Genomic DNA, 135,671 nt, shown 5'->3' with positions numbered 1-135,671 from the left:
CGATCGATTAATTGATTTTAAATGACAGTCCTGATGGTAAAAATGTAACGTGATGCTTTGAAAAAATGCCCTCTAATCGGCACATTTACGTTTTGTCATTTTTTGCGGCACGATTTTAGGGAATACGCTTAATCCGTGTCTGGGCCGCAATTGCAAACACAATCTTCATCGGTACATATCGAGACGGTATATTTCACTTTTCTACTATATGTACCTTCCACGGTATGGTGAAGTTTAATCTGCCGGCATGTCCACACGCATTTTCATTACGTCACCTCAGACGTCATATGATCGAATTCCACCAACAAGTGACGCTAAAACTTTACTCCCCATGCTGAAATAAAGATTAATGTATTTCTCTTTAGTCTTTCAAAAAGGGTAATGTTATCACAGATAAGAATTATTATTAAAAGTATTCACTTCAAAACAAATAAAAATTTAAATAGGTCGCAATCAAAGCAATAAATGCCCGCCTGAACACGATCTTTATATAATGTTTGACAGTTTCCAGACGGTATGGTTAACTTTTCGTAGGCTCTATCGACATTTTGATACGGCCTCCCAGAAACATCGGGAAAAACGTTATTTATTTTTATCACAACAACAACAACCCAAGTTTTAAAAACGAAAGGCTAGATGCTTACAAATGTTAATATGGCAGAATCTAGCCACATTATCTCTGCATATAGCCGTTTGGTTTCAAAACTGACAGTTATGTAGGAATTAATTTGGCTTTCAAAATTAAGTTATATCTCATTCTTATTTTAAACAAAAAACAAGTGCAAAAACAACATTTTTGACACTTTTGATGCGTAGATGTGTGTACCATAGGGTACTTGAGCCCTCGGTATATACCGATATGCCTACCTCAAAACTTGAAGGTAAAGAGTCTGTAGTCTTCCTGATCGCTCGGGAGAATTGAACTTCAACTATACCGTCATGGTGAAGGTATGACGTTCTTAACTTCCGATTGTAATCGCGGCCCTCGAAGAAACTCGATAAAACGAATACCATGATACTAAAAGGTGCCTTTTAATCAAGATCGCCTCAGCCTGTGACTTTCGAAGGTCATCAATAGGATAATGATTAAAATATACTTCTTATCGATATAAGACATATAAGTAGCAAAGCCAAATGACAGGGTAGAATGTTACTTTTAGGTTTTGTTTTGTAAATCCCTTAAATAATATGTAATAATGTAGTCGCCTGAATACCAAGTAAACTGCGAACAATTATTCTGCATTTGACTGTAAAAGTCTTTAGATCTAACCAATCCATAAGTGTTTATTAAATAACAATTCACCACGCATGGTTCGTATCAAATCCCATCTAATATCTCAGCACATTGATTCAACTATCTTGAAAATGTAATTTTTTAAGGCTGTATTCTGAAAAAAAGTTATTTGGTTCAAAGGGGGCGTACTCGAGTTGAGGACGGGGACGACCACGGTCCACGATGAGCGGCCGGTACCAGGGGGGCACGAGGGTCGGTACAACGACCCAGACGAACTACGAGGAAGCGGCCCGCGCCATGGCAGGGGTCTCCCGGTGATGCCGGGACGAAACGTAACGAACCGCAAGGTACCGGGATGTACCGGGATGTAGCGAGATGTTCGTGGTGCAACGTAACGCAATGCCCTGACGTATCGCCTTATAAAAATGCGTTATTGGTTAGAATCTGCGAGGAAGCAAAAGGTCATACGGAATTTACAAAATGCACGTACCGCTTACGGTCCAATCTCACTTAATAATACGATACCCTGAATATTACCGGGATCGCCTTGTATAGGTACTGACAGTCTTTACAGGGATTTGGCGGCTTTGTTTTACTGGGGGGCCGATACGCGGAGCATCTTATTTGTGACCTGGGGTGGTAATCTGAATCTTCTCTACCCCCTAAGATGTAGTTAATTTGGGATTTTTTTTTTTAACACGACACTTTGCTTCATATAATGGCCTCACTTATTATTAACATTTAAAAAATGGATAAAACTGTATGTAAAAAACGAACGTGGTTTGGACAATTCATCCTAAGTGTTAAGGGTAATGCTTAAGGTCGCAATAATGTTCTTAATTAAAATCATTGTGTTCGATTTCATGTGTTCATATTTTTTTGAATCATCAGTTTGGCTAGATATGAATCAAAGTGTACACGCATGCAAAAAATAAAAATCCGTATATTAATCATTCTGAGGTAGTGAAGATTCAGAATACCTACCAGAACCTCGCTTCAGGTGCGGTGACGTCTGTGATGTTTTCGAAATGACCGGGTCCTACCTTCTTGCATAAAGTGTAAAATCTTAGACTTCCATATCCTCTTTTTTTAAGTGCTCTCCATCTCTGTTTTAATATGTTGATAGACATTATTTAACGTAATTCGAAAATATGACAATACAGTAATTTGCGTGTATTGTATGTTAAGTAACAGTAAACAAAAAACATAAATACAAATTCGTTTTTGTAAAAAGGTTGCACAAACTACTTATTTATCTATCCCTACGGGAAATTGGATACAAAAAACGTTTTCTTGCGCGCGGTAAAAAAAGCATTAAATTGATTTGCAAAATTTCTTACAAATGTACGAAAAAAATAATTTTTTTTTAATAAAAACGCACTGTTTTGAATGACGTCACTGGTTCATATGAACCATCCAATGATATAAGACCTTAGAAGGATATCCGGTTTGGTCACCGTAAACGAACCAATCGGAAGAACTATCATAAAACAACCTCTGACGTTATACGCGGAGTTATTTCAGAAATACAAAACATTAAAATATCATTGCGCTGATAATACGATATATAAAAATAATAATAATAAATTGGCTTAGTTTAATATTCCATTAACAAATAAAAAAATAAAAAAAGACACCGAACTTCCTCATTTACGATTGGCTATAGTACTGTCATCTGTTGATGAATACTAGAAACATAATCTAGAATTTATTAAGTTGCCGGAGCGAACGTATTCGTAAAGTACCAAATCAAAAAAAGCTTTTAAGTTTTAGTTATAGATGTCAGGCATTCGCAAAATATTATTTTTAATTAGTTAAAAATATGACTTATTACTTTTAATTGAATCTAACTTTTATTATTGAATTATTTAATTGAAATTGCACTTCTTTAATTGGACGTCATTGAATTTTGTTTTTTTTACCCGATCGTATTCGTTTAGTTATATAAATGAATTCCGGACAGTCTATAATATATATAAATAAACGTATAATAGAAAAACTGCGGACATAGGTCGGCGTTATAAATATATCTTGTGAACTATGTATAATTTATAATAACACGTTAAAACAGAGCTTTATTATTTAATTGTTTTTTGTTTTCTTTTTATCGTGAACACCTGAAGAACTTACTGCTCTGCGCAATGTATTTTTTAAATTTAAACTATTGTAAGTAAGCTTTTTAGAATTCCATTCGTTTATGCGCTTTGTAGCTGAAAGACGTTTGTTAATCAAATTATTTAATTCATAAATTTCACAAATAGAATATAGAATTTCAACTGTCCATGCACTCTGTAGCCCCAGGTAGAGTATCACTGTAGAGTAATTATAATTTACAGTTATAACTTAATACATAATTCACAACGTCAAAATCCTTTATAAAAATCACGCGACAATGTCAGCCCGTAGAAAGAGTATGCAAAAATAACAGGCATTGAAGACGAACGCGGCTTGTGACGTCACGACCAATCAAATGGCGTTTTTGTTAAGGCGTATTTTTCAACATTTTTATTTTAAAAATTAAGAATCAAAACATATTTCTACAATATCCATATTGATTATAAAAATATAATTATTTTTTCCAAATCCATTTCACATATTTTTATCGGTATTCGTAGTATCTGATATATCCCTATTGCCTAGTTTGGAACGAGGTATGTACCCTTGTTAGCTGGGCAAAGTGTACAAAAAATGATAAATAAATATAAATACATATATAAATAAATAAATATGGTATTCAGGAACAACGTGAATATTCTCATACATGTAACATTTGTATAAATACATATATATATATAAACAATATGTTGAGTTTGTCCAAATTTTTCTAGACAAGTACTGGATTCAACTCCCTGGGGAGCTGTTTATATTAACATATTACAACAGAGATAAAGAAAATTTAAGGGAAGGTAATATATCTAGGCATCTAAAAGGCTTATGACCAGTCAATGGCTGGTTTAAGTGGCCACTTAACACACTGTGTAACATTCACCATTCTGCCCATACTTGAACATCTATATTCCTTAAATTCTTTCATCTGTTGATGTTGTTAGTTAATGAGTTGAAACCTTTATTTATGCAGGTGAGATTCATCTAATTGAATCATTTCACCTACATACTAGACAACGCCTAAAAATGTTTGTTTTTCAATTTCTATACTTCTTAATGGACCAGGTGGATTTATCAACAATATTTTGAGTTTGTCTAAATTTTTGAAGACAGGGACTGGATTCAACTCGTTAGGGACCAGCCATTGACAGGTCATAAGCCCTGTAGATGCCTAGACCTCTATATTACTTTCTCTTAAATGTTCTTCATCTATGTTGTAATATGTTAATATATATACATAACTTACACGAATATATATGTGTTCGAATTACGTACGTGATCCTTCAATATAATTACTAAATTACATTACAGTACATATCATTTTGAGCCGTTCGCTCCCCATTAGATTGTACCTATATTAGAATAATTATTGCAATAATATAATTAGTAATAATGTAATCTTCTTGTCAAACAATGCCGCAGGATACAAAATTAGCCGGTCTCAACTGCAAGTCCTAGGCCTCGATTATAATGAGAAGATAAATACGTCATACCTTCACCTTGACGGTATAGTTGAAGATAAATTCGCTCTAGCGATTACAAAAATATACTACCGACCCCTACCTTCAAGTTTTGGGTAGGTACATCGATATGAAACAAGGGGGTGCGTACGTCACGGTACACATATCTACGCTCTAAAATGGCATAGCTTCAATATTACGTCATAGTTGACGATAAAATTCTCCCGACCGACTACAAAGATATACTATCAATACCCCCTACCATAATTTTTTTATGTAAGTACATCGGTTCATACCGACGGGTCTTAAACCCCTCGATACGTTTATCTACGAATTAAAAGTAATAAAAATTTTGTTCTACCGAGCATTTTTTTCTTTAATTACAATTTATTTAAATTTTTAATCGTTTTGAGGCTGGCACTTTTTTTTAGAAGCCTATTAAAAAAAAGAGAAAAATAAGTAAATAGTCGAATTGTATTCCAACATAACTATCAGATTGTGAAAAACGAGCGGCTAGATGTAAAAATAATCTCTTTAGGTTCTGTCCTATAGTTAGAAAGTTACCACTGTAAAAAAAAAAATAGTTATTATATTTTTTCCATCTGTTTTACTATCTTTCTGAGAGAACGTATCGAGATCCGGCTTTGTAATCGCTGTGTACTACCTCAGTAGATACATGCAGACGATCGTTAAGCATATTGTTTGGGCGATGGTTAAAAGTCATGTAAAAATCATGTTTAAGCGAACATTTTTTGCTTGAATAGGGATTTTGGAGTTTATAATCGCTTTGAAGTGGGCACTTTCTATCAAAGAAGCCTACATAAAATATAAATGAGAACTATTTGAAATATTTATGACGTAAGGAACGCGGACTAATTTTCAGCGGTCATTCATTGGCTTATTTTGATCATATAATGTCGATATATCAGGTAGGTAGAACATACCGAGGTAAGATAAAGATAGTACAGAAATTAAATATGCCGTCTCGATATATACATATGAAGATAGCGTTCATAATCGAGGCACTGGAAACTACCGATACTGAAGTATGTAATTAAAGTATAAAGTATAATTTAACAACAAGCTTAAAAAAAACTAGATGGTGTCACATTACTATATTTCAGGAAAATCTGAGCTTAAACTACGCGTAGATAAATGTAATAAGAATTTATTTGGAACTCTCAAAAAAAATATTCGGTTACAATATTTGAGTTTTTCCAAATGTTTGTTAACAAAAGACTGGATTTCAATCAACTTCACTTAAATCAATAAATGGAAGAATTGAAAAAATATGGATGTTCAAACATAGGCAAAATGATGAATGTTACACAGTGCGTAAAATGGCCACTTAAACCAGCCAATGACAGGTCATAAACCGTGTAAATGACTAGACCTTCTCTATCCGTGTTGTAATTTGTTAAAATTATTCGATGTTACGGTGGTGGTCCCGTGGCTAGTTCTGCGGAATCACGGATCAGAGGTCCGAGGATCGAAGCCCGCTCTACCAATCTTGATCCCCATTTCCCAAAAGAGAGTATTTACAACTATCTGAATATGACGGATCGAAATGTGGATGTTCAAACATGGGCAGAATGGTAAATGTTACACATGTGTAAAGTGACCACTTAAACCAGCCAATTGCAGATCAAAAGCCCTGTAAATGCCCAGACTTCCATATTACCTTCTCAAATATGTTTTTCCTCTCTGTTGAAATAAATTTAAATTTGAATCACTCCCTAGGGAGGAAATCCAGCCAGTTAGCAAGCATTTGGACATACTTAAACATTGTTGGATTAAAATATATCTTTAAATCATACGAAAGTATAGATTGTTTTTTAAATTAAAAAAATGCTGACCCAGAAAAGTGATGACCCAGAAAACTTTTGCTATAAATGATATTTTTTTGTAGTACTTAGCAATATTTTTGAGTTTGGTTTTTTATACTTTAAACACAAGGGCTTTTACAATGCACACTCTACAGAATAAAGGTTTACAAATAAAACCAATAAATAATAATTGTGTATTACTTATAAAGCGCCATTTTCGTAATATAATACCTCAAGGGCGCTTAACAAAGTGATTATATAAAGATATAAATTGTGTGTGAAATGTGTTAGAAACTTTATTTTTAAATTTGTTTTTATGTTTTTATTTTAAAGATCTTTTGGAAACAGTTTCTTTTTTACAGTATGTGTACCCAAAAACATTCTGTAGAATTATTGTTATTATCAAAACGCTTGTCGGTAAAACAGACGCCATCAATAGGATGATCAATATTGTAAACATCATTTTTACATATATTATTAATATGTTGATTACTAGTGTATACTCTGATAACCTGAAAATATATTTCTGGCTTGTGACTAGAATAAATGTACCAACCTCTTCTATAAATGTTTTTCAATTCCATTGTACTCTTTATAACTTTATTGAATTAATCTACTTTTATCCTTTCATTCTGTATTTATGCCTAAATGTTATCTTTTACAAAATCACAGAAACAATTAAAACACCATCTATTGTTAAATATCCAAACCATTTAATTGTTAAATTATTGCATCTTACAACCGTTAATTTAATATCCTGTCGTATTTTCTTACTTTCTGGAAATACAATTGTATGCCAATGTATTCAAATTTACAAGGAAACGATAATAACTACTCATATCTATTATTATCGACCATATCACATTTACACAAGTCAAATGACCATTAATATTTGTGTACATTTTAATTACTATAAACTTATTTTCTCCAACATAAAAATATCTCAAAACCTGACGCATATCTTTTTAATATTTAATTATGGAGGACAGTAATAATGATTTTTTAGAGAAAATGTATAATAATATAATAATAGATAACCTTGAAGAAATAAAGATATATGACTGGTATGGGTACAATTTAAAAATAATTCACCAAAATATAAGGAGTACGGTAAACTTAGATAACTTTTTAACTTTCTTGGATAATTATAATGATAAATTCGATATAATTATCCTCACCGAGTGTTGGATAAATGAGTGCTATCAACCTAAAACGATTAATAACTATATTGAGCATCATTCTATCAAATGTATAAATAGAAGTAGTGGTATAATTGTATATGTTAAGGAAGGACTTATTGTCAATGTGGATGAAATGTTACTTTCTCAAGCTAATTGCCTAAAACTAACGTGTAATGATTTGACAATTCTGGCTATTTATCGGTCGCCATCGTTTCTTAATATTCACCCATTTCTCGACTCCCTTCAGTCTATACTCAATGACATGAGAGATCACAGGAAACAGATCGTTATTGGAGATATCAACATAAACACGATTAACAATAAACACCATCAAGCAAATGAATATACCTGTTTTCTCGGCGAACAGGGTCTACATTTGATTTCAGATGCGATTACTAGAGAGCAAAGTAATACATGTATCGATCATATTATAACAAAAGGAATATATGGTTTCGATGCCTTTACTTTTCATTCTAATATAACGGACCATCACACCATTGCCATATGTACCAAATCTGAATCTCACATTACAAAAGAAAAAAAATCTCGCGTTACAAAAATAATATACTCTGATTTGACAAATGATCTAGAAAATGAAATGTGGGAAAAAGTTTTTATGGAGAATGACGTGGATATGGCAATGGACGCATTCATTACAACATTGACTCAATACATAAACAAACACACGACCACAAAAAATGTCTCTCACAAAAAACTGAAATTCACTCCATGGATAACTAATACTTTAGTACAAAATATTCACAAACGGAATAAATTACATGTAAAAGCCAGTAAAAATCCTAGCGATATAATTATTCAATACGAGTATAAGAAATATAGAAATTGGTGTAAAAAGAATATAAGATTAGCGAAACAAAACTACTACAAAAAACTGATTTACGAAAATAGTAACTGCGACCCTGCATGGATGTGGAAAATAGTGAGGGAAATTACAAGAACTTCAAAATCGAAAACTACCCAAATAGACAGTATTGACATAAATAAAACAATTTCAATATCAGACACTAAATCGATAGCAAACCATGCGAATAACTATTTTACTTCTGTTGGAAACACTTTAGCCCAAAATATTCTTAGTGAATTAAAATCTAACGAAGACACCCTGGCTTATAATATACCATCTCTTGCTTCAGCACATAAAATTGAAGAAATTACAACAACACCTATTGAAATAATAAAAACTATAGACTCCTTGAAACTGAGCACAGCTACGGGTCCAGATAAAATAAATTCAATTGTTATAAAATCAATTAAAACATATATAGCAAAACCATTAGCATTTATATTTAATCTTAGTTTTAATATGGGAATTTTTCCGAAACATTTGAAAGAATCGACTGTAATACCAATTCATAAAAATGGTGACAGTAAACGAATTAAAAACTACAGACCAATCTCCTTGCTCAATACTGTTTCTAAAATTATCGAAAAAATTGTCAAACTAAAACTTAATAACTATTTAGAAAAAAATAATTTACTCTCAGAAAACCAATATGGATTTCGGACAGGCATGGGTACTGAAAACGCAATAGCTAAATTGACTGAAACAATAGCTAAACATCTAGACAATAGGGAAAAATGCTTGGCTATTTTTTTGGACCTGGCTAAAGCTTTTGACACTATTTCACATAAAATTCTATTTAAAAGGTTACATAATATAGGAATCCAAGGGCAGTTATATAAATGGTTAAACAGCTATGTAAGTGGAAGATTTCAGAAGGTAAAAGTGGGTAGTGACTTGAGCGAACCTGCTCAGCTCTCATTTGGTGTTCCACAAGGGAGCACTTTGGGACCACTGCTGTTCTTGATATATATTAACGAACTTTGTAACAAGCCATCACTTGGACAAATCATTTCATTTGCAGATGATACAGCTATAATTTATAGCGCATCAACTTGGTCAGAAACTCATAAAAAAGCAAGTAATGACTTAAGTTATATTAAAAAATGGCTAGACGAAAACTTGTTGACTTTAAATTCGGATAAAACAAAGTTCATACGTTTTAGTGCAACTTCCGCCGGGCAACCTAATGAAATTCACGAACTTCAACTACATAATTGTTCAGTGATGGTAAATTGCAACTGCAAAAAACTGAGTAGTGTTCAAAGTATAAAATATCTTGGAATAATTATAGACCAGTATTTGAGATGGAATGAACAAATTGAAACTATAACTGCAAAAATTAAGCGCTTAATACATTTTTTCATCCCACTTAGAAATATACTTAAAGTCCCGGACTTGAAACACCTATACCATGCACTGGCAAATTCTGTGTTGACTTACGGTCTAATTGGTTGGGGAGCTTGCACAAAAACCGCCCTTGAACCTGTAGCAATTGCACAGAAATCTTTAATCCGAGTCATCTTAAAAAAAACATTTCGCTATCCAAGTGACTTGCTCTTCAAAGAATTCAGAGTACTGAATATTATTCAACAGTATATATTGAGAACGGTAGTGGTTACACACATAAAGAGAGACATTTACCCAAGCGTCAACCACAACCATAATACAAGATACTCTAATAGGGATCTGATACTAAGTGAAGGGGTCAACACTGTTCTGGCATCGAGACAACACTATAACGTAGGCAAAAAGGTCCATAACCTTTTGCCAGAATCGTGGAAAGACGGGAGTGTTGTCAAGTTACGGAAGGTGTTGACCTCGCTCTTTCATGACATTGGTCGCAGGGAGTCAGAAAAGTTGATGCATGCCACGGATTGGAGAACCTTACTGGATGTCAAAAATAAAATATAAAAAATAAAGAATAATTTAAATAATATATATTTATAGATGACAACCATGAAGTTTCGCATAAATAAATTGTCTATGTTTTTATGAATGTATGTATGTGTATGCGCATGGGTGTATGTACGTGTGTGTGTATGTACATGTGTATATATGTGTATGTCTGTATGTATATGAATCAAAATGTGTATCCGAAAAAGTTTATATTTTGTTTGTCTGTGCTCTATATTAATTTGTTAAGTATTATAATATATTAAAATGTAATTGCCTAGCTTGGAACGGGGTATGTACCCTTGTTAGCTGGGCAAAGTGAATATGGAATTGTATTTTGATAAAGAGTGTGAATAAATAAATAAATAAATAAATAAATAAATAATGTTAACTTTTTAATTTACGAAAAATAATGTACCTTTTCATATTACTTTTTCACCACATGCTAAGAATTAATTCGAATGATTTAGAGAACAGATGGGTTTTAAGTTTCTTTCGAAACATTACTTCACTCTCACAGTTTCAGATTTCTGCTGGGAGAGCATTCCATGGCGTAGGGCCTGCGACCGCAAATGCACGTTCGCCGAATTTAGTGCGCTGTTTGCGTAGAGGTATATTAACTTTTCCTTTTGACGTAGATGTAGCTGATCTAAGCGTAAGACGTCAGTCAGCTAGTTCATCTGGAATGCAGAATTCCCTTAGATATTCTGGAGCAGAGTTGTGCAGTGACTTATACATATGCCAACAGAGTTTGTATTCCACCCTCTGTGGAAAACGTAGCCCGTGCAATTCCTGAAGTAGTGGAGTGTTATGACTGAATTTAGAGATTCCAAAAATAAGTCTCGCTGCGGCATTCAATACAATACGTTACTGAAAAGATACAGTAAGCAATTTAATCGCCATGTTCACAGAACAACGACGCATGTAATTTTCTTTAACTTCACTTGAAAGTGGTTTAATTTTTTTTGACACTACTTCACAACTTAATAAGTACAAAAGTAAATAATTTAATACTTTAGTTTAATTTAATTTTTTTTATCGTACCTGCAATACTAAACCTTTACATGACCTTTTCGAGATCAAATGTAAAAGAATGTCAATGTCGAATTTTTTGCACATCCGTCATTGTTCTACGATCACGACGAAATGTAAAAGTGTAAAAATTGATTTTGAATAAATCTACCTTTGCTTAGTGTAAAAAGATCAGTCTCACGCTACAAGCGCCAGTCCAGTGTCGATGAAACATTGTGATGGAAATCTCCTATTAAAATAAATTTTTAATATTTCGGTTTCGGACCTTCTCTGGAATTGAACCCGGTACCCCAGGCATGGCAGGCAAAAGCTCTAACCACTAGACCACGAGGTCGTCGCGGGTTCGAGTTCTATTTCACCAACATACATTTTCATAAAACAGTGTTTTGATTATCATATAAAACATTGTTGTATATGTATAAAGGTATTTGTGCAGAAGTTGGAGGACCTGCAGCTGGCCGGTGTAGAGGAGCCAAATAGTCTGCGATGGTGGCATGCTTCTCGGCTCAATATCTGTACAGTACCCATGTGTTTATATGACAAAATACATGAAATTACATATAACATTACATGACATAATTTATTTGTATAAAATATTCCCAATCGGCAAAAGTGCTGGTATGAGGGGATATAATATTATGTAACTACTATTATGAATGTTTATAATGATTATTTTGACTGATTTTACTATTAATTCACATTAGTGTACATTTATGCACACCTTTATGTGTGTGTATGTATGCGCATATATGATTATAGATACCAACTACTGTAACTAGAACATAATATAAATAAATGCCCCGACACGCGTTATGCCTAGTGAGGTGTTCATATGGAAAAAAAAAGATTTTTATTTGAAATAAATAAATGTGAAATGTATTCTGCATTCTGCACAGACATGGGATTATAGTTTCAATCATAAGTTTTGAGTGACTATATGTAAAATATATTTTTTCTCTCAGTCTTTTTTTTTCTGTTTTAGCTCGAAGAGTTTAAGTGTACAAAATTTTCTAATTTAATTGAATAAAGGTTAAACGTAGGAGTTTAATAATGATTTGTAGATCACGAGAATGTTTGACGTGCTGATAGAAACCTTTCAAAATATTTTAATTAATTTGCCTTAGCTGTGAATAAATTTAATGAATATTTCCTCGTCATAACGGTCGGATTTTGGCAGCCGTTTTGGCAGGGAATATCGTTATTTAGTTTTATAATAAGGATCAGAAAACTGATCAGATTTTGATTCAGAAAATATTATGTCGTTTAATCCACAAATTGGTTAAAATCTTGTAAGCGATGCTAAATTTTATCACATTAATTTTAATCCTATTTTTAACACGAATTCTGCGCTCGCTTACACATTTGATGTAAAAATCGGAAAGACGCTCGCCATTACATACATGTAGATATAATCTACAATATTTCTCACGTATGCCCAAATGTTTGTAGACAAAGGCGGGTATCCACCGTCTATATTTATATATTGATCGCAACAGGAGGGAAAACATTACTGAAACGCAAATGGAAGTCATGGCATTAAGAAGACTTGTAACCTGTCATCAAAACAACTGCAAACATAGGCAGAAAATGACGTGGGGTGAGGCAGCACGCTGGCGATAGGGTCTTCTGGAGGCGTCTGGTGATGTCCACACGCTCCATATAGGAGCGAATGCGGAAAATAAGAAGAGAATACATGAAATAAGCAAAATTAGTAACAAGACTTTCATATTTCCTTCACTAAGAGGTTATGAATAAAAGCTGATTCGTATTTTTAAAAGTAAACCTGTGCCGGTATTACAATGGTAAATTAACAAAGTAATAAATCTTAAATTGTTTGAAAAGTAAAATATATTTTTTATTTATTTATTTATTTAATTTTACAATACGCCCAAGGGGCATTTACAAAAAATATACTGGTAAGTACAAACAAAGTAAGTAATAATTAAAAAAATAAACAACGCTTATTTGTATACATGTAGAAACAATAAAAAGCATAGTGCTATGCAAAACAAAAAGTGAAACTTTAAAAAGTAAAAAAGAAAAAAATATGGACATAGGAAAAGTGATTGAAATAAAAAGCAAATTGTAAATAACTTGTAAAGAATTTAAACAAAAATATATCTACATATATATATATATATATATATATATATATGTACATATATACGTATAAAAAAATGGTATTAAAAAATTAATGTTAAAAATAAATGATAAAATTTAGTTTACAGTAAATATATATTGAAAACTGTATGACAGCGATCGGCAATAAATTAATTGTCGGTCCGCGGGTATTCCCTTCTGGCCTTGCGGGTTTCTATTCAGTTCCTTCAGACCACAGTAGGACTTGTACACTAAGGTGGGCCGATATTTTTTTTTCCGAATTTTTAAATGAAAGGGGTCTAAAAAGTTGCCTTTTGGATTACTCGGAATGTAAAAAATATTTAAAAAAAATAATTTAAAACTACTTTTGGCCCTCAACCAGAGCTTGAAGTTTTCGAAAAAATTAATTTTTAGCTCGGGAAATAATTTTGAAGTTGTTAGAATTCCACTCTTCCATGTGCTTTGTAGCTGTAAGACACTTGGTTTGGTTAGGTTAGGTAAGTAGTAGTTGGTGTGGAGTAAATAATTCACTTATACGAGCTGTGCCATCTCTTATGAGGAGAGTTCAGCTTGTGTAAGAGTTAATGGAGGACTCACATCTTGGTTTGCAATCTTACAAGTTTTGAAACAGGGATGTGTAATGTCAACATAGTTGTTTAATAAATACAAGGACAACTGTATGAAAAATATAGAATATATTGGTATTGGAGCAAAAATTGTCAATTTTTTTAGTAAGCTGCTTGTTGTACGCTGATGAAACAGTTCTTTTATCAAGCAGCAAAGAAGATTTGCAACAAACAGTCTCTAGAATGTATGATGTATGCCTGGAGAGCGAATTTACGATGAACGAAAGTAAGTCAAAAGTGAGATGGTATTTGAAAGGGGAAGTGAGGTTACTGATTGCATAATAAATGAAACCAACCAATGTCTTGAACAAGTAGAAGAATTTGTGTATCTGGGAAGCACGTTTTCAAGAGATGGAAGAGTAGAAATAGATTTTAAAAGGAAAATAAATGCGGGCACTAAAATAAACGGCGCACTAAGCACAGTAATTGCTAACAAAAATATGTCAATCGAAGATGAACTGACAGTGCACAGCAGGGTTTTAGTCCCAACACTATGTCTGGATGTGAAACATGAAACTGGTAGAGGAAGAATAAAAGCCAAGTGCAATCTCTTATACTAATGTATGGGAAATCAATGAATGACAGGGTTACGAATGCTGAAATCAGGCGAGAGTTTAAATCTGAGACAGGTATAATTGGTAAAATTAAGAACGAGGCTCTGAGATGGTTTGGTCATGTAGAACGAATGGATGATGAAACAATGGTATAAGAGGTATATATGGCAATAATGAACAATAACGTGGGACAAGGACGACCGAGGAAGACGTGGCATGATCAGATAAACGAAAATCTCGAGTCTCGTCATGTCAAAAGCAGGCAGAACCGAAGAGCATGTATGACAAGATGTATGAATGTGGAAGAAGCTAGAAATGTATGCTAGGATAGACGTCTTTGGCGGTTTATTCTCTCTGCCTACCCCTACGGGGAAATGGCGTGATGGTAGTAGTAGTAGTAGTAGTAGTAGTAGTAGGTAAGGTAAGGTTAGGTTAGATTAAAAAATAATGAGAAAAGTAGGTTGAATGCTGTAAAGTGGTTATTTACTAATATTTATTAGGGGTTCTTAGTCGATGATCGACGACACACACACGTGTTGACATATTTTAACTGAAATTATAGTGCAACGACCGATCAAGCAAGTCATCGTTTTCTACAGAATCCAATGGAACATTTTTTTCAACTCTAACTCTAACATGGAGAAATTAACAACAAAGGAACGTGGCCTATATAGAGACTATAGGGCGCATTTAACGGCTAGTTCAGTTCAGCATGAGTCAGCTCACAACGCAGTCACTCAGTTCTAGCATGCAGTTTAAGTGCAGTCTCTTCAACCCATCATCGTCGCTACGCTCGCACTACACAACCATGTACTGTATCTTATTCGCCATGTAATAAATACGCATTAAGAAGCAACTTCGTGTCTTTTGTTAATCCCTAACTTTTGGTAATCTCTAATTAATTAAATACTACATGTGGACCTAATAAAACAAGTCTATTTTTCATTATTTTCAAAACAATTATCTAATTCTCTACCATCAAACATTAAACCTGCTTTCTACACAACTAATAATATTGGAACATTGTTAAAAAATCACAAAGACCAAGTCCACAAATATAATAAATCTGGGATATACCAATTAAATTGTATTGGTTGCGATTCAACCTACATTGAAAAAACTAAAAGAAACTTTAATATTAGAGTAAAATAACACTTAAGATGCTAAAATAATAATAATTTTTCTGAATTCGCAAATGGAAAATAATCATAACTAAAATAAAAACACTGGATTAAAAGTACTTCATGTTGGAAATAAAATATTAAAATTTGACAACTTAGAAATTAAAAAGGCGATTCATAATAAGAAATAAATTATTAATAACTAAAAAAACAATATTTCTTTTAGTCCTCTCCTGTCTAGCTTTGAAAATATTAATATCAAATTACCACCCTCGTAAGAAAGAAAAAAAGACTTGATTTATTGGGTAGTATTAGTATGTATGTATGTAGTATTTAGTTAACATGATAAAAATAAAATAGAAATTAATTCATTAGTTACGTACCCTTGACGAAAAAGCTTGTCTGCTTTGAAACCGGTAGGTGAAAAAAAGAAAAAAAAATAGATACACACAAAAAAAAAAAAAAAAAAAAAAAAAAAAAAAAAAAAAAAAAAAAAAAAAAACAGTTTTGAATCTATACAAGCTTTAAGAAATTGTCATATTTATCTTTTTTGAAAGACAATGTAAAAATAATAAAACATGATTATATTCATTACTAAATTGAACCTTTATAAGGAAGCTTGCGTTGCTTGGAGTAAATATGAAGTTCTTCATTTTTATTTTTATTTCTCGTTCAGTTTTCTGACCCTTGTAATACGTCCTTTCAATCATAATATTATCACCCGTCAATAGCATAATATTTCATACGATCGTAAAATTTCACATGGCACGATTAAATTACCAGGGTGGATCGATTTTTATTATTTATGATTATTTATTATTGTTTATGTAATGGCAACCAAACGAACTAACCAGTGTACTACGAGGTCGACTGAGGGGTAGGAAAGGGCGAACCGGTTCTTGAAAATTTAGAATCACTGCCTTTATGTATTATAAAGATATGTGTTTGCCATTTTTTAATGGACTTAGTCCGTTTATAAATAAAGACAAAATAGGCTTTTTACACTAAGCAGGTTTCCTTATATTTTAAAGTTTATTCTAATGTCCCCGACTAAACACTTACAAACGTTATATCTCAAAACTTCAATTTTTGACATCCTTTTTTTATATCCTGTACACTTCAAATATAATGTTGCAATAATTTACATTATTAGAAGAAGAAACTATACAAGAGGTGGAATTATGATGAATTTTTTTTTGCTTTGTATGTTCGGCTCATTTTATTACATTTATGTCTTCCTTTTTAATCTTTAAAAATATTATTAAAACACAAAAAAATAATAACCTCTAATCAAAAAAATATAATATGATAAAGAGCGATCAGCGTTAATAAATGTAACGATGGATTCGTTTTAAAAGAACTGATTTTACTATCATAAATGTAGATGTGTTTCAATTATTATTTAATCGAATAATTTTGTATTTATTTATACTATAAATTAATTACCGAATTGAATTATAATATTACTATAAATTATCAATAACATTCTGCCATGTATAATTATATAACTTTTCTGCATTCCATTTTTCAACATGTATAAACTTTTATTATTAATATTTTCCTATTATTATTTTGTATATTGTTTGAATATGTTAATAAATGTTTTTGATTTATATATAGAAGAGTCCCGACTTAACACAGAATTTTCTAACCAGTCGGGGCATAAAAAAATATAATTGTGCTCTATGATAAAATTGTGTATTTTGAGCATTTAATAAATAAATTTACAAAGCACATCTGTTTTAAAAAAAAGAGATTTTGCTTTTGCTAATACAAGTATAAGCATTAATTTTAAAATGTTTCTCAATTTGTTGCACCAGTGAGGGAAAACATTTTTTAGAACGGAATATGGAAATCTTATGACACATTACACAATGTGTAACATTCATCATTCTGTCCATTTTTAAACATCCACATTTTCTAAACTCTTTCATTTGTTGGCTTTTATAAAGTTAAGGAGCTGAAACCTTTATCATGTGGGTGAGATTCATACGGCTGAACCAATTACTAGGCAACGCCTGACAAACTTTTTTCGATTTTCACTCTTTTTCTTATACCAGTTAGTTTCAAATTCAACAACAACCTAGGGAGGAAATTCAGCTTATCTGCAAACATTTGGACAGGCTGAAAAATTTTTTGAATTAGAATGTTTCTCTTATTTATTTACTCAACCTTCTTCTTGCGTCCAGTGTTGAACAAAGGGCTCCAGTTTGGACGTCCACAACTTCCTGTCAGCCACCACCCTTTGCTACTTTAGCCCTGCAACCCTCCTGTTGTAATCAGACCATCTCCTCTGTGGTCTTCCTACGCCCCCGTGTCCTGTTCTTGGCCTTCAATTCATCATAATTCAATTTAAGCTCCACAGTTCTCGCTTCTTTTAGAGAAAAAAAATATTTCTGTAAAATTTGGTAAATTTAAATTGAACAAACTTTTTATGTGTGCGTGCACCAGAGTGCACCAAAATCCTGGACGAGTGCTTTAGACTCGAAGGATGATCTCATGTCAAAATCCTAAACGAAAAAATCATGTCGCGACAAGACCGCCTCGCGGTGTAGTAGTTGACGCGTTTGCCCACCATGCTTGAGGTTTTAGGAAATGAAATTCATTGGAGTGTGGATCTATACCGCGATATGTCAAGTTACTAGACTTGCACCTGAAGTGTAAGGCTGATTACCTTACCTTCATGTGATAGATGATATGTGTGCAAATGCAGTGCCCTATGTACCATTGGTTGCGGACAAGTTTTTTTTTTAGAAGAAGAAATATTTGCGTTCTTATGATTTACCAAAATATTTGATTTTGAGGGCCATTTTCAACGAGTTGTAAATAACTCACTATTAGAAAATGGAATCAAGTTGGGGTAAAGTGGGATTCGAACCAAAAACTTTTTGTCCGTGAGTCCGAGACACTAGCCACAAAACCACAACCCGTATGATGATGATAATGAACAAACATATGTCGTTCGAAACGTCTTTAATTAATGACTTATCTTGATAATTCTAGGAGTTCTGCACGGCTTCGTACACGACATACCAAGTAGTTTTGCCACATTTCTGAGCATCGTTTTGTATTTTTAGACATCGGCGCTAACGTCTCGACGCTGGCGTTTCGACGCTCCCGCAAGCAGAGATGTTAGATGCCAGTAGACGTCTTGTGACCGGCGTGAAAACAACTGCGCATCATGTCATTTACCGCGCAAGTGTAGGATAACCGCGCAACTAACTTAGCAGCTGCGAGACTACCGGGAAATTTTCCGATATCGTTTTGAACCGAACACTTCTTTACAATTGAAAACAGTCGGGGTTCACGGCATTCGAGTAATTAATTTATGCCCCGTAATTTGTTAATTGCGATAGACAACGTTTATTGAGGACATTTGGTAGTGTTTTGTAAATATATCTGGCATACTCCCAAATATTTTGAATCGAAATTTGAGTGTTTTGTTTACTTTTAGTGCATGTTATTGGGTCGATAAATACTTCAGGGCACCCCCACACGGGAGGCGTTATCGTGTGTAATTTATATACTCCGGCAGTTATGTATCTACGAATTTCAGTTCAAAACATTTCAAACGCTGAGGGATTTTTGTTGAGCTGAATTTTGGCAACGCGATTTTAAGTGTTCTTAGAAAAAAATTTTTTCATAAAATCATGGGACAGTCCAGAAACAATGAAATATTTCAGTTGGAAAAACATTAAAAAAATAACTAAATACATAAATTAATTTATTTAGTTGACATTCGTAGTCTGCATTGCTGTACAGGCTGTGTAATCCAACACGCAATGCAAACTGTAAATATCCGAAAAAAGTTAATTTAAAGAAAGCAGATAGCTGCTAAACTGCCATGAAATAGATTGATCCATGTTATCCGCAGAAGCCGTATTCAGCAAGCGAATTGACCTATTAATAGATGAATTCTGAATTGCATTTGTACGGCTTGTGAGTGCGAAAAACAGTGCAAGAGATCTCGATCAAGTATGATTATTGGTAACATACAAATTGATCTCTCTCAGTATATTTGGATTATATCATATATATGCTTTTAGAAATCAGCTTATAAAAATGTTACCCAAGAAAAAATTGAAGACAAGATTCGCGGGTGCTGTAGTAGAGCTTCCCTGCTAGAAATGATGATGGATACAAGAGAGGATATTTATTATTTTATTTAACATATAAGTATCACAAAAATCGATTTTGAACCATCTCTATTTCAAGGATGTGGGTCGACTCAGGAGGGTCCCAAATTATGGAACAGTGTTCTAGAATGCTGCGGACAAGTGTATCATACAATGTGCGGATTGCAGTAGTATTATTGAAATATCTAGAGTTTCGAAGTGCAAATCCAAGCATCTTCACTTATCCCCACATGATTTTCATCCTCAGGATCTTAATCTAAGATCAGCCAATCTTTTTTTATCTATTTTATTTTTTTTACTTATTTACAAATATAAAAGCCCGTTAGACTTATTTTAACATAATATTAGTTCAAGGCATTTTATGTCTCGTCTTATAAGAATTTTTTTTTTGAGTTGATTTTTAATTTGTCTTTGGTGTAGTGAACATTCGGTAAATTATTCAACAGTATTTTGAGCATGTCTAAATGTTTGTAGACAAATGGATTTTACCCCCTAAACAACCAGAATTGAAAGATATGACAGGGATAAATAATATTTTGGCGAATGTAATATTTTAAGTGCTTCTTAAAACCTGTATTTGGTTGGTTTAAGTGACTACCTTACCCACTGCACAATTTTCAACATACTGCCTATGTTTAAGTATCAATACTTCTTTAATTTTTCCAATTGTTAAATATTACAGTCTGTAAAGTTTCACTACATTGCAACACCTAATGCAACGAATCTCAATCATCTGTTATATAAATGTAAGGTGACTAGGCTTACGCTTCACTTACAAGTCCAGGGATACTAAAATACTGCAGTGATACATAAATTAACATTTCACATTGATCCTGCAGCAGTCACCTGGGACCTCAACCATGGTAAGCGAATGCGCCAACCACTTAACTACGAGGCGGACTTTACTAGCTCAATTTCATTTTCAGATATTTTAACGATGTCGTCGACTTCAAAACTACAAATCCAAGGTTCTGGTTCTATTTCGCAAACATATTTGTATTCTTTATTCCGTTCAGACGCGAGAAGAGAAACCCAAATTTTTGACAGTATGGCGATCATTCAATAAAAAGTCTGTAATTATTGTTTATTTATTTATTCACATACATGGCTCGAAGTGCATTTTACAAAAAATATATGTTTTGTAGAAATAAACATTCGAAATATAATGTAAACAAAAAAATAAACTTTGCATAACACAGTACTTTCAAAAAACAAAAAATCTGCAAATAGATTATGAGAAAGATAAAATTTTGTGCCATATAGAAAATAAAAATAAAAATAATATCCTCAAACATACATGAAAAAATTAAACAAAATGAAGGCACAAAATGTAATTAATTACACAACAAAAGTTGAATTGTAAACTTTACCTATGACTAGCAGTTGAGTCTACAGTTTAACGCACAAAAATGTATTATTTTTTATGAACGGACATGAAAAAAAATCCAAAATTAACAGTGCGGGATGAAGAAGGATTTTCATGGTTTAGCTCGAAGTTTTATTTATTTATCGTCTTTATGAATATATTGTGTACCGTGATTTTATTGCTTTTATTTATTTCTTTGTTTTTATTTATTTGTTAGTTTATACATACATTGTTACAAAAATGGCACAAAAAACACTCTGGCAAATTCTGCTTGTTCTAGGAGTAGGCTCAGTATATGAAGGGTCGGCAAGCCAGAAATATTAGTATGCCTAATGTTTCAATCGTTTCCTATATGGGCAAATGCCTGTGATAAGAAACCGATTTGTTGCGGCAAATATGGTTTTCGAATATGTTTCCTATGAATAAAAATAATATTGAAGAAATAGAAAAACAGTTATAGCCCAAAAAAAAAGAAAAGAAAAAAAAATAGTACAGTTTACATTAAATGTAAAAATACAATTAAATATACAGATATATAGCATACAAACTACATACATACATATACATTTACATACATATACATATATATACACATATACATACACAATATATATGCACATGCGAAAATACAATAAATTTATATATGATTTAATGGGATAGTATAATATTTAAATTACTATCCTCAATAAATTCTCAGATTCCTTACTTCCAATGTCTGTCAACCGAATTTTTTATTTTTTTTTTGGTACTGATGGTTTATCAAATTTTCAAAAACTCGGTATCAGGTTGCATGTCTTTGCTACAAAGTTTTATGTTCTTTTTGTTCAGTTTTTTGTATGTATGTTTCACGTAACTATTGTTATTGGCTTAGGTCGTATATATAATAAATAAACAAATTATTTATTCTTACGCATGCATACATTTTTACAAAATCTGCATTACTCTTTCAGCGCGAGTAATCAAAATAAAATGAGTTTTTTTTAAACGTGAAAATACGTGCAATTTCATTGTTTCACTGAGTTTCACAATTGGTTTCGATGTGATTCGTATTTCAATAAGGCCAATTGTATTGAAACCGATCTGCATTACCTATCACGTAATGTTTCATTGAGGTAATACAAAGTACCGAAATACACTGACAACAAAATATAATATTCATATGCGATTCATAAATAAGTAACTATCGATTCAGAGATAAACGAAAATTGCAATTAATTCTGCATCCGGGCGGATAAAGAATACAGATGAATGCAAAAAAGAACCAAAAAATCCCAAGATAGGAAATTGAATGGAGATAAGTCCCCTCATTGTGCAGTGGTTGAGGCTTTGGCTTACCATTCTTGAGGCCCTAGGTTAGATCCCTGGCCGGGAGGACGTGAAATATTGCTTCTAAGAGTCTCCGCTGTAAAATTTCAAAGTTGTTTCTGGACTCGCATCGATGAATTGATTTAGATCAATCTACTGGTTGTGGTCCCGTGGTAGTGTCACGGACTCACAGTTTAGAGGATCGAAGCTTAAGCCCCATTTTACAACTTTATTATCATTTTAAAGGACAGTTTTTATCGACAAGTTATAATTGGTCTAGAATAAAAATATTATATGAATAGATGTTCGCGTTCTAATGATTTACGTTGATAAATTAATTTTGAAGCCATTTTCAATTAGTCGTAAATAACAGTGTTAGAAAATGAAAAACAAGCTTTTGAAAACGAGGTTCGAACCTTGGACCTCTGTTCTATGATACAATCAAGGAACCACAACCCGTCTAGAATAGAAATATAAAAAACAGCCATAGAATAAAAATATTTATATGAATTTATAATTATTTACAAATCTGGTATTTTCTAAAATTTTAAAATCAATTTTTCTAAAATGAATATGGAAATCTTGGTATTTTTATTTATTGTGTTTTCCCTTAAAAAAGTGGGTAAAATATTAATTTTTATAAATAAAAAAGCCCTAACATTTATTTTCGTTTCTTTGATTAAAGTATAATTACTATCAAACATGATTTAGGTACCAACCCTTTTTTTAAATTAGAACTAAGACGGTGCACAAAAGTTGTACATATTTTTATTTTGAAAGTATGTTCAAATAAAATATGTTATTTGTTAATTAAAAGAACCGTGCTTAAGGTATTAGTAACGTTGGTAGGACTGTCATAGACATAAACGTCCATTTTTAGCGCAATCTGGAATACAGTTTTTTGTGGCAGCTATGTAAACTAGTCGATTTTTGGTGAGTTCTGCAAATTTAGCTAAATTTTTCATCAAAAAGATCAACACAAATTTGTCACTGAAGAGAGCTTTCAATGGAAGATACCTAAGTTCAGCGCATAATTATGGGCGATGACACGTAAGTGTATGAATATGACTTGAAAACAAGTCGACAATCTTCGGAGTGGTGCTTGCCAACTGAGCCAAAATCGCTCAAAAATCAAGGATGTTGACAGTTTTCTTCAATTAGTATATCATGGCGTTGTGCATTCGGGGTTCAGGTAAGATTTATGGAAAGATAACTCTTAGTTTTTGCATGACGATAATTTGCAGTCTAGCACATGTCTTTTCGTACAAGATTATTTGGCTAAAAACAACGTAAACACTCTTACTTATGGACCGTTTTCATCTGATTTGGCTCCTAGTGAATGTTAATTAATCCAAATTAGCACTTTGCGAAAATTGTTTTACCTCGATTGAGGTGATAAAAGAAAATCCGCAGGGGGAGTTGAAAAATATTTCTATATCGGCCTACGAGTGCTAAAAGTAAAGATTGTAAAAAAAAATATTAGTTGTATTGCCTTGAATGGAATAAAATAATTATTGATGAATAATTGAGCTAAAGCTATTTTTTTGTTTAATTTGAACATTAAACATATTTCCATGATACATATAAAATATTAACTGGATATACAAGTTTAAATAAATAAAAGCAATTAAAAAGATGAAAGCAGAGTCAAAATGCAATATCTTAAATGAATGAGTGGGAAATCAATGTATGATAGTGTTAAGAACTAAGAAATTAAGCGAGGTCCAAATCTCAGACAGGAATAATTTTTAAGAATTGAGAAAGGGTCATGACGATGGTTTGGTTAGGTAGAACAAATAGACGACAAAATAATGGTAAAACAGTTATACACGAGAATAAATAGTTACGTAGATCCAGGCCGACCAAGAAAGACGTGGTGTGATCAGATAAACCAAAATATCAAGTCTGACCATGTGAAGAGCAGACACAACGTATGACAAGATGAATAAATGTAGAAGATCAACATTGTTTTGAATACAGCAAAATGTTTGTGAAAAGGCTGGGTTTCAGGGAGTTATTAATATTTCAATTTATTGCAAACAGAAAGGGAAAAATATTTTTGAGAACGGAATATGGAAGTCTAGGCATTTACAGGGCTAACAATATGTTATTGGCTGGTTTGAGTGGCCACTTTACACACTATAACATTAACTATTCTGCTAATTCTGCATTTTTATCTCTGTCGAAATACTTTGAGAATGTGGAAGAAGCAAGGAATGTATGTCAGGATAGACATGTGGGGCAGTTTCAGCGTTGCCAACTTTCATCAACCTAAAATCGGTTGATTCGTTATCAACTGGAACAGTTTCACAAAAATGAATTAAACTGTAACTTATGGCGAGCCACGCTGCCAAAAACGGAGATTTAAGAAATTCATTTCACATCGTTTGTTCTCGTGGGGGTGAAGGGTAGCCACGCTTTTCACAGTGGCAGGGAGAGAGAGAGAGTGGCTACTGTTGTTTCATAAAAATAACCTATTGTTCAATTTTTGACAAATCGTTAGAATTACCATCGGATTCAGTAGATCAGTAGATTGCTCCCAAAATCAGTAGAGTTGGTAACACTGGGTGGTTCGTCCTCTCTGCTTACCTTTATGTGTAAAAGACGCAGTAGTATTAGAAGTAGAAGGGGTTTAAGAAACTTATTTTGGAAAAGTATGAAAATAAAATTAAAAACGTTAGACAACAATAATAGTTAGTTCTTTGTCGAGTTGCAAGTTGCTCTCCCATATCAAACCATTATACTCATTGTTACCTTTGTCTTGACTTTTTAGAGTCTGTTTTATATAGCAAGCTACATTAGCACTGTTCCTTCTATGGCGCCCAGTTACATATTGTGCTCCGCAATTGAGTTCCGGAAGTATGCACTAGTAAAACACATTCATTGTAAGACGCGAGGGTTTTTGCTTTTGAAGAATACACCAAGAATACAAAAGGCTGCATTGTTCTGAATCAAATCGGAAGCACATACGAAATTAAACAGCTTTTCCCAAACCCACCTGCTTGATCAACAATATTTTGAGGTTTTACAAATTAGTGCAGATAATTACGAGATCGTTCCCGATACGGCGTTTCTAGAAATCGAAATAGAGAACCGTGATTTCATAGATGACTTTTTTAAAAAGCATATTCGGAAGAATTTTGACTTTTGCAAAAATCAATAAAAGTAAGACTAACTTATTACAAAAGAGATAGAGAACATTTAAGAGAATGAATTATAAAAGTTGTAGTTCTTAGTAACATCCTAGGGAGTGAAAACTAGTTTAAAACTAGTAAAACGGAACTCGGAGAGCTACTGGGGCTACTGGCGTCTGATAGAAATACTGGCAACTTTGCTATTTGCTCGTGTGACGCGTGAAATTGCCTTTGTTGATCCCTTATATACCTGTAGTATCGAAAAAGATAAGCAAAGAGTGTGTAGAATAGTTGTATATTCAATACTCTTTTACATCACACCCTGCGATATGCGACTCATTGGTAACTTTTAGATTGTATTGGAAATTTTTCTTCGATTTCTGATAAAATGCCTTTTCTGTGCAGAATAAGTATTTTAACAAATACATAAATGTATAACGAAGGCATATCGAAAATTTCAACCAAGTTTTTATGATATTTCATCATTATTATCATTTCCTATTTGCACCTAATGGAGCACAAGGCATTGCATTAATACACCAATTGCAACGTATCTTGATAAAAAAAAAAAATTTCATGAAGGATTATATATTATCAGTATTATACCTTAAGGTACCAGTTCTCTATATATTTTACTGTAAAAACACCCTTTTGAATAAATATTTCATGTCAACCATATCGGGGATCGAACCCGAGACCTCTCGCTTGGTAGGCAAACGCGCTGATCACTACACCACGGGGCCGATATTTACATAGATATTAAAGTAATTAGATGCAATGTGTACTAGCTACACATCACCGGGAAGGGAGGGTTAAAATGCAAAACAGTATTTGAGAAGCACGACACAATAAATTCAGTCATATTAAAATTTCCTGAAACACTAACGTCATAATATTTATCAATGTGGTTCATTTAAACTAAACAAGTTAAAATGAATGAGAACATTCACCGTTCAATGTTAAATGGCGAGTGTTCTATCCGAAGTAAATCTATCAGTTGAAGGAAGGTTATCTCATTCGATTGTCAATGTCGAGTGCTTTTAAGTTAAAGAATGCTGCCACTCGTCAATATACGTAAGTCGAATACGATAATATTAATATGCTCCTTGTAAAGAAAGGCAACCGTAGCTAGGAAAAGTTGAATGAAAAAGGTACTTAAGTCAAAAAAACTAATTACTTGGTTAGCGAAAAGGGCCAAATTGCTAATTGCACTAGGGGCAAATCGAACGAAAGAAGTTACTTAAGTTCAAAGAACTAATTGGTGCGTTTTTGTCACAATGAAAATAAGTAAACAAAAAGAGACGAATTGCTTATCTTACTAGGGGCAAATTGCACGAAAAAGTTACCGAAGTTAGAAAAGCTTATCGGTGCAATTTTGTCATAATGTAAAATTAGTTAGCAAAAGGGGGCAAATCGCAAATTGTACTAGGGGTAAATTGCACAAAAAAGATACTTATGTTCAAAAAACTAATTGGTGCGTTTTCCTAACAATTTAAAATTAATTAGCAAAAAGGTGCAAATCGAAAATTGCACTAGGGGCTAATTCCACGAAAAATGTTACTTAAATGCAGTTCGAAAAACTAATTGGTGCGATGTTGTCACAATGTCAAATTATTTAGCAAAAAGGGGCAAATTGCAAATTGCCCAAGGGGCAAATTGCAAGATAAAGTCACCCAAGTTAAAAAACCTAGTTACTTAGTTAACTAAGTTAACTAGCGTTTTAGTCGCAATGTCGAATTAGTTAGCAAAAAGGCAAGAATAATTATTGAAATTTTATCATAACCCTTTGTAGTGCAACTGGGTCAAAAACTCTAACGAGGAATCCGCGTGATGTTCGTTTTCTTATTTCTTTGTTCATTATAAAATCAAACCGCAGAATGTACAACATGACGTACACAATATTTTTAAATTGAGTAAAATATTTGTGTTAAAAAGCAGGGAGGCGAGAATGTCGACATGTTAATAATTGTTGGTAATATGTAGAACCTAACAAGACATGTTAAATAAAGGTTTACCATAAATATAACAATGTTTACCGTTTAACAAGTTTACTTAGTTGGGTAACAGTTTTTAATTCATATGCCAGCTCCGGAGGAGTTATCATTTTTACGTTTTATGATTTAACCTCCGAGCCAATATGATAATGAAACGTGTAATTTCTTTTGAGATTGAACTATTGTAGACTGGCAGTGAACGTGTTATTACATAATCGTTTATAATATCGTATTCCGTTGTTTTCGCCTCCGTCAAATAAAACGACATAATTTATTACTTCGGAAATGAAGAACATTTTTGCAAATAAGGAAGTCGAGTCTTTTAATATTGATTTATTTTGGTTAAATATTTATTTTATTTCTGGAAAAAAAAAGAATATGGTAGTCCAAAAATAAGCAATGTGGTGTTTTTTATGTATTTCGAAAATATTATCTACCTTTCTAGATATATATGAGTTGGAATTCAGTCTTGTCCTCAAATATTTGGACATACTTAAAATATTAAGAGTAAAAAAAATACTGTTGTGCGTACGTATTCTAATTATCTCATACAGTATTAAATATAAATAATTAACAAATACGGTCTGTTTAAATAAGATACTGTTAAACATAAAGTTTTTTTGAAGATTTTTTTGCTACGTGGTGTAGTGGTCAGCGCGTTTGCCTTCCATGCAAGAGGTCTTGGGTTCGATTTTTGATATGGTAGACATGAAATGTTTAATTAAGAATGTGTTTTTACACAAGTGTTGACAATGTGTTTAGTCCCCGGACTGGCACCTGAACCGTAAAAATTGATCATCTTACCTTCATGTAACAAAATATGATAGAGATATGGTACGATTGATGTACCAATGCAATGCCCTATGCACCATTGGGTGTGGAAGGGGAATGACGATGACAGATTGAAGTTTTTTTTGTATGAAAACAATAGCGTGACATAACATATCAAAAGACGGACATTTAAAAAGTATTTACTATTGGCGTGCGTTCATAATAATATGCATAATAATGGAGGAAGCGAGTTCTTTATGGAAAGGCGTGCTATCCTCTCTACCCACCTATAGATTTATTTGTTTTTGTACGAAAATACTGTTCCCTAACAAGTGTGCCGGAGATGCTGAATTCCGGGACTAAAAATTATTTTAAGACAACTCGGTATTTCAAACACTCCAAGGTAAAATGGACGTTTAGATAATATTATGAAAGCAAGCGCTTAATTACAGAAAACATTCCTTTTGCAATACAAATATATGTAATATATTTACATTGTTGTTATAAAAACACAAGAATATGTTTGTGTGCCCTATTTCAGGATTTAAAAAAACCGATTATCACACGATTCATTTTCTGAATCAAAATTTGTTTTTAGGAATGCGCAATACGTAATACGTAATAATTTTATTAGTTCCATAATTTTTGGAAGATTTTCATATTTCTAATATAAGTTAATCTTATATGAGATGTCCATATTAAAATCATGTCTACACATTACTAAGACAAAATATTTATTAATTTATTAACGCTTAAAGGGCTTTTTTTATAATTTACAAACATAAAATACAATTAAAAATTTCAATTTAAAAAAAAAAAAACTTTATTATTATTACATTTTTTGGAGAATAATTGGCTCTGGAAGTTTAATAAAGAGGGAGCAAGTTAACACTTGTATGTGAATATAAGAAACAAACTTAGTAATCTCCACCAAAAACGGAAAATGAGATATTGATGTCAAAATAAACAATACTTAATTTTTTTTAACTTTAATAATAGCGTAATTCAAAACCATCTCTAAATCTTGCTAAAACAGATAGCAATTATACTACTTGACACCGCTAACTAAGCATTCTCCATTGAGTGAGTGCAGCACAATTATTAGAAATCTCACAATTTTTTTTTCAAAGTTTTTCGCAAATACCTCAGTAACTCCTTCAATGGAGATTTCTAAGTTTACTTCTGATACCCTAATATATTTTTTGGTCATCAGTGTATTTGTTCCCGAGAGAGTGAATTTTCGGATCAGAGAAATTGTGTGTGAATTCGACTTTGATTTATTGATCTATCTTAAATAAATATGATGTCTCATTAGTCTACCAGGCACATTAAAATAGATACATTTGACCAAATCAGGAACACCGAGAAGATTATTTACAACTTTATAGAAAAATATCGTCACCCTTTCCGCCCCTTAATGGTGCATAGGGCACTACATTGTAGACAAATCGCAGCGTATCTCGATCATTTTTGTTACATGAAGGCAATATCGATGGCACGGATCAATGAGACGATCAAGCCAAATAGGTAAAAATTTGTGTCCTGTTTATGAAATTTGGTCTACTAGTCTTTTCGATTTGTTTTCAATTTGTCGATTTGTCAATTTGTTTAGTTTTTTATGATTATTTTTGTTTATATTGCATATTATGTTTAACATGTTAATTAGGTTGATTAAATAAGAGATTCATCTGACTGAATAATTTCACATACTAGGCAACGCCTGAAATAAATTTTCCAATTTTTAAACTTCTTCTTGGACCAGTTGGTTTTTATTACAATATTTGAGTTATTATTATTATTATTGTAAAATGTTTCCGTTGACAAGGAAACACAATTCTGTATAAAAAATAAATAATACAAACAATGTAAAAGTATAAATATATAAATAAATAAAAATATGGCCAGTCTTACGCTTCTGATACCAAGGGGGCGATCCCTTAGGAGTCAATAAGTTTTACAATTGGCAACAAAGATAGAAAACATTTAAAATAAATAAATTTGGAAGCCTGGGCATTTACGAGGCTTATGACTTGTCGTTGGCAGGTTTGAGTGGCCACTTTGCGTTCTGTGAAACATTAAACAATTTGCGTCTCCTATGTTTGAACATTATTTTTTCATTTTTTCCACCTGTTAATTCAAGTGAAGTTAAAGAGCTGTTAATATAAAATATTTATGTAAAAGGGTGTCATAACTCTAGAATATTTCAAAGTTCCTGTACTGGTTTGGTCCCAGGCTGCCTTGAAGTGTTTTAACGTCCATTTTACCTTGAAATTATGAATAATGTGTACCCCTGTTGGTGAGAAGAGCCGAGTTTGACATTTGCAAAAAGAATTCTATGTTTGAAAACGAATTATTTTATGTTTTGAAATTCAACCATAAAAAAATACCTAGGTACCTGGTTATCAATGAAAAGTCTTTTTCCAAGGTAACAGCAGGCAAGCCAACGTTCGCGCAGAACAACGTCTGTCGGATTCGCTAGTATAGGTACTTAATTCATTCATATTTTTTATTTTCTCTTTATCTATCCTCGCCTCTATTGTATACACCATGAACGCTCTGACGCACGTTTTGTATATCTGAACTATGTTTCCAATAATCACGTGTTCATTGTACTCTACGACATTTTTAGGCATCCAGATGTTTACTTACTGAGATGGATATGTTCTCATCATCACTATGGCTGCATCATCTGCATAGCATGTGATGTTTTTGACCTTATCTCCCTTAGTAGATTCACTACTTTTTTTTATTCTTTAAAGCATTTTTTTAAACATATTTATTCTGCTTGTTTAAGAAAAGGTTTTTTACGTATATATTGTTGTGGTATATTTAGTTATAAAGGTGTTTTCTTTGTTGTTCTCAATATGTGATATTTTTTTTATGTTAATATTATTTATGTCCCGAATTGAGTTGTTGTAACTCCTGGAAATGTAATTCAACGCATTAAACTTGTAAAATACTTTGTGTTATATGATTTATAAATAAAAAATAAACATAAGTAAAATAAAAATAATTCCATAGAGCTCCGATTACCTCTCATTGCCTGGTTTAAGTGGGCAATTTACATCAGCCAATGACATGCCTAAACTTCTGTATTTCCTTCTTTAAGATTTTTTTGTCTCTGTTGTAATATATTGATATCATTAATGGAGTTATATCTTCTCGTTCTTGTCTATAAAAAACTGGACAAACAGAAAATATTGTTGCATTTTGAACAAAATTTGAAGTATCTTCATCGGTTACCTGTAGTTTAAGACGTCAGAAAAAAACAATACCATATCAAGTTTTTCATGCAGAATATGAATTTTTTCTGTTCAGACAATTATAAAAGGTTACTTCGTTTATTTTCCACTGTAATACGGGCTCTGGACTCTGAAACAGCTGCAGGTAGAAGACTAGTTTGTTATTCTTAGCCTTTTCTAAAAATAAGTGGAGGCTATTTAAAAATACAAAAAAAGTTTGCATATGATTTTGGAAGATTTATTACATAATTCATAATAGGTATATTATAAAATAACACACAGTAAAAGTGTAGGAGGGTACCATGTGGCGTGACCGTTCCGGTTTCTGCCCAACTTGTATGAAAAACGGGGATCTCTCTAGAAGGCATTCTTTTGTTGAAAAACAATTTTTGTACCGCTAACAACCGACACGCTGTGACGCCAAATCCTATGATGAATTTTCGCATTCAAAATGGACTGTAGATTCATTGGGCTATTCTGAAATCCACATTTAGCGCTGTAAAAATGCATTAAATATGATTTAACGGTTATTCATAATTTTGAATCTGGGAAGGCTCATTAGGCAAGGCATCCACAAGGCATAATTGGACATTCTAAATCTAATTATTTTTATTTTTATTTATTAAGGAAAAACAACAGTTGTTATAAAATAATACAAAATATAAAAAAATAGTACCTACATCCAGTTAAAATATTTCAAAAATATAATGAGAGAACATGTAACACAATAAAAAGAAACATAATGTATTAAATAAGACATGAGAAAAAAAAGAGCTCTTAAGAAGGTTAAGGGATGAGGAAAAAGAGTGAAAGAGAGAGATTTTCATAATATAGTTGACCAATACAAAATTTTGATATGATAATAAAATAAACATAATTAAAGGAACATAAACTTATTACACAATGACAAATGTTTTATGTTACAGTGTTTCAAAAAACATTTTTTTGAAGTCACAATATTTTGTATTAAAAATATCTAAATGGGGACAAAGTAAATTAAATTTGGAGCAGCTACGATAAATAAACGAGTTTTGAACATAATTTTTTTTTGGCAATAAATTATTAAAAAAATTTACTTGTCGTGTTGACTTTATGGGACAATTGATTGAAATACGCTCCAAGAAATATGGACTATCTATAAAATTGTTGTAAAAAAAATAATAAATATAATGCCATCATTTTAAGAATAAAACACACAAAAAGAGTATGTATTTTATAGTGGAGACAAATTATTAAATTGAGTTATTTTTTATCATTCGATTTAGTGTCTAGAGTCTAATCATTTTATCATGTCCAATTATTATAGCACTCCCCCTACCCGGTGAAACCATCTTTGCAAATAATTAAATGTACGCGTGAACAAGAGAAATATTATTGACTGTGCCTTGGAGTGTTAAAAAAAGTTTCTCGTACTGAGACCCAAAACATGAAAGTGATTTGATTGGACAAAATAGTGGATAGGCTTTAGCGCAACCTACTCTGCTTTTGGGAGATTTGTGTTATTTGGATTACTTAAAAAAAAACTTGCGTTGCATTGATTAGACTGGAATAGATCCTGTTGTGTACAAGTGTTCGGAGTCAAATGAACTGGGCTAGACCCTGTCGTGAACAAGTGTTCTAAGTTGATTGGACTGGACTAGACCTTGTCGCGAACAAGTGTTTTTGTTTGATCGGGCTGCGTGTAATATACTGAAGCACTACTCGCGGTGTGAGATAGAGTCTAAAATGACGTCACGAGGGATTAGGCGTAAAAAATCTTCCCTTTCTGAGGTAAAAGTTGCCGTCATTGGAGCTCCAGCAGTTGGAAAAAGTGGTAAGTAATTTTTCTTTAGATATAAAACTCGGTAATTAAAACGTAAAATATTTTGTCTTTTTGAGGTGGCTGTGTTTTTCTTTTTAATGTCAGTAAGTTTTACGATTACAAAAATAAAAGATGAGTGAAACTTCAATCGGTTAATTTGATTGTCTCTCTTGAGTTTTGCTATGTTTGACTATAATAATGTGTTTAATTAGTAAAACTATTATTGGCATTTACAAATAAAGTTTAGATTTTTTTGTGGGTTTTCCAAAATAATGATTTAATGATTTTTTAAACAAAATCATTAACTCAAAGGGGTTTTCTTTGTTAACAATGAGTAATTACTTTAATTCAGTAATTTAGCATTGACTATACCCTTTTGTATCTGTTTTTTTTTCTCGGGATTATTCTTGGAGCTCTTTTTTGTAGGTAATTTGGTGAATTTGTTTGAAATGTTTTGATCTCTGCAATATTTTTCGTGATAGCTTTCAAGTGTACATATTATATTTTTTACAAATGTTAATAAAGATTTCGCAAAAACGATGAAACCGGACGGTGAAGTTGCACAAAATTGTTGATTTAAATATCACTTTTCTCTGATTCCTATAATCAATTGCTATTAACACCCACCAACAACTTTTACTAACAAACGTATTAGTTTTGTCAGTCAACATCTAAATAAAAATAGTTCTTACTCAGCGAGAGTTTTAAGAAAACAACTAAATACGAAAACATAAATTTACCGTAGTAACTACAACATTAACGTATTTCATCATTAACTCACAAACGCAAGAGTAATTCGACAGGCAGTAATGACTTGATCATCATAAAGTCAAAAATAATTTATAGTTAAATTGGTTTCATATAGCTTACATCACGTTTTATAAACATTTCTGTCATAAACACATATTCGCAAGTAACTGCAATTATCTGAAAATTTTGGCTCATGTAGAATTAGAGTAAAAAAACACAGGCAAAATTGTTGTTGAAATTCGCCGTTTAAAATTAACATTAAAGTTACGGAAACAAATACTTTTACGACAAGGCATAAAATAATTAAATCGACAAACCAAAAGTTGTAGATAAATCAACACTAAAAAAACATTAATATATTTATATATAAATTAATAACGTATTGCGCTTTTAAATGCAGTCATTAATTACCATTAATTTGATCTCAGAATCAATTTACTAAAAAAACATGTTTAATTAAGCTGCCTCAAAGAATTTGGGGAGAGAAAATAAATTTTCGGAAAAATTAAATAAAATAACTCATCATCATCATTAAACCCTTACACGTATCTGATGGTGCATAGGGCAATGTATTGCTAATATGAATGCTGCGTGCCTCGATCATCTGTTACAGGAAAGCAAGGTGAAGTCTCACATTTCAGGTTCCACTCCAGTGGCAGCTTGCTCACCACATACCGCACACCGTATCTGAAGACTTTAGTCTTCTTGGCGGTGCCCACTTACGAGGAAAAAAATCTCGTTGCTTAACAAGAAAAACTGCCCACAGGAGCCCTCTGTAATTTGGTAGCCTTAGCATCTTTATGCTGAAAGAAGGTAATCCAAAAATACGCGATCCGTACTTTATTGGATTGAATAAAAAAGGGAATTTTTCACAGACTGAGATTAAATTTACTAGACATAATCAATTTAATTTAAGAAGCTACCAGATCTGTTTGTCTGACAGGACCTATGGCTAGCAAAAAAATGTTGCATTAAAAAACTATCTTTTTATACATATTTTTATATGGGAGTTGCTTTATTATTTACCTTGCTTATAATAAACAAGGTTTATTTATAAAAAGGTGGATTTTTCTGCAATTTAATTTCTTTCAATTTATTTAAACTGTTAGGATCAGGTGGGATAAATTTATGTGGACCAATCGGGAACTTCTCAGCATTTGCTTATGTGGAGAGGAAACCACTTAAAACTCTTCAGGAGAAGCCGGCCTGTGGGCAGTAGTCAACATGCCTTCCGTTCCACTAGAGGAGTGTTCGGCATTTTCTTCCCTACTTTGGTTTATTTAACCAATTGCCTGCACTATATTGACCATGTATGATGCTACCTCTCGTGTGAGTTCTTTATTACCTATCACCGATAGGATGTTGCGTAGATCCTCACCCGGGCTTCTGCATCGTGCCTTCAGCTGTTGCCTTTTTAGCTGAAAAAGGAGCAATGCATCAACAGGTGAGTTTTAAAGAAGAAATTATTATTAAAATAAAACTTTGTTATCAGTGTTACACAATTTTATTCTTTTACAAGAACACAACTATAGTTTCGGGAGAGCAGTCCTCCCATCAACGGGTGATATTAAACTAATATAATAAACACAGAATATTGTTCACAATGTCATCGAATCTAAACAAAAAATAAACAGATTAATCAGTGAAACTTAGAGCAGGGGTTTTTTTTTCTTATCTAAGGTGTTGGCATATAAATGGTATTTATTTAGATTCGATGACATTGTGAACAATATTCTGTGTTTATAATATTAGTTTTATATCACCCGTCGGTGGGAGGAGTGCTCTCCCGAAACTGTAGTTGTGTTCTTGTAAAATAATAAAATTGTGTAACACTGATAACAAAGTTTTATTTTTATAATAATTTATAATGAAGTATTACGAAGTAAATGCCGATTCAATTAAAAAAAAATTTTAAAGAAGTTTAAGTTTATGTTTTGAGAGTTTTAAAGAGAAAAAACTACTTTAGACTCTCCTAGGAATTAAACTAGCGGTGGAACTGCACTCAGTGGTTCATAGGTCACAGTCTGTGACATGAAGGTAAGGTGATCGGTCCTACACTTTAGGCACCAGTCCAGAAACAATGAAATATTGCAGTTTAAAAAACCTTCCCAAGAATCAAACCTAGTAGTTCAACAATGGTGAGCGAACGTGACAACAACTGAACTGCGAGTCGGACTTTTCTTCACCCAATTTTATTTTTTAAATCTTTAACTGAGAGTTGAGAGTCAAACGTAGTCTTCCAGGATTTCGTTTAAATTTTAAACATCCCACTGTATTCTTCATCTGCCCGAAAATGGACGATAAAATAGCTACGGCACATGAAAAATCGAAGAATTTAAAAGAATGAAACAAATGAAGAAAATGTAATTGTCATACGTCATTCAACTTCAAATTATACAATATTCAATTCTTTGTTTTGCCTTTAAAAAATGCTATTAATATATTTGTACTTATTTTGTTTTTTAATTTAGTTATTCATTTTTTAACATTTTTGTTGGCCTCATGGTGTCATGGTCAGCGCGTTAGCCTGCCATACAAGAGGTCTCGGGTTCGATTCCCGGCATCGTTGATGTAAAATACTTATTTTAAAGGGTGTTTTCACACTATAATTTTTCATAGTCTCTGGACTGGTACCTGAAGCGTAAGACTGATCATCTTACCTTCATGTAACACAAATGATCAAGATACGCTGTGATTGGTGTACCGATGCAGTGCCCTATGCACCATTAGACACATAATAAACAATGATTAACAATGATTAACAATGATTAATAATAAAAATAATGTGACATCACTGGGGTTTCCCGTGCCGAGGACACTTAACAATATAATTTGTTTTTTTTTCTGTGAGCATATACAAAGAAGACTTAATAAATACAGAGAGAAATATCAAAATTTTAAAACAGTTTTAAACACACCGTGTTTATGCTAATACATATTTAATTTATGTGTACCCATAATATTTATATTTTAAAACGCACAATACAAGAACAAAAACATTTTATAAACTTTATATTTGTAGAGCTTGTGATTTAATATTGGTTTGAGCGACTGAGACAAGTTATATTATTTATTATTCATCGAGATATCTTCGATTTGATAACTTTTTGATTTTTTTTGAAAAAAAAAACAAATTGCACACTACGGTAGTATATCATTATGTCCCAATCCTAACATTCTAAGTTTTTCATTACACTGTGAATCGTAGTATCCCAAGTTTATACTTCCTTTGAAAACTGTTTTACTCCCGTTACCAAATATTATTAAGCACAATCAAAACAACTTAACATGTGTAAACATCAATATATTACAACACAGATGAAGAACATTTTAGAGAAGGTAATAAAGAAGTCTAGGAATCGTGTACATTATTTTAATTAATAAATATTTTATATCTTCTTAAGTTTAAAATATTTTGAACACATATGGCTCCTACATTTTGAAAGATATTTTTATTTCCATTATTTTTTTTATGTATTAAAAAACTAAAAAATGGAGTTTGTTGTTTATTTTTTTACGTAAGTATGATCTCAAAAATAATGCTTATCTAAATTATGGGATCTTTATCAAAATCTGATCGATGAAAAACAATGCGCCTCTTATTGATTTTAATCATGAATAAATCGTTTAAGTTTATTCTATCAAATTTAGAATATCTGTTAATTTAACCATATCAATGAATCAAAATATATGAAAAAACTATTTTTCCCCTTCATTTGCCGACAGTCAATAATCCAATTTGAAAAAAAAATAATTGAATTACATAATAGATAAATATGATATCTAAATGTTAATTATTAAAGGAGTGTAAATTTAATGTTACGAGTATTAGTACTCTCTTAAATATGGTTAAATGAAAAAATTCATCTTGCCATATGATATTTGGAAATAATAGAAATTTGAAAATGTAAAATATTGTTATATTGTAAAACTGTTATGTGGCTGTGATGTCACACTACTCGACATTAGGACACAAGACTTGATATATCTCTGTTATTTTTTTAAATGATGATTTCGTATTTTTTGTAATCTTCAAATGGACATTTTTACACTCGATTTGGAAAGTAAAATTTGTATAACTATGCTAAATGTTAAAATAAAAAATATTTATCCTTGCTACGCGAAGAATTAATGTCCGCTAATTCAGCAACACATCTATACAGATACCTTATACAAGAGAGATCACGAAGATAAAAGTCATAACAACGAAGACAGAGACGCTGTTCTACGGCGGGTGTTGTCTAAAAAAGATTCAGTCTTCAGTTGGTTGATGACAGCGATGGGGGACGCACGCGCGTAACATGAGCGGCGTATTTGTGATTTTTCATTAATTTTTCTATAACAGGGCTAAATTAAATATTAAGCAGTATGACTTCATGTTTTTTTTTCAAATGTCTGAACTTTAGAATATTTCGTCTTTTACTAGCAGTAAAACAATGTTACACCACCGCGCGCAAAGGGATTATCTCCCACAGTCTTTTAAGAGTTAAAAGCTTTCCAATGTTCAAGAGATAAGTCATAATTGAATGCATAGATTTGTGGAATATAAATATCATCGATTCCATATCTGCACTCAAGGGTGCATAGGACACTGCACTGGTATTCTAGTTGCAGTGAGCCTGGATCAATTATTTAATTACTAATTATCAAAGGTGTACAAAATTATAATAATCTTCCCAATGAACTAAAAACTATTAAAAATAATATATCAATAAATAAATTTAAAGTAAATCTAAAGAAATTTTTTGCACTCGTGTAAAAACTACATCAAATTTTAATTAGTATGAATGTATTATTGTTTTATGTTTTTTCTTTATATATCCTTTGCTTTTTTTTCTCATGTACTCGTATTTAAAATTTTATAAACTCTTATAAATAAACAACTACAACAAAGTAAGTCACTCTCCAAGCACAAGAGTTAGTCTCTTTTTTTGGAGAGTTACAGTGACAACATTTACTAGATGTGTAAAAGTAGATATGTATAGAATTTTTAAAAAACATGTACCTTTTATGAAATTTATCAATAAAAAAAAATACTTTATTAAAAATGCCAATATCCAAAGTTACACAAATACAAACATGAAATTGTACCACCCATAAAAACACAAATTTTGTCACGCTTTTGTATATTTTCATTGATTTTGTTGTTGGATTGAAATTAAACGAAGTGTTTGATTTCCTAAAAAAATGCAGCTGATATCCAAAAAAGTATTATAAAAAAAGAGTCAAATGTGAAATGTTACCGAATATACCCTAACAAAATTTAAAAAAAATGATTCCTCTCGCTTGTCAACATCATTCGAATATAGTATAGGTAGTTGGTAGCAAAGTAAAAATAGTTCCGAAACATTTTCATAGCAATTTCAATTTGAAGTGCGCACACCGTCAGTTTTGCCTATTAGTTGATTTGAAAATATTTCCACTTAGAACAGTTATTCCGAATTCCGATCAGTCATCAAATGTAGAATGGATAAACTTCACCTAAAATTTAAACGATTTGATTGAAATACCTCTGGCTTTACACTGTGTACAATATTGACCTAACGCTTTTATGCTCTGGAATTCCAACCGCCGGACCATCCATTTCGAAACTGCAAAACAGCGCAGAAAAATAATTTAATAAAAATGCGGTTTCGAACGAAATGGTGTGGTGAATGTTTTAACCCCGACCTATAATTTTACGTTAGTTTGCTTTTAAGTTTGCATATCAACAACATAAATTAAATAATCATAAAACTCGCAGATGGGAAGATACGCGCATCGTTCTTCATCTGTCAACAAAAGAAAAAATACATTCAAGATTAAAATAATTTCAATGATGCTGAAGGTTGGCAATCGTATTTAAAGAAAACAAAATGTAAAACGTGGTAGTTATTCTACAAAACTTAAATTTCTTCTGTGATAGCCGTTTTAGATAAACACGCAAATAATGTGATTGTCGTTTACACTAAAATTAAAACATAAATCTTTATCTTTATATTATATAATTCCTATGTACGTGTGATGTCACTGAACTTCTTCTAAACGGCTTAACCGATTTACGTGCGGTTTTCAGAGAAATATAGGTCTTTACGTTGTGCATGTTCGTAGAAATTAAAATCTTCAATCAAATCTGTAAACAAATAAGTAAGGAGCATAAATGTTTTATTCATCAATCTACCAGGGTTACATTCGAGGAGAATGCATTTACAAAAAAATGGAAAGATGTTGTTTTTTTGTGAAAAAAATAAGTTTGATTTTGAATGTTTACAAACAGCATTTGTTTTTTGTGGATCTTAATCAGACCCTTTCCTTAAATTCCTTATAATTTCTACGCATTTATGTATTTCACTGGATTTTTGGTAATACTAAAATAACATTAAATTTCATACATAAAAAAAAACTCGTTTTCTTACACAAGTACACCCTTCTAATGGTGAGAAGACCGGAGTTTGACGTTTGCAAAAAGAATACCATATTTGAAAAACATTTATTTTATGTTTTGGAATTCAACCATAAACAAGTACCCAGGAACCTACTTAAATTCAATATTTGAATATAATCCATTTTTAGTTTTGAAATTTAAGTACCAGGGTATTTATAAACTTATCAATGAAAAGTCTTTTTTCAAGCTTATAGCAGGAAAACCAACGTTTGGGCAGGATGTCTGTCGGGTCTGCTAGTTACTTGTAAATAGACAAAGATGTGAACGTTTAAAATTCCATCTTTGAAAATTTTTATTTTTCTATTATTACTGACGTGGCTTTATTTTATATGTACTACAAAGATGTTCATAATCAAACCGATGGTAACACTTAAAAATAAATCCTGATAAGGAAAACCGAGTTTAGATAAGTCCGCCTCGTAGTGTAGTGGTCGGCGACTTCGTCTACCATGCTTGAGGTCCCGGGTTTCACCAACAATTTTCACTAACAAACTCAAATGCTCCAAATAAAGTTTTATGTCATGACTAAAAAATACCTACTTATTTTAAGACAATTATTTTACATGTACGGGTTAAAAAAAAAAAAAAAAAATTTTTATGGGCAAATTTGATGGAATGATGTTATTACCATTCAAAGTTTCTAAGTGTGTCGACATTCCCAAAACGTCACCTCGACCCGTATTGATAATTCGCTAAAGTCCTACTCGCATAGTGTTAATGATATATGTACATATTTACAGATATGGTTTGTAAAAGATATAATGTTCAAAGAGGCTATAAAAAGATGGATAGTGAAGTTTGGTAAAAGTAAAATGGATTGTCTCATTCGCCCAAACCAATATGAAATCAACTGCTCCACAAATGTATAGTTTATGTTATGTTTTTGTTCTTTTATTGTGCGTTTTATAATATATATAGTATAGATGTACATAAATCAATTAAAAATATGATTATGTAGAGTTTAAAACTGTCTGAACATTTTGTTATTTATCTCTGTTTATTAAGTTAGTCTTCTTTGTTAATTCTCAAATGTAAAAATATTTAAAAAAAAGTATATTGTTAAGTGTCCTTGGCACGGGTTACCCCAATGAGATCACATTATTAAAATTTTTGATTATAGTTTAAAATGAAAAAATATGAATAAATAAATGAACTCTCACAACCTCATTAAAATAATATTTATTTTACATGACATTCTTTGGGTTGGGGCTGATTGAGAATACAATTGTGTGTGAAAAAGGATCAGAATCCTGAATGAATGATTTCATCTCGATGGCTACTCCCGTGTTAAAATTCTGAATAAGAAAACCAAGTGGAGATAAGGTAACTTTGTAGTGTAGTGGTTCGCGCGTTCGCCTACCATGCTAGAGGTCTTGAAATACTGATTAAAAAGGTGGCTCTGAACTGCAATATTTCATGTTCCTGGTCCGGCCCCAGAAGTGTCAAAGTGATCATCTTGCATTCATGTAACAGATAATCGATATGCACTGCATTTCCTATCCACCATCGGGTCTGGATAGGGAAGGGGTATGATGATAATGAGTTGAGTCAGGAATATTCTGTGAAATCTCTGGAACGGAATGGACGGAAACATGCTATGAATTATAAAGTTTTGTGTATAAAAAATGGTACATTTCTTCTTCTTACTAAATTGTAAATCTTACACAATTCTCATATTCTCAAATATGTACTATAATTCTTAGAAAATCACTTTTTCCATTCGTTTTTTATGTTTATTTATCCTAAAAACTTAAATAAAAAATAAATGGTCATAAACACAAATTATTGATGAAGAAAAATATTCTAAAAAATGTACCGACGTTTGTAACGATTTTAACAAAACAAATAAATAATTTACAAAATCCCTCAAGTGGTACTGAAAATGATTAAATTATGACTTGTCAATTCAGTTTTGAAACAATTACCGAAAAAGATGTAAAAAATGTTATTGAAGTCTGCGAAGAGCAGCAGGGCAAATCATCTATATAATCGATTATGCGCAGCTTCCCATTACATTTCATAATATTTTTCAAAGTTATTTAAAGTAGGGAAAAATAAATGAAATAATTTTAATTAAAGACACTGGATTCAAAGTTTTTCATGTTGAAAATAAAATTTCAAAATTAGACAACTTAGAAATCTTAGAAATTAAAAAAGCGATTACTAATAAGAAAACAATAAAATATAACCAAATGAACAATATTTCTTTTCGTCCTCTCCTGTCTTACTTCGAAAATTATGATATCAAATAACCACCTGTGTAAGGAAAAAACGACTTGATTTATTGGGTCCACGTGTAGTATTTAGTGAACATGATAAAAATAAAAAAGGAATCAATTCATTAGTTACGTAAACCTTGACGAAGAAGCTCGTTTGCTTTGAAACCAGTCGGTGAAAAATAAAAATTAGTGGTCAAAAACAAACTTGTTTTATTTATTTTATTGAAATAATTTACATTTATTATAAATTAACGTCGCCGTTCACATCTTCCTCAAAAATTAAATATAAACATCTATAAGCGCACCCAGCGCCTAGCCCGTTCCTAGTGGGAGAAATAAACTGGCAGATTACTGCAGCTTATTTCTTCATACAAAATGTATACTGTATTATAACATCTCAAAACCCAGTCGGTGTTTTTACCCTCTTTGAGTAAGCCAGCAGATTACAGATATTATTTGAAGCTTCTCTATTTGGAGATTAGCGTTTCGAACATTATTTCTTAGGACCATTTTCCATTGATAGTATACTGTTGACATATGACACCATTTCTTTCATCTGCCCGTCTAAGTTAGTGGCGCTTTGCTCTGCATTTTTAAAAGTAAACGAAGCGGACAGTGACGGTCACGTGCACTTGCAACATTTTCGTTGCAATATTATAGCGAATGTGTCTAATTTTTTTTTGTTTATTCAGGAAAAAACACATATTAACGTTTCCTGTTACGCAAAAGTAAAACAATGTTCTTTTACATAATGGAGAGTGACGTCTTGTAAGAATGTGTTTATTTTATTTTTAGCTAGTAAAAATTGAAAATTACAAAAAAAATATTCGGTGTTTTCAATTCGTGCTACTCAATTTTTTTTTTAAATAATAATTTTATTATACTTGCATATTTTAAAATATATTTTATTCTTTCAAAGATGTGTATTTATGTACTGTATTAAAATAATGAAAATTATAACTCTCATTTGTCGCGAAGATATAAATTCTCTGTTGATAGGTAAAGGTAAAAGGTAAAGGTAAAGGGAGTTAAGTCAAGTCAACGAATAAATTATTATAGTATATTCGTTGACTTATCCCCTTTTACCTTATCAACACAGAATTGTTGTTAAAATTGAAGTGGTGGGTTATAGGTAATAATTATTTTAACTAAAAATAAGTATGTATTCTATCTTCTGCTGTAAAGGTGAAGCAGAGAGATGAAGTTGTTTTCACACAAAACCGTAGAAAAAAATAGCCGTGTACATACTTTGTAATTTATATGTACATATCGAACCTATAGGACGAAAATGACTTAACTCAAAAACTCTAAAAATGAGTAATGTAGTGAATCATAAACGACTTCAATGAACATTATCCATCTTTCTGCATTAAAAAAAACGCAGCATTTGGGTGGGAATAGGACTCAACAGTTACATCGGTCTCTTTATTACTCAGAGAATTTAGGTTCCATGTCAGTACGGAAGCGATGCAATTAGTGTTGTGTTTACAATGCTGTGTGTAGGACGCAACTCAGAGAAACATGTAGTGACCGAATGCTGGTTGAGTCGATTTTATTCCGGTAGAAATGGTATGTTTAATTATTTTTTTTTAAGTGATTTATTTAAGTGAATGTCATTTTATCATTTAAATTATCGATAATCTTAGTGACTAATTCACGTTTATGGCATTTCGTGAATTAAAAAAAACATGTCTTTGGTGACCAGATCTGACCTTATAAAAATAATGCCACCGTCTCATTTATCAAAGTGCTTTAGTTAATTTTTTGAAATCTAATAATGACTCATTAAACAATTTTCTTGGTAAAACTTATAATAATTCATTTTTATGGAGAATTTTTTTCATAAACTCATAGCTGAAAGCCTTCGGTGTAATTTTTAACTCAAAATTTGATGATTACTTTGAAAAATACGAAAAAATTAACGCAAAAATACGAAGGTGTCACAATTTATATTCTTCTTTTGTGATTTCTCAAAAATATGTTTTTTTAAATTGAGTCGTTTTCGTCCGAAAGCTGCGATATGTACATGCAGGTAAAAGTAACGAAAAAAATTATAATTTACCCATAAATAAAGTCACCGTTTGCCACTGAAGTGCAGCTAGTTCATGGTATAATATGATAAGCGTTAAGACCATTAAATAAATTATGCCAAGAAATATAAAATTCCTATTACTTACTTGTATATAATAAAATAGTCTAAAGAAAAAAGTGATTCCAAGTCAAACAAAATATATGATATAGTAACTCGGATATGTAAATTTGGAGATGCAACAAACTTCACAAATAATCAACACAAATCTGTTAAAAAACTACTTTAATATTCCCTTCAGAAAAACACAATGCACATCAGCATGGTATTAAAGAAACCTTAAGTTCACAAGATGATGTAGCTAAATTAACTTCGCTAATTTATATGAGTTTTGACGATTAAAGGTATTTTTTTACTTAAAGAAATTCTTTTGGCAGTATATTCGACGATCAATTAGGCAAGACCCTATATCTATAATTTAGATATTAAAATGCTAAGTGTTCTTTTACTTATTTAACTGACCAATTAGCGCTTTCACCTTTAATTAGGTATCTTTGCACTGGAAACATTATATGGAAATGAAAGCATGAATACATACCAAATTATTATTAAACAATGAACATCGGAAAAAAAATCGAAAAGAATTCAAAAATATTTATTTGCAAAAGAAAGAATATTATAGAAACAACATAAATATGTTTGTATCTTTTTCGAATGTTTAATGTACTGAAAAAATATTTAGCTTTGTATGAATCAACTCAATATAATTTTCATCAATCTAAAGTCACGTATAAAAAAATTGGTCAAGTAAATAAATTAAAATGTACCAATTATTTTAATTTATGGGAAATGTGAAAATATAAGTAATTACCCAATTAAAATGGAATTCCATTAGGCATTTTCAAAAAATAACATCAATCTAATGTACTTTCGGTGTATTTAATTTTGACGCTTATTTTCTCCGAGATGGTTCGATCAATAAATATTTTATGTTGAACTTACCAAGAATCGAATTCGATACTTCGAACATGGTAGGCAAACTAACCAACTACATAAAATACCTTAAGCAGAATATTCTCCACTTGATTTCAGTTTTCAGGATTTTTTTCCTAGAGTCCGTAGACATTGAAACGGAAACAATGATATTTTACTTTAATTAAAAAAGGTATCTTCTGAAAATGTTATCAATTGGAGCGTTATTTTACTATTGCTATTTGTTTGTAAGGGCACCTTTATAACCGTTGTGCCAGCCTGAAAATAACCATCTCAATACTGAACGTACATACTTGAGTGTCTTTACTTCCCCGTATTTACCTACTTTAATATCATTACTTTTGAAGTAAGTATAAGTTGGAAAGATTCCACAACTCTCTTAAATGAACTATACTTGGAGCTTTGCCCAGAGACTTTAAAATACTAAAAGACAAGTGTTTTTTTAACACTGTAACTTGATGCATATTCTAATGCAATGAACATTTTTCATTCGTGAATATTGTTTATGTCTCCCAGATTTAATTTGCTGTCTCGTATTTGTCGCTTATTTTTAAAGTTTTGACGTAAACTTTTTGCATAATTTTTAACCAATGGACTTTCCCGTATCCAGGTGGAAACAAAAAATGCGGTTATGTGTGTGAAATAAAACCAAAACCCTGAACACTGTTTCTGACTTGATGGCTTCTCTCAGGTTAAAATACTTAAGGCAATAGTAAATTGTTGAAACGAATAAAAGGACATTTTACAACAGAGATGAAGAACATTCAATAGAAGGTAATAAAGAAGTCTAGGCATCTACAGGGCGTATGACCTGTCAATGGCTAGTTTAAGTGGCCACTTTACACACTGTGTAACATTCACCATTCTGCCTATATTTGGACATGTATATTCCTTCAATTCTTTCATCTGTTGATGTTTGTGAAGTTAAAGAGCTGAAACCTTTATTTATGCGGGTGAGATTCATCTAATTGAATTATTTCAACTACATACTAGGCAACGCCTGAAAATATTATTTTTTCAATTTCTATACTTCTTCATGGACCAGGTAATTTATCAACAATATTTTGAGTTTGTCCAAATTTTTGTAGACAAGGTCTGGATTCAACTCCCTGGGGAGCTGTTTATATTAAAATTTTACAACAGAGATGAAGAACATTCAAGAGAAGGAAGGAAGAAGATCTTCTTTATTACCTTCTCTAATAAAGAAGATCTTCTTTATTACCTTCTCTAATAAAAAAGATCTTCTTTATTACCTTCTCTTGAATGTTCTTCATCTCTGTTGTAAAATGTTAATATAAACAGCTCCCTAAGGAGTTGAATCCAGTCCTTGTCTACAAAAATTTGGACAAACTCAAAATATTGTTGAATAAAAGGACACAAAATGACGAACGAACATAAGTGAGCAGAACGAACGGTCTGTTGATGTCTGTTAATAGTCCGCCTTTTCCCGAATGAGTTTTTTTGTGGTTTCCTCTTCTTTAAGCAAATGCGGAGAAGTTCCTTAACAAAGCCGTTGCTGATTAACTCCGTCAGATCCTCACCCAACACCTAACATAGTTAGAAAGAACATACCCTTTGCAGTAAATATAATCATCATCAGTAGCGCTAGAGCCCGTTGTGGGCCCTGGCCTCCTCCAGAATTTGCTTCTATTCCTCCCTGCACCCTGTGGCTCTTCTCCAAATCGTCTGGCCGATTGCTCTAATGTCACTTTCCACATTATCTTTCTTTTTTGGGGTACGGTTATCATTCATTCTGTGCACATGGCCCAACTATTGTAATCTTCTTATTTTGATGAATTGTGCAATGTTGGGTTTGATATACAGTGCCTTTAATTCGTGATTAAACCGTCTCCTCCACACTCCGTTATGGTTGACAGCACCAAATATCTTCCTTAATATTTTTCTTTCAAATACTAATACCTTATTTTTATCTCTTTTGGTCATAACCCAGCATTTGGCACTATATATATTGGCCGATCGGAGGAGAGTTTTGTAAATAATGGTCTTAGTTTTATTAGTGAGAAATTTGGATCCCAGATGTTTAAACCATCCATAATCATATCTGTTTGCTGCTGATAGCCGTGGTCTAATCTCGGTATGAAAATTAAATATAAGCTTTGAATAAATATAATAAACAAGGCAAAATATAAGCAACTAAATTAATAAATTTAAAACTTTCATTTAAAAATCTTGATAAAAGAAAACGAGTGGAGATTAGCATGCTTCTTGGCAAATTGGTAAGGGTGTTTGTTTACCAAGTCTGAGATTCCGAGTTCGATGCTTTGCGTGGTTGTCATAAAGTATTGATATAAAGTGGTGATTTTCACTTTATTTCATAATCCGTTTACTGGAGCGTAAAACAGATTAAATTGCTTTCACGTATCAAATGAAACCGGAACCTCTTGAATGATAGACTAATTGACTAACCATTGTATCACTGAACCTTAAATAAATAAATTGACAACAAAACAGAGCGTATAGATTGTTTTTTTTGTTGCGCAAAAAATATTTTTTGCGCCCTCTTTCAATTTTTACTTGATGAAGTTAAATCACCGTTTTAGTGAATTAACTATCATTCTTGATAAACGATTATCTCTGAAACGTGAGTTCCCAGAGTCGTAAATAAGACCTAATTATTTTTTTTATTACCAATCTAATATACTTGTTCGAAGAGCTTCTTTCCTGCATAGTCCCATGTGACGCCATATAAATTTAATGGTGGCAGTTGCATCCGGGCGTGAGCTGGTTACTTTAACTAAAAATATAGGGCGCTCTTCACGGACACGGAAATTAATACAGCTGAATGAAAGTTACCGTAGGTATATTACATATTATTTTAGAGCCCCCAACACTAAATAGATGTACGTATATGTATAATTTTGAGTTTTTCACTCGCTTTCTCTTAAAATAATTTGAGTGTAGATTAACTATATACGCACTGTATATATAAGATTTTGCTGGTTCAGGGTTGGAGCTCCTATCCTAGTTGAATATTGATAGATGACACGAAGTAAATATTACATGGCGAATTTATTTATATATTTACAGCAGTCGACAATGATAAATTACATAAAAAAGATACGGTTTAAAGACAGACCAGCAAAGTTTCTAAATAAAAATCATACGTTTCAAATTACATCATTTGACATGATATTATGTATCGCATTGTACATGTGACGTTCGAAGTGGCCGTTTTAGGCATTATTCATTTTAAAAGTAATCGGCCCGTACTCATTGATATTTTAATCATAATGGAAATATTTGCTTAATGCCATTGTGGTACTTTTCAATATTTTTTTGTACTAGAGTTGTATTAAAATAGCGTAGAACAAAGCTACGTACATCGCGTAGTTACTAAATATTTTATGTTTGAGTAAGTATTCACAGAACCACAGAAAACACAGAAATTAAAAATGACATTTCACACATATTATGTACTTATATGGTACAAATATGTATTCGCAAAATTCAGTGTGTTGGAGTAATTTATTTAGCCTATCAGCAGTGACTTTATGTTTCCCAACTGAGCTATCTCAAAATATACACTTAATTCTTTTTTTTTTTAATATGAATTTTCTCTGTTTGATCTAAATAAAATACAAAAATGAATAATTTTATCAATGTCCTTATTGACAAAATACGTGTCTATTGTAATTCGAATAATCTGCACGCAAGATTCATTGAAAATGAAACGATTTGTCATGTTTACCACATAAGAGTTTAATATAATATATTTTAATACAACTATTTTCAAGTATTCTGAATTACCCATCATTAAGTGTAAACACATATGAATATATATGTAAATTCATATTTATAAAATATTTTAAACTCTTATGTGGTAAAAAATTCAAGGTGTTTCATTTTAAATAAATTCAAACTGATTTTTCACAGAGTAAATGCGAAAATAATAAATAATGTAATCTGCACGTTGTTACGAGGAAGGTACAAATAAGATACACAGATTTATCTTCTTCAAAACGAAGGATTTAAGGTCACATGGGAACTTGATCATCACTATAGTACCTGTGTTACCGAGGGAACAGCTTTCAAGTACAATAAACGACATTTGAGCTTAAACTAATGAGATGGCGACTCGAATTTTTCCTCTCATAAATTGCAGCTTCATTTTTCATGATTCGATCAAATAATTGTGTTGATTTTTATATTGAATATTGTTGTAACCCGGAAAAAAGTCACTTTCGTTACACCAGAAATAAAAGTTATCTCAAGACTCCATTGCCAAAAAAAATAAAATAGTAGCGGTTAAAGTAAATAATCTACTAAAAACAATAAAAAAGTACATAAAGTGTTTAATAAAAAACATGTTATTATCTCTTAATAAATTGAGTTTTTTCTACTGACATTTCTTGGTGAAACTGCATTTGAATTATAATAATAAAAATATGTGTATCGTTTTATTCCACTTTTATTTACATTTTTTCCAGTGACCGGGTTTCGTCGTGACCGACATCGCCAGACTGGTGGGAGACTAAACGAATTCCTATGTTATATACAAGTGCAAGCAGGGAAACATATACATTTGTTATAGCCAGTCTGACGATGTCGGTCAAGACGAAACCCGGTCACTGGTAAAAAATATAAATAAAAGTTTGTGTAATGAATTTTAATTTTGTGTTTTTAAATAACATGTGTGCTTCCACATTCCATTATGTTTTTTCCCCCTCAACACAGGATTTTTTTCTCACGGAGTAAGGGATACGTCGTTATTTTGGTTATATAGGTATGTAAATTTATGCAAATATATGAATATAAAAATAATTGGAAGATGTCACTAATGAATATAAATGTGTTAAAATTATGTCATATGAGCACTTTATATGTTATCACAATCAATGTATTTTTTTATGATTGCTTTGACTGTAAGAGATGACAACTACTACTAATATCATCACGCCATTTATCCGTAAGGGCAGGCAGATAAAATGGACCGCCACATACGTCTATCCTGGCATACGTTCTTAGCTACTTCCACATTCATACATCTTGTCATACATGCCCTTCGATTCTGCCTGCTTTTAACATGACAAGACTTAAGATTTTGATTTATCTGATTATGCCACGTCTTCTTTGGTCTTTCTCGTCTAACGTTACCGTTCATTTTCGCCATTTATACGTGTTTTCCCATTCTTTCGTCATCCACTCGTTCTACATGACCAAACCATCTCAGAGACTTTTCCTTAATCTTATCAATAAAACCTGCCTCAGATTTACACTCTTGCCTGATTTCGTCATTCGTAACCCTGTCACACATTGATCTATCACACATTCGTCTAAGAGATCGCGTTTCGACCGCGTTCACTCGGCATTCATTCTTCCTCTGCCAGTTCCATGTTTCATTTCCATACATAAGTGATGGGACTTAAACTCCGTTGTGCACTGCAAGTTTAGCTTTGATCGACCTGTTTGATGAGATTGCCAGTGGCAAACGGTCCGCTTTTCAATCCGCATATATACCTGAAAACCCGAATTAATTGTTTTATTATATTGAATAGAATCCCATTATTATTAAATATTAAATAAACATGTACTATTGAATAACTTATCTATATTGTATATATTAACATGTATAAATTGTTATTTTGTATTTTGTTCATTGATGTTTCATAATATTTGTAAATGTATTGGTTTTAAAATCGAAGAGTCCCGACTTAACGCGGAATTTTCTGACAAGTCAGAACAAAAAAAATATAATTGTGCTACAGAAAATTTGTGTATTGTGTGTTTTAAATAAAAATAAATATTAAAAAAATTAAAAGGGTGAAGACACAAAATGAAACATTTTATTTATTTATTTACTGATAGGTTGTTTATTACACATTATTTGAGTAATAAGTCCCAACTCCATGGGACTGAAACTCCTGTGTTGAGTTGGAACGAGCAATTTGTTGACACAGACACATGGGCTTATCATCCCTAATATTATAAAGGATCAGACACAAAAAAAATATTTAGAAAAAAACTAAATATATAGCACATCAATATGGTAAACAGTAAACTCAAACATTCGAAAAATCATCAAGAAGTTTCCCGCTCACATCCCTCCCACTAAGGAAAATCCAGTACCTTACTCTTCTCTTAAAAATGGTTGTTGTCCCTGATAGCTTAATACGCTCTTCCAAAATATTGAACTCTCTCGATGCGATAAAGAAGAGATGTCTCTGAGAAAAAGTCTCACGGGCTTTAGGTATGACATAATTTGTGCTCTGGGAAAACAAAAAGGCAACGAAAAATATCATAACATGGGAAAAAGAAAAAAATTGATAAAGAAAAATCTATCAAACTTAAGGTTAAAACATAATATACATGTTTTACAATTAATAAATGAAATATAAGATACACAATCTTATTATAAGAGCAAACAAAAAAATATGTTTATGATTCAAAATAAATAAAACATCATGATTGATAAAGGTTTTTGTATTTATTTAACAATTATATCTGTTTTGAGTTCTGGTGGCTTCCAAAAATAATTTTAGGATTTAAAAAACGGGTTTTGTAATCATTTTGGCGAAGCAATATCTTTGATCACTTTGATCCCAGTCAGTGAATATATTACTCCCTCCTTTTCCTTAATCGCTTGAAGTGCAGTAATTAGAAAAAATATTTATTTTAACAGTGATTAAAAACATTTCATAAAAACAAATTTACAGGGCTAATGACCCGTCAATGGCTCTTTTCACATTCCAAAACGTCACATTCATCATTCTGCCTCTTTGAAAATTTGTATTTCATTAAGTCTTCTATTTGCTGATTTTTCTAAAGCAAAATGACTGAAACCTTTATTGATGCGGGTGAAATTCACCCGAGTGAATAATTTCACCAACATGCAACAGACGAGTGTGTTTTTTTTTTTTTATATTTCTTCTTGGACCTGTTGGTTTAACCGACGATATTTTGCGTTCGTCCAAATGTGTGTAGACGAGGAATGATTATTACCACAGTGAGTTTTGATAAAAATGATAAACATATATATTTAAACAGAGATGAATATTATTTTATTTTCTAAGAAAATATGGAAGCCAAGGAGTTAGGACAGTAACGGGCCACTAATCAAATGTTCATTGTATATGGGCACCGCCAATGAGACTTATGTGGTTAGATGCAGTGTGCAGTATGTGGTAAATAAAATAAATATTTGTACATTTATAACACACACTTTATACATGTAAATATAATACAAACCTGATGACAGGGGTGAATCGTCTAAATTAATGATTATGCACAGCTTACCATTATATTTGACTTTCGATAATAATGTTTTAAAAAAACCATGCTTATAGAATAAATTAAATAATTGTTTAAAAATGTTTTGAGTATGGTTAATGCTTGCAGACTGGCTGAATTTTCTCCCTAGGAAGTTGTTTATATTTAAATTGGTTGTTGTTGTAATCCAGCAAGTCTGCAAGCATTAGGACATACTAAAAACATTGTTGAATTTACTGTCTGGTAAAAGAAGAAGTATAAAATATTTAAAAACAGTTTGCAGGCGTTGCGTAGTAGGTGTATTGGTTTAGCCGGATGAATCCCACCCACATGATAAAGGTTTCAGCTCTTTTACTTCACAAAAGTCAACAGATGGAAGAGTTGTGGAAATGTGTATGTTTAAACATAGGCAGAATGGTGAATGTTACAGAGTGTGTAAAGTGGCCACTTAAACCAGCCAATAACAGGTCATAAGCCCTGTAAATGCCTAGACTCCCATATTCCCTTCTCAAAAATGTTTTCCCTCTCTGTTGCAATAAATTTAGAAATAATTGTTATTTATCATAAATCACCACCATCGTTTATATCTCCGTACAGAAAAAAATATATACGTTAAATGCGCCCAGTCCGCCTCAGTGAACGATGAAACTAGCCGATTACCTCAGCTTATTCATCCATACAAAAAAGTACACTATATATTACGTCTTTCACATAGTCGCGATGTGTAAGTACTTAAAGAAGTTTGAAGATTACAAGTATTAATTGAAGATTCTCTATTAGAAAACTAGTATTTCGATTTTGATTTGCAAAGGACTATTTTTCATTGATAGGATACTTTTGACAAATTATGAATCACATAGGACGTGTGGCGTTTGCAGTGGCCGTTTTTGGCATTATTAATTTTAAACGGAATCGGCCAGCGCTTAGTGTTGACATATCAATCATAATGGAAATATCTGCTGAATACCATTGTGTTATTTTGCAATACACTTTTGATCAAGCATTGTATCAAAATAGTAAAAAATAATGCAACGTCTATCACGTGGTTAAAAATAATTATTGTTTGAGATGTTTTTCACTGAACCACAGAAAAAATATTCATTTTTAATTATATTACTCCATATAATGTACTTATACGGATGTACAAGTGAATGAACATTTTTCGTAGATTACCAATAAAATAAATCACAGCTTGCCACTGCCTGATAATGGATAGATAACTAAATCAGTAAAACCAACGAACATCTATTTTTATTTCTTTCATAAAGTTAATATGATTATTGCGCTCTAAATGTATGTCAAGGGATTTTAACATATCGTAGTGAGTAATAAACTCATTGAAATTAATATTATTTCAATTTTGCTTTCTGAAAACTAAACCCAGGGCATCTTGTATGTACGTATATAATTAAATTCATTTTTATTTTTTAAAAAATGTTTGACTATACTTTCGTTTTATAAATATTATATTTTTTTCATTTCATACTCACATCAAACGCATAAAATTATTTTTAGTAGTTTTGATGTTATTTTTTACAACTGAATGGAATTTGTATGGATTACTTTACTGCTGTGCAATTCCTAAATCGCCGTAACTCAAAAATCCACTTCCGAAAATAACCTAAAAAACTTTTCAAACAAGTACATAAATCGCAATTATATTGATAAAAACATCCGTTTTTTTTCGTCGTCATAAGGCAATAGATATGACGATTGATTTCGTAAAATATAAAAAGCTTCTAATATAAGTCATTAAAAAGAAGAACAAAATGATTTTTTTCAATTCGCATTAGTTGTTGCGGACAAAATGTTGCCCAAAGCTAGTTAGAATGCAGTTTTAAAACTTGATACGGCAAAAAAGCCACTTTCAGTAATTATCACAGCCTAAAATGCTGAATTTCATAAGGTTTATTGCATTGTAGTTGGTTTTTGGAGAAAACAGATACTTATTTTGAGTATAAGCAGTTCGAATTAAAACACACATTTTTATTTCGTTTAAACCATGGCTCATTTTTCCAATTATTATAAAACAAAACAAAAAAATGACGTTTATTTATACAAATAAAAATATTCAACATGATCAAGCTGAACAATTTTTTTTTAAACCGCATTATAATAAGTATTTCAGTCATTTATTAGCTGAAAATTTGACAAAGAATATTAGGGATAATTAACAACTTTCCAGTTGGCATTGCTAAAAAATTTTTGGGTATGCTTGTAGCTAATAATTGCTGATCATGAATCAATTAATAATTCAAAAACGACAAACTGTGAGTTGCGGCTGTTTAGGCTCTGCACGACCGTTTACTGTTTTACATACATTATAATGCTGTCATTTTCCCTAAAAAATCAATTCGATCAAATATTATACATCGATTTATAAAATATACATTGGAAGTATACAGTTAAAGACACCTCACTATACGCATTTTTAGTTTTTATTTCTAGTATATTCACTTGTTTATTTAGACTCAGAGAGCGTTCTTTTGCACAATAGTCAAATAATAAAAAAATATTGGCAGCGTTTTCAAATACCTAAGTTTTATTATATAAATAAAACACGAGTGATACTTTAATCCACAAATTTGGAATATCCAGTGACCGGTTTCATCGCTTTCGCGACATCTTCGAGACTGGTATCTTTATTAAAAAGTTAAATGTATTTATACAGAACAGAGGTGAGGATACATAATTCAAAGTTCTATGTAAGTAAATTAAATGAAGTTATTTTTATCTTAAGGATCATTATCGACAAATTTTTTATGGGTTAACTAATGAATGGATATACTGTTATTTTAATGAGTTTAAGTATTTTATTTTATTGTTGGTGTCCCATAAATAAAATAAAAATAAAATACTTAAACTCATTAAAATAACAGTATATCCATTAATTAGTTAACCCATAGAAAATTTGTCGATAATGATCCTTAAGATAAAAATAACTTTATTTAATTTACTTACATATAACTTTGAATTATGTATCCTCACCTCTGTTCTGTATAAATACATTTAACTTTTTAATAAAGATACCAGTCTCGAAGATGTCGCGAAAGCGATGAAACCGGTCACTGGATATTCCAAATTTGTGGATTAACGTATCACTCGTGTTTTATTTATATAATAAATTACAATGAACTTCCATCAAGAATTTTCACTTACAAACTTAAATGTTTTAAATACCTAAGTGTTTACAAAATATACAGGCAACATATTTTATTACTATTAAAATGGAGTTAGTCAGTAAAAAAATTCAATTCAAATGCGTAAATTGCTCTCGCAACTTCCTACTTAGTTAAAACATAAATTTGATAGTAATTTTTCAGAGAACGGACCCAAGTCAAAGTTAGGTTTTGCACAAACGATATTAAATCTTGTTCTGAATGTAGAATTCAGTTTTGAAAAATCATCCAGACTCCAATCATGAAAGCTGATTAATGATTTTTCTGCTGCAATATTCACGTTCTCCGCTGGGAATGATTTACGAATATTGATAGATCGCTATTTTTATTATTTAATTGAATGGGTGAGCCGTGATTGATTCCACACTAGAGTGCATTAACAAGCTTAGCATTTAAGAGCTGTCGTATGCAGGGATCAGATAAACGCCTAGGTCGAGACAGTAGATAATTATATACGTTATACATAATATGTAGTTTACCACGCTACATCGTTAACTTGACACTGATTCTAAACGGCTGATGGAGTACTCTAATAAAAAGCTACCGGCGATAAAATAATTTTATTACAAAAAATATTTAAGGTTTCAGGACAATAACAACAAATATAATGAAACCAATATTAGTGAAAATTAGTTTTTAAAAGATCGGTAAACATTTACGATCATACAATGGCATTACAAGGGTTTTGTTTATTGAGTCATCGTTTATTTTTACTTTTGTATGGAAGCGAAGTACGAAATTGGAAAAACAAGGGTAAAATTAGGGCGAATGCCCTCGATATCGACGATATGTGATGTCAAAGGCAAATGTGTGGTAAAACTATTCACAATAGGTGCATAAATGTTGACATATCTACACTGTAAAAGGGAGCAGGAGGGCAGGAGTTCTGCGTTGGTTTGGAAATAGAGAGCGAATGAGAGAGATACCCGAAAAAGTTTATATTTTTAAGTGGACACATTAATTCACTTAGTTTGATAGATCAAAAGCCGGTATCATTCAACCGGTGACAATGTCAAACTTGTGTGATTTATAAGAAGTTTTAATTTTACAGTAAATTTTAAGTATATGCGTGTGTGGGAGGGGTATTTTGTAAAGGTAGTTGAAAGAGTTCTTCTGAATATCACACACATACCTTTCCATGAGTATTTCAATTTCTGAACGCATATTTTAACGGGTAATATTTGGTACTTGTCATAGAAAAAAGCCACCTATTTTTCTGATTTTGTGTGTGGCGAACGCATCTATTAAATTATGTCGTTTTCTCGTCAACTCTTACACGTGTTAATGTTTTTAATTATTTTGATTCACGTTGACCCAATGTCTACATAGCATCTCCACAGAGTCCTCTTTTACCTATTTTATTTATTATAAATTTAAAATATGTATTTATTTCTTTGGTGACACTTCAGTCTTAAATAAAGTGTTATGTTATGTATTTAAGTTGATTCAATGTTAATAAATTAGGGGTTAAGACGATGACGTAATCCGTATATTAATTACTGTACTTTATTAAAAAAGAAACATAAAATAATTTTGTGTTACTTTGAAAATAATGAATCAAGAAACTGTCATAGTCGTCGGCACGTGATGCTGGGTTATTAACACTTTGAATCCCGGAGCCGTGTAAACACGTGATTATATAACCATACGTTGTGTCCCGGTCCCGTGTTTTTAAGTGGTTTACCAGCTGTCTAAAAAAGTGCATTTTATGGACATCCAGTGACTTTAATAAGTACTATTTCGCTGCTAGTAAACCATGTGAGAACACGGGACCGGGACACAACGTATGGTTATTATAATTATTTGTTTACACGGCTCCGGGATACAAAGCACAAAAAAAGGAGTGAGACCATGTATATATGCGAACATTGCAATGCAAAATGTGGCTCCCTATAATGGCCAATGTTGGCAAAACTATCATTCAAAGGTGACTTTTTTAATTGTCTAGTAAATACAAAATGTTTGAATTGATTTAATCCAGTATTTTCAAAATTATGAAACATTTAAGAAACCCTTCAAAAAGCATGAAATTTCACAAAAATGGGCCGGGCCGGGCACAGGGTAAATTCTATGTGTATTCGGCTGGTGCTCAAAGTGTTAAGTGCTTTTTAATAAAAAAATTTGACATAGAATAAAATGTAATTCAATAAAAAAATATCATAAATGCATTCTCAAAGTAGTGAGGCAGAAGTTGTTTATTCTATAAGCAATAATTATTATTCGCTAGATATTATTGTGCTGCTTATCTTGAATTGGGGTAATATAAATATAAGTTGAGTTGAGTGGGCATGGAATACCCCTAATGTGTTTGGAAGCCCTTGAGCGCAAAATGCGAGATGCTTTTTCCTAACTCAAAACAAATATAGAAAATGTCTGATGACCATTCGCCCGAACATAACATAATATTCGCGGGCAGAAAATACGCGCCTGTTTATTACACAGAACCACTTATTTATGATTCTGATATTTATTGAACACACATACAGATATTTATATTAATACGAGGTTTTGTCGCAAATGGGCACAAGTCAAATTTGGTTGTGGAACATAAAATGTTTTTTAAAGTTAAATTTTACAGCTTATGAAATAAAATTAAGTAAAAAAAAAAATCAGTTCGGTATTTCCAAATGATTAATTAATTTTGAACCATTTTCAACTATATTCTCTCTGCCTGTTCGAGGATTACTGTGGTTTTGCATCCTTTTAGAACAATTTAATAGTAATGCATTCAAGTTTTCTCTCGAACATAACCATAATACACGCTTCACGTATAATGATGGTTTGGTAGTACCCAAAATACGTAATAAGTATGGTAAAAGAACTCTTAAATATTAAGTAACGAGCATTATTAATTTATTGCCGAAAAAACTTAAATTTTACTCACACCGTAACAAGAGCAAAATAAGCTACTCAACAACAAAAGTTCATATACGAATAGTGGCTTATGTGTAAATATTTTAATTTTTCATATATTTTCTTGTATTTAAAAAATAAATTTATATTATTTATTTGTATATACATGTTTATTCTGATCTTTCCGGCTGTTAATTTATATCTGTTATTCATTGTTTAATTATAATATATTAATAATATGTAAGTTAGTATTAATATAATCTCCACCAACAAGCTACAAAAGTGGCTTGGTAGGATTTTAGTTTTGGTAAAAATATAACAATAAAAAAATTGATTTTTTAAAAAAATTATATTTTTTAATTTTTAAAAATCTTGTATATTATTGTGAATAAAATGTGAAAAGTGCGACAAAGTTGTGTTTGACCCTCGGACTCTTGAGAAAGTGACATAACCACGGAATTATAACGGTACTCTTTATTGACCTATCAAAATAAAATCTTTTTTTTTTTAATAGGGAAAAGGTTATCCTTTCAGTTGTTTTAACGTTACAAATGTAAATAAACAATTTTTTTTCCAAAAAAATATACTTGACATATCCCTGTTTCGCTTAGAATAATTACAAAATATTATAAAGCAGCTGTTAAGGTGTTGCAACACTATTTGAAGAATTTCCAATTCTATTTTCGTAATATGGAAAATCAACAATATATTAAGTTTATCTAAATCTTTGTAGACAGGGACTGGATACAACCGCCTTAAATTAATATATTATAACAGCTATGGGGACGATTTTGGAGATGTGTTAAGTATCTGCTCAAACCAGCCAACGACAGGTCGTAAACTCTGTAAATGCCTAAACATCCATGTTCCTTTACTAAAATATTATCTATATCTGAGTTAAACTTAAGGTGATACTAAGCCACTGGCTGAAAAAGTCGCCCAAACTGACAAAAACTATTGTGTGATTATCAAATATGAAGTGAGCTACAGTTAACAGCATTACAACGGGCCGTATGCACTCGGTTCGAATATTGCAGACGCAAACCGAAACCGTCCGTTACACGTTTGTTGTTAAACTAAAAACCAAACCAAAAATTTAGAAAGCTTTTGTTCTATGCAATAGAGAGAAGAAAAAAAAAACAGTAGTATATCGTACTTTTTTTTCTTATTTTTGATAAAACTTTATGGATATCAAATATGTAATGTAATGGTCAGCGCATCTGCCTTCCATGCAAGAGGTCTTAGGTTCGATTCCCGACATGGTTAATATGGAGTATTTATTTAAAATGATGTTTTCACACTAGAATATTTCATTAGGTGCGGAAAGGATATGATAATTATGATGATGAATTTCATAAACTACTACTATTTTCGTCTATTATTTATTATATTTACATCAAATGAACATTACTCATTATTTTTTAATTTATTAATACAAATACATATATTTTACACAAAAATAAATAATAATGTATCCCAAACTTTATGACGCCAAGAGCCCAGTGGTTCCAAATGTTAAGTTTAGCAGTTATCAACATTTTTTGCATTTATTGGTCTGTATAATATACTCAAAATACGCTATTTTATTTTATTTGTTTTTTTTCCATACATATATTTTTATTGAATTTGCATTACAAAAATACATCTTAAAATTAAGCTATATCGTAATTTGGGAAAAATCCGTCTCTATCTAATATGGTTAGGTTATCTTAAAACAATGATCGATTCATAACCTTTACCTTGCAACGACATGTTTATTGTTTACCATACTGAATTCCGTTATCACAGCCTTTCCTTAAAAGGCATCCATAAAATTTATCGTCGTAACACATCAGATCTCTTCGTACACTTGGAATTTTCCCATCAGTTATTCTTTTTTATTGATGTCTTAAACCCAACCGCTACGTTTTCTTTCAATGCCAGGCTCGATGACAAAATTCATTCCTAGTTACATAGTGTCACTTCTCTACTGTTCGAAGAAGTATCTACATAAGTAGGTACACAAAATATTTTAACTGCCGTTAACAATGTTTTGTCGTTGGCACGTTATTCGGTATCATAATCAATGTCACAATGCATGTTGTGTCATTTTAAATAAATTACATAGGTACATTAAATGGTTGAACATCAAAATGTTTTTAATACGGTTAGCATCCGGTCTAACAAGAAATACGTTTTGGGCGTTAGCACACCGTTTATCCTGTTCTTGGCACTCACCCTCTTTTTAGTGTCTTTCTCTTTGTTTTCATCCCTATTTAACATACCATCCAGGTACATAAATTATTTTTGTCTATTTCAGAGTATCTCCATTTCCAATAATTTCAAATTTGATCAAACTTTCGTCAACTTCAAAAACGAATGCATTAAATTGATCAATATTCATCATTTAATCGTTTTTCTTGCATAAATACACCGTTGGCCTTTTTTGTAAGAAAAACTGCAGCACGGCATTATTGGCATACAAAAGATAAATCACAGGTTAATAACACATCTCTGGAGCAATTCATTAAGTCTAAATGATCTTTCATACATATGCCTGTTCAACATATATCATATCATATATTGATACATGATATATATTGAACAGCCATGGTGATATCACTCATTTCTTTTTGACTTCTTAAGAAATGTCAAATCACGATGTGGTTTTTCCTAGATGTTTGCCCTAACAAATGCTATGTTGTCCTGTATACAGTACTGCAATATCGCATATCATTTTGCGTTTCACCCCGTTCTCCAATAAATTATCTACAATTTTCATAAGTCAACTCTATTTTTTTTTTTTATTTATTTATTTTTTTTTTCCATACTGTTACATATTATGCATGTATTAAATTACATATTTTATACATTATATTTATTAAACATTAGAAGAGAAAAAGAGAAAAAAGACATATTCTAAAAATAAACATAGCCTTAAATTTGGAAAAAAACGCTTTATTCAACGCTTTTTGCAGATCGACATACTATTCGTGAAAAAACTCTAGGTCTTTACCTAGATTTTTTTTATGTAATGCTTCAAAACGCAAATATTCAATCCATGAAATCGATATTCGGTTGGCATCATCGACAATTGACATCACTACCTCGTAGGCATTCACGAATACCGATGTAATATAGTCTTCCTTTAGATAGTCTTTATAATGTACAATAAATTTTGTAAGGAGGTAAAACGCCCACCTTTCGCGCCTTAGGTGTTCTGTATAAAATGTACACCGGAATAAACAGTGGTATTTTATTACAAATATAAATTGAGTATATATTATAGTAAAGGTCAAAAAAAATAAGCGGAGTTTTCAAAAGATAAATAAATGAACATGGGAACATAGGAAATTTTAAACATTGTTTGATTCTACCCCCCGCAATAAACAGGAGTTGAGTATTTAGTATTGTTTGCTAATCTGTCATAAAATATATTTTTTGACAGTGAAAATACGAATAAACATAAATAAGATTGTTCTTTTCCAACTGAGAAAAATAAAACTGGGGAATATTTTTATTATTTTTCTGCTATTTGTTGGGTTTAAATAATGATTTTCGATCAGCAATGTCAACAGCTTGGAATGATGAATGTTATACCGTATAAAGAGATATACTTAAACCAGCCGATGACCGATCAATAACATTTTAGAATATGTTTCCGTGGTCTGGTCTCCCTTCTAAGGCCGGATAAATTATGTTGAATCGTTGCAACACCGTCTGATAAAAAAAAAATGCATGGATGATTGGCCACGAGAGAGGAGACTACACTTACGGAGAAATGAAGTCAACGAAAGATATTGCTTTTAGCAACAAGTCCGCCAGAGTACTTATTCTTTGTACTTGATGTTTTAAATAAATAAATAAACGTTCAAAATCTCAAGTCTACAAAAACGTAGAAATAACGTTGACTTCATAGTCATGTTTAATTTACTAAATGGCTTAATTGATGTATCATCGTTACTGAAATAAGTTTCATTCAATGTTCCGATATGCCGGTTGTGAAATAAAAATGGGCTGTTCCTTAATCAGCACAGCACAGACTATAGCCTGCATGCATCAATGTCCTTATTGTGTCGCATTGTAAACTCGAGACACTACTCGACTTTTTTGGTGCAAGACTTTCTAGATTTGAACTAACTTAAATTTCTTAATTTAATTTAAAAAAATAAACTTAATTTAATTTAATTTCTTTATCCAAGCTTTAATTTTCTTTAGTTGTTAAGAAATTTATTGAGCCTTATTAAATGGACTGAATAAGTCCGTAAATTGATAAAACAATAAGCTTTGTAAATTTTAAGACTTTTTGACGCTGTTAAAATGTTTTTCAACCATATTTTAGTTTGTGATTATAATTTTATTAAACTTAGTTTCTTACATAAATACATATTTGGTACAAAAATAAAGTCGTTTCCACTAAACATAATGAATCAATCTTGAAAAAATCCCCATTGAATAAAACCAAGTACTTTTCTTTTGTGTTTTTATCTTCTAACGGGTATTTGGTTAGATCAGGGGTTGCCAAACTTCGGCCCAACCAGCACGACCAATAATAAATAATAAATCATAAAACATGATAATTATGTATTTTTACATAACGTTCAATTCAGAAACAAAACAATGAAATGCGTATTGAAAATGAACAATTTTTTTATTTATTCTCTTACTTACTACAAAATGGTGCTATATGCATCGACTTTTTTCAGTAAAAGCATTTTCTACTTACTCTCAATAAAAATATTTTAATCAATTAATTAATAAATTTTCTTTAACTGTTGTAGTACATTATAAGTACTACCCTAACGTCATTGCCATAGATACGAGTACCTCATTAGCTGGATAGTTTTGAAATGAAAAATTGCGAGTTCATTGTGCGATTATAGTTAAAAATTACAATCTATGGTCTATTAGTATGATGAAGTAGCTAGGTCTAGGCCTTTAGGAGCTATTCGACTAAAAAGTTTCGAGATCCTTGATTTGGATAAACGGAGCCTAAAACTGCCCGCTAGAGGCTTATGGTTAAGATCTATTCTGGATACGCAGAGACTAAAATATTGTACAATTAACACACCTAGTTGGAAAACAAACTGAAGACATCAATAAAAGTAGATAAAAACACAAGCCACTACACCAAGAAGTGAACAAATTCTAAAACTACGGTACTTATAACTAACACACATTTTCAAACTGAAACTACTCGGAATTAGAAATTTTGATAAGTCAAACGATAACGATTTTTGTCTGAAAATAAGATGTATTCTGAAATTCTAAATGAAGAGGTATTAAAAGAGAACTCAGCCATTTTAGAGAGTATCTTTTTTTATGTTCCTGATTGTTATCTCCAACAGCGCGACATCTTTCACATCAGTGAAACTATGTTTAAGAGGAAAATATTCTTGTTATTTGAGTGTTATTCCTTATTAATGTCGGAACTATTGCTCAAAGGTTTTTGGTTTGATATGTTGTCCCAATATAACGAATTAAATTTTGTATGTTATTTGTATTGTTAATTTGGTAAATAAATGAATTTTAATTTGACCATTAAATTTCTACTATAAATTATACGCTTTTTGTGTTATTTTCTTAAAATGAACGCTTTACTACTACTACTACTACTACCATCACACCATTTTCCCGTAGGGGTAGGCAGAGAGAATGAACCGCCACACACGTCTATCCTGGCATACAATCCTAGCCACTTCCACATTCATACATCTTGTCATACATGCCCTTCGGTTCTGTCTGCTTTTGACATGACCGTTAATTCGTTAATTCAGTCTTGGACAGCCCTGAAATTTTGGCCCTCATTGGTTTTAAAGTACCAGTTAGAGTGACTAGGCTATTTCAACTTTATCACTGCAACAATCATATCTCAATATATTCTAGCAATTCAGTACTGAATCGTCTACATGCGCTGGGTAATAAACAGTCGGATTTAGGTGACATATTTTTATTGAAATTTCCAGCTTATAAACAATTACTTGTAAAACATTTTAGTGTGGAATCAATATTTTAATTATGTTCTTTCTAAGTAAGCGTTGAAAAAGTTGTTACTGTATATACTCCACTGTAAATACTTATGTATGTATGTAATGTAAAAGGTACTTGTACCGTTAATTCTTGAAAAATAAAATAAATAAATAAATAAATGACCAGACTTTGGTTTAAGATTTTTTTTATCTGATCATTCCACGTCTTCTTTGGTAGTCCTTGTCTCACGTTGCCTTTCATTTTAGCCATATATACTTGTTTTACCATTCTTTCGTCGTCCATTTGTTCTAAGTGACCAAACCATCTCAGAGACCCTTTCTTAATCTTATCAATTATACTTGACTCAGATTTACACTCTCGCCTGATGTCATTATTCGTAACCCTGTCATATATTGATTTCTCACACATTCGTCTAAGAGATCGCATTTCAACCGCGTTCACTCGGCTTTCACCCCTCCTCTGCCAGTTCCATGTTTCACTTCCATACATAAGTATTGGGACTAAATTATTTATTTTAAATTTAGAATGTCCAATTACTGTAGCATGTCAAATTACTTTTGAATTTTTTTCTTTATCCATATAAAGTTACATATTACAAAAAAACACGTATCCCTAACTCTATGAGGCCAAGAGCCCTGTGTTAAGTTGGGACACAAAATAACAGAAAGTGGAAGCACGCATATTATTAAAGAATACTACAAATAAAAATTATAACATAAACATAAATTGAAATAAGCATCTGGACAACACGTTTAATAAAGCTATCACCCTATATCCCGACTCACTATTTTTATTAATATATTAGCACTTTGATCACCGGATGAATACACATAGAATTTACCCTATGCTCATTTTTGTGAAATTTCATGCTTTGTAAAGGGTTACTTAAAAGTGTCATAATTATGAAAACACTACATCAAATCAATTAAAACTTCTCAGATTTATTTGAAATAATTTAATACGTCATTTTTGTATGATAGTTTTGCCAACATTGGCCTCTATGGAGAGCCACATTACGCATTGCAATGTTTGCACATATACAGGGCCTCACTCCTTTTTTTGTGCTTTGTATCCCGGAGCAGTGTAAACACGTGATTATAATAACTATGCTTGCTGTCTAAAAGAATGCCTTTAATTGACATCTAGTGACTTTTATTAGTACTTTTTTGCTGCTGGTAAACCACGTGAAAACACGGGACCGGGACACAACGCATGGTTATATAATCACGCGTTTACACGGCTCCGGGATACAAAGTGTTAAAGCTATTATTATGTAATTGTTTTTCCTTCCAGAGCGGGATCTGAGAAGTATGGCTGTAGTCCCGATTTGGAGTTAACACTATATTCTATAAACTAGAATAAGGTGAATGCATTGAGGGGTACCTACAATGAAAGCTTTTATAGTGTATATATATCAGAGTAATAATGCGTCAACCTATGGAGAAACCCTATCACTATATTTCATAGAACGCAAGCGATGTTGGTTAGCAACAAGTTGGCGGCCATTTCGTTTTTTTTTTTTTACAACATACGCATAAAGGTTCTATTGGATGCTTTTGTCGCTGCTTGGCTTTGTTTGTAAATAACAACGTTATTTACGTTATAATAAATAAAAATCGACAATGGTGAATATCAGTATGTTTGGTTGTAGCAGTAAGAGCGTGAAAGAAGTTAAAAGAGTCAGATTTCACAGGTAATGGATTTATAATATTTTCCCATGATTTACATTGATTTTTGGCATTTATTGTCCCAACACGTGTATTTTGTTGCTCAAAAACTTTGTTTACATTAACATATTTATTTTAGATACTATTTTTATTCAATTAAGGGGATAAATTTGTGAATTAAAGTAGGTTTACTGTTAATAATAACAGTTGATTACAGGAAATATGTCGGGGCCGCACTAGGCATCCACATAAAGTTTGAGTCTTTATCAAGTAGAGGTCGATTCAAATTTTACTCGAAAATAGCAACGTTAACCTTGAAATCGCATCTTAAATGACGTGTCTAAATTTCAGGCCGCTACGACTCGCCGATTCGGAGATGTGACGGACAAACGAACAAACTCAACACAGGACTTTGGTTCCATCGAGTTGAAATGTATGTTTTAGTAAATGTAACATAAGTATATTGTTAATAAAATGAATAAATAAATAAAAAATAAACACACACATATATTTTGAGTTTTATAAAATAAATATAGGAGAATTATATAAAAATGAATAGGAATAACCCCGCAATAATAAATACACAGGTACATATTTAAAAGTATTGACAATGCAAATGAATATCCATTTAGCAATTCCCGACCTGAGTACGGCCCATTGTTTTGCTGCGAACTATAGCTAACTTAATACCCAATAGTTATAGAATGGTTTTCCTACGATTGGGCTCCTCTACAGCTTGGCGCATTATTACTCTGAGGTTTATATCAAGTTATTTTCAGGGTAGAAATATTAAGTTTTATCAAAATTTGTTTTAAAAAACTGATGGGCAATATGCAAAACTAAAGAAAGACACCAGTTTTACAAACAGATTCGGGAAATTATTGAGGGCTTTGTTTGTATCCTGAGACACATTGATAATTTTTTTCTCATTCCTACATCTTGTCATATGCGCCCTTCGATCGCGTTTGCTTTTGACATGACTTGAGTTAAAATTTTGATTTATGTGATCATGCGACGTCTTTCTGGTTGTCTATATCCTATTTTACAATTTATTCGTGCCTTTCACATGACCAAACCATCTCAGAGACCCTTATTAATCTTATCAATTGTAACTGCCCGATTGTGAGATTACTTGTAAAATGAGCTTGCACGGAAAACTTCGTGCTTATTTTAAAGTGTGGGAGGCTAGGGGGAGGCTTTGAACATTAAAGGGTGACAACGTTTGAAAAGAAACAGACATTAAAGGCGTATTGTACTGGCAACTTTCCAAAAAGAAAGGAAGAAAGAAATTTCCAAGGAAATACTCTGTCCTTCAATAAAACATTGCTAAAGAAAGAAAAAGGATTGTCTATTCAGAAGCTTTTTTAAATATGCGTTTCTTAGATTTTATTTTGTTTTTACAATATTGAATTTTTACAATATCTGAAAAACAGAGAAAAGTACTTGTAGTGTACAAGTTTGCGTATTCACTTCACCTATCATGCTTGTGGTACCGGAGTCGACGAGGAAGTCAAAATGAAATAAAAATATTAAATTAGTTTTTCACTATAATATTTCAATGTCGCTGAGCTGTCATTAAGCGTAAAACTAGTCAGCTTGCCTTGATGTGAAAAATATTAAAGGTAGTTTGGTGAGCCAAAAGAGTGTCTTACGCACCATCAGATGCAGCTTTGATGATGATTATTATCTATAGATATATCTTGAATAACTATACCTTAAAATAACTTCCCGAAACAGATGTCTGTGTAATTATACTGAAAATTGAATTTCTTTGTATATATCCATATTTGTATCATAACCTCATTTCAATAAAAAAATAATACGACTAATAATATTTTATCATATTATAAATAACGATAAACCTTTTTTTGCCGCAATATATCGGTAGAAAAGTCATTGCCCATGTAGGAAGTAATAAAAATATTTTTCCGCCTTTGTAATGATAGGCCTTCGTTTATTTCTTTCAGTTCTGTGACAATTTCTTTTTCTACTTTCTTTGACATAACTTTAGTTAAGATGTCACAAAGTGGATGATCTTTGTAGCACTGAAGATTTCTTTATCGTTTTGTCGTATATCGTAATCTGCGCAATGTCACACGTGAGCATTATTCCGTCTGGGAAACTTTGGGCGCTGATTCGTAATTTCGACGTTTAATTATGTAATGTAAACTATTGCTAATTAATCTGTAACTTATCTGCATAAAACATGTATCTCTGTTAACCTTGATGATACAAGTCTAGACATGTGTCGTAGTAGTTGATGTTCACAAACAAATTAAACAAGATCATGGATTTTAACGAGTGTTTTAACTAACTTATACACTAAAGTTTATTTTACAAATTACTATTTGGTATATATATTTTTTAAAACAAAATACCGAAACCAAAAAAAAATCAGACAATTGCCCTAAATGGTTTTAATTCATGTTCGCTAAGTGTTACCTCAGAGGTACCACAAGGTACTCTCCAGGACCCATGCTATTTTTTTTTTCTAAAAACTTCAAATGCATTCACCTTATTATGATTAAAATAATACACGTTATCAACTTGTTAACATATTACAACAGAGATGTAGAACATGTTCATAAATCCACCTGGTCCATGAAGAAGTATAGAAATTGAAAAAATAACATCTATTTATTTATTAATTTATTTTCTTTTATTCAGGAAACATACAGTACAGTTACAAAGTTTAATATTTTACACAATTAGACTTAATTCTAATGGACCAGTGAAGTTTCCATATTAAAAAGCAATTATATGTAAGGTTAATTATGAAAGTATAAAAAAGAGAAGGAAAAAGAAAGCATAAATGAAAGTTGTATAAAAATTAAAATTTAAGTGAAAAAAATATATTTTAAGGTTTGTAGTTTGTAGTGAGTATTTACAAAAGGAAATAATATTAAAAATGAAGAAAATATATCCTATATTCCTTCAATTCTTTCATCTGTTGACCAGGTGGATTTATTAACAATGTTTTTAGTTTGTCCAATTTTTTGTAGACAAGAGCTGGATTCAACTCTCTGGGGAGCTATTTATATTATCATATTACAACAGAGATGAAGAACATGTTGATAACTGGTCCATGAAGAAGTATAGAAATTTAAAAAAAGAACATTTTCAGGCGTTGCCTAGTATGTAGGTGAAATAATTCAATTAGATGAATCTCACCCGCGTAAATAAAGGTTTCAGCCCTTTAACTTCACAAACATCAGCAGATGAAAGAATGAAGGAATAAAGATGTTTAAATATGGGCTGAATGGTGAATGTTACACAGTGTGTAAAGTGTCCACTTAAACCAGCCATTGACAGGTCATAAGCCCCGTAGATGCCTAGACTTCTATATTAACTTTCTTAAATGTTTTTCATCTTTGTTGTAATATGTTAATATAAACAGCTCCCCAGGGAGTTGAATCCAGTTCTTGTCTACAAAAATTTGGACAAACTCAAAATAATGTTAATTAACTTGTGTTGGAAAATTTAAAATCGAGTTTTGGTAGAGTGGGATTCGAAGTTCGGACCTTTGGCCCGTAAGTCTACCATACTACCACAACCAGGTTCGAAATTTAAAAGTAAAAAATTCTCAGGATGGGCAAAATTGCAATAGCAACTATAATCCATTAAGTTTATAATTTTTTTCTTTTAGTGAGGAGACTCCTGGATTCAGTCTTGGCCCACCGTGTAAAAACGCCTTTATAAATGAATATTTTATCAGTAATATTTAAAGCGTTAATTTTGTGGTCAACATTTAAAAAAAAAATGATATAATTTTGTATACAACCACTTACCGACTTTTTTATATGTACCGGTTTCCAGACGTACCCGCCTTTTCACCCGTCATACGATGTTCCATTGTAATAGTCACTCTAAGCCTATTCATAGATACTCTGCTCCTTCAATCCCCTTTCCCTTATTTTTTAAAACTATTTCTTAAACAACATAAAATATTTTCATAATCTAATCAGTGCATGTTTGTCCTAATCAGTGCATGTGCTTATTAAAATGCATGTCATGTTGGTTTTATATTTTTGTGCAACAACTATGGTGAAAGTGTATAGTGGGTTTTGCATGTTGGTTTGATTGGTGTCCTGACGAAGAGACGGGTACGTCTCGAAACCGGTAGACAAAGAAAATTTGGTTAGCAGCGTAGAACCACCTTAAATGAATAAATCACGTCAACCGTGCCAGACATCGAGCTTTTGACCTCAGGCATGGTAGACAAAATCGCCAACCACTACACTAGGAGGCGGACTTATATGCACTAAATTTATTTTTTTAGGATTTTCGATTCAGGACCCAAGAGTCGTCGTCGAGTCGAAAGCACTCGTCCGGGGTTCTGGTTCCGTTCTGTCGAGAATAAGTCGAGTTCAAAAAATAAAAACAGTAATATAACAAACAAACAAACCATCACGCCGTTTCCCCGTAGGGGTAGGCAGAGAGGATAGAACGCCATAACACTCTATTTTGGCATTCAGACCTCGCTTCCTCTACATTCATACATCTTCTCATGCACGCACGCCGATTATTCCTACTTTTAACATGTCCATCTTCAAGTATTTGATGGACTTGATCGTGCCATGTCTTTCTCGGTCTTCCTCGTTTTTTGCATCCATCAACATTTGCATCACAGATCCTTTTAGCCGTTCTTTCGCTGTCCATTCGCTCTACATGTCCAAACAGTAATGATATAATGCTTTGGTATTATTACGAATACTTTACATTATTTTTTAAAAAATTACGTTGTAGAAAAGAAAAATGGACATTACGACCAGCCCTTTTTTATTCTTTTGGGAATAGTTGCATAAATACCGGGAAACTGTGCGAATAAATTAACCCTCTACCAGGCGTGGTCACCCTAAATATATGTGCATACATTTTCAGTTAACAAACAACCTTCGAGAAGTAAATGTATATGTATATTGTATGTGAATTTATGCGTTAAATATACTTCACCTTAAATTAGTCTTGCCGTACTTTTCGCGTGCGCAAGCGAACATAAAAATCTTTGACGAACGAAAATAACAACCTGCAAATATTTAGAAATTGACATAAATGATTTTATCGTAAACGCATCTCAACTGAAAGTATAATTTGCAATAATATATATAAACTCCGTGTCCGAGCGGATTAAAAATACAGTCCCGTGTGTGAAATAGAATCAGAATATTGATTGATTTGGTGTTTATTTTGTAGAACTCCATGTTTAAACTTATAATATTCGTAATCAAACACTGATTTAAGTCTATTGAGCACTTTATTTCATTTTTACAGATATAAAAAAAATTCAAAAACACAAACTTCGTGACAATTGTTTCGCCTTGTTAGGGCATTTTCAAACGAATGTGAAGATTAAATGGATTGAATGTCCTTATATAGTTATATAATTCAAGGTACTTAAGTAGAAAATAAAAATAATCTTATGAACTAAAGCATGTACATTAATCAAAATTGAGGGGAAAACCAATGGTTAAGGGCGAGGCTAAGTGTTTAATAGGTAATGCGGAATATCTCACAATACATACTTGTATGTCAATAAATACGAACTTTGTTATATTTTTCCTGAAATTGAAATATAAATACCTAAATTTCCCCCTTAACCATTGGTTTTTCCCTCAATTATGATTAATGTACATGCTATAGTTCATAATATTATTTTTATTTTCAACTTAAGTACCTTAATTTATACAATTATAGAAAGACATTCAATCCATTTAATCTTCACATTCGTTTGAAAATACCCTAACAAGGCGGAACAATTGTCACGAAGTTTTTGTTTTTATATTTGTAAAAATAAAATAAAGTGTTCAGTAGACTCAAATCAGTGTTTGATTTCTAATATTATAAGTTTAGAATCAGAATCCTGGACGAGTGCTTTAAATTCAATGTCAGTTCTCATGTACAAATCCCAGAGGTAGACATAAAATATTGACTATAAAGGTGGTTCTACACTGCAATATTTCATGTTCCTGGACTGGCGCCTGTAACAGATATAAGAATACAAATGACGAATATATTATATTGGGAACAAAAATGCTCAATTTTTGTTCAACGTATTACAACAAAGATGAAGAACATTTTGAAGAAGAAAATATGGAAGTCTAGGCATTTACAGGGCTTATGACTTTCTACTGTCTGGTTTAAGTGGCCAGTTTAAATACTATTTTGCCTATGTTTGAACATCCATATTTATTAAATTTTTCTCATAAATATCAACATCAACGATTGGAAGAACAGTTTGTTAAATGACCACTTAAACCAATCGAAGACAGGTCTTAAGCCATGTAAATGTCAAGACTTATTTTTTTATACTCTTTCTTTTGGAAATTAGTAATAAGCAAGTACACGTTTTATTTGATTTGAAATTTAATAGGTTCAGGAAAATTACACGTGTCATTTTTATGATGAAAAAATATGATTTATTTGTTATGGATAAATTGGGAATATTAAGTTTGTACAGATAATGCATACAAAATAAAACATTGTTCTATTGATTTGCTGCAGTATTTTTTACGATACGTATAAATGTTGTTCTTAAGGATCATTGAAATAGCGCAATTTTGTGTAAATCAATAAAAAAAAACACTGTTAATTTTTTTTAAAATAAATAAATTCTCCTCGATATCGGGTTTTCAACTCCAGAAAAATCTAGAAAACCAGCCCGATTGTCAAACGAATAGTTCCACAAGTTTTCCGGGGCAAAAATAATGTTCCCACCTCGTGCCGTGAAGTTGGAGTGTTTGAGTGATGGAGTTGTCAGGAGGCTATATGCGCAGAAACAGCCAAAGTAAGGCATTTTTCCAGTGGTCTGCGCACCGTATATCGTACTTGAGGTACAATATCAATGCTTTTTACCCGCCCACCCGCGTTCTGCTGGAGCAATTTTATTATTTATTGTCAAGAGCTGCGGGCATTGTGTTTACCATTTATTTATATTGTAAAAAAGTTATCTGCATGACTTTTTTTGGATTATCTCGACGCATGCCAATTGCATTTTTTTTGACGTTTTGTATAGCATCAACCCCGATTAAAGATGCTGTAATGCGATCCTAAACATCGGAAATGAAATCGAACGGTACATGGCTTAATAACCACAAAAGCCTTATTGTGTACCTGAACGACCGAAAAAATCAAATAAATTTTCCTTTTTTTTTTTAGGAATGTCAAAGTAACTCCTTAATTCACTTAGGATAGATCTGTAATCTATTCCGTTGTAGTTTAAATGAAATAATTTTTGGAGTATATATATTTTTTTATTTATGGGTTTTGTAACTTAATGTAACTTCAAGCTTTTTCATATGAGTAGGAATGTCTGTGGTTTTGAGGTTATTGTCACCGTGTCATTTTTTTAGCTTTTAAATTTTATAATATGCGATAATTGTCTTGGGTTGTAGTCCCGCAAATAGTATCGTGGACACACGAATCAATGTATCAGTGTAAGTCTTTTTTTTTTCAAAGATTCACTTAAATACAGTAATTTCTCTTCAGTTCAGTGCCAAAAATTGGGGTTTATTAATAGTTAATAATATGCTTAGTTTGTAAAACAGAGAAAAGGGATACAATTAAGTTAGGTTAGATGTAGTATAATCCTGTAAAATAAAATGAATATTTAACTATAAGCAAGCATATAAGATACCGTATATCCTCAATTAACGAATAAATGTCATTTAAATTACTAAAATACGCAATGAAGGACTAATAGACAATCGTCCAAGCTTCAGTTAAGTTATTTTTTGTACGAGTATATTGATTTAATTATTAACATCAGTCAATGACAATAGTAGAAGGCTGATAGAGTTTGCCACCATCAGTGACCTTATCATTAGTGGAACCCTATTTTCCCATAAATCAATCCATAAATATACTTGGACTTTTCCCGATGGAAAAACGAAAGCGCAGCTAGTTCATATAATTTATGGCCGCACTAATCGAAAAAACTCCTAGATTTCAGGACCTATAGAAAAGCCGGCATTTATAGTAACCACGAGTTAGTCGTTGCTAAAATCTGGCTGCAGCTCAAACGTCTTCCAAGACCTCCTCGGCGTGGTGAAACTTAAGTCTGACGACACGAGACAGCGATTAAAGGACATGGTTAGTCAACGCATTCAGCTGATTGATGACCAATCCTCCACTATAAAACTTATTAAAACGGAGTGGAAAAATCTCAAATCAGCACAAATTTCTTCCGCAAACAATATTCCTGGCCCGAAACAAGGGGGAAGAGCTGTTTGGCTTTCAGATAGCAAATGGAAGAAAAAAGAGAAACGCGTCAAACTTAAAGCACTGGGGGATAGTGAAGATGATCTTAACCGAATGAATATCCGCAGATATGACAATAAGTACCAATATCGTTTAGTTAAAGGTTTTGCAAGACTGGATGAACACCGTCAACTATACTAAATAATTGCAACTGGAGAACAAGCTGCTCGAAGAAATGACACACGAGACTTTTTTAAATCACGCATTAGATATGTGGTAAAAGCTTGATCACCCCAGGAGCTGTAAAAAAACTCTTACGGAGCGATCAAAGTAGACACAGACCGCGTAATGGAAATATGGCGTGGTCATTTCCAGAGAGTACTTAACCGCCTCTCTCCTCCTACCACCCTTGATATTTCCACTGAAGCTGAATCAAGTATTCCACGGGCAGTCAACCTTCCTGATGGTTTTTCGACACTGACTAAAAAAAATGGCCATGTCATATTAGAAAAATGGAACGGCACTAAGAATTGATGACATACATCCGGAATTGCTCAAAAGAACTATCACAGGTATTATTGGCTCTTTACATCAACTAATGACCAAAGTGTGGGAACAAGAGATGTGCGCAAAAGACTGGGTGAACCAGGAAATTACCCCAGTGCATAAAGAGGGTGATCCATTTAACTGTGATAACTATTGTGGCATCACGCTACTTAGTGTACCGGTAAAAATACTTGTCTAAATAATACTGCAAAGAGTTTGAGGACCCATCATGCAAGTATTAAGAGATAAGCAGGCAGATTTTCTACCTGGTAGGTATGTGCCGATCATATCCACAATATTCGCTGTGTTCTACAGGAGAACGAAGAACTCAATAGTTCCTCGGTTATACCTACACTCTGGAAAATACTAGAAGCATATGGGTTGACTATAAAACTAATCAAACTTATTAAAGCCATTCACTTAAATGGTGAATGCCTAATCAGAATTAACGATGTTGTCACAGATTGGTTTGAGGTTACGACCGGAGTTTGTCAAGGTTGCGTCCTTGCACCGTTCTTTTTTATAATCCTTATGGACTTCATCCTTAAAAAGTCAATTCCACTAGATCTAGGAATATCCATCTCCCTCTCCCAAAAACTCTGCAACCAAGAATATACCGATGATGCGATTACAATTGACGATTCAGTCAAGGGTCTTCAGGTCACTGTAGGTAAGTTAAATAGGTACTCTGCATGCATGAGTTTAAAAATCAATATTGCAAAAACCCATGTACTGTGTAATACTTTGTGCCTTAATGCTTTAAGTTCCTTGAATCTGTTAAACCAAATCATCGAAAGGGTCGAGAGTTGCAAATACCTGGGAGTATTTGTTACAGGAAGCTTCCAAAAATAACTGAGGGTACGGTTAGGATTAGAAAGCGCTCCATGCAACAGTATGAAGGCTGTCTGAAAATCAGATTTTTTCGCAGAGATAAACCAAATTTCCGCCTATATAACGCCTGCAAAACACCTATTTTCCTCTACGGATGCGAATAGTAGCACCTCGCTAAGGCCCAAAACAGCGAGATTCTGAGTTTTGAGAATAGGTGTCTCAGAAAAATTTTAGGTGTCTTTGTGAGGAATAAAGTAGTAAGAGAACGGACGCTGCAAATTTTAGTGACAACTGTCGTCAAGCTGAAACAATACGGTTGGCTAAGCCATGTACCTTAAATGCCTCCTGAGAGCCTTAACCACTCTTGCCCACTTTACAAGACACCAGGTTCTCAACGTCCTGGACGTCTACTGCTGACTGTTCGTCGGTAGTTTATGTCAGAACTTTGGGACAAAAACCTGACTTGGAAAGACGCAAACGAATTGGCAGCCGATAGTGTTGCATGGAGGCTTTTTGTGAATACCATATGTTCCAACTAGGGAGCGGACATGACATGATGATAACTATTAACATGCCGCTGGGATTGGTGAGTTATTTTCTCAGTTTAAAGTTTTTGGTGTAATTTATTTATTTATTAACGCCTAAAGGGTTTTTACATATACAAAGGTTATAAACAACTTAAAAATATAAAAATACAATTTCAAATGAAAAACACAGGCATAAAAAAAATAAAACAGAAATACTAGAAACTCAATTATTATTAAAAAACCGTTAAAAATAATGGTTCTTGATACCCATACAGCCCTAAAACATCTTTTTCACCATTTGGTCAATATGAGCCACAGTAAGTTTTTCATCCCCACTTTTTCCAACACATTTTGTGCGATACCTCTGCACTAGAAAAAGTGTCTTATCTGAAAACAGCACTTTTTTTCCAGTCTTCTCTTGTCCATTTGATATATTTTTAGCCTAAATGAGCCTTTGCTTTATTTCTTATGTGGTCAAATTACTTTTCGTCCAGATTCAATGAGCCTTCTTCGTACTGTTGAGTCATGTATCATCACCACAGTGGCTGCCAAATCTCGTTGAAGTTCATAACTTGTTTTTCTGGGGTTTACCTTACTATTTCTGATTAAAGATATTTCATCTCAGACATTCGTTTTCCGGTTTCTTCCACATTTCCCGATTTTCTTTGCTTCAACTGACCCTGTTTCTATTTTCTGCTTAATAATTTTGCTAACTGCTCCCTGACTCGCAAAACATTCATTTGTAATCTCCCTTTGAGTCATTGATGTATGTTAACTTAAGGTTATAATCTTTTCCCTTTTCCTCATTGTGATATCCATGATTTAAACCTACTCAAAAACACTGTTTAATATACAAGCAATTTATAAAATTAGTCATTTATTGAGAAAATGTAAAAAAAAACTACAGATGATACACCAACAAACACCAATATGAGCTCACAAAGAATTAATGGATTAAAAGTCATAATTTTTGACACTAAACAACTGTCAAATTGACAAATGCAGTCATTCATTTCAACAGTTTGCTATACGTAAAAAATGAAAAAAAAAAAACTTTATTTCTATTAATGCGTACAATACTTTATGTGTTTATTTGTCTAAACTATCTTTTCATTCTCAACAATAACGTGCTATAAAATATTTGTCAACATATCCGTAATAAACGTATTTTTAATTTCTTCATAAAAAAAAATGTCTAGTTAACCTTTGCAATTGACTTTTTTTGTAAAATTTATATTAAAAATACGTAATTTGTAGTTATTCACAATGATTGAAATTACAATGAAAAAAACTTTGTTTTTAGCCACATACTGTCAATTTTATTACCAAACGGCTTTGAAGCCATTCAAGTTACCTTATAATCGGATTTCTGTCACAATTTGAAACTGTGAAACTCACAAAAAAATGAATGTCTCCATAAATGGCATCAAATAATCTTTATATAAATAAAATTTTAAAAAAAATATTACTATCGCGAATAATATTTAATAATATAATATTTACTGGCAGTTTTATTTGAATGGTTGATTTGGGATGAGGTTAAAGTTTAGAAGTGCAATATTTTACAACTAGTCAAATGTATTTACTAACTTGTGCCAGAAATCCGACATTATCAAGGGATGATTTAGTAATTTATACCTTGATAAGGAAGTTTACGTACATTCGAAACTGGTCGGTAATGAAATGGAAAATAACTTGTGCAAACAAACAACAAAGTGCTTTTATTTCAATTTTTATCATTGATAATGTATTTGTTTATCATTCATAATTATTTCCCTTTCGGACCTAATGCTGCATAGGGCACTGCATTGGTATACAAATCACAGCGTAGCATGACATTTTTTGTTACATAAAGGTAAGATGATCAGTCTTACGTTTCAGGTGCCAGTCCAGTGAAATATTCTAGTATAAATTCACTTTAAAAAAAAAAAATATTTCATCTCAACCATGTCGGGAATCGAACCCGAGACCTCTTGCATGGTAGGCAAATGCGTTGACCATTACACCAAGAAACCGATTTCACTTTCATCATTCAATTACTTCTTGATAAGTGTATTGTTCATAAAAAATTGTACATTAGTCTTGTTTGGTTTCAATTATAAATTTTAATTTCAATGATTTACGAGTACTATGTGGTCAAACAATTAAATAAACCTGAGAAAATATTTGTATTAAACCACTACCGACTTTCCTATGTTAACCGGTTTCGTCAGGACACTAATTACATATCATGAAAATCCCAATAATCGCCTAACATTATTCAAAACCATTTTCCCGTATTGGTAGGTAGAGGATAAAATGCCACGACACTGTCTTTGCATAAACACCTTGTTTTCTCTACATTCATATGTACATCTTCAAATGCACGCACGTCGATTATTTCGACCTTCAATATGTCAGTATTCAAATAATTTATTGTTTTTTTATAATTTAAATAAAAAGAAATATTTGAGTTCTTATGATTAACCCAAATATTTCAATTCTGCAGGCCATTTTCCACGAGTTATAAATAATTCAATATAAGAAAATAGGAACAAAGTTGTGGTGCGGTGGGGTGCGAACTTCGAACCTCTGATCCGTCAGTCCGCGATACTAGCTACGGGACCACAAACCAGTTAAGATTTATTAATGCCATGTCTTTCTCGGTCTTCCTCGTTTTCTACATCCACCAACATTCGTATCGTAGATCATTATAACGAACAGTAGTTGATTTTATGTCTCCATATTATCATTGCTTCATCCGCAGGTGACGGTGTATAGAGCACTGCATTGTCACATAAAATGCACCGTACTAAATCATTTGTTACGCGAATGCAGAACGATCATTTTTAAAAGCTTTAGGAGTCAGTTCAGTCTACGAAATATTTAAGACTAAAACCGTTTTCATTTATTTTATTATATTTTATATGATAAGAATAATCTTAAATCTGATATATTACGCTAAAACTTCAAATAATATGTTTAAGAACTAGTATAACACAATAAGATGACCTTTTCATGACAAAATTAATATTTAATGAATGCTCATTAGTTCTCGACGTTCTGGACGTCCACTGCTGACTGTTAGTCGGCACTTTATGTCAGAACTTCGGGACGAGCAACTGACTTGGGAAGACGAAAAGGAACTGGCAGCCGATAGAGATGCACGATGGAGGCCCCTTGTAAATACCATACGCTCCAACTAGGAAGTGGATATGGAATGATGATGATGATTTTTTAATATATTTTTTTCATTAATTTGAAAACATATTATACATAATTATATACAATATTTCCAAGGAGTTTTAAAAAAAAAACTCATGGCTAGTTACTCAAAAATACAAAACTGTTGTTGAAATAAAGTGTTGATAGAATACATGGTAATGATTAGAATCTAACAACAACATTTTTATGGCTCAAGGGTTGCGCATTGGTAAACCTTCTAATTGATTATTAATAACATTATTAATCTGGAAACAGATTTCATCTAAACATGAATTACATAATCGAGTAATATCCAATATCCATCATTATCCAAGTGAACATTTTGGAATAATTTCGACAGCATACATTTACTTTTAAGATTGGGAATATTTGAAAATAGATTAACAACGTAAAATGAAATTAATTTTGCGTTATTGGTAAAACCATATCGACGGTGAAAAGGCAAAAATTCCTAAGCGACATGTAGCTAACTTTAAAAAAAGTGCTACACAAAGCTATTTTTAAAAATAACAAAACATTTCATATTAAATTTTTATTAAAATGTCGAACTTTAGTTCTAAGGGAAATTGAATACATTAAATGTTTTCTTGCGCGCGGTAAAATTAAAAGCATTAAATTGTACTGCAAAGTTTCTTGAAAATGTTTGAAAAAAATACTTCAAACGACGTCACTGGTTCATATGAACCAACCAATAATATGACAGTAAATATCCTGTTTGCTTACCGTAAACAGACTAATCGGAAGAACTGACAGAGAAGAACCTCTGACGTCACACGCTGAGTAATTTCAGAAATACAAAATTTAAAAAAATCAAAAAGATAAAAAAAATAAAATTGTCTTCGTTTCACAAATAAAAAATTTAAAAAATACACTGATCTTCCTCATAATGAAGGAATAACCCTAAAATAATAGGCTACCTTATGTTAAAAAAAGACCAGGAATTTGTAAAAAAAAAGTAACTAAAGCTCAATTATGTATCATTATTTATTTGATTTCCTTCAACGTTATCAACATTAGAGGCAAAGTACACAATATTTAGGAAAAACTTCGCAGTACTTTTCGTAGGCCGATTTCGGAATGGTTTTCAGCTTTCTCCGCGAATTTCCTTTCATCAACTCAGTCGAGTCAAAATGCTGTCCTCAGAGTGGTCATTTGCGTTGAACGCCAGGAAAAAGTCACACGAAGCCAATCAGGTGAATACGGTGCATGGGAAACTTCTACCTTGTTTTTTGTTAAATAATCTCGTACAAGGAGAAATGTGGGAACCTGCACTTTAGGCATTAATTAAATTAAATGATTTTTAATGTGGAAGTTGGAACAAATATAATAATACTTATGTATATTGACGCGATTGGAGACACCGAATCAAATGGTGAAGATTTGCAACTTTTTTTGTGAATTTAAAGTAGGTCGTATACTCGTAATATCATACATATTTTAAGCACTTACTTTGTGGTCAAACATTTAACTAAATGTTTTTAAATATTTGTAGATAACCACTTAACGACTTTTCTATGTCTACCGGTTTCAAAACGCACCCTAACCGTCTCTTTGTCAGGACACCAATTAAATCAACCAAATTAAACAAACCAATGAAAGGAGGGGCGTTAGTTTAATGTATATACGGTGACCATTACAATGGAACATCGTATAATGGGTTAATTAAAAGATGTTTGATTATTGATCAAAGGTAACATTATTTTCTAAAGCTTTGCTAATGAGAAATATTTCAATATTATTAACTTTAAAATCTATTATTATTATTATGTACGATTTTAATTCCTGTACCTCTATAAAGTTTTAATTATAATTGATGAGGTGATTAGCAAATTCGGAGGAATTGTTATTGTTAAGATATTATTGCTAAGAGACGGGTCTCAAAATCGGGTGAGATAGAAAAGTCGGTAAGTGGTTATTTACAAATATTTAATAATATTTAGTAGGACAAACAATTTCGGGGACTGTGGATTAAGATTAAGAATTAAATATTAGATTTTTTCACTAAAAACGATAACACTTTTTGAATCATTGAAGGCTGTTTTAGTTTGTCTTGATATTTATTAGTAAGACCCTGCAAATTTAACACCTGATAGGAAATCTTATATTTCGTTGTTGTATTTAGTTTTGTCTGCATTAATCGATGCTTAATACCGGTTTAATAATTTTTATTGAATTAGTATTTTTCAAATGCTTTTCACTTAACTTTTATAATGACATGTTTTTATTTTTTTTTACAGTGCACATGCAAAGTGTACTGCTATTTCTTTTAACGCCCTTTTTGTGCTACTATTGTATTTCAAGTTTAAGTCCCCTTTCAAGCAAACTGTTTTGGCTTTCACTGAATTTATGAGAAAATAAGTTTACAACTCTATCGTAAAAAAAAATATTTGTGACATTGTGTTTTTGGCTAATAAAAATTGTTTACATTTTATTTTTGTAGCGCTCATTTTGTAGTTATACATTTAAATAAAATTAATAAAATCAACCATGTTTTAAGTTATTAATTTTTTTTCTACCGACCGGTTTAAAGCTATACAAGCTTTTTTATCAAGTTGTATTTAACTTATGAATTAAATCGTAATTTTATTTTATCAATATTATGCTGTGTATTAAATCAAATATTTTTGTCGTGAAAGGATGGTAATGTGAGACGGATACGTTCAAAACATCTCTATAGGATATTCTTCGATAGCGGTTTTTAAGAAAACGACAATTTTAGATAAAAAAAATTACTGCTTCAAATACAAAATGTATATAAAGTGCGAGTGCAACAAAAAAAAACAATTATACGAAAGACAGTCAGTTAAAAAATGAATTGTTTCTTTGAAAAATTACTTTTATCAGTGAAACCAAGATATAAACAAGATAATTTTAAAAGTAAAATAAACAACAGTTCTGTGTACAAATCGAAAATAGTCTGGCTTAAGGAAAATATGATCAATGCATTTGAAACACGAATTCAAATTAAAAATACCTACTTTTTCTTCGACATATTGAACTAGTTAAGGACTTACAAGGTACCGAATGGGATTCCTTTGATGATTAAGTGCAGAAATAGTCTTCGGTAGCGGATTTCGAGAAAAAAAACATTTTTCGAAAAATAAAAAAAATCTCATAAAAAAAAACACAAACTGTCAATTATAAAGCACAAAATTCCGTTCCACAATTTGATAAACCAGTTGTAAATTTTTCGTCACATACATTCCTTCCCAAGGAAAACCTTATTCTGTAAAAAGATCTAAAGTACAATTTACATTTATCATGATCATAATCATTCCCTTTCCGCACTTACATCGTAAACCAATCGCAGCGCATCTAAATCATTTCAGTGATATGAAGGTTAGATCATTAGTTTTACGCTTTAGGTACCAGTCCAGGGCCTAAAAAATATTCTGATGTGAAAACACCCCTTTTTCAAACAAATATTTCATATCAACCATGATAAAAATATACAATCGGCAATAGATAATCTCCAAGTGGATACCGATACGGCGTTTTTAAAACAAGAAAAAATATTTCATTATAAATGTCCAGAAAACAAAAAAATACTGAAAATTTAAACTACCCTGCTACTGCTTTCAAATTTTCCTTCTTTTAAAAAACACGCACTATCGTGGATTCAAACTTAAGATATGAACTCTTTTTTTTGTGATATATTTTGTTGCCTTTTAATTATAAGGATTATTTTTATGTTTTTTAAAAAATATTTTTTATTTCCTTTTTCTAATTACTAGATGTATTACAAAATATTATAACTGTCCATTATTTACTATAGGAGCAAAAATTTACTAACATTTTTTTGTATATCCACGAACAGATGCTTTAGTGAGATTTTTTTCTATTAATATGTATTTCATTGCTATGTAATTATGTTTTATTTTTTTATTTCTCTGTTTTACCTCTTATGTATACTGTAAAATAAAAATATTAAAAAAAAATGATATCGTGAGCAATTAAAAATTAACATTACATTAACAAAATTTAATACTCACCTAAGCTGACAAAGAAAACTCTATGGTCATAATAAATAAAAAATACTGCATGTATAATACAAAAAATTATGATTTTTTAACGACAAAATTTTACAACATTATAAAAAAACTTATGTATATAAAATGTAGTGTCTCAAAAAGTTACTTTTTTTCTAGTCAAAATCAGAAATCAATCAATTTCTTCCAATCAAATATTCCCTTAATTATATGGTTAATTAAAAATTTATAAAGAAAATAATCCGATTCGTTCAGTATTATCATATAATAATGCCCCTTCAGTCAAATTGCTTCTTTAATTTCAAATTTAAAAGTTTTTATTCACTTCAAAATTTCTTTCAACTAATTGATATACTGAAGGATATGGAAATTCCAAATAATAAGAAACTAATCTCATTCGACGTAGTAAACCTTTTCATCAATATTCAGATTTCAGATACAACAAAAAAAACTCTGAATAACTCGACAGTTTAGATTTGGATACCAAATTGATTTCTGGTTTATTTAAAATATGTAATATTTTTTAAAAACAATTTTTTTTAGTATGATAATCTATTATAATTATTATGAATATAATAATTAAACTTTTTATTATTTATTTATCTTATTATAAGAGCTACGATTTTAAGAAGTTTCGTGTTTCTGAATTAACTCCTCCGCTTATTCTCGATCAGATCTGACCGTAGGTCCTGTCACAACTAGCAAATCGGAAAACTCTATTATCATTGGTTGATTCATATGAACCAATGACGTCGTTTATAGTAGTTTATTTTTATTTTTTTTAATATGTTTAATTTATATGTATTTATTTGATATGTAATATATTTTCTTTACTAACTTTGTATACTATGTGGAAATCTGTTATAAGTTCTGAGTTTATACAATATATCTATTTGTTTACTATAAATATGTATGTATAACTGTTGATTTCCCAAGTAAAATAAAATAAAATAAAATACCTAATTATATAAGATATATACATTGTAATTGGCAGTAGTGCTGCATTCTACATTTAAATAAATAAATAAACTTAAAACAATTACAGATAATCCTTTCTGCCAATTTCCAGAGGGGCTAAACATCCTCTTTAAAAAAAAACAAATTTAAATTACCTTGTTTTACGAACCACTTTTTTTTTCGTTTCCAAGTTTCGTTTCGTTCCGAAACCAGTTCCGGCAACTCACGTTCACTCACGTATGGTTTTATAATAACTAAATATACACACGTAAAAGAAAAAGTGAACAGTGGGCGTCTATAAGAATAGAGGAGGGGGTAATTGTGTTTATGACGGGGTAGAGGTAGGGAAGGGGGTAATAGCGTTTACGGTAGGGTTAGACTTTACAGGGAAAATATTGAAAAAAGGTTCATTAAACAAAGTCATTTTAAATTATTATAAAAATAAAACTTTGTTATCAGTGTTACACAATTTTATTATTTTACAAGAACACAACTACAGTTTCGAGAGAGCACTCCTCCTATCGACGGGTGATATAAAATTAATATAATAAACACAGAATATTGTTCACAATATCATAGAATCTAAACAAAAAATAAACATACTAATCAGTGAAACTTAGAGCAGGGGGTTTTTTCCCTTATCTAAGGTGTTACCATATAAATGGATGGTTATCTAAAGTACAGATATGAAAACATGGACAGAAAATTAAGTCAAATTTATTTCTTAAAATTTAGCACATAAGTGGAAGTTGCAATAATTAAGTCTAAGATTTATTGTGTGGGAAGACATCGCTCGACTAAGAGAGTGTTAACAGACGCGGGTCTAAGAGAGTGAGCGAGGTGAGGGTGATCGTAAAGGGAACATGGTCAATAAAGGCGAGGGGTGGTTAAATGGTTAAATGTGTGATTATTAATTAGGTTTTTCTCAAAATTTAAATTTTTGTGAATTTCTATAATTTCTAAATTATTCATATTACTGACTTTGTTATTTACTTGGTGCAGGAGTATTAGGGTGTGATTATGAAATGAGTGGTTACTAACTATTATATGATTCGCGAATTCAATGCGAAAGTTTTATTTTCATAATATTTTATAATGAAGTGTTACGAAGTGAATGCCGATTCAATTTAAAAAATACTAAGTCATTTTATTTATACCTTTAAAATATAACAATAAACTACAAAGTTAGTGCAACAAACATTAAAAATGTATTTTAAAAATACTTAAGTTCATTTACATAGGATTCACCTCTTTTATTTAACATAAATTAACAGATAAAATAACTTTGGATTTTAAAACAAAGGCAGAATATTAAACGTTCTGTTGAAATATCTATCAAGGCACAGAGATATGGCTCGTGGGTAGTCGCAATTTTTCATACATATTCCCAGTAGTAGCTGGCTTACGGACCGGAGACTAGAGAACACTTTTATGATGGAACCGAGTTATTAAGTGGCCATAAAATGCTGATTTTTACAAACGATGTCTAAGGGATGACGTATAGCGTGTTCCCACAGCGCATTATGAAATCGATAACATGCGAAGCATTTGACTGTTATTTTTTATGTATGGCGGCCTCCGTGGTGTAGTGGTCAAGACGCTTGACTCACAGACGGAAGGTTCCGGGTTCGATTCCCGGTGAGAACACAAAAATTAAGTGTGATTTTTCTCAAGCCTGGGTGTTCTGTGATGTAATTCACCGCTGTAATTGGGCCTCCTGGCCTGTTGTGGTGCAAAAATAAAATAAAATAAAATAAAATAAAACGAGCTAAACCGGCAATGCTTTGCTATTGCTAAATTTGGGTATATAGTCGTATAAAGATTAAATAAACACAATCGACAGTTTGAATTTTGTGTTTCGGATAACATAAATTGTGAGGATATACGGTGAAAGGGAATTTTGATAAATATATATTTGAAGAGTTTTTCTGTCTCTGTCTTGCAGATGCCTCTCCGATACTTAAACAACTGCATGCAGTCGGACTTTTTATATTTGACTAAAATAGACAAAATCGAAATTTCGTTGTCCCGTTTTCCGCACCTCAAAACTGAGCGGACAGAATATAAAGATAGACAATTATGAATTGATTCGTAATGCACTTTTCAAAAATAGTAATCATATTTGTACGCCATGGGCCCGAAGACAGCAGATAAAACCGTTCATTTTTACGTGATTTTGGATGATTCTAGCTCCCATAAAAAATATTTTAAAAAAACAAAGCCAAAGATAAATACGTACAATGGTTAATAAAGTGGGTAAAAAAACACTGTTCTACGGGGAGAAAATCTAGGAAGAAAATTCAGCGAATACGTTTGTATGAAAAAAGTCAGACGGCATTTGCTCTAAACATCAAACATCAAAAAGTATACATTCCAAACTTTACTTTAAAATGAAAAACCAATAACCATTTAAAAAATGGTGTAACTTTTCATTGGTAAGTAGGTACCTAGGTATTTGTTTATGATTGAATTCTAAAAACTTGAAATAGTCAATTTACAAAAAAAATTTTTTTTTGCAAATGTCAAACTCTGCTCTTTTTACTAATATAGGTGCACTTTACGTAGGAATTCAATTTTCAAACGCGTATTAAATTTAACTTTAGTTTTACCAAAAATTCTGTAAAAAGAAACAAATGGGTAGAAATTATTATGAGTTTAATGAAAGCATCTAATTGGGAGCCATAGAAAACTAATGTTTTTTGTAAACATTTAAATACAAACTTTTTGCAAAAATAAAATCCACCCGAGTTTTGAGTGTATGCGTTCTCTTCGAATGCAGCCCTGGTGAATGACGAATAAAACATTTTTGATCCTTTTTTTTTTCTATAGAACAGATTAAAGATTTGAAGAGTTGTAAATATACCCATGGCAAAGCCTATTCTTCTTTTAAAAACCGCACCTAAATCGGTCCGGTAGTTATTTCGTCTATCAACACATACGAACATTGCATTTTATATATTATAAATTCAATACATATTTAATAAGTACATATTATTCTTAAAATGCTTTAATTTATTACTTCTTTCATCTCTTATGTAAAAACAGATGAGTATTGGCTTCCAAAGCTCTGTAAACGCCTAAACTTCTATATTCTCTTCTGAACAAGACTTTTGAGATGGTTTGGTCACGTAGAACGAATGGAGGACGAAATAATGGTTAAACAAGTGTATATGGCGAAAATAAACGGCAACGTGAGACGAGGACGACCAAGGAAGACGTGGCATGATCAGATAAACCAAAATCTTACGTCTGGTCATGTCTAAAGCAGTCAGAACCGATGCGCATGTATGACAAGATGTATGAATGTGGAGGAAGCTAGGAATGTATGCCAGGATAGACGTGTGTGGCGGTGCATTTTCGTAGTAGTAGTAGGTAGTTAAGTTAAGAAATGACAAATAGAAAAATTTTGGCTTGTAGTCTCGCAGTAGCGTCGCGGACTCAAAGATTGAGGTCCAAGGTTTGAGCCCCGCTCTACCGGAAGATTCCCATTTTCTAGCATTGACACATCTTGTATTTATTTTTATTTATTTTATTTCTTTATATATACGCCCATTGGGCATTTTTATGGACACATTTATGCATAGAAAATTATTATAACAAAATAAGAAAGACTCAACGGTTTATAGTAGACTTTGTGGGAGTGGAAGCGGGAGAGAGGTGTTTATAATTGAATTTGATTCAGTGATCGTTTGAAAGAAGACAACTTGTTGTCAAAGAAATCAAGACTGGTATGTTTGTTGGCAAACCTAAGAATTCTGGGCATGGGGGAATGAAAACCATAGTTAGTTCTATGGTTATCGGTATGAAAGAGTGAGTTTTGTCTGAGGTTTCTAGTTGGGATGTTTAATTTTAACATGCGCATCAAAGAGTGAGTTGAGAATTTTAAATAGGACTATAAGGTCGGATTTATTTCGACGGTCTCGAAAAAAAGATATATTCAAGGTAGTTTCTAACTCATTATACGTATATAGGTCTCTAGATAAGCCCAACCTCCAGCCTATCTTTCTCAAAAATCGATGTTGAACTGATTCAATATTCTTGATGTGAACATCATAATATGGAGACCAGATAACTAGGGAATCTAGGGAAAAACTAGGGAACAGGAGAGAGTTTTAAGTATTGTGTTGTATTGTATTGAATTGTATTGTATTGTATTGTATTGTATTGTATTGTATTGTATTGTATTGTATTGTATTGTATTGTATTGTATTGTATTGTATTGTATTGTATTGTATTATATTGTATTGTATTGTATTGTATTGTATTGTATTGTATTGTATTGTATTGTATTGTATTGTATTGTATTGTATTGTACAGTGGCGGTTTAATCAACAATCCTACCTTTGTCCTAGATGTACCCCTTCCTTCATTATTGTAAGCGCTTTAATTTGTTTATTTTGTTTTTGTAAGAAATTGAAGTTTTTTAGTTTATATTTTGTTTTGACATATTTACTAATAAATATGTTTGACTTGCCTTGAATTGAGTTTTAAAAATTTCTAAACGTATAATTTATTTGTTTTATATTTTATATAATAAGAATTATAAATTATAAATATTATATATATTATAATACAGGGAAGACATAGACGAATGGGGTGGAAAACAATGTACAAACAGAGACGTGAATGAGGTCCAAACAGAAGGATTATGAGATATATTGAGATAGGATCACAGTTGAGCCATGTGTATAAGCTGTATCGAATTGTGGATTTATTATTGTTTATCGCAAAGCTTATGTTTTAATGAAAATTTTACCACAGGAGTTCATGGAATAGATCAAACGGCTCTAAGCATTTAATATCAGAGATGTTGATTTTATATTAAATAATTGATGTAAGCAAGATATAAATCACATATCAAAATGTGAGGTTTAATTCACTAAGCTACCTTTAGTGGGTATTGCTTTGTATTTAGTTTAGGTATGGTATTCACGAATATATATATAAATATATATTTTTTAACATGCGATGACCGCTTGTTCTAAAAACGTAAAAATATTGATTTATTAAGTATTTCATTGTAAAAAATATACATTTCAGAAAAGAGCTGAAGAACTTTATAGAGAAGGGAATATAGAAGTCCAGGCACCCACAAGGTTTATGAACCGTCATTGTCTGGTTTAAGTGGCTACTTTACACACTGCGTAACATTCACAATTCTGCTTATATTTGAACATCAATATTCTTTCAATTCTTTCATCTGCTGACGTTTGTGAAGTTAAAGAGCTGAAACCTTTTTTGTTGCTTATAAGATTTTTATTTTTGTATTATTTCATCTACACCCTTTCATATTCCCTTCTTTAAAGTGTTCTTCATCTCTGTTGTATTATGTTAATATTAACAGCTCCCTAGGGGGTTGAATCAAGTATCAATGCATGTCCAATCCACTGAAATCCAATTCAGTACAAAACTTTTTTTTAAAATTTCCATACTTTTAGTTAAAAAACTATTTCACACAATAAAATTCAGTAAACAAAATTAAACTAAATACATTATCTTTGACAAATCACACTATTTTTTAAAATTTCATTAATACCTTTACTATAAATTATCTCCTGCTTGACTTTTAACTTTTAATTTGATTTTTAATTTTATCTTTCAATTTTAATTTTTTAATTTGAATTCTTAATTTTAACTTTTAATTTAACTTTTAACTTAATTTTAATTGAAATTTTTAATTTTAATTTTAACTTTTACTTTTGATTTTAATTTAAACTTTTGATTTCAACTCTTAATTTATACTTACTTACATCTACTACCTGCATCTAATAATTTATTGTTGGTTGTGATTTTTTACAAATAAATTTAAATGTTCATGGAAGCAGAGAGAAAGGGAGAAAAGTAGAGTAACTATACAATGTCTTCTCCTTTTTATGTACTTTTTATGTATTATTTTTACTTTTTTGGAATTCAATTATTTTTTCCTCTCCTCCTGCATTCATAATAAATTAGTGTGAAATCTGTAATTGTTCTTACTTTTTTAAATTGTTCTTTAGTAACTTGTTTTATATAAAGACTGTATGATTTCATTAATAAATAAATAAAATTCAGCATATAAAATATGTTTTATATGATTTAAAAGTTTAATGACAAATACACATATTTTTTAGATTTGATCAATATCCTATAAAACTAAGAGAGTAACGTTCACTACATACGTTTTACAATTTTTTTGTCATGGAATAACTTTTTAAATTCAAAGAGATCGAGTTGCGGTCCCGTGGCTAGTGTCTCGGATTCGTAGCACAAAGGTTCGTGGTTCAGAACCCACTCTACCCCAGTTTGATCCCATTTTCTAATAGTGAGTTATTTACAACTCGTTGAAAATGGCCCTCAAAACGAAATATTTGGGTAAATTGTAAGAACGCAAATATTTATTTTTTACATTTAAAAAAAACTTGATAATATACTATACACTTCATTAAGTACTAGATAGATACATTCAAAATGTTTATAGATAAAATAACAGTTTTTTTAAAATGATTTTATTCAATATTGCTTTGGATTAGTGCTAATTGAAATAATTTGAAGTATTTATATTGAACATGTAAAAAAAAATCATTAGCATTATTGTCGTAAATTAATGAATTATTTTCAGTTTGAAAATAAGAATCTTTCAAGTAGACAATATTAAGGAATCTTAAACTAACCGTATTTGAACGGTTCGAATACTCGAGTGTAATCATCCGCATTTATTTAAATGACGCACAGTGCATCCGGAATGCATTTTACTTGCAGCAACCTTAAATTCTTGTTCAATCTTTTTCGCTTGATTGAAAATTCACTTTTCTTTTTTCTTGGATGACTTAACCATAATGCATCTGGATTTTAAGGACACAAACAGATGTATATTGAAAAAATGTATATGAACACACATGGTAAAATCTTTCGATTCGTAACTAAAGTATGATTTTACCAGCAATAATTATTATTACTGTCCACCTCGTGGTCCTAGTCGTTAGTGGGTTAGTCTATCATGCATTTGACTTGGATTTGATTTCCCATAAGATTCACACATTGAAGCAGTGTTTTCACACTGGAACGATATATCGCATTTCCTCGTTTACAAGATATCATTGATTATAAGACTCGCCTTTATTTTCGAAACCAAAAAAAATATCACTGAAGATTACATTATTATGAACAGACAAACTTACACTCGCACTCAAATCTCATAATGCTGAACTGACACTTAAACTCAATGCTACAAGAATCATCATATTGCCTTCACAAATCGATGCAGTTATGCCATGCAAAGTTGCAAATAAGAAAATGATGATGGTCAATCATTTTTTTTTAAGTGATGTTATACAATGTACATATTTATGTCTCAATAGAGATGGAAATAATTGCTTTTGAGAAGGTAATTATTAAGAATATGATTAATTCAGAATCGGGTTGTGGTGCGAGCTCGCGAATTAGAGGTCCGAGGTTCGAACCCCCCTCTACCCCAACTTGATTTAAATTTTCTGATAGTGAGTTTTTTATCCATTGGAATTGGTCACCAAAATTGAAATATTCGGGATAGTTATAAAAACGCTAATATTTCTTTAAAAAATATGAAAAATCATAAAAATCTGTGCATTTCTGGAGCCTCTATTCTATTTCGACAAGTATGGTCACTTAACGGACCACAAAGCATTAGTTGTCAGTCTTGTGGTGTACTGGTCAGCGTTTTTGCATACCATGCAATAGGTCTCGGGCCCGATATGGTTGACAAGAAATATTGATTCTCCGTTTTCATTTTATATTAATTAGTTTTGCATAGATTCCTTGTTATTAAATATTTAAAGTGGTTTTATGCAATAAATTTATAGAACAAATAAATAAATAAGGGGTGTTTTTATAGTTCGTAGTCCCTGGACTGACACCTGAGCCGTAAGACTAATTATCTCACTTTCATGTAACAAAAAACATAATCAAGATATGCTTAGGTTGGTGTACCAATGCAGTGCCCTATGCACCATGAGGTGCGGAAAGGGAATGATGATGATTAAACTAATCATTCGCTTCATATTATTTTTTGTACTGTAATATTTACATTATTTCTTCGATAAATATATCTAGAAACATAAGACAGAACCAACTTTTTCATAAATAAAACCATACCCATATGTTAGAGATGATCGAATTACGCTGCATTTGGTTTACCAAGGCAGTGCTCTATGCACCATTGGGTGCGGATAGGGGGATGATAACGGACTATTCTCAGTTTTTTTTTGTTTATCCAGAAAAAAATATGAGCAGGTATATAACATACAATGAAATACAATTATTTATTTGCATTTAATTCATACTCTTGTCTTACCGTTTCCAATGACGTAAAATAAAAAACAATTTTTCTGCACATAGACGGGAGTAACGTCATAAAAAATATTCCGGGGTACCACAAGGGTTGTTTAACCTGCAGGATTCAATTATTCCTGATCTGGCACCTGAAGTGTTCATCACCGATCACCTTACCTTCAGGCAACGGATGATCGAACTACGCTGCATTTGGTTTACTAATGCAGTGCCTTATTGGGTGCAGAAAGGGGTCTGATAATGAACCATTCTTAGTTTATTCCAGAGTACCACAAGGTACAAATCTTGGTCCACTGCTCTTTATCATGTTCATCAATGATATCGCGAAGGTTATTAACTTCTGCCATTTTCTTTATTTGCCGGTGTTTTGAAATTATTACTTGAGATAGAAAACCTAATAGATTGGTTGCATTTTCAGTCCGATCCAAGAAATATCCTAGACTGGAGTATAATTAACCTAAGGTTTTTCAAAATGCTATAATTAAATGTTTAATATTAATTTTTATTATGAATTGTTTTAATTTCTTTGTATTATATACTTGCTTGCTATCTCATTTCAGTTTTTATGTACATATTATTACTTAATATTATTTTTGGTATATATATATATTTACATATTTATACACACACAATTCTGGGTTTTTTATCCCAAGGGGGAGAAGGTATATTATTATTTATATCACTACAGAAATGGGTAGAATTTTTGTTTCAAGATTATGGATATTCGAGCGTTTACAGGGCTTATGACCTGTCATAGGTTGGGTTCAAGTGGCCACTTTTATGTAGAATTCTACAACATTCCCCATTCCGCTTATTAGCGAATATCCATATCGGTGACATTTTTGGTTTTAGTATATATGTCATGAAACAGGGAAAGCTTTCGCTAGCGCGTTTGGAGCGCCATCTATGTATTTGATATTGAGGTTAAGTATTAAAGCAAATTACTTTATTTATGTAGCTAAGACTCTATCCGAGTTAAATTAATAAAACCAAAAATGTCACCGATATGGATATTCGCTAATAAGCGGAATGGGGAATGTTGTAGAATTCTACATAAAAGTGGCCACTTGAACCCAACCTATGACAGGTCATAAGCCCTGTAAACGCTCGAATATCCATAATCTTGAAACAAAAATTCTACCCATCTCTGTAGTGATATAAATAATAATATTATTACTTGTTACTTTATTATTATTATTATAACCATACCTTTATGTTAATATTATTCTGTCCCAAAATGAGTTTATTGTAACCCCTGCAAATTTAATAAAAAAAAATATTTTTTTTAAATGCGTATTTAATCTTTCACTAGAACATTGCGTACTGTATATCACATATACACAATGGATAACCGCCAATGCGTGCGTGTATCGACATTTAAAGATCTTGAGGTTATATGAATTGAGATAATCTTTTCATGCTCTCATGGAGAGAACACTTTGCACAAAGATTTTATGTTACGAGTATATCGAGCAGACTTAAAGGTGCCTCGGTGAAATGCAGTCCGCATGAGGGGAGATATGATTCATGCTGAAAAGGGTTAAGGAAAAGAACCTGAGGTATCACTACACGAGGGTCTGAGGGAGTATGTTCGTTGTCTGTAGCTCTACCTTGTTGCGTTCTTCTTGGGCATGCTGGGAACCAAAAGTTTCCAAATTAAAAGGAATGGGTTTCCTCACTAATCCTTTTTTTCAGATTAATAGGAGGTTTCATCGAGAACTCGGCCATTTTACGTTCCTGATGAATATCTCCGACAGCGTTAGGACAGCCTATTTTACTTCCGACTAAGCCGATTGGCCGACCAGTCAGGCAGCTGCATATTATCACTTTGGATATCGACATCTTTCTTATCAGTGAAACTATGTTCAAGAGGAAAAAAACTTGCTGTTGGAGAGTATATCTTTAAAATATCAAACCACTGCTCACGGGTTCCTGGTCTGAAACGAAACTATTCTATTTTACTTGTTATTTCACCTAAAATAAAATATTTTTAATTCATTTTTTTCTAATTGATTTCTTATTTTCTTTCATTGTATTTACGTTTTTTAAGTCTTTATTTTTATACTTGAAAAAAAAACTGTCTGGTTTCCTAATTATGTTCTTAACACTTATATATATTATCTTTTTCCAGGCATTACATACGGTATGTTACAAACAAATGTTGGTTGAGGTATCGATCTATTTATATTTTTGTTTAAAATAATAATATTTTAAAATTTGGCGTACTTCCTTTTGAATAATGTTTACAAGGGTAATATTAAAATCATAAACAATCAAATCAACACATAAATGGTAGACTGGATGTATAATTAAATACATTGGGTAAGTGAGCAATTCAATAAAAAAGACATCGTTGAATTTAGGAGCACTTCAAACACTTATCCTTTAGTGGTATCATTTTTTCGATAAGTTTCCACGCAAAATAATATCTATCAGCCCATAAATAAAGCCGAGGCTTTACGCCTTATGAAATAAACATTTTTCTATGCGAATAAACCTCTTTTTATACGATATTGATTGCCTCCATCACAAAAAATAGCTTGAAAATATTTTTCTAAATAAACTTCCGGAAATATAACGGGTTTTATGAAAAATTTATTAAATTCCTGATTGTGAATCGAAAATTAATTTGTTTTTACTCTTCCGCTCTTAAAAACGGTGTTTATATTCCATTCAAATATTCTGTTTCAATTTCACGCGGCTGTAGCTATTATAACTACTTGTTTCTGCTTGTTTACAATTTTATTCATATTAAATCGTGTATTTAAAAAAAATAAGTCTTTTAACACAATAATAAAACAACACTTAAAGCAAAAACTCGTGTTGAAGCGCAAAATTATGAATGAAGTATGAAAAAAAAAAACTAAAACAATTCAATTTTCAACATCTGAGATTAAACGTAAAAAAAAATAACTAAAAAAGACGTAAATATTTTGAAAATCATTTAATATTTCACAGGCTTGTAAAAATATATATTATCATTTCATGGTTGGTAACTGCATTGGTAAATCAAATGTAGCGTATTTTTTTTTAAAAACGTAAATATTAGTGTATCTGTCTTACGCTTCAGGTGCCAGTTCAGAAACAAAAAACTATTGTAGTGTGAACAACTTTTGAAATCAATATTTCACGTACACCCTGGCAGGAAACGAACTCTGGGCCTCGAGAATGGTGGGCGAACGCGCCGGCCACTTTATGAAAAGGTGGATTTATCCTTGATTTCCTTCTTTTTGAGCCTTCTGTCCACCACTGCTGGATATGGGCCTCTTCCATATCTTTCCAATTCTTTCGGTCGGTTGCTGCTTGCAGTAATTTTTTACCTCACACAGCGGCTATGTCGTTGGACCGTCTTTTTTGAAGTCTTCCGACGCCTTTCTTATTCTTCCAAGGTCTCCATCTTAAATTTTTGGGTTCCATCTTGTGGGGTCTTGCTTCGCAACATGCCCTGCCCATTGTCACTTCAGTCTTGCTACGCGATCCATGATATCCGCTATTCTGGTTTCGTTCCTAATTTCCTCATATCTTATTATGTCTCTAAGGCTGTTACCAAGCATGGATCTTTTGATGAAACGATTTGACTCGATTCCCTTATTCAAGATTTTTACCCAAGAGCAGCAATCGAGGAGTAAATATTAATTTCTTGTTCTAGTTTTATTTACCGCTATTACAAGTTTCTCGGTTATTTTTAATTAAGTAGGTACTCGTAAACAACTGAGCTAGAAATGAATTTGCGTGAGAATACATTTGTGGTAGAGCGAAGTTCGTGATTCGGACCTCTGATTCATGATTTTGCGACACTACCAAGGGACCACAGACCGGTTCGTGCTTTACGGGCCTGGTTTTTACTTCAATTAAAATGTCTGCTGCGGTAAGTAAATAAAATACAAACCAAAAAGATTTAAGCTTTGGTACTTCAATTCATGTTTTCAATATTGTAAAACTTCAGTATTTTTACAAAAAAATAAATTATAATGATATGTTAATGAATTTTTAGACCACGAATAGCATCATATAACTGACGATAAATAGTATAACTGCAAGGTGTTATCCGAAAATAAGTCGAAGCACAAAAAAAAAGTTTGTGTCAGAATCATGATCTATAAGTGATTTTCTTACTTTAAAAAAATGTTTTGGCGTATTTAAGCTTACAGACTCTCTGTTATACCTTGTGTGTTAACCAAACCCATGCAACTGGACTTAAAACAACGTTGCATTGTTTTATGATGGTTAAAGTATTGTTGCAATTTGGATCAATATGTGGCTAACATAATATTATATAACAGATATATTGCAAAAATGTTTTTACCTCAGAAAAGACGCTTCGTTTGCCAAAATTTCCGACAAGTATTGTTTATTACTAACGGCCTCTTACTTTTTATTATTTGAGGATTGATATTGGAAGTTAATCTCAAAGTATTTTTAACGTCGGGTTTAGAAAATGAAGCTTTTTTATAAAAAAAAATTTAATCACTAATTCCTATTACAACAAAGTTATAAACATTTGATAAATTGACATAATTATTTTTTAAGTACATTCACATTTATTTTTTTGGGAAGTAACGTGGTTTAAAAAAAAAGCGTTATTGTTATTAAAAAAAGCTATATTTTTGAGGAGTTCTGTAGTTTCCTATTTTTGTAATATTAAGTAACTTTTGTACGAGTATTAAAATTGATAGACAAGCAAAATAACAAATCATATTTTATTGAAATGCCTCTAATGTTTAACATCAACTATCTCAGTTTGAGGTTGGTGTGCTCAAAGCATTTTTGCATAACACTAAAGAAAATAAATACTAGTTTAAGAACAAATTCTAATTTAAGCAGAGTTCACGATGTTGACTAAATATCAATTTTAAATACATACAACAAAAAAAAAATATAACCATGAACAAGTTAATAAGGCAACACCAAGCGATATTTTTTTCATAGATTTTCACATGATCGACAATTTTTTTTCTGTATTCTGGAATTATTTATTTGTCAAATTAAAAAAACAAAAAATTAATTATTCAGTAACTGTTAATGGATTTCGTGGAATCCAGACAGTTAAAATTGTCCATTATTTATTTGTCTTTTCTTTAGGTGTATTAGAAAACTGATTCTTGGACCTTGAACCATGCTGTCTTAGATTTTAGCCGTTTTAGTAACTCTAGAAGGGAAGGGTAGCAGAAATATTGTTTATTCTGCAGATTGATGGTTCACTGGTAAAGAAACAGAAAAACGTATGTGTTTTCTTTTAGATTTACGGATGTTTTATTTTCATTGCAAATAACGACTCAAAGAGTCAATATTGTGAAGCAGTTATTCATATTTGCCTGATAGTATAAATATGAGCATATTTTATTATTTATCGACTATCCTTTTTATAAAAACACAACCTTCATTTTTAAGAATAACTAAACTTGAATTGATAATAATAAAAATACAACATTTAATTTTTTTCATCAAACTGATGAGAGACTAAACAAATTCTTATGTTAAAAATATACACGTGAAAGCAGGAGCTGTAATTCATTGTTTCATAAAATTATGATGATAAACGAGTATAAATAAAACAAATATAAGTAAAATGTAGTAATAAATATATGATGATAGACAACGACTCTTTTACTTGTATATTACATTTAAAAAATTAGTCTCTCACCTTCACTCTTAATAGAACAGAACGCCAGATCTACAAGAAGAAGAAAAATACTTTTATAGCAACAGAGGAACAATATTTTGGGAACGAGTTGAGTTGCAATAAATGCCAATCTTCTTCAAATTCAGCTTTTGTTTTTAAACATTTAAACAAACTTGAAGTATTCTTGGAAATGGAAATATAAAACATTTGAAGATTATATACAAAATGAATTCATTTTTTATAAAATACAACCTGTTTTAGCAGTGACAACAAAGGCCAAGACCACCACAAATCTATTAAATAGATTATTAAATTCCTTCAAATTAGTTGATTTTTATTAATTTTAATTGTTAAATGACTAAAATCAGTTTTTTGTGTTGTAAAATTGGTTTTGCACTAAAGGTATTTTTTGGATTAAAAATTATTATTACTATCTTATGGAAAAAAAAAATTGTGATAAATTAAGTGTGTAAGTAAAAATGCTTGATGGAAGTTTATTATAAGTTATTTTAGAAATAAAAGACGGGGAATACTTTAATCAACATATTTAGAAAAACTAGGGATCGTTTTCCTGAAAAACCTCAACCACAGCAAAATTTTTAATATAAAAAATATTTCAGTACCCACATTAAAATACTATTATTTTAACTCATTAGTTATATCGAAACACCTTGTCAAAAGGTTCATCACACAAAAATAGCTATTTAATAAATTTAAATTCTCCATCCTTACAGTTTTGTATAAATACATACATTTCATTTTATAATAAAGATGCCAGTCTCGAAGATGTCGCGAAAACGATAACACCGCTCACTGGTTTCTCCAAATTTGTGGATGAAAGTATTACTTGTTTTTTATTTATATAATAAATTATCATGATACCTTAAATATTGAAAAAGAGCTGATTTCTGATTTATTTTTTTTAAATCAAGGTTCAATAAATTATGGTTATATTGCCCGTTTGCTTTATGTGAGTAAACCATTTAATGTTTTTGTCTAATAAACCGCAAATTTAATGAGCACACCTTAGTGTTCGAGAGATTAATCAGTTTGTAATAAATTAATATATTTTGAGACATATATATAAATGAGTTTTCCTAATGTATGATTTTGTTTGTACCAAAACAAAGCCAAATGAATAATCAAACAAGTCACTTGAATCAATCCGAGGAATTGAAAATCAGGTGTATTCAGATATTTAGCTGTTAATGGAATTACTTCATAGCTTAATGGTTTTGAAGCCTCTAAAGACTTCAAATCAATTAATTAATCGAGACCCAACAAATGGGTATTTGACTACTATAATTGTTCTCTAAATAAATATCATAAATTATTTTTAACAGTTGATTTAATTTTTAAATAATTAATCCTGTTAAAAAAAACTTAATGAAAATAATTTACAAAAATAAACTGAACAGAAAAGAAAAAAAAAGTAACAATAAATTTAATAATGTTTTGAGAATAACTGACCAAAATTGAAGGCTTTCTAATGATTTAAACTATTTATTCTTCTTAAACGATTCCTTTGTTTCTCATGAAATATTATTATTTTTAATTGATAGACGAAGACATTATAATATTAATGGAGACAAATACATTATAAGCAAATAAAATAGTATGTATGTCTAGGGATTTATAAAGCACTTAACCTGTCATTGACTGGCAAGCGATCGCTTTATACCTTGTACAGGATGTTCAATGGCAGATCTTAAGTCGGTAAGAGGTTAGATACAAATATTTAATAACATTTAGCAGATCTTAAACTTTTAAAAAAATTACCAAAATAAATACACAAAATTTTAAAATAATAAATAATTTTCTAAACGGCGACTATTAAGATGCAAGCACTTATCAATAATTCGCGCATATTTTCAAAAACGCGTTGGTTAAGATTGCTCAAAATCCTCGCGACGTCGGTCCGAATGTTTTCTTTCATTTCCGCAGGTTGTTTTTTTAAATAAAACTCTTCAGGTTGTCCCACCAAAAAAAGTCACATGGACATCAGGCAATCGTGCTGGCCAGGATATTTAGTTCTGGGTACTTTTGACATGACTAGACTTAAAATTTTGGTTAATCTCATCATGCCACGTCTTCCTTAGTCATCTTCGCCTCGCGTTACCTTTTATTCTCACCATATAAACGAGTACCTGTTTTACCATTTTTTCGTCATCTATTCGTTCTACATGACCAAACCATCTTAGATACCCTTTCTTAATCTTATCAATTATATCTGACTCATATTTATACTCTAGCATGCTTTCAATATTAGTAACTCTGAGATACATGAATTTTCTACAAATTCCTTTAAGAAATCCACTAAAGAAACCGTTGATCGCTTCACAGTATATGTCAGAATTTGCGGTCGCTGCACGGCCAAGATACTTTTTTTAAAATATGGGCCTATGATTTCTCTACCTAAAATAGCGCACCAAACAGTTGCGTACTGGATATGCAATAGCTGTTTATATGTTTACCTCATATTGAGTGCATAGCATGGATACCGGTATTCAATAATATCGTTAAACCGGAATATCGGGCTAATAACACGATATTGAAAATACCATTAAATATTACCGGAATTTCGATATTAGATAAGAATTTTGTTATTTTTTCTTGTTTTAAATTCTCAAACTTTAATCATGGTTCTTTTTCACCCCATTTTGCTTATTCAACCAATCAGAAATCAGAATGCTGATTAAGTTTAACCAAACTCCGTCACTAGAGTGAGTAGCGACAGTAGCTTCCTAGTCGTTTTAGTAAGTTAACATTACTATTACAAGCCATGCCACCCGACAACACGCTATACATTTTCTTTATTTAGATTTTATTTAATTTCCACAGACTCGCTTTTAAGTTTCTATTTTTTAAAGGGTTTGTTCATTTATTTTTTATTTTGTTAAATTTGTAAAAACAAAGCACGGAGTGTTTCGTTAAAAATAAATATTGTCACGTTTTAAAAACATGCACTGACCTCCGCTGAAATTGAAGTTGAAGATCTCAAAAATAAGCAGGGAATTTAGATAATTATTGTTCAACTACTTTGAATGACTTTTTTCCAGTATTTACTTTTTTACATCGATTTAAACCTACAAATTGAAGTAATGAAGATTTAGGTTTATTTAATATTTACATATTTAAATTTTTGAACACTTATTAAACATTTACCAACAATATTTAGAAAATATCAAAAAACCAGGTTTCCGATATTTGAAATTGTAATATCGCATGAATAGTCAATAGTGATATAAGGAAAATGGTTCAATGGCGTCTATGCTCTAATTGTGTGATCTCCAGAAATGGAAATTTTGCTTGTTGGTATTTAGTCTTAAAATAGTACAAACATAAAACATGAATGTTCTTATGTCGGTTGGGGGAAAAGAAATTTCGTATTTCGCATTTCGCACCCATTTTTTCAAATAAATATATATCTTGTTTATTATTAGTCACACCGGGTTAAATGATACGGCAATGTGAAAGTGGGAGTATATACTAAAAACGCTTGTTGGACAGTATTGTGCTTGGTTGGTTCAGTTGTGAACTAATGTGCGTCGAGTAAGGAGGTCTCAAAGGAAGAAATTCGCCATATTTTACATTTTTACTACCTGAAAGGGAAAACCGCGTCGAAAGCAACTAAAAAAATTGCGATGTATACGGGGCCAATACTCTTTCGATTCGTGCTGCACAACAGTGGTTTGAGCGATCTCGTACTGGTGTAGCGGAGGTGAATGATACACTACGCTCTGGCAACTGTCGATAAGTCATGGAAAATATCAAGAAAGACCGTCATGTTAGCATTCGTAACATCGTCCAGAAGCTGAATATTGATCATAAAACCGTTTTCAACCATTTTCAACATCTGGATTTAAAAAAAGCTCGATGTTTGTGTGCCACATGAGATGACGCAAAAGAATCTGATTAGCCTTCCTAGTGTGTGAAATATTTCAGTCAGATGAATCTCTTCACAAAAATAAAGGTTTCAGCTCTTCAACTTAACTAAAATCAACAAATGAAAGAATTGAAGAAATATAGTTACTCAAACATAGGCAAAACGGTGAGTGTTACACAGTGTGTAAAGTGGTCACTTTAACCATTCAAGGACAGGTCATAAGCCCTGTAAACGCCTAGACTCCCATATTCTCTTCTTTAAGGTTTTCTCCAATCCCTGTTGTAATTTGGTAATATTACTAAATTTTAACATTTCTAAGCTATGTATACAGGGTGTTTATTAAACCCTGTCACATCCGAAACCAAGATGATCAGTATGAGCAAGAAGACATATTGGCATATTAAAACATTTTTTTAGAACAAATAATAAAAAAATAAAAAAAAAGCAAATGGTTGCTTACTTCTGCAGGGGAGAAACAAGGAGGGGGAGGGGGGAGCCTCCCCTGCAGAAGTAAGCAACCATTTGTTTTTTTTAATATTTTAATTTTGAAGATTTTATTTGTTCTAAATATTTTTTTTAAATATGCTAATATGTCTTCTTACCCATACTAATCATTGTGGTTTTGGAAGTGACAGGGTTTAAAAAAACCCCTGTATATTATGAACATTTGAAGGTTAATACAAACAAGATTGCAGAGAATAAGAAAAATTCAACCAGAAGATTTGTTGATATGGGTTTATGTAAAACCACCTACACACAGTCACTGAACCACACACCAACTACCGCAGCAGCACAAAACATGTTTACTGTTCACATAACCTCAAAGTTAAAAATGTGCTTCATCACTGAAAAAGATGTTGCTCAGTCGTATTTCCGTAGAAAATGTTCAACACCTTTTCTTTTTATCTTAATATATTACAACAAAGATGAAGAACATTTGTTTGGAGGGAATATTGAAGCCTAGGCATTTACAAGGCTAATGACTTGTCATCAGCTGGTTTAAGCGGCCACTTTACACATAGTGTAACATTCTCCATTGTTTCGATGCTTTAACTCATATATTATTTTATTTTATTTATTTTATTATTTTTTCACGCCCATAAGGCTTTTACATACAAGAAAGTTTTACAAAATATAAGTATATAAACAACATTAAATTTTAAAAAATACAATATAAAGCAACAAAAGATAGAACAGTGTTAAAAAGTAAAGTTGGTATAAAAAAAGAAGATGAGTATATAAACAACATAGATTTTTTTTAAAAACACAATATAACGAAATAAAATATAGGAACAGTGTTAATAAGTATAGTTGGTATAAAAATAAAAAGATGAGTATATTAACAACATAAATTAAAAAAAAAATACAATATAAAATAATAAAATATAGAACTGTGTTTAAAAGTTAAGTTGGTTTTAAAAAAAATAAAGCCATATACACCGCAAGACAAATAAATTTACGAGTTCTCAAAAAAAACTAAAATTGACATATAATGAATTATTCTTGATATTTAATTAGTTTTTTTTATATTGTTTGACATATGTGATGACTACTCGTTATTTCAAGGTTAAAATAAAAAATCTTACTCATGAATTGTACTTAGAAATTGCCATTATATATCAGGTATCAGATTACCCGAACCTTAGAGACCCATAACGGTTCATTTATGGTCGAGTGTTTGTGATGGAGTAATAAAAGACATGTTATTTTTTAATTCATATTTAAGAAGTAGGTTCTTATCGCTTTATTTTAAATTAAAGTATTTTACATTTAAACATATTTATAACATTTAAAAATATTTAGTACTAAGTGAATTCACCTTTATTTTTTATAACATGTAAAATTCTATTATTTAGAGAAGCGTAAAGCGAATCTAAAATTTCTGATGTTATTTCTTCTTCCCAAACTTGAATTAAGTTTTTTTTTAATTCCTCAATGTTTTTTGATTTTTTTTTCCCGACTTTTTTTTTCATAATCGCCCATAAATTTTCTATCGGGTTCAAATCAGGGCTATTCCCGGGCCACGTCAACGATTTTAAGCCAATTTTCTCCTTGAATTCATTGATCTATAAAAAAACAATAAATTATTTATCATGTGGTCACAAAATGCATTAAAAAATATATATATTTGTACTCACAGTGCGGGCTCTATGGCACGGCGCAGAATCGTCCTGAAAAATTGGGTCCGCGGTATACTGCGTAATGTCCTCGATTGTTGGAATAATATGTTTTTTTAACACTTTTTTGTACTGAATGGCATTCATCGTACCCTGTACAAAATTTAGAGGTCCTAAACCGTATGCTGTCATGCACCCCCAAATCATCACGTAGGGTGAATGTTTAACGGTTCGAGTGACGCACGACGGATGATATCTTTCCCCACGTTTTCGTCGAACTATCTTTCTGCCGTCTGGACCAAAAAGGTTGAATTTTGATTCATCAGAGAAAACAACATTTTGCCAATCCTCCAAGGTCCAATTCTGGTGCTCTTTCGCCCAATCCAGTCTAGCCTTCTTCATTTTGTCCGTGAGTAATGGTTTCTTTGCGGGACTCCGTGCTTGGAAACCATGCTCCAACAGCCGCCTGGACACTGTTTTTACTGAAAATGTTGATGTGCTGGTAGACTGCACTTCTGCGTGTATTTCAGGTGCCGTTAAAAATCGATCGCGCATAACAATTTTTTTTATTAAGCGATCATCTCGGGCAGATGTCACGCGCCCCCGTCCGCTTCCTTTTTTCCGTTCTATGGATCCAGTTTCTTGGATTTTTTTAAATAAAAACCTCACTGCACCTTCTGAATACCCAACTCGACGAGATATTTCACAATTAGATATGTTTTCTTGCGACAATGTGATTATTTTGGATTTTATCGCAATCGACATTTGCTTTGCACTTTCCATGATTGTTGTGTTATGTTCACTCAAACGCGGGTAAAACAAGACTGTTGAGACATTTTAAAATGTAAATATTGTAGAAAGGTGACACATAGTGTCCTTAATTTATTAAACAAAAGAAAGAGGTATCGATAAAGGATTTCTTAGAAAAAGGGTTCAGTAAAGTCAAGGGGCGCGGTAGCAGGTAAACTCGTAATTTTTTTTGTCTTGCGGTGTATATACATTTCTATTTTTTTAATAAGCTAAAGAAATACAATTAAAGGTTTAAAGCAGCTAGGTAAATAATGTTATAAAATACAATATGAACAGAATATTAAGTTCTATTTGATAAGGAACATAAACATTGATATTTAAAATTTACAAGACTCACGCTAAAGACATCGATGTTGTTAGCATTTTGGTTCGCGAGTACATGCATCCGCATTACTGGCGAATTCACGCTGTAATTGGTCGATGATGGACCGCAGTAGAACAAAGTATTACATCGGGTAACTCGACCAGGCACTCGCACATTAATCAAATTGATAAGTTCAATTGATTACTTCAATTTTTTCATGTATTGGTCTGTGGAAAGTCAAAGAGCTGAAACCTTTAATGTTGCGGGTAATATTCTAATCGGATTGTTTCACTTACATATTAGGCAACGCCTGAAAATATTTTTCAATTTTTATTCTTCTTAGACCAGCTGGTTTTATCAACAACATCTTGAGTCTATCTAAATTTTTGAAGACAATTTACATTCACAACCACATGGAGAAGATTTTACATCTAAAGAATATGAAATACTAGGTATTTACAGGGCTTAAGATCTGTCATTGGCTGACCGAAGTGATCATGTTGCGCACTGAGTAATATTCGTCGTTGGTCGCATATTTCAACTTTCATAATGATTAAAATTATTATTTTATAAAAAGTAACGCAGCTAAAACCTATTCCGGTATGGATAAGATTCATCATAATTATTTCAATGCCCTAAAGTTGGAAATAATGAAATGAACGCATTAAAAAAAAAACATGAACTTTAAGAAAATAATTCTTGCATTTCTCCAATTTTCTAGGTACCTACATGGTAATACCATATTTTTATTTATCAAACAAATATTTTGAACAAAGATCAGCGTTTCTATCGAAAAATTGTGAATGTTACACAGTGTGTAAAGTGGCCACTTAAACAAGACAATGACAGGTCACAATCCCTGTAAATACATGGCGTATATATCAAAATTAAACTAGTTTCATAAATTTATAAATATTTTAAAATTAATCTTTGAATTGAATAAAATCTTTTTGTTCTAAATTACAACTATTTTCATGTCATTTTTCTATTATTTTATGGCCATTTCTTTTTATCTGTATTTGAATATGATTTTATTTGTAATTTTTCCTTTATCTTGATTTTTTTAAATCCTCTTAGGCGTATACATGAAAAAAATGTTTATACGTACATCAGCTTCAGTCATTCGTTATATTTTATCTACGTTTACATACATAATAATGTACAGAATGTATTTTGCAATTTTTTTTTTATGATTGCTGCCTTCCATTTATTCATGTACCGTTCGATCGATTTATGTTTTTTAATTGTTTTTTATTTTACTTGTTTCAGCACTAACCGTTAGGTTCATCACAAGGCGATATATCGGAGAATATGATCACCAACAAGGTAACCGCTGATTGTGATATAAGTATACGATTATAATATTATTATGGAATAATTAAATTATTTACCTGTGTATTTTTTGACTATAGTAAATTTAACACGCTGACGGTTTTAGAACCTGTTTCATTGTCAAAGCATAAAAATAAACTTAACTAAATATTTTTAAAAAAGCATTACACCAAGTGACACTTTACCAAATTTATTAATTTTAAGTAGTGCAACGTGTTTATTTTTTTAAATATATTACAAACTTTTATTGATAGTCTAGGCCAATGATTCTTACTTAAAAATGGACATACTATTTAAGAAATGCAATTAGTTGATCATCCTCAGTATTGGTTTTACGAGGGTTGTCTTTTTAGTTTTGTATACAGGAACGTAGAAAGCACAACGAATAAAATGTCATTCTGAAAAAAACAACACAATCTTAAGTTAATCTAAATCCAAAGTTTCAATACGATACGTATAGTGTTGTAGCTACAGCGAATTGTCAAAGTTCACAAGTTATTCGAACAGTGGAATTAAACCGAGAAAATTTTCGCGCAGTTCGAAGACAATTATCTCAACAAAAATGCCTTGCTGAGTTGGTTTCTGTTTTTGGCAAAAAAGAACCACATCAATCGACAATTTTTCGTTGGCACGAGGAAGTCAAATGTAAACGGCTGAGTTTTAGAGACGATCCAAGGACAGGTGCACAAAAAATGGCAACTCCCCAGGAATACGTCGATGCTGTGCGCAAGCTTATCAAGGAAGATCGACATGTGACATATCGCGAGATTAAAGCATCATTGAAGATTTTTAAAACAGCAAATTGAAGTTAATCGAAGAACAGAAATAAGCTGGGTCAATTTGTTTGAAAAACTCTAGACCGCTTCAACGAAAAAAACTCTAAAAATGTTTACAGCATCGTCAGTGGTGATGAATTGTAAATATACTTATCCTTCTTCTTCGTTGATGCTACAGCCCAAATCAAGCCTTGGCCTCCTTCAACTTTTGCCTCCAACTCCGCCAGTTCTCAGCAGCCATTATCCATTTTGCAACTTGTAGAAGCTGTGCCGCATCTTTTTTTACATCATCCTCCTACCTCAGTCTGGGTCTAAGAATCCTTTTTTACTCCTTTATACGAACCCAAAAATAAACGCCAATCGTCTGTTTGGGTTTCCCTAGATGAAAACATGTCAACAAAAGTCATCCGTTCTCGAAGCGTGTCCAAAAAGATGGTGGCTACATTTGTCTTAAAAGCAGGTCAAGTAGCGACAATTCCTTTGCACGATGGAATGACTATTACTGACGATTGGTATACAACTATTTGTTTACCGGAAGTCATCGCTGAATTTCGAAAAATCCAACTCCGAACGACGAATTATCAGTGGATTAACGAACGAGTTGAAGTACTGCTTCCCGAGTTGGTTCGAGCGCACACAAACATGTATTAATTATTGTGGAAAATATTTTGAAAAACAATAAAGTATTCAAAGAATATCTACTGTTTTATTCCAGCTCTATATGCAAAACTTTAAAGACAACTCACGTAATTAATCATTACTTTATTCGGTCTTTCCAAAAAACATGTGATTTTGTTTAGTTTTACTATTTTTGGTGTCATATTATGTGTCAGTTTTTCATGTCCCGACTATAGATTGAAAAAAAAGAAAAACGTGAATTAGGCACATGAATTGAAAGGCATTTTAATTATCGAATATTGTTGTGTAAGGGATTAATATTTTAATATTTAATTTAGTTTTTATTCACACGTAGATAACTAGCGACAGGTCTTCGAATTTCAAATATCTACCGTTTATTTTATTTTAAATAAAAAGATCGTCTTATCCATTACTTTTATCAAAAGTATGATTATTTACTCTTGGGTGTTAATTGAATTGGGAAAATTTCACCCATATCAATGCAAATTTCAGATCGTTTACTTAGTAAAATAAAACGAATGAAATAATGGTGTAATATGTTATGCTGAGAAAAAAGTGAAAATTCTTTTCCCGCACCAAATGGTGCATAGGGCACTGCATTGGTACTGTAAAGGAATCAAACGCACCTCAATAAAAACTGTAAGGTTGCCAGCACTGAAGCGCTCTTAAGTTGGCAACAATTCATACCCAAACGGTCATAGATAGTGGCCTTTCTTCGGGCCCATCAGTCGCGTCCTCAGGAGGCTCTCGTCCCGTTTCAATTAAAGTGAATTCTTTTTGATTAATTTAGTATGTATAGTGCGTAACATCCTGTAATAAATACTGCGTACTTAATCCGCTTTCATATTTTTAATATTAATCATTTGATTGATAAAAAAATACACTTAACCATTACACTACAAATAGTGACCCCTGAATTCACGAAATAATTATTTTTCTTGATAATTTTAACAATCTGAATGTAAAATGATCAGTTTTTTGCTTCCAGGGACCATACAAGATTTTATTTTTAAAAATATTATCTCAACCATGTCGGGAATCAAACTAGATACCTCTTGCGCGGTAGGCAAACGCACTGACTACCCATACACATCATAAATTGTATAATGCCTGTCTCAAAAATGTATTTCATAGCTCGCGACCTGCCTATAAACTGCAGTAGCAACTTTAAACAAGATTCGTGCTGTTTAAAAGTCTAGTCTATGCTCGGTCAAAACGTATAATGCCAGTAAAGGATAAGATTGTTGGGAGTTAGTTGGAGTTCCTACCCCAGTTAGAGATTGACAGAGAAGACACAAAGTTGCTGTTCAATGTGTATTTATTACATGGCGAATAAGATACAGCACTTGGTTGTGTAGCGTAAGCGTAGCGGCGATGGTGGGTTAAAGAGATAGCACTTGAACTGCATGCTGGAACTGTGTGACTTCATCGAGCTGGATTGAAGTAAACTGAACTCGTTGGGCTGACTGACCGAACGGGCTGACGAATTGGCGTTGCGTTCTACGGTCTCTTTATAGACGACGTTCCTTTGTTGATCATTTCTTCATGGTAGGGACGATGTGAACGTACTGTAGAGCAATGTTCCCGGTTTAGCGTGCATTACTATAAGAGTTGAATTATACGAATGTATTGGATTCGATGGAAAATTATGACATTGCATCGTTGGTCACTAGTCTACTTCAGATAAATAAATTAAACACGTGTGTGTCATCGATTAATCGATTATATACTATGGACCCTACACCAGTACTATTTGGATGCAACAACTCTTGGTACCTTGCAAAAACTTAAAATAAACTTCTGTGTATTTAAAGTAAGTTATTGAGTTAAATCGCAGTTATAGGGTGGTTTCTTTTTGTTACCAATATTGTCAAAGATTGAACGCAGTAGGTTTGTATAACTAGCGTCTTACGGGTGCGACAGAGGTCCTGGCTTTGAAACGTGTTACTAATGTCTCAGGAGAGCTTTGATCCAAGTTTACTCTTCTTCACACATGCGAGCTTGTAGTCTTGGAAGGCCATCCATGACTATCTTTCGACGGAACTAAGAAACGTAGAATTAAAATTGAAGGAAGTGAAAGTGTTGGCTGGCGATAGGGTTTCCTGTAGGAGTCTGGTAATTTCCACATACTCATTTTAATCGGATATGAAAGAATAAAAAGAAAAAATGGAATCCTTTCAGGTTTTTAAACATTAGTACAAACTAAAACACTTGTTGCTTGTTTTGCAACAATTATTATTATATTTTTTAAGCCAATCGATAGGCTTACTTAAACTGTAATATCATATATTGGCATTGAAGATATATGTTGGAAAAGTACGGAGTAAACAATAAATTTAAATGAAAATGCAGTATCACCTCTTAATGAGGAAAGTTCAGCGTGTGTAAGAGTAAATGGGGAATTCACATCTTGGTTTGTGATCTTAAAAGGCGTAAAACAGGGATGTGTAATGTCACCATGGTTGTTTTATCTATACATAGACAACTGTATGAAAAAGATAGAAAATATGGATATTGAAGCAAAAATCGATAGTTTTTTAGTAAATTGCTTGTTGTATACCGATGATGCAGTTCTGTTAACAAAAAGCAACGCGGATTTGCAAAAAATAGTCTTTAAAATGTATGATGTATGTCTGGAGAGTGAATTGGCGATAAACGAAAGTAAGTCGAAAATGATAGTAATTGAAAGGAGCAGTCTTGAATAAAAAGAAAAATTTGTGTATCTTGGAAGCATGTTTTCAAGAGATCGAAGAGTAGAAAAAGATGTCAAAGAGTGAATGTAGCAACAAAATGAACGGCGCACTAAGCACAGTAATTGCTAATAAAAATACGTCAATCGAACCTTAACTGGCGTGCACAACGGAGTTCTAGCCCCAGCACCTATGTATGGAAGTTAAACCTGGAACTGGCAGAGGAAGAATAAAAGCTGAGTTTAAACTTAACTTTAAACATCTGAGAAATTATATTTACTTATAATGGCAATTGTGTCACTTTCAATCCAGTAGTGATAACACCACTAGTTTTTTGAACGCTTGCCATTGCTGTAGGAAAAGATCGACAATATTGAGAGATGTTCTGATGATTCTCGTCAGGGATAAAAATAATCCAGCGTTGATTTTAGACAGCACTGGTTCTATAAATAGATAAATAATATAAATAATCAACAAAAATTAAATGTATCTAAACCTTCATTGACATTTTGACTTACACAAACTAGAATTAACACTCTAAAATTTATTTGATTGACAGACATCTCAAGAGGAATCAAGCCTTATTACCTATTACCTAAACTTTGCCGATCTAAGTGCTCACTTTTCACTTTGTGTTACATTCATTATAATGCCAACGTTTCAATAACAATATTCCATATATTAATTTTCATGCGTAAAATCTATTAATATTTAGACTTTCATATGCCCTTCTCAACGAGGTTCCCATTTATGATGAGATAATACTTGTATATTGTATAATATTATGCTTATTATCCATTAAAACCGAACAGTAAAATTATAATCTTAAGACGGAGAAAATCAAAACAATGCGGTTTAAATACAAAACAGTTCAGAGTGGAAAATAGAACCAGAATCCTGGGTGAGTGTTTACGACTCTATGCCGCGTACATATGAAGCGTTCGCCTACCATGTTTGAGGTCCTAGATTCGATTCCTGTTGCACGTGAAATATTTGTTTTAATGAAGGTTTAACACACCAATATTGTCAAATGTAGTACCTCCTAACAATTTTTTCACTGTGACTTGATAAAATTGGTGTAGTTTATAACCTTTAATAAGCGGTGCTTGATTCATGATTATGAATAAGGGCGTCGGAGCTAAGGAACTAAAAAAAATAAAAATTAAAAATAATAATGTAATTTGATGCTATGAAATATTTATTACGTATGCAGATCATTGGTAGAATTCATATCAAAATTTGGTAAGGTATACAAAATAAAACACTTTTGTCGAATTTAATTCTACTTTAATTTTTTATAAATACATGTGACGCGTTTTACCTGATTGGGGCATTGTCAAACTTACTTAAATATTGACAAAATTTCCTTATACATATGTATATAAATAATAATTGCTGTTTAACGATATACATGTAAGTGCATAATAGTGTTAATAGTTTATGGTGATAGCTAACAAGTATATACAAGTATAGATTTTAAAAAAATTTTAAATATGTCAAAATGCTTGCAGACTGGCTGGATTTCCTCCATAGGGAGTTATTTATATTTTAATTTATTTCAACAGAGGGAGAAAACATGAATAGGGAGAAAATCCAGCCAGTCTGCAAGCATTTGGACACAATGAAACATTGTTGAATTACTACCTGGTAAAAGAAGAAGTATAAAAATTGGAAAATTGTTTTCTGGCGTTGCCTAGTAGGTGATTTGGTTCAGCTGGATAAATCTCACCCCCGTGATAAAGGTTTCAGCTCTTTTACTTCACAGAAATCAACAGATGGAAGAGTTGAGGAAATGTGGATGTTCGAACATGGGCAGAATGGAAAATGTTACACAGTGTGTGAAGTGGCCACTTAAACCAGCCAATGACAGGTCATAAGCCCTGTAAATGCCTAGACTTCCATATTCCTTTCTCAGAAAATTTTTCCCTCTCTGTTGAAATAAATTAAAAAAGTTTTTAATTTTGTATTCCGCAAATTTAATCTAACTCTAATACTTTCACTGCCTCTCTTATTGTGCGTTTGAAAAATTATATAAAAGAGCCTTTGTCGGATATTGTATTTTTTTCTCATTACTGTATTGCAAACACGAATGGTAGCAAAAACTGCGTTTACTTGTATTAAATTCAGTTACAAAAGTTTATGTCGTAACAGAATTTTAATATATTTCATAACAAAATTTAATAAAATCCTAAAAATGATACACTTTTATTGGATTTAATTCTACTATTATTTAAATTTATTTCAACAGAGAGGGAAAAAAATTCTGAGAAGGGAATATGGAAGTCTAGGCATTTACAGGACTTACGACTTGTCATTGGCTGGTTTAAGTGGCCACTTTACACACTGTGTAACATTCACAATCATTTGATAGAAACACCAATATTCGTGTAAAATATTTGGTTAATATATAAAAATATGATAACACCATGTAGGTACCTAAAAAGTTTGAGAAATGCAAGAATTATTTTCTTAAAGTTCATGTTTTTTTTTATTCTGCCCATGTTTGAACATTCATATTTCCTAAACTCTTCCATTTATTGACTTTTGTGAAGTAAAAGAGCTGAAACCTCGAAAGTCATAAGCCCTGTAAATGCCTAGACTTCCATATCCCTTCTCAGAAAATTTTGCCCTCTCTGTTGAAATAAATTTAAATATGAACAACTCCCTAGGGAGGAAATCCAGCCAGTCTGCAAGCATTTGGACATAATCAAACATTGTTAAAAACTTTTTATTTAAAATGAGCAATGAACTTATAAAAAAATACGCATATTTCACTTTTGTTTATAAATTTTAAATAACATTTACTGCATTTATTACACTTAATAAAATCATACATTTTACATCTGTTTTCGTTATTAAATAATTATAATAAATCTATACTAACCATAATATATAATGTCATACATGCAAAAATAATAACAATGGTATACAAAGTTAAATGGCTGACTTATTGCAACTGGCTATTTCTTACAGTCAAACTAAAACAAAATAAAAAATACCATAACAAAAATGCATTTAAATAAATCATAAATTCATACAATTATTATTACTTTATGGGTTTTTTTTTTTTTATACGCCTCCACTAGAACGTTATTTGGTCTCCCACCAGTTTGATGATTTCGGTCACGACGAAACCCGGACACTGGTAAAAATAATGAATAAAAGTAGGCTAATACTATATACGTATTTTTATGATAATTAAAATGCAGTTCCACCAAGAAATGAGAGTAGAAAAACTCATTGCTTTTTTGTACGAGTAAAACCGATCGGAGGACTAACAGTATGCAAAACCGTTTATTTGGGTATGTGGAGGAAGTATTTTTACAGCAATTTTCATTGTTCATTGACTAGCCTCTGAAGTATAAGATTGATCACCTTGTAAATATGCCGGGGTTGGAGTACCAATGCAGCGACTCATACATCACCGGGCGCGGATAGGATAATGATGATCATAAAGCACAATATATATTTTTTTAGCTATTCTAAACAATTTAAAAAAAATATGTCTTTAATCTCATAGAAAAGTATCCTTTTACTCCTACGTAGGTTCGGGAGAAACAGTGCCTCCCATCAGTAAGTGTATATTTGAACTAATAAAGTACAGTTCAGGAATGCCTAAATTCATGCAGACAAATTATAGATTTATTTATGGTGAAATTATGTCAAAATTATGTTTTTTTTCAAAAGTGATGAAATCTACGCATTTACGGATATAAAAATTTTGGCTGGGTTAATTATTCACTTAAATGGCGAATGTTATACAATGTGTTAAATGACCACCCAACCCAGCGAATGACAAATCATAAATTCTGTAAATGCGTTGACATTCATATTTTCAACAGGTTCATCTTTGTTGTTAAAATATTATTTATTATCTATTTATTGATTAATCTTTTCATAAATTTAAATTTTAAATATTTTATTTACTGATTATTTACCTATCTCACTAGGTACGTGATTTTGTGAGTATTGAACACAATCCTTTATTTTTAATCATATCACCCTCTTACTGATTTTACAGGTTCATAATCCTTTTTTAAACTTTAATAATAAGTAATAAAAATTTTATGCTTTTTTTTTCAGATAATCGGCATAAACATGAAGTATTAGTTGATGGAGAGCCTGTGTTATTTGAAATACTTGATACATGTCCAAAGGTAATATTTTAAGATTTTTTTTAACTTATCACGTATAATAATAACTTTAACTATAATAATAACTTTCTAACTTAACAAACACTAGCACTAAAACCTTACAAATTTTTCAAATGTTCATTTGCATATTCACCCTTTTAATATGATAGTATATAACGTTACTAGATGCTAAGTGCTTCTGTTATTTTTAAATTAAAAAAAAATGAGCACAAAAAAAAAATAAAATGGGTAAATTTATATTCATTCAAAAGATAATTTTCTAATCTATAGTTTTAAGTTTACAACTTTTCTTTTATTTGATAAGAAGCCTTGAAAATTTAATGTCATTTTGAGTTCTTTGAACAAATAAACATTTTGGACACCTCTCTCTGTTTGCGTTCAATCGAGGAAATAAACGAGAAAGCAAATTAGGAGTGGTGTTGTAATTTTTTTTTAACTAATTGGCATAATATCATTATTATTATGGATAACTTATTGAGCGTCATTTTTTAAATATAATAACTCAAGATCGCTTTACCAAGTGATAAGTGTTTAAATTTTAATTTCAACTTTTTTATTTGTAATTTATAAAAAAACAATGTACTTTGTCATCACATGCTGAGGATTTATTCAAATGATTTAGAGAACAGACGATAAAATTATAACTGGACATCCAGGATGTAAAAAAAGGATTGGAAGACCCAGACTAAAAATGGAGAGTGACAAAAGAAATTAAGCACAGCTTCTGCAAATCGCAAATCGGAAAATGTCTGCTAAATTTGTACTAATCGCTATTAATATTGTACCGATCGCTAGCTAGTCCATAGTTAACTTTGCCAATATGTGAAACTTTTTACTCAATTTTCTTTCTTTTACAGAACATAGACGATTTGCCTCCTTCCGAAATACTACAGTGGGCGGATGGGTTGTTTATGGTGTACTCCATCACAGACCGCGAATCATTCAACTTTATTCGGAGGGCCAAGCAGCAACTGCAGCCCGACATGCCCTTAGGGCTTGTAGGAAACAAGGGTGATATGGTCCATCTCAGGCAGGTAATATAGGTCGAAAAATGACATCATCATGTATATATATTGGTTGACATTTGATAAACACTCACTAGAAAGCGAAATGCGATTTTATGCGAATCTTGTGCGACTACTGTTAAACATATTACGAGGGTCACCCACCAAATAAGGTTACAAAATTTATGTAGGATAGAAAAACGCTTGTATATAATTGAAATTCACAAACATATAGCACAATTTTTCAACGTAATTGTTGTCAAATTTTCTGTGGCAAAATGGCCGACACAGATGCGCGATCAAACAAACTGACCGTTAGGATCCCCCCTACACATCAGATGGGTCAATTTTGAAACAACAAACTTCTCGTGATCTCAGGAGCATTTTTATAACCTGATTTTGTGGATAACCCTCGTATAATTGACAAAATTTGTGGTTATTTCTTCAAACGTTTTTTATTATTTTATTTGCTTTTCACTTTATTAAATTATTTTTTGTAACACATTGCATGCTATGAACAATTATAAAGGATGACAGATCTACCAATATTGTATATTTTGTATGTGATCTTTGTATGTACAATATACTACGTGTCAAGTTAACTTTCGTTGTTTTATTATAAAATAAATAAATGAGTAAACCGCAAATAAAATCAAACTTATCTGATCAACGGAACGAAAAACGATGCATCCTGGAAAGTACAGGACTTTTAGTCAATGTTTTTAATAACAGTATCTTATAATGGCTGTTGGTATAATTTACACACTTTTGGTACACTTTTGATTTTAGGTTTGTTTTGCTTCACATGGCAAATAGCATTGGGAATGTATTGTGTTAATACGGAAGAGTTTTAATTTTGTCTATAATTCCTGAAACAGATGTTCAATCATTTATATACAATTATGAATTTTGTAAAAATCTTTGAGATATAATTGTTTTTTTTTAGTATACCATCTAGCACTAACTTGTTTAAAAAATCTCAGAAGCCACATTCCGTTATATGCTCACGGTATATACATGCGTCGATAAGTTCCAAAGTTACGACCCAATACTTTGGACTTATACTTGCGTGGAATTACCTCTGAACAACAAGAAAAGAGAAAAAATATAATAATTATAAATCATCGTTATCGTAATTTTCATATAGTGTACAGGAGACTCCAATTGTTGCGAACCTAGATAATTTTTGTTACGTACATGTACGGTAAGGTGAATCTTACGTTTCAAAGAAAGCCTTCCAGAAACATTAAAATAATGTGGTGTAGAACCTTTAAAACAAATATTCTACGTCCATCTTGCCAGGAATCGAATCCTCAAACTAAAAATTCTTATTTTGTTTACTGCTTTATTTATTGGTTTTTAATGTTATTTCTTTTAATAAGAAACATTTTTGTTTTTAACCAATGAAATAATAATGGAAAATAAAAAAAAATAAAGATAAAACAACCCGATGCAGTATCTGTAGTCGCTTTTATCGTGTGAACAATAATATAAAATGTGAAAACCGTTTTTTGTTTATGAAATTGTTTATTGTTTACTCTGCTCAATGTTTATTTTTTCTATTAATTATTGTAAGGTTTCTAAAATATTTTTCTTTAATGCGTTTTGTTGGTGCAAGACGTTATTTAAAGTAAATGTCAGAAACAATCGAATTATTTCAAACTAAAAATTCGTAAATATGGTTAAGAATTCCAATCGTTTTTGCGCTCTGTAGCTGCTGAATATGTTGTGATCCGGCTCTTATTTGCAAACGATTTTCAGAAAAATAATTTAAAAAACCAAATTCAATTGACAAATAATGGGAATGGGGGCAAAGTTTTTTACCGCCCGTGCACTCTGTAGCTGCAAGATATGCTGTAATCTAGCTCCTATCTGTTATATAATTAAATTTTGATTGAAAACAAGTAACTAGAATCTCAACCATGTATGTGCTATGTAGCTACAGCAAGATGCATTGGAATATTTATAGTACAGCGTAGTTAAGGTGATTTAAAAAAAAATGGCAGTATATAAAATTATCCAAATAAATCAAATCAACCTATTTGCAAGCATATACTGTAATTTTTTACACTTTTGAACTGAAACATTTAGTCAACATCTCAGAACCGTATGAGCCATGTTAGATGGAAAATTGTTGAACCAGAGGATACTTAATATTCATGTTAAAATGTGTTAATGTTTTATTTTATACAGATTACTTGAAAACACATAAGTATTTGCATATTATGAAATAAATTTTAAATTTCAAAAAATAAATATTTATTTAAGGTAGGTTGCGCGGCAAATTAATGTAACTATGCATATTAACTTATTGGTTATGTTGTGCGACAAAATAAAATGTACCGTATTTTCGGATCATAAGACGCACTTTTTTACTATGAAAATTTAACCAAAAATTGTGGTGCGTGTTATCGTCCGCAAAATATGGTACACAAAATTAATATTTGCATGCATTATACATTTTTGAAAAAATACTTACGTGCGTTATTTGACATAATATGATTTTTTTTTCTTCCTACTTATTTTATTACCTACCCTTTTGCCTAAAAATATTTTTAATATATATTTGTGGACGTGCTGGATTTTTTCTAATGGAAGTTATTCATTGATATTGAAAATTGTTTTCAGGCGTCGCCTAGGCGAAATGGTTCAGCCGGGTGAATCCCACCCACGTGATAAAGCTCTTTTACTTCACAGAAGTCAAGAGATGGAAGAGTTTATGAATGTGGATGTTTGAACATAGGCAAAATTGTGCATGTTACTCAGTGGGTAAAGTAGCCACATAAACCAGCCAATGACAGGTCAAAAGCACTGTAAATGCCTAGACTTCAATATTACCTTCTCAAAAATGTTTTTTCTCACTGTTGAAACAAATGTACCCTTTTGGGACTGATTTTCATAAACAAAAGTGATTCTAAAGGTTTTACTCATAAACAACAAAAGCATTTCCTCTTTTATAAATTCTTCTTCTTCTTCATTTTCTTGCTCAATTCTTCGCGTCACCTCGTTGTTTCCAAGAATTTTAAAATGTTATTTTTTCATTCAGTCCAAAATAGTGTTTAATATTTTTTCCGAATACTGTTGAAAGTCTTATAAGTTTACTTTATTTTATTAGAAAAACAAGTTTTGAAACTTCTTCTTATTCGTCACATTTTAAGAGATCCTAAGATTTGTATTACAGAAAACTAGTTATTCTCTCAAGATGATGAGGTCCAACTGTTCCCCCATCTCTTCGGTGGGCTTTCGGGTGAACGTTGTGCATATGGGATTTCATTGTCTGTAGCGTACACAAGTCTAACGCTGCTCATTCTGTTCACATGGTCCCTCCAGTATATTAATCTGGATCTGCTTCTTTGTACAATATTCTTTTTTTCACACGTATCTCTAACTGAAGTATAACGGATTCAATCTCCGAGCGTTTTAACAGTAATGGACTTAAGACTTTCATTTCAACGGATCTGAATAGTCCTTTAGTACGAACGGTGTCAGCTCGCGCTTCCACAGATACGTAATGATGGGTCTTACATATGTCTTGTATATTTTGACCTTACTTTCGGTACAATTTGCTACGACTCGCGATTCTTATTCCCATGTATCTGAAACTCATGACCTGTCCCACTGGCTTGTTTTTAATAGTAACATTACATATAGCTGACGCGTTACCGACGAGTTAGCCGGTCCACCACTTTAACAAGGTCGTTCCTTCTACTGGTTGTAAGGCAGCAAAAACTGATGAACGAAGCACACACAATAGTTTCACTGAAAACCGAAGGGCAAAGCACACCCTGGTTTTACTGGCAGTAAAAAGCCGAATTGACTGGTAGTACTGAAAAAGACTTATTCCAAAAGAAAGCGCCGTGGTTGGGATTCGTAAGATGTGAAGTCCAGTAGTTAAATTCAAGGGCAGGCAAAGGTCTTGTAGAGTAGTCGGTATTGGTGGCCCTCCCCTAGAACGGAAGATGATTCAAACACGGGCAGTAGAATGAGACTGATTTATTTACTAGCGCTGCGGCTTTTTATACACAAAAAATATGCGCGACCTACCTTGGCCGGCCAACAGCGGGTGGGAGTATGCCGACCAATCCCGTTGCGAGAGAGATAACGCGCTCTCGCCCGCTTTTTCTCTCGCCACGTATAAGGACTACCTCCCCCCCCGCCACCCGACCACATTAGGGTAAAAACCGCGCAGTAAAAAATATGTACTGAACAGGGAAATATTATTATTATAAATGAATATAACGCGGCGATATTTTTTATTAAATCCAAATTATATATTTCCCTAATTCTATTGGCCTCGGTATAACGTAAACTCCCCCGAAGGTAACAAATAAAATTATTTTTTAAGGGGCTGTATTTTGCGTTACAGTATACCGAGGTTTTTATTCTGGCTTGTTATTTTAAGGGCCACAAAAAGGGCCGCTGAATTTTTCTAACGTCCGTAACATAACACATTATAGTTTTTCAGGATACTGTTTAAAATTTTTCTTTGCCATTGTGTTTGTTTTAACACATACTTTTAATATGTTTTTAAATTATACAGAAGATAATTGTTTAATCACGAATTATATCAAAAGACAAAAGTTAGAAAAATCTATTTTTTAAATTAATATTTCGTCTCGATTGTCTATTTAAATTACTTAAATGTCAAATCTTACGACATATCCGTATTTTGTAATTTTTGTTTAAACTTGACACAATTTAAAAAAATAATGTTTCATTTAATGTGTTTTTGATGATGTTTTGGGCTATTTCATTTCCAGGTGAGTCAAGAAGAAGGAGAGATTCTAGCAAAGGACTTCGAGTGCAATTTCATGGAAGTAGCTGCAGCAGAACAGGTTTCCCAGATCAGTGAAGCCTTCCAGGACCTTTGCAGAGAAGTGATGGCGGTTCGCAGAAAATCGAAACAGAGCCTGCTAGACCGGATGTTGGGAGGAAAATCAGCAGCCATGAGAGCTTATAATCGAGGGAAAAGTGATAGTGCGCTGCCGAAAGATTGACAAACAAACATGCTTAGAAATAAATATTTGAAAAAGCGATCTCTAACGAGTGCCACTAGACATAATAAATATTCGATGCTTACAGCTGATTTGAAAATCAATAATTTATTTACTTGAATGTTTAATAAATAAATGTTGTCAATTATATAATTTTGAGTAGTCCAAATGTTTGCTGACGAGTAGTAAATTTAACACTTAAGAGATTTTATCGAGATAAGCTGGTATTAACGGAGGCGAAATTATAATGTGATCACTTTTGACATGTCACAAGCTCTCTAAATACCCAGACATTCATTTTCTCATAGAGGTTCAGTTGATAAATCTGACAATTTTAGTCCGACGTTTCACTTAGAGCTGTAATGTTCACTTTGGACATGCTGTCTTAAGCACACACTATTTAACAAACATATTAATTATTATATCTGAAACACAGCAGTTAAAATTGGATCCCCAGTTTTCCAATAAATCATTAAATGTAATAGTCAAATCCTCTTAAAGCGTAATAACAACTTGTTTACTCATGAAACATAATGATTTTCTCTTAAACAAATACACTTTAAAAAACTACTAAAATCAATCCATTTCCAAAAAATTCACCCATAAGTGTAAGGGATAAAATATAAAAATGCAATGTTGTATTTTTATTAAGGAATTTATTAAAAAATGCCATTTATTTACAATGTATTTATTTATGAACTTATTGTGGAAAATTTTAAAGCTTTTTTTAGCAAAAAAATCCTTCAGGAACATGTCTGTTATATTTATTTAAATATGTGTTTATACCTTTTCTATTTACAATTTTGGATAAGAAATATACCATATGTAATAGTGTTTTAAACAAACGAATTAGATTGACAGAAATAATGTATAATCGGTTTGATGGCACTTTTCAAAATAATTTATCGTAAAACGTAAGATAAATATATGATAATAAATAAATGATCTTTAAATACACAATTGTTAGGTGACATAAGATACATATATTATTGACATATATGTATGTTTGAAAACGTAAATTTATTATGAAAGTATTTTGAGCACGTCGGATTGATAAAAATATTTTTTATACTAATACTCGTACAGTCTAACAACAAATATAACAATATAGAAGAAACAATAAACCTTTTAGATACTCGTGATTGCAGTTTATACGCCTCAAAAATGTTAAGACTTTTATGTCCCCTTCTTTCATCGCAAATTGGAAAATAGAAAATTCATATTAACAATTTAATTGGAAAAGTGGCGACATTATCGAGTCTTTTTTTACAAATCAAAAATTTTGCTCTAAAAACGGAAAAAAATCTAATGTATGAAGCCTATGTAAAAACTAAAATTTGTAATATGCAACTACTATGGGGAACAGGTTATCAAAATGACATGAACAGACTACAAAGACAACAGAATACAATATTAAATGCAGTATATGACCTTCCTTATTTAACTGCAACTAAAGAACTTTTTAAACAAACTAAGCAATTAAATATAACTGAAATTTTTCAACTAGAATAAAAAAAAAAAATATCCATAAATTAGCCACTAATGTAATTGTAGACGAAGAACTAAAACTTGTGTAAAAAAATTGCTGTAAACATAGGCATGATACGAGAATATCAGAAAAATATCATATCCAACTTTCTGAAACAAGACAAAAACAGTCTTAACTAATAAACCAGGGACTGAAATTATATAATAAACTACCAAACTTAACTAAACAAAAGACTTGGACAAACATTTCAAAAGATGTAAAAAATATTATTTTGAACAACAGAGTATGAATAAAAAATTTTTATTTAATTTTTGTAAAATGAATGTAATAATCCGTAAGGGTTTAAAAATAAATTTTCAAATAATAAAAAAAAAAATCTTTATCTGTCGATTCAATCAAAATATTTGAACATACTCAAAATGTGTTTTGTTGAAATTTTATACGGTTAAGTCAACGTCCGCCGGACAACCTTTTGAAATTCATGAACTACAACTACATAATTGTTCAGTGATGGTGAATTGCAACTGCAAAAACTGAGTAGTGCTCAGGGTATAAAATATCTGGGAATAACAACAGGCCAGTATTTGATGTAGGATGAACAAATTAAAACTATAACAGCAAAAATTAAACGCTTGATACATTTTTCAAGAAATATACTTGAAGTCCAGGACCTGAAACACTTAAACCATGCACTGGCAAATTCTGTGTTGACTTATGGTCTAATTGGTTGGGGAGCTTGCACAAAATCTGCCCGCAAACCAGTAACAATTGCACAGAAATCCTTAATTCGAGAAAAAACATTTCGTTATCCAAGTGACTTGTTCTTCAAAGTATTCAGAAAACTTAATATTATTCAAAATTGAATTTTTGAGAGCGGTAGTGGTTACACACGTAAATAGAAACAAATACCCAAGCGTCAACCACAATCATTAAACAAGATACTCTAATAAGGACCTGATACTAAATGAAGGGGTCAACACTGTTCTGGCATCGAGGCAACACTATTATGTTGGTAAGAAGGTCCATAACTTTTTGCCAGAATTCTAGAAAAGCGGAAGTGTTGTCAAGTTGAGGAAGGTGTAGACCCCGATCTTTTATAACATTGGTCGTAGGGAATCAGAGAGGTTAATGCATGCCGCGGATTGGAGATTCTAACTGGATGTTAAAAATGAAATACAAAAAATAATAATAATAATAAAAAAATACAAATGGCAATCACGAAGTTTCATGAAATAAATTGTTTATCTTTCACGTACGTATGTGGTAATTTGAGAATTCAAAGAAATTGTTTTTTGGAAAACACTGTGCGTTTTCTTTAACACGAACGTCAAAATTTATTTATGCTCTTCTAACGTAAACTGAAAGACAACAATTATATTTTAGTTGGAATAATTCATCTTAATCATTTTATAAAATCTTTTTAACTATATAATAAAGCAACAAGGGTCGGGTACGTCTCGAAACGGGTAGACATAGGAAATTTGGTAAGTGGTTATACACAAACATTTGATAACATTTGTAAAATATTTGACGACAAAGTTAATGTTTTAAATATTAATATTACCTTACGGAATTGTTTTTTTAAAAACATAAAATTTTCCAGTCAGGTATTCGTACATAAGTTTCACCGGTTTTCCTATTAAAAAAAAGAAAAATTTTTCCTCCAAAATATATTTTAACTGCTTGTAAGTTACGTATATTATTTTATTTGAGGACAAGCCTTTAAAATGAAATGTCAAGTGGACAAATATGAGCGTTTTCGACACCATATTCTGTTCGCATTCAATCGAGGAATTAAAGCTGCTAAAGATGCTCACAACTTTTGCACAGTGTACGGTGAAGATGCTACGAATTTTTGGGTAATTTGTTGTAAAATAATGAAGGAAAATAGATTATTGACTAATTTGATAGAAAAAATGTTGTTCTTCTTCGTTTGGAAAAAAAGGACACAAATCACGTTAACTTTAATAAATTAGTTAAAAATGCATTCTCTTTCACTATTTCATTTTCTTTCGAACGACGTATAACTTTTCAAATTTGAAAAAATAATGGATGTTACTTATGTTAAAACGCAAAAATTAAAAATAGATGATTCTGTAGTTTTGCATCTAAAAATAAATCTTATAGGATGAGCGATGAAATAAATAACGATTATCATATTTCATTATAAAACAGTGAAATAAAAAAACAATATTTAACTATTCATATTTTTTCTCTTACAAACTATAATTAATAAAACAAATAATGTAACTTCACTGGGGTTACCCGTGCCGAGGACACTATACAATTCACTTTTAAAAAAAATATTTTTTCACATTTGAGAATAAACAAAGAAGACTAAATTAATAAACAGAAATAATTAACAAAATCTTCGGATAGTTTTAAACACTACGTATTTATGTTTATAATTCATTTATGAAGGTACATAATAGGATGAATGTGAACAAAAGGCATCACATATTGAAGGCTTAAAAAATATATTGATGTAAACATTGACACAAGGGAAAACTTTTTTTTTGAAAATAAAAAGACTTTATAAAATACTGAATGTTTATTATTTGTTTTCCTTTAAAATATTTTTAATTAACTTTTCATTTCATCGGTAAGCCTCTCAAACTGCTTAACATTTTCAAACTTGAATGCCATACAACATATTTTGTATTCTTATTTACTTATCAATTACTATTATTTTTTAAATTTAGTTTTTAACAGAAAAACAAATTTATTTTGAAAAAAACGTATCTTTTACTCTATGAAGCTGTGTTGAGGTCGGATACAACACAATGAAAAGTTGAAGTATGCACATCATTAAACAAAAGCAAAAATAAAAATTAAAAATTGTAACACATTACATTTGTGAAGACATGACAAGATGAGAACTTTTTTGGTTTAAGTTTATAAATAGCCCAGATCTTGTCTTGATGTCTTTTATGTTTCTCAATGCTTTTTTCATTCTTATTTAATTTTTTAAACTTTTCTTATATTGTATTATTCATCTTTATAGATTGTGAAAATTGAGTGATGTCCATAAAAAAAATTAGGATAAACATACATTTTAATAAATATCTATACAACACGCTTAATAGTACATAAACCTATGCAATATCTCGCAGCAGTCTCGTGCAATGATCTCTTCCTTTAGACTCTTCTTGAAAATTTTAGTAAGACTTTTAACTTTTTGCATATTTATTTTATTTGAAAGTTCAACAAGGATACATAAAATATTACAATTACTAAGTAGGCATTAGTATTTTTCTTCATATATACTATATCCTAAATTATAGAATTCTTCTATTTTTCATAAATTACATGAAACTAAAATATTTCATAGTCCCTGGACTGGTACCTGATGCGTAAGACTGATCACCTTATCTTCATGTGACAAAAATGATCAAGATACTCTGCGATTGGTATGCCAATACAGTGCTCTATGCATCATTAAGGAAATGATGATGATGATATAAAATAAACATGTTGCATAATTTAACCAATTCAAGTAAAAATAGTAAAAGATGGTATATGTACAGAATTTTTATTACGAAGTTATTATTTTTTTTTATTTATTAAAACGCTAATTCGAAAATTATCCTACTTTTAATTCTCATTTATCTTTTAATTTTTTGAAATGATTAATCGTTATTTTATAATAAACAAAGGATCTCAAACTTACAGTAAATCGTCACAATTCAGAGTAATTTTGTAATTATCTTTTTTGTAAATATGTTCATTCAATTTAATTCGTCAACCGTAAGTAATATATTCGTATACTGAAAAATTGTCTTGAAACTGATTAAAAATAGTTTTAATTAAATCAGCATTCACTTCGTAACACTTCAATATAAATTATTATGAAAATAAAACTTTGTTATTAGTGTTACACATTTTTTATACTTTTACAAGAACACTACTACAGTTTCGAGAGAGCACTCCTCCCATCGACAGGTGATATAAAACTCACCCCCGTCGATGAGAGGAGTGCCTTCCCCAAACTGTAGTAGTGTTTTCGCAAAAGAATAAAAATTGTGTAACACTAACAACAAAGTTTTATTTTTATCGTAATTTATAATTAAAAATGACTACATAAATTTTTACCGAAATAATTCAGCAGTTTTGATTTGTTAAAATAAAACATTTCTTTGTCATTTCAACTACCAACATTACAAAAAAATAGAGACGTGCTTAGGAATACTAGTAATAAAAAAACCAACGATGTTATTTTTAAATTCGGAAAGAGCTAATAAATTATTTTTTTTGTGTATTTTGGAATTAATTAACACCGGTCTCAATATTTTTTAAACATGACGGTAAGGTGTAAGGCGATTGCTGCCAGGCCAGAAAATGAACAATTTACATGAGTAGTAAAAAATATATTTCCCATCCGGTTGGATAAAGAATACAGTTATATGTGTAAAATAAAGCCAGAACCTTGGACGAGTGTTTTCAAGTCGATGGGTACTCTAAGTAAAAATTTTGTAAAAGGAAATCGAGTGGAGAAAAGTCCCGCATAGCGTGTAGTGGTACGCCCGTTTGCCTTCCATGCTAGAGGAAGGTGGAAGATCGACATGAAATATTTATATTAAAGGTCGTTTTAAACTAAAGTATCTCATGGTCTTTAGACCAGTCCTGCACTTGCAAAGTCCAACTTATCACCTTACCCTGCGGTAACAGACGATCGAAATATTCTGCATTTACTTTACCGACTAAGTGGCTGATAAACCATCAGGTTTGAAGATGGTGAAAACAAAATAGTTTAAAATTATAAAACAATTATTTAAAATCGATCATCTTTCTTAAAATGGGTTAAGCTTTAGATCTGATGCCTGATATTCAATGTTTATTGCACATTGATTTGACGTCAATTTTAAAATAAAATATTCACCATAATTATTTGGGGGCATTTAGTTGTCTATCAAATGTGACAGAAAATGGAATCACTTCGTGATTCAGCGTAATTTGAAGTTTAGTCGTCCGTTCCGCGAGTTCGCAACACTACCAAAGAATCATAACCACGTTCTTTGCCAATATAATCAGTATGTTATAAAAAAGTTATCTAATAGATAAATACAAATATGAAACTGTCCACACAGATTGTATGACGGGTATGTGTGTCAAGCAATAACTGATCGAAATTCAGTAAACACTATTGAAATGGACAATGCCAATTTAATCCTAAGTCCATAAACTACGAATTACATCACAAAACAATGTATACTGTGTGGGTAAGAAGACAAAGTGGAATTCTAGGAAACAAAAGAAGGTAAGATTTTGCCAAGAAAAAATAGAATCTGGAGCGAACGTTACCAACTAAAATAATCATTCTTTCTATTTTTTATGCCTTTGATTTGAGAACAAAGCGGCATATCGTCGTTGACATGGAAATATCTGTTTGGCGTTTTTTTTGTTTTCAAAAGTATTTTCAATTTCGAAATTTGTTTCAACACAGAGAGAAAACATTTTATGAAAGGAAATTCGGAAGTCTAGGAATTAACAGAGTTTATGACCTGTCATTGACTGTTTTATGAGGCCACTTTACATCTTGTGCAATATTTACTATTCTGTCTTTGTTTAAACATCGTGGTGGGTGAATTGATTCAGCTGGATAAATCTCACCCACATGATAAAAGTTCCAGCTCTATTACATCACCAAAATCAACAGAAGGAAGAGTTGAGTAAATGAATGGTGAATGTTACACAAGGTGGAAAGTGGCCACTTAAACTAGCCATTGACAGGTCATAAGCCTTGGTTATGCCTAGACTTCCATATTTCCTTCTCGAAAATTTCGCTCTCTCTGTAGCAACAAATTTAATCTAAATAACTCCCTTGGGTGGAAATACAACCTGTCTACAAACATTTGAATATTCTCAAAACATTGTTGTATTTATAATTATTTCGTTAACACATTTTTGTTTTAACAAAATAAACTCAAATATTTTTTCAGAATAAAATTATGTATTTTCGCTTTTTGTTATCAATAAAGGAACTTGCAATCAAGTCCATCATCAAAAGGTACATTTTTTTATTTTTCTCTTTATCAATTTTACAATTTTACTTAACATATATTGCCAGCGCAACGGCGATATTATAAGCTTTGAACTCGCACAAATATACCGGCAGCTTTATGAGCAACCAGCAATTTTTAAAACTTTTGAAAATCAACAAATGTCCATGTGAGTGCGAAACTCTTGATGTTTTAAACTGGTTAATGAACTGCACTGTTTTCAGCGTCAAAAAACTTAAGTTGAAGGCCCGATGCAGATGCTTTGGTAAGGATCTAAGACACATCTATAACATGGTGCAATGATTTATAGAGGTAGTATCCTACATTCTATCCATGAAAGGTAGTATCTTACATAGTGAGAATGTAAGATACTACCTCTTCTATCACAACTTACACACTTTTCTTTATGTCTCTTGGACAGCTTAATAAAATACTGTGTGTGTTTATCAGTGACGGTTCTTGTAGATTACAAGGTATCGATTTATGACGAAGTGCAGCCACTTCTTAAGTATTAAAATGCACATAAGTAGGCAGACATAAAGACGCATCTTAGAGCAAAAGATTCCATGACTTGACTGTACAAAATTTGGCAAGATCGGAGCATCTCGAAAAAAAAAATATTCATAGTGCGTACGCTTGTGTTTACAATATTCTTGTATGGCGCAGAAACGTAGACAATTAAAACACGTGAGCAGGAAATAATAGATGCTTTCGAGATGTGGTGTTGGCGTCGAATACTGAGAATACCATGGACAGCCAGAAGAACAAATGTCTCTATACTGGAAGAACTCAACATAAAAATTTGCCTATCGACCATGTGCTGCCAACGTATGCTGCAGTTCTTTGATCACATAGCTAGACGTGACCCAGAAAATCTAGAGAAAATAATAATCACGAGCAGTGTGCCTGGAAGAAGAAGCAGAGACAGAGCTGCAGCTCGATTGATCGACCAGGTGAAAACAACCTCATGGGCGACCCTATATGGAGTTGTGGAGAGGGCGCAGAGCCGTGAAGAGTGAAGACGCTTTGTCAATAGAATGGCTGGTGAGAGTACCAATGATCACGACCCTTAGAACTGAGGAACGACAGAGAAGAAGAAGAAGGCAGAAAAAAAGGATGATAAGCGGTAATATTAAATAACTTATATTAGTCAGTACTCGCTTGAATGTGAATCGAAAGCAATAAAAACGAAAATTTTATTATTAAAAGAAGAACCGTTCGCCTGTAAATCTTGAGAGTGTTTTAAGAACTTGATCATGCTATTTATTTCTTCAATAGAAGGAGACGTCTTTGCACATGTTTGTAAGGGGAGATGCATGAACGCGGAGAAAGCAAAGTATATATAAAAAGGTTCGTATTTGCACAAACTGCCGAGACGCCGGGATACGTTAACATAACTGAAAATAGTATTATTTTGCAATTATTCAACAGGGACTTTTGCATGATAATTTTTTTTGTTTATTTATTATTTATGCAGATTAAAAATATTACAGAGTCACTCATTAATTCTCAATTCATTACAAAATAACAGGAAAAAGAAAATAGGTTTATAAAAGGTAATGTTGTAAAATGCAAATTTTAAAAAAAATATTTTTTTTATTAATTAGTATCTTTTTATAAATGGTAACTGTTTTTTATTCTAATAAGACTCTACTTTTATATATCAAGTAAATGTAGTAACTGTTATTTTCCAAAAAAAGAGACTAGTTCTTTTGCTTGACTTGTGAGTGACTTACACTGTTATACGAGGGTTGCAACTTAAGTTTTGAGATATGGGTTGCCATGATGTTGATCAGTGTGTTTATGTCAAATCTAACATTGTCATTGTAAAGTTTGCTATTTTTAATAGTTAAAGAAGAAGGCTCAGAACGTTTTGTCATATAAGTGATATTTGTGTTACTTACAGACACTTGAAAAAAGAGACGTCTCTAAGATTGTGACAGGCAATGAATCATGGGTTTATGCATATGAACTAGAAACTAAACAACATTTGACTTTATGGGTCTTTCAAGATGAGCCCAATTCAAAAAAAGTTGTTCGCGCACGAAGCACTTCAAAGCAAATAGTCCCAGTTGTTTGAAATAACTGGACATGTTACTACCGTCCATTAGAGCAACGTAGAATGGTCAATTCTGAATGGTACACCACCATTTGTTTGCCCAAAGTGTAAAGTGTTGCCGAAAAAATAAGGGAAACCAATTGCAGAAGACGAATCATTCTCCACCACGACAATGCAAGCTGCCACACATCAGCTCAAACTAGTGAATTTTTAAGCATTCAAAACATCAATTTGATGGGTCATCCGCCGTACAGTCCTGATTTGGCACCTAATGATTTTTCCTGATTCCCTCATTCAAATTGTCCCATGCTTTTCAGTCCTGGGCACTCTGTTTCCATCCATGTCCCACAAGTTTGACGATGTCGTCAATTAATTTCTTCTGCGGTCTCCCGACTTTCCGTTTACTTTTGTGGGGCCTCCAATTTAGTATTCTGGGGGTCCCTATCAAAATCTTGTCTCGCCATATGACCCGTCCACTGCCATTTTTGTTTTTCTACTCTTTCTGCGATATCGGTCACCTCATTCCACATTCGGTCTTTTAAGGAGACGCCCAACATTTGTCTTTCAATAGACCTCTGAGCACGCTAAATTTTGTGAACACTTCTGGCAGTAAGTGACATGGTTTCAAGACCGTATATTGTCACCGGCATAACACAAAAGTTGTAGACTTTGGCCTTCTAAATGTTTGGGATACCCCTATTTCTGATAACGTTTTTTAGTTTTCCGCTTTTCAGATTTTCCTAATTTGATTTTATGCTTAAGATAAATGTAATCGTCAACAGGACCGATAGTTTTATTTCCAGACCAATCTTTCTAGAGGCTTTGAAAAATTCTTTTACCGTAATTTAAAGTTCATTTACCTCTTCACTTATTATTTAATATAATAAAATAATAAACTCTAAAATATGTTTAAAAAATAGCTGTTTTATCTAGTAAATTTATTATCTAATGTATTGAAAACTTTTCTTGAAAATTGAAAGATGATTTGTCTTTATTTATCTACACGTGTTTCCAGCATGTATTTTTCGTTATAAATTGTATCTTTGATAAATAAAAATGTGAGTGAAATGTTATATTTTGAGCACATTTTTAGAATGATTTCGATAAACTCACGTGTTACTAGCTACACACATTTTTTTTGTTTTTACGAAGCCGGAAATATTACATATTTTCCAAGTCTCACGTCTATGGAAATTGAATATTTTTCCTGTTTCATCTCTAGAGATATTCTTTTCCCCTTTACGTCTTAAAGTCATTGCTCTTCCTTACAAAGTATCTTTGAAAGTATCGAGTCAGAGGACGAAGTATGTTGAACAAGCTTCTTATTCACTTTATACAACAAACTTGGATTATACGTTCAAACCACTGTTCAAACGTACATGCACTTGTATATAGGAAATATGTATTTTTGTTAATAAATAATTTGTTTAATTTTTTTTTATCTACAAACAAATTAACCAAAGCCACATTGAAATGAAATCAAATAATTTTTTAAGTAAACATAAAACTTATTACAAAAGCAATGGAGAACATAAAAGATTAGTTAACATGGATTCCAACACGCAAGAAGAGACCCAATTAGGTGACTTACAACAATACAATATACAACATTAAAAAAAAATACTCTTTGGAAATAAGACCAAGTTACAGAGCATATGACCTGTAATTAGTTGGTTTAAGTGGCCACTTTGCCCCCTGTGAAATATTATTCATTTTGAATATGTTTTATCATCCGTGATTTTTCAATTTTTCCAAATGTCCATTTTTGTAGGTTGATAAGGTTGGTTGATAGGTTGGTTGATAGATTGGTCGACAGATCTTGACTAGGATGATGCCAGGTTTTAAATATATGTTTGTGCTTGATTTTTGTCAAGATTATGGTGGTGCTAAAAAAAGAGCGAATTTATGATAATTTTTTTTTTTGGGCTTAAAAGATTTGAATTATTTGGGCGGTGGAGGGGTGAGGCGGTTTTGGTTCTCCTGATCGGACTTGTTTCCTACGGTTTACTAACAAGTTAATGAACTGACATACACTATCACCGTCAGAACTGGGAAAATTAGAATAAGGGCGACAGACAGATTGACTATATATACTTTTTGACACTTTTAATGCGTAGGTATTCGTATCGGGGTTATAAGACCCGTCGGTACAAATTAATGAACTTACATTAAAACTTGAAGGTGGGAGGATCGGTTATGTACCTTCATAATCGATTGGGAAAATTTATCTTCAAACATGACGTCATAATGAAGCTACGTACGTTTCCCCTTGTTACATATCGATGTACCTACTCAGAACTTGAAGGGGGGGAATAGTATTGTATCTTCGTCATCGTTCTAGAGAATTTATCTTCAATTATACCATCATGGTGAAGCTATGACGTCTTTAGCTTCCAAACATAATCGTAGCCCTGGTGCTATTTTTCGGACACAAAAGTAAATTAATAAGACGCACAATTATCAGCTATCAAAGATTTTTATATGCGAGCAAATTTGGACCTTTGTGCTAGAATCACTTGACCTATCCTCATGGACCTCTTGCAATTTTTTTTCCATCACTCATCATTTTTTCTTTTTTTAAAAAAGGAATAACTCTCTAAGTCCCTTCTGTAGAGGCATATCAGCAGTTAGGAAATAGGATATGGAAGGAAGTAATAAAAAATATACCACAACACCCAGACCTATTGAGAAAAAATCTTTCTTGGGTTTTTTTCTTGCAACTGGCGGGAATCGAACGTGCGACACCAGTTTCACAGATATATGTCTTACCTACTGCGCCACGACGCTTGCCTTGAGATAATTATTTTAATGTTTAAGTAACTTTTACAATTATTACTAGTTGATTTGAATTAAGTTGTGGTCCCGTGGCTAGTGTCTCGGACACAAGGCTTAAAGGTACGTGGTTCAAATCCTACTCTACTCAAACTTGATTCCCATTTTTTACATTGAGTTATTTTGAACTCGTCGAAAATACCCCTCAAAATGTAATATTTGAGTTAATCATAAGAACGCAAGTATTTTTTTTCCAAATAATATTTAATAATGCATGTGGTATGAATAATCCCGTTACTCACACACTAGCTTTGTTAAAAATGCTTCATTAAAGCTATCGATGATCCAGCATTAAAAATCTATTGATACGGAAATAAGTCGCCTTGGTAGTATAGTGATTAGCGCGTTCACCTACCATGCTCAAAGTCATTTTTGAGTGTAGGGGCAAGGTTTCATACTTATTATCAAATACAAATTATTATCGAAATGACAAGTCTGTAGAACATATCGAGTGTTAATAAAGATATTTTAAAAGTTAAGTACACCGTTTCGGTATGTATGTCGATATGTATCGTGGCCCAAAAGGAAATAGGTTTGTGTATTTATTTTTTCATAAACGGCATAAATTGCCTTTAACATATACATTGAACATAAATATCAAGAAAATAATAAATATGAATAAATAAACATATTTAAATTTATAAAAAAACAATAAGCTAGCATAACTGAAATAATAGTAACAAGTAAATACACACAAGTAAAAAAAAAATATTTAAATAAATATCTTCCCAAAATTAAAAATGTCTTGCCATCAGCAATATTTTTCGTTTAATGATCATCAGATAAAAGTTAATCTTAAAACAATAAATTAAATAAAACGATTTCGTTTTCAACCACATATTTTTTATTTTTTCTACCGATCGGTTTTTAAACTACAGCTTCTTATAACCACAAAGTTAATTTTTCAAGGAAAAAGAAAGTTAACGCTTCAAACATTTTTTTAAAATATAAGTTTATTTACATATTATAATTTTGTTTTTTTTTTTAATACCAAATATAAAATATGTATAAAAAAGACAATAAGAAAATAATTTTCAAACGAAGAGAAAAGTTTGAGAATTATATTGAGTTTTTTAACTATCAATTCCAGAGTCAAATGTGTCAGCCTTATCCTCGTACTGATCACCATATCTGTGAAACCAAGAAATAGGCGAGTGCATGTGATAGTTGGTCTTAGAACTTGCTGAAAAAAAAGGAGATCCGTGGCTGGTATGTCGACCAGGTACACAGAAACACACCAACTCCAGCAAACCTGGACAGTCAACGAATGAATTGACCACTTTTTATGGTCTAAATAATGTACGTAAATAAATGAATCTAACCACCTACCGACTTTTTTAGTCTTTCCGGT

General features: G+C 31.6%; 1 protein-coding gene across 4 annotated transcripts; it reads left to right on the top strand.

The window, feature by feature from the left end:
- Positions 1 to 19,139: 19,139 nt before the first annotated feature.
- On the top strand, positions 19,140 to 125,971 carry LOC148282248 (ras-related and estrogen-regulated growth inhibitor). Of its 4 annotated transcripts, none has more exons than XM_088225378.1 (6): positions 19,140 to 19,315; positions 33,253 to 33,759; positions 107,622 to 107,678; positions 115,873 to 115,946; positions 116,801 to 116,977; positions 121,708 to 125,971. In XM_088225378.1, exons 2-6 carry the CDS (start codon positions 33,672 to 33,674, stop codon positions 121,942 to 121,944), a joined length of 633 nt encoding a protein of 210 aa, XP_088081504.1. In that variant the 5' UTR covers positions 19,140 to 19,315; positions 33,253 to 33,671; the 3' UTR covers positions 121,945 to 125,971. The 4 variants fall into 4 exon arrangements, with proteins under 4 accessions (XP_088081504.1, XP_088081502.1, XP_088081503.1 ...); XM_088225376.1 differs by having other exon boundaries at positions 19,170 to 19,377; XM_088225377.1 differs by lacking the exon at positions 19,140 to 19,315 and adding an exon at positions 23,816 to 23,997.
- Positions 125,972 to 135,671: the final 9,700 nt, after the last annotated feature.

The sequence above is a fragment of the Micrasema longulum genome, unplaced genomic scaffold (assembly GCF_059751315.1).
Source record: "Micrasema longulum isolate JH-2025_06_02 unplaced genomic scaffold, ASM5975131v1 h1tg000354l, whole genome shotgun sequence".
NCBI classification, from domain to species: domain Eukaryota; kingdom Metazoa; phylum Arthropoda; class Insecta; order Trichoptera; family Brachycentridae; genus Micrasema; species Micrasema longulum.
Note: the sequence above shows the minus strand (reverse complement) of the source record. Positions and strands in the feature narration are given on the sequence as shown.

Coding starts and splice junctions, on each gene's coding strand:
- LOC148282248 (XM_088225378.1), top strand. CDS start 33,672: ATGACGTCACGAGGGATTAGGCGTAAAAAATCTTCCCTTTCTGAGGTA. Junction 115,947..116,800: donor TACTTGATACATGTCCAAAG/GTAATATTTTAA, acceptor TTTCTTTTACAG/AACATAGACGATTTGCCTCC. Junction 116,978..121,707: donor ATATGGTCCATCTCAGGCAG/GTAATATAGGTC, acceptor TTTCATTTCCAG/GTGAGTCAAGAAGAAGGAGA.